The sequence below is a fragment of the Agelaius tricolor genome, unplaced genomic scaffold (assembly GCF_023055355.1).
Source record: "Agelaius tricolor isolate 1412-34295 unplaced genomic scaffold, bAgeTri1.0.p SCAF_7, whole genome shotgun sequence".
NCBI lineage: Eukaryota > Metazoa > Chordata > Aves > Passeriformes > Icteridae > Agelaius > Agelaius tricolor.
Window position 1 is genome coordinate 32676562 of NW_027269267.1, and position 144179 is coordinate 32820740.

General features: G+C 39.7%; 1 protein-coding gene across 1 annotated transcript; it reads right to left on the reverse strand.

Annotated features, from left to right (window-relative positions):
• Positions 1-402: 402 nt before the first annotated feature.
• On the reverse strand, positions 403-110798 carry ATP10A (ATPase phospholipid transporting 10A (putative)). The gene is made up of 21 exons (XM_071430884.1): positions 110147-110798; positions 67879-68083; positions 50344-50429; positions 43814-43920; positions 43581-43712; positions 41101-41234; positions 39259-39511; positions 28994-29211; positions 27314-27508; positions 25278-25839; positions 19847-19950; positions 19549-19675; positions 17399-17583; positions 15720-16041; positions 13319-13395; positions 9863-9988; positions 5430-5630; positions 3121-3201; positions 2926-3030; positions 2388-2575; positions 403-1696 (listed from the first exon to the last, which is right to left on the reverse strand). The coding sequence occupies exons 1-21, from the start codon at positions 110587-110589 to the stop codon at positions 994-996; spliced, it is 4554 nt and encodes a 1517-aa protein (XP_071286985.1). The 5' UTR covers positions 110590-110798; the 3' UTR covers positions 403-993.
• Between the last annotated feature and the right edge of the window lie 33381 nt (positions 110799-144179).

Here is a 144179-nt window from a genome sequence, read left to right on the forward strand (position 1 = left end):
GGACATAGCCTGCTTTGCACCAGGCTCAAATAGCTCTGCTTAGCACGTACCCTCACAGCTGGTCATTCGGCTTCACCACCCACAAGGACTCCATTTAAGGTGACTGAAACCACAGCAAAGGTGTCTCACAAAATTCCACTCTGCCAGTCCTTCACCCCACCAACAAGCAGAACAGACCTCTTCCATAGCAGTGGCTGTGGTAGTGCTCCAACACCCAAGATCACAGGCTTCCCAGCTCAAACTCTAAAGCAGACATGAGGCACCAGCTCTCTGCCACCAAATCCCTCCTTACAAACAAGCAGCAAGCTTTTTGTACAGCATGATGTAAGGCCATGCCCAGCCAACCACCAGCTACTCCAAGGGAAGGGCTGAGTTACAATTAATGCCAGACTGGGAAGTCACTTTGCAATATGGATGTTCATTTATTTATTGTTTTATCATGGCACATCAAATGCTATGGCTGCAATATCAGAACATGGTGTCATTTATAAAATATCAGTATTATTAATGCGGTGGTAAGATATTGTTAACATTTACAGAGAGGTGTATAATAATTCCATAGCTTTGCCTCAGTGACAAAATACACTGGCAAGCAGATGATGGATGGAATACAGTGACTCTTTATTATCATGGTTTTTCCTCCTTGATTACTGAATGGCCTATAATGATATCAATAATTGTTGCTGAATCTAATCCTTTCAAATATGGAAGATAGATCCTTTGCTTTTACAGTATGTGTCAGAATAAAAGAGAAGCATCTGAAAAATAAAGAAAAGGCATTTCTTTACAAAATGAGATGAAAAAATAAAACAATATAAATGGAACTTTCAAGTGTTTCTTTTTATATTTAAAGCTCTTAATAAACTGTATTTAAACATTCTTAAATAATCATTCTGTACCTTTGATTTTCTGTTTCACCTTTGGAAACAAATAGAGTAATCTCACTATAAATGTGTGCAAATAGAAAATATATAAATATATTTAAGGCCCACGTCATAAAAAGGTGGTCTCAGAATTGTCATTTTTACAATGATCAGTTGGGGTTCCTTTCATTTTGTTCTGCAAGTTATTTGAGCTCTCTTCTTTTAAGCCTTTGAAGTCCACATGCAAAGAAGAGCCAAGCACACACATACTGTCCTGTGCTTCATTTTGTAAACTGCTTGATGACACCTGTAAAACAGTCCCAATGTGACTGAACAGTGGGGTTGATGTGATCCACTTCAACAAACTGAAGTCTTGGTCGACTGCTGAGCTCCATGGGAATGTTGTTCCCACAGGCAACGACTCCACCTCTGAAGGGCCACACTGAACTTCATGAAACCCCATGGACCTTTCCAGAGCACTTGCTGATGAGGGGAGCTTGTTTTCCTCATACAACACAGCACCCTGGGGAGAGGCAGCTGCAGTCGGATCTGTTTTATGGTCTGCCTTTGTGTCCTCTCGGAGAAGTGACTCCCTTGTTTGAGGAGAGGCTGGCAGAGGAGTGCTTTGGTTATCAGCCTTGTAACAATCACTAGCGTTTGAGGCAAGGCTCGGGGAGAAGCTGTCTGCAAAGAGTCGTGTCTGACACATTGTCTCCTTTACATTCAACTCGGTGAGAAGCTGGGCACGAGTCTCTGGGGACAGTTTACTCAACTGGCGTCCAAGCTGAAGCTGGGTTGGGAATAGTGTTCCCTGAAGGGTTCTGTACAGGAACCTGCAAGATGACAACATATATGTGAGAAGAAATGAAAGAGGGAAATACCCAATACATTATTAAGGGAAACCATCCAAGACAAAAGTACAACACAGAAAAATAAGACAGTTCTATGTGCTGTCCCTATGCTCCACACAAGAAAGCTTGCAGATGGACAGCTCTGGATGCTGTGCTAATATTTTGATGAATAACTTAATAGGCAGTGTAATAAATCTGTATCTTTAGCCATTGATCCACCTTGTGATTACACACAGTCTGTCATCTTCCCTGATGAGGAAAGGCAATAAGGGTAAGTCTGCAGAGCAAGCTTCCTAGATCTACAAATAAGCAAATATCTTCACAACATACTATCAGAATTTGGGTACTGTGCATTTTATGTGAGGATGGACTGAATCCAGAAGTATCACAGAAAACCTCACAGGGTAGCAAACCTCTGCATGGCAGGAGGTTTGACCAACAGTCTACAATTATCCCATTCCTGTGGTCTTTGGCCAGGAGCTGTGGTCTGTTCCTGCGGTCAGGAGCACAGAACAGGTTAGACAACCTGACTTCAAATAATCAGCTGCTGAAAGAAACTCAGTTGGCTGTTAGACACAACAAAAGATGGGGAGTGAAAAATGTTCTTGCTCTCCCAATCATATCCATGGAGTGCCTTTCCATACAAAACAAGACACGAGAGAAGATACAATACCTGGGCAGCAATGCAACAACTGGTGATATAATGCAAGTGAAATAGAACATAGGGTCTCCCATCAGCCTTTCCATGGTCCAGTAGGGATTGGATGGAGGATGGCAGACTGGGCAAGAAGCATTGTAAACCAGAGCCACAAAGAAAAATAAAATTATACTGAAGATGCAAGATGACCAGTGGAGAAAAGTCTAGAACAAAAACCAAAAAAATCAACAACATAAGTATAATGATTCTTTATTTATTCTGAGAAGTTTGCTGTGACTTATATTAAAACTCCTTAATTTCTGGAGTCAAATCCATGCACAGCAAAGAGTTTAGAGCCTTGTATATTTAAAAATTCTTATAAATACAACACTACAAAGCTGTTTGCAGATCATATTTTAAAACCCTTTCCATGCTTTTTTAAAATGCCTGCTAAAAACAAAATGTGCTGAGGGAAAGGAGCAACCATCTTATGTTTTTGAAAGGTGGCACTAAGAGAAGAATTATGTCTATGCCAGTGGCTGGCATACATCTATGTAGGCTGTGGGTACCTTACCCAAGTTTTGGTTTCAATAGCCAAATGCAGGATGATGGTGAAAAGAGCTATTGTGGTGATGGGAGTTCCCCAGGAGAAGATATCCACCTCTGAATCATAGAAAGTCTGTAAGAAAGAAGACAGAATTTAGCCCAAGCTGTGTTGCCAGTTCTCCTCCAAATGCTTGAAATAGAATGGCTTAAACCAAACACTTACAAAATAGGGGATGAAGAAGCAAACCAGGCTTTGATACATAGCATCAATCATGTTCATCCAAAACATGTGTGGTTGGTACTCCTGTGTTGTTAAAAAAAACATTAAGAAGATCAGATCACAATGAAGATCCTCTCTGCCAGGATAGGTATTTTGAGGGGGATATTTTAAGGGCAGTTTTAAGGGCTTGGGAAAATAGCTTCATAACTTTGCCAATCATTTAGCTACCCAGGGGGATGAAGCATGAACAGCCTACCTACAAGTCACTCTGTTCTGGGATGAAAGTATTTTGCCTCTTTTTTCTTTTTTTTTTATTTTTTTTTTTCCCCTGGCAGAAGATGTAATTTTAATCTGATTCTCAGGACGGGTAACATTTATGAAGGTGCCCTTTTTCATGCACTACAGTCAGACCACTAATGAACATGAATAAATGGGTTCTACATCACATAAGCACAAGCACAAGCACGGGGTATTGGTATTTATTGGCAGAAGAGAAAACAGAAAATGCACATGTACTTAGAGAACATTCACAATAAAGGTCTTTAGTGGCAATTCATGCAGCAATGTATGCTACAAATATTTATATAAAACATATATATATATACACATATCTCTAATTATGTGTATAAAATTGCTTGCTAAAAAACAATATTAAACTAACATTTTGGTTTACAGAAATATACAATTGCAGGGATATGGATGGTCATATAACGGACCTAGATATAAAGAAAAATAGTTTATAAATGGAAAAATGGTTGTATAATTTTGATATATATTCTACATCTCCAACAACTGGATTGATCAGGTCTTCTTCCTTTTATGGAAAATATCATTGCAGACTAAAAATGGGAATGGAAAGATGCTTAGAAAGAAGGATGGTGTTACTTGGCCTTGTGAACTAACATGGTTAATTACTGCATCAGGTTGCTCAGAGGGATTGTGCAATCTCCAGTGCTGGAGACATTCAGAACTGGACTAGTTAAAGACCTGAGAAACCTCATCGTGGTTTGAAGCTGTTTTGACCAGGGGTCCAGATCAGAAGGCCTCCAGAGCCATCTAAACTATTCTATAATACTATAGGGCCTTTTTGAAAGAGATCCCACCCCAAACAAGATTTTTAAGTTTTTAAAACCCCTCCTTAGGTAACTATAAAGGGAATATGATCAATAGATTTAAAAAAACCCAAAAAAATAAACAAACAAACAAAAAAAAACCCAAAGAAAGAAAAAAACAAACAAACTTAGAATGATTTCTGGGCTTCTCTATGAGAAATAACTGTACTGTGAACCTGGGAGACTTCTCAGTTTGCCAGCTGAAGACAGGCAGGCATAACTTCCCAACAAGCCTTAAGGCATTACAAGATTTCTATCATCCTAAAAATGTGCAAGAGAGGAAGGTATTAATAGTACAGATCTTTCAAGTGTGATGCACTGAAACAGAAGAAATGTAGAAAACAGAAAACAATAGATGAAAAGGACAGAGTTTGGACTAATGGGCTAAAATACGTTATACTCAAATTCTCCTTTCATCTTTCCAGGAGAGTATCTAGCAATGTGATCTACGCCACATGTGTGGGGTACCAAATACACGTGTACACTTGGAGGCAAAAACCACTTACTGTGTCCTCCAAGAGGACAGCTTTGTAAGACATTTTTAAGAAGGCTTTTGCCTTCAAAACAAGGTCCCCATATAGATAGTTTTGCCAAACAGCAAGGTTTTCCCACGGTACACTGTACCTGTAATTACCAGGAATGGTTTGGCTCAAATTCCTCCTGCAATTCCTTTTGTTTTCATTGTGCAATTCAAGCAGATGGGGACAAGGTGTTTTCAATAGATATTTCAGCTGAATCTGTCATCTGTGACTACCTCCCTCAGAGGCTAAGTTTAAGTGCTTACTACCAAGGCCATCTTTCTCTTCTTTTTGTAAAGGGCTGGAAGCTGAAGTTTTGAGTAACAACTGTGAGTTTATTCTGTAAAAGCCTGCACTAGCTACAAAGTGCAATCTGTTTTATTTTTTTGGTTATTTGTGAGCCTGGACCATGAAGGAGGTTTTCAGTTTAGGTTGAATTAAATCATCCAGCCTTCTCTCCTGACACATATTAAAAATATGGCTGGTTGGGGCTTTTTTGTTAGCGTGTCTTTTGTTTAGGTGTACTTTTGGCATTTTGACTCAGATAAGAAGTATCACAGAGTAATAACACTGACTTCTCAGACTGTATTTACCACTCCTCTACTCTTTGGGAGCAGGGCTGGTTTTCAGTCAAAACTAAAGATGTTCAGGAAAGAAATTGCAGCAATCAAGAAGTTATTACCTCCATATTCTGTCCACTTTTATAAAGCTGAGGTACAGCAATTAACACTTCAGCTGGCACATCCTTATCCAGCACACCAGTAACCAGTTGTGGAAGAGAAGAGAAGAATAAATTAAAGAAGATCAGATACCACTGATCAATCATTGATGAGCCAGAGAATCCGCAGTAGAACTGGTACCAGAAGAGAAGGGCCACAAACATCTGAAACAGAACAAGCAATGCTGTAAATATATCAAGATAAGGATGATTATCATCCCACTGTGTTCTGAAACCATTCTGATTCCAGCTCTGCAAGAACTCATCTATGAATGCTGAACACGTGAGCAATCCTTGTGAGGATACCTGCTCTTTAACTCACTTCCTGATGCATGGACCACTTGGATAAGCTGCAAACATCTGGCACACCTGCAACTCTTTGCGCTGCTGCAACCTTAGATCTTGGGCATCACACAAAATTAACTTTCAGTTCAAGTGAAACATTGAGGTGCAATGTAACTAACTGTAAAAAGCTCTCCCAACCACCACTGACCTCTAGGTAAATGAGTACTGATGTCACAGCACTTACACAGCTACTGTAAGAACAAGAATTGACACAATAATGTCCTCTGCTGGCTGCAGATATTTTGGGAGACTTCTGCAGTCTACAACAGATAAATGCAGAGCTTTTTCTCAAGATCAACATGAGACCAGTAGCAGTAAGGAAGGTGAAACGGTAAGGTCTAGAAAAGTCATCTTAACTATTCAATCTTTGTGCTTTGACACTCAGCAAATTACAGTGCTGGAAAGATTCCTCAACCTCCCTTCTTCTTCAGCTCGAGGAAGAAATCAGCTGCATACACAGATGCAGAGGGGTTGTTCATCTACTTGGGTTGGAATCACCCAAAAAGAAACAAACCACACAACTCGTTTTTTCTACAATGTCTTCAGCATGGAGAATCCAGAGGGTTCAATAAAGGTGCTGATTTCAGATGCTGATGAAGGATTTGAGGCCTAGAAAAAGATAGCCAGCTTCCTAGAGAAGGAAATAAATTCCTGGGCTTGGTTCTCCTACAACTAAAATTTTTATTATTCTTTGTAAAGTGATTAAAACCAGAAAACTGTTGGAATGTTGAGGGTTTTTCCTGCTTTTAATGATGAAGATGGGAAATGACATGACCTCTCACTTCCTCTTCTTTTTGTATTCTGTTCTCAAAAAGCTTTCAGTGAGATGGAGAATGTTAATCCTTCATGAATTTTAGATATACAGAGGAAAACACAGATCTGTTGTATCTGTGTGCCCAAATGTGATTGAAAATTAAACATAGAAGGAAAAAAGAGGCTATGGTGTGCTTAGTCAGTGAAAGCTGCTTTAAGGAGAGTAAACCTGTCTTGTAATGGGGAATTGCCACAGAATAAGAGGAAAGTCCTGCCGCACTCAAATGTACATATGTGTATGTGTGTGTGTGTGTGTGTGTGTATATATATACACACGCATATATACATAAAGTAGATAAATGCTCAGGGAAAGTTCACATACTACATTGAAGTGGCTTGTATATGAGCAGCAAATACACCTCACTCTTAGTGAACCCATTCTATAAATTACCCTAAGGAAAGTTGGTATGTATGGTAGTATTTTTCTAAACACAACCTCTAGAAATGTTTCTGTAAGTGTATTTCAAGAAAAATATCTTCCTATGGCCCAAACAAGACTGAGTTACCAAAGCTTACCCTCTTCAGTACAGTTGTCTGGGATATGGCAGTTTCATTCCAAAATTGAACATATTTTGAAAATTATTTCTTCTCCACACCAAAACAAAAAAAAAATTTCTTGAGTAATTTCTCAAAAAGAAATTACAATAAATATGTGAATTTATGTACTTTTTTCTTGTTGTTTTAAAACAAAATGCAGCTAATCCTGGACATGGTGAATTTTCTCTCTTGAGCCTTACTAACCTGCCTTGGAAAAAATTTGGTTCTGGCAAAAATAGGTAGTTTGATGAAAATACATTCAGCTGAAAATCGTTCTACCACCTCTACTATGGGTCTTAATAGTGCTGCTGAAGAAAGCTTTACAAATAAATGAAGCTTAAATCAGATCTTTTTCTCCTGAAATTTTATTTTGTATTAAACAAGTTTTTTATTTTATTTCAAATGTTCTGTCTTGCCTCTGTGTATTACCTCTCTGAAAAGACAAAACAAATTTACATAAAGATTTTAAGTAAAAAAGGTTTCCCTTCTTCCCCTGTCAGATGAGACTGTTTTATGAATGTGGTCCCAGAGAGAATTTCTCAGTGAATGAAGTACATGTTAAAAAATTTTCAGTGCTGCCTTGCAGAGACAATGTATAAACAGGAAGATGTGCAGGTAAAATTTTGTTTATGTGAAATCTCTTTTCATCAAGCTCAGATATTGCCAGTCATGCTATGTTTTAGTTTATATTTTACTTGTATTTTTATCATCTCCATGAAGCTAAACATCTTCTTGGATAAGTCATCTAAGTTTTGAAATGACTTTTGCAGCAATGTGAAGATTAAATTGTAAATTAGCTAGGTTCTAGTGGAGAATGGAAAATTTCATAGTATGAACAAATGGGGGAAAGAAACCACTTAAGCAAACAGAAAACTTGCAGAACATCTGCAGTGTAGCTATCTTGACTTTCTGTGGAGAACCATCCAGAATAGTCTCCTTGCAGAAGGTTCAGGTGCTCCTATCTTTCCATTTTTGACAATCTTTCCCTAAGGGCAGGCACTGTGTCAGACAAACTCATGTCTATATGCTGGATATCCAGCTACAGTTTTGAGTCAGAAGCAACAAGTATTTCTCAGGAAGCTTCGAAGGCTGCCAAAACACAGCCAACACAAAGAGATCTCTTCAGTTATTTTCTAGCCTTGAGGCAGTAGCTTCTGAAAATGTCTTATTAAAAATGGCATGAGAAATAATACTTGTAATCAAGGGCAGTTGTACCACAGAAAATGGAAGATTTTACCCAAGCTGAACAAAAGCATTGATGTATAAGCAGCATCTCTGGCTGCTGATTGCTGGAGTGTCTTATGTGCATTACTTCTGGGTTTATTTTTTAATTTTTAGTATAAGATAGTTATGCATACAGCTCTTGGAAGTTCAGATTTGAGAGTGTCAATGGGTACCTTGGAAACATCCAGCACTAAGGGTGGGACTACAGATGTTCAGCATCACTCAGGATTAAGTCTTAAAACTGATGCATCTGGACACCACCACGTTTCACTGCTGTACTTCAACAGGTGGCTCTCCACTCAGTGCAGCATTACTTAAATCTGCTTGCTATCTCTGACTCAAGCAGCAGCTCAGATTACAAAGTCCCTTCATTCTTCTGTTTCTGAAAGGGCACTTGCATGCAGTCCCTGCTCTGACCACAGAATGTATTTAAACATGCTTGTTTTAACAAAAAGACACTTCATTAATCCTTTAGCACCCTTTGGTATTCTGGTGATGTTCAAAATTTTGAGCAAATAATTGTTTTCCTCTGATAAAAATTGAGGATTAGATTAAAATTGGAAAGCAACTTTTACAAAACTGAAAGCCACTTTTCTTCTGATACTGAGGACAAAATCCAGTCTCCTGCACACAATTCATGCATTGCCCTTTGGAGCAAACAGAGATATGAGAGCTCTATCTCTCCTCTTTTTCTCGCTTCTTCAAATGCCTTGCTCCCAAAGTGATTTGTAGCTGTTACAAGTGAACAAATATATGTGCCTGCCAGTGACTCCCACCCAGCTGGTGGTATTCTTGGTTTCCTTGTTAGGCTGTTTTCAATCAATCATCTTTGTATTCCAAGATCAATGCAAAGGGCCTTTGTTGAGGCCAAGGAGTTGAGCTGCTTCTGGCTCACTGCCCAGTACTGGATTGAGTCCTGTTTCATACACCAGGGAGAAACACAGTCCCGTCATCTGTTCTTTACCACCGTGTGCTTCCTTTCTAATGAACTCTTTTGATTAGTTGGAAATAAGATAAATCAAGGAAAAAAACCTTCCCAGTCTCTGCATCTGAGACACAGAGAGGACTCAAATTATCTCAAGGCACTAGGAAATATGTACAGTGATTCATAAACAATGATGAGATACAGTCAGGAAGAGAAAACACACTCAACTGCTACTTGGGACCAATGTTGGATGACTTTGGCATTGAAGACTCCCATATCCAGCCAGCTAAATTCTGCAAAACTGCTCAGTAAAGAAACTTTTCTTCAGCAGTGCTTGTTATTTGTGTTACCTAATTTGCACATTCAGCAGCACACTGTAGCTGTTATGGAGTGGGTCCCGTATTTCTGCAAATGGCAGCCAGCTGTCTTTCAGCTCTGCAAATTTCTTTGCAGCTTATTTATAAACCATTTGAAGGCTGACCTAATGCTCACTTAGCACAAAATAAACCCTGGAAACATGTGGTGCCATAAAGCTGCCAAGTCAAACACTTACTGCATTTTTGTAGAAGAAATACAGCACCATGTTGGCGAGTCGGGAATAACACCAGTGGCCATGAACAAGCAAAAGCTTCTCCAAATGCCTGAACCTCGGGATTGCAAAGTCGCTCGCCATCACCGCCTTTAATGAAACAAAGGTTGGAATCATTGTTGTGAAGCACCACCTTCAACACTAACAATGAATCTAGTCATCTTCTCAACTTCTGCAGGCAGTGGAAGTTGTACTCATGAAGAATGAAACTCATGACTCTGCTTATGAAGTGCAGCTATTGCTGCATGGATCTGAAATACCCATGAGCTAATGTGGCAGGACACACAAGGCAACTCAGTCCTCACCCAGAGGAGATTACAACCTACATTGCAGATGGTGATAAGCAACAACAAAAAGCAGGAGGTGGGAGAATGGCTGGCAATTGCAGTTGCACGAGCATGAAGGCCCAGGGTTCATGTGTGAAGACCTTGGCGGCTGTATCTTTGTCTGTAAAAACTACAGTGTACTTACAGGGCAAAATGAATTTCCAGAGAATAAGATAAGAACAGCACAATTAAGTGGTTGCATCATAATGATTTGACTTTAAAAGAAGAAAAACAATAAAAATATTAGTTTTAATTTAATTTGCAGACCTGGTTTATACAGTTTACTTGGCTGTCCTGAGATATCAGTATTTTGAGGGATTTTTAAAATCACACATTTTCTGTAACTGTGTATGAGAAAAAATCACACTAGATGAGAGTCCTCTGGGACTGTGCAGATTGTCAGATGACATTGACAAAATGAATCACAGTTTCTCTCTAATTCTGACTAAATTTCAGGGTACTGTATATCTAGATGAGACCTACTTGTGCTATCAGGTGTGTTTCATGATTTTCCTTATCCCTAAGATCACACTAAGATTTAATTTAGTATTATTTTACATTTCTTTTTCTGTTTTGGTATCACCTTTCTTCTCACAATTCAGTTCAGCAAAAACAGGAGGAAAGGTGAAAACCTCCAAAGGAGCAGTGTCTTCCTTATGCTCTGCTGGATATATTTTGGCTGTATTTTTAAATGAGAAACATATTTCCTTTTAAGTTTTTGTAATTCTCTTTCTTGGTAAAACATCAAAAGGGCTTAGTTTTCCCAAGTAGGTGCTTGTAGAAGCTAATAAAATAAACTCTAAAACAGTATGCAAGAGAAGGTGTAAAAATGCATTGCAATTTAAGCAGTGGATATATATGAGGACTGAGAAACTTTTTAATATGTTGACACATCCTAGGATTTCTCAGGTACTGAGACACACTTGTTATAACCTCCCTGCACTGAAGTCTGATTTGTCTTGCAGACACACAGCTATCTTGCAGTTTGAGGAGAAAACAGCTATGCTATGTCTGCTTCCTTGTCCTCCACCCCATCTCAGCCTATTCCAATGTCAAAACAAACCCGTTAGCTTCATTTGTGCTTCTAACATAGTACTTCTCAGCAGGCTCTGAGAAGTGTCACGATTTTTTTCTTTTTTTATTCCATTTTTATTATGGTGAGGAACATAGAGAGAAAGATATGTTATCCAGTTACATTTGCATGTTTACTTAAGCTCAAAATACCCACTTGATTTTCACATTTATTTTTTTTTCTTCCAGCTCCACATGCTTCCACAGAATGTGGAAAGAAAATAAATCAGACAGTATTGCTGTCTTAGGCATCTAAATGCTCAACACCTTCTGAGTACCTACATGTGTGCAATTCTGACAGTTGTTCCTAGTAAAGAGGTCTGTGTGGGACCTTAGGACTTGCAGTAAGGGAAGAATCTATAAACATTTTCCACTCTGCTGAACTCTCATTTAGAAATAAAACCAGGTACTTTAATGAGTTAATGAGAAAACAGCTTTCAGACCTGGATACACAGCAAAAGCCAGAGGATTTGAGAACCAGTTATATTATAAGTGTATGAGCTGAACTGGAAGTGGCATAAAGGGGCAAGGAGTCAAAAAATGCTATGAACAGTTTATGTCTGCATTAGGAAAAAAAGCATCTGAATTAATACATATATGATGGAGCTTATTGGTAAGTTCATAAGAGGTGGTAAGACCCAAGAAAAATGTTTGCAGCATATTTTTTTGAATTTATAGGTTTGGAGGGGAGCCCACAAAACCAACCTTCTCTGAGCTCTCTGGAGCTTGGACTGCCTGCAGGATTTGAAGATGCATACGCATTGAAAAGTGCATGATAAATAAGAAAAATATCCACTGACTTTTCTCCAGTGACCTGTCCTAGCTTCTGCTGATCAGGAGTCAGAAAATGCATAAAGTTGATACCCAAGTTCATAGCTCAATTACATTTTTTGTTTTATAAGCTTTTTTGTGTCGACCCAAATAAATTACAGCGTTCATGAAATCCCATTAAATAAAACTCTACAGCCAACTTGTGCACTGTGTGAGGGAGGCCTCTCTTCCCTTTTGAGCAAAACATCCAGCCAATGTTGCAAAAAATGCAATTTGGGTCAGAGAACCACCCACTGGTAACTAAGTTAAGGAGCATGCTCATCTGCTCAGGTCCTCAGGATGGAAACACTTCCCACTTTCCTGGTAGAGCTATTTGACATACACTCAGCTACTCTGTTTTCTCTTGCAATCAGCCTGCCCAAATACAAGGCAGGTTGTGGAAATAAGGTATCCTTCTCATTCTCTGTGTCTTACTGCCACGTCTGGTCCTAACACTGCAACTGATCTGCACTAGCAGTAGAGGAGGCTGGTATAATACATACATCCTATACAAATACATCCTCTCTTCTGGGGCTGAGAGAAGTACCTCTTACACAGGGGTAAATGCAGTAATCACAGGTGGAACACATCCACGAGACTACAAGGCAAGCACCTGCTATTCCCTGTGACTGGAAACGTGGCCAAACCAAGACTTGCTATGAGGTGTAAGGAGCAGTGGTTCTGCAAAGGGCCACAATTTCTACTTTATTTACTGTTTTGCTGTCTGAATAAGCTGAGTGAGTGAGATGTGTGGGTGGCTGGGCTAAGGGTCACCACCACACCACACAACTAGCTACAGCAGTTGTACTGGCTTGTGCAGCCACTCCATAGAAGAAGTATACCCAAGCAATACAGGAGAGAGGGGAATAACATGAACCTTTATTTCTTAAATAATGCATGGTTGAGTTTTTTCTTTCTCCTTTAAACAATTATTTAGCAAATTATTTCTTTAATCATATTGCTTAGAGAGATCTGGTAAGTTCAATCTTCTGAGAAGGCAGAGTGCTTCTAAACTTATCATAGATCTCAGAACAAGTGTGAGCTCAAACTCAAGCTGCGAGAGCCCTTATAAGACAAAACTGGCACTCCTCAGCACAAATGCTGCTTTTCCTTTACTTGTGCTGACTATCTAGAGGCAGTCTGAACAATCTGACCTATAGGAAGTGGCTGTTTCATGCCATGGGAGTGCTTTTCACTGGATGAGCAACATTACCTGCATGCCTTCTTGACCAGAAATCCCCACACCAACATCTGCCACTTGGATCATGCTGACATCATTAGCACCATCACCTAAAGATGACAAAATGCAGTTTTGCTGTCACTAGCAGACTAACAACAGCTGGCAGCAACAAAACAAAGGAAAAACAGTTGTTATTGAGTGTTGGTTGAGTACAGTGAGAGAGACATTTACTAAGTGTTGGTTGTTTATAGTAAGGGAGATGTGCAGTAGGAGAGGATACACCTTTAGAATATAAGGTTCAAAGCTTGCAAAGTTTCCAAGACATTCTGATCTTTTTAGACATTTTTATCACAGGAAAATAACAATAAAACAAATCCATCTCTTTTTAATAATACCTAAAATTTAGGTATCAGGCCTGAACTACACCAATAGTAAACAGTAGAATGATGAGAATAAGCATCCCCAATACTTCTTCTTCTTGATTAAGAGTCAGCCTGCGATCAGGTATGACTAAGAATTAAATGTGCAAGAAGGCCTAAAGCCAATGAAAATGTCTACATTGTAAAAAATACTAAAAAAGTTAAAATGATGAATGAAAGAAAAAGTCAAGAGAGTAGGGTTGACCAGTCCAAGATCTTCAGTACATGCAAGACTGGTAGATTTAATTGGAATGGTTGCAAAGCCACCACCCCCTACTCTGCTTCTAATTATGATCTCACAAGTGATAGGTGCTGTAGACAGGATACCAGAATGAGATATGTATCTAGTTCTTAACGTCTTACATTTACAGCCAGGGTACTAATGGAAAATGATGTGTTAGGTTATGACAAGACACTTGGTTTTAAACTTCAGTGGCTGAGGTTCTCACCACATGTTACCAGTCTCCTTGCTGTTGGCATGTGTAAGAGTGGGATCCACTCACCAAAGCTGATGTCTTTGTGACTGTGTGATACAGAATCAGAGAATCACAAGGTTGGAAGAGACCTTCAAGATAATCAAGTCCAACCCATGCCCTTAACACCTCAACTAAACCATGGCACTGAGTGCCATACCCAATCTTTTTTAAAACACATCCAGGGATGGTGACTCCACCACCTCCCTGGGCAGACCATTCCAGTACTGCATCACTCTTTGTGTAAAAACTTTTTCCTAACATCCAACCTATATTTCCTTTTGTGCAGCTTAAGACTGTGTCCTCTCATTCTGTCAGCTGCTGCCTGGAGAGAGAGACCAACCCCCACCTGACTACAAGGAAGTAGTCCTTCCTTTCAGGGAGTTGTAGAGAGTGATAAAGTCACCCCTGAGTCTCCTTTTCTCCAGGCTACAACCCAAGTTAGCTCATGTTGGTTAAAAGGGAGGATGCATACAGCTAGGCTTTAAGCCAGAGCAGGAGCTTAAGCTCAACTTGTAGGCTCAAGATGCTCAGAAAGAATGAACATACAAGCTGCCCAGTCTCCACTACTGTTTTTAAGCATTCTGGATAATTCAAGTTAATGAGCCAGATGTTTTTTTTACAACATATGCAAATTATTATGTCCACAGTCAGTTAGCCAAAGATATAAATTCAGTGGGAGGGAGGCATATTTGAGCAAGATATAATACATTCAGCATGAAGATTGTAATAATCAGCACATATTTGGTGATGTTGATGTCACACAAGTCTGGCAATTTTTTATGTACTTAGGGTTTCTCATGGGCAGGTCCCACCCATGTGTGTTCCAGACATAATTAACCAACACAGATAGATGAAAACAAGGGTATTTCTGACAGTATATGCTGAAATCATATCTTCAAATGAAACAGGAACCTAAACTTGAGATAGGGTAAGAAGAGCTGATTGACTTGTGTAAAAATCATAGAAACATGGAAGATCCTGTCAAACTTAAGAGAGATGGACTGCCAAAATCTCCCCTTTGCCAGTTGAGTGATTAGGTGGGAAGTGTAAGTGTTGTTATGATACCAGTTGTAAATCCACTCTCTATAATGACAAGGCCAAGTCATAGCCTGTGATGTATGGGTGACTTGTGATGATAAACACAAAACCTTGAGTTTAGGCATGACTGGATGACACAGCACTGAGCACAGTATTTTTGGGTGTAATACAGTGATTGCAAAATGGTGTTTTGCCCAGCATAAGATAACCCAGTTCTTCACAGTTGTGTTTAGACATGTCAAAACCTCTTAGCATAACTAGGTCCTGATTATCTAACTTCTGAAGGAAGAAATCCCAAATACTACTCCAGAGCTTTATCCTGGTTTTGAGTAAGTATGTTAGAATAAATATATTAGAATTGTTCAACGTGTTTTCTGACAAAACTGGAAGGCTGCTTCACTTGTGAGGCAGCTGGGAGGGTCCTGTTGCATGTCAAAAAAAATCAAAATTTTCAAGACACAGTATACATCAAGGCAGACTAGTATGAACTGAGGTATTTACCTATTGCCAAGGTCATTGCTTTGAGTTTGTCTCTGACTAGTTTCACTACCATGCTCTTTTGGAGTGGGGTTGAGCGACAGCACAGGACTGAACGGCATCGCTTGGCTAGTGCAAGAAATTTATCTTCTAGTGTGGGTTCCAGGGCATAAGCTAGAGTCCTTCCATCAATGACTAGGCCCAAGCTGGAAAGCACAGGGGAAGAAGGTGGATAGAGAGGGGTGAACCCAACAGTCATGTTTCCAGTAGCTCCGTCTATTGTGTTGTTTGAAAACTTAGACTCTACGCATTGCAGACACTGTTCCAGCAAGACAGCACATGTCTCCTAAAAAGAAATTAAAAATAAAAATGCTTGAGAAAAAAGAACATGTATTCAAAAGCTTCTGTTTGCTGTATGTTTAGGCATAACTAATACGGGGAATGTATTATTTGCTATGCTGTTAAAGTTTTAATTTCTAATAATCTTCTACTTGTTCTGAACACACTTAACTCTTGCAGAAGGTATGACAACAGTAAAGAGTAGAAAGGCTTAAAATCTAATTCTTCTTTAACATGTCCTTTTGTATGCTAAATTTCTTTTAGCTCCTTCTCAGAATAACAGTGCTGAGAAATGATATATAATTGGTACCAAGTTAAGTATGGTGATGAACACCATTATGGTGATGAACACCATGTATACGCCCACAACTCAGATCAAAGAGTTATGCATTGTTAAAGGCCAATTAAAGGTTATTTAAGCTGAAATCTCTCTCCTAGCCATACTCAACTAGAAGATGTTATTGAGAATATAAGAACATTTAAAAGAAATGCTATTGGTCTTACAGAAAAGTATGACTAAAAAGAAAAACCATGGAAAATTAATTTACCAGTTCAGTTGATACACCCAAGAATGGAAATTGCTGTTATCTTTTCTTCCTTTTTGAAAGAAATTGGAGCTGAATCCTGATGGCCTACCTCTCCTCTGCTGATCTGAAGTCCAATTTTATCACCCCATAAAAGGACTACAGCACTATCAGTCTGGTTCCTTGTATGTTAGACCATATCAGTAAACTCTTTGTGACTGCTTGCAACAAATTGAGCAGAGGAAAGATCAGTAATTCAGAAGGATTAGAAAAGGTCTGTTAGGAAGCAAGGCATTATTGTAGATGTGGTTTTCTGCCTCTCAGTGTTAGTGTCAAAATTTAAATATTGCTTCTATCTCCAGAGAAAAAGACACCTGAGAAAACATGAATGACTGAGTTATCTAAATACTACATTTCAGTGCATAAAGCAAAGCACAATTTCTCAACAGGTTATTAATTGCCTTCTTTCTCAACATGTACTTAATAACAGGTTGCTTTTAGACCCATTAGTGCCAATACACAGAAATAGGGATGTTTTGAGAATGCATACCAAAGGAAGTGATTTATGCTGCTATGGCATATTTTCATTCATGGTGGAGTTCATTGCACACAGTTATATATTTTCAGTAAGGTAATGATACATGAGGCTATGGTTTAGAAGCATGATTCACAGAAAAGTATTCAAAGCCATGTCCTACCTGAAAATTATAGCTGAAGCAGAAAAAGAAGCAAAAAAAAAAAAAATAGGAAAAGGAAAAAAGACATCAAACTTTTAATTGTACAAGTTGAAAATAAAGCAAAACTAGTTAATTAGTCAACTTGTATATTGGATCTGCTTACTGGTGATTCAGCATTCAAAGTGATAATTTCTTCATCATGATCTAGTAGCTTGCAGGCATATGCAATATTAACAGCTGTTTCTTGCTTGTCTCCAGTAAGAACCCAGATCTGCAACCCAGCTTTGCGCAAACTCGCGATGGTTTCTGGAACACCATCCTGCAAACGGTCCTCTATGCCAGTTGCACCTAAGCACATAAAAAAAGCAAAATATTCCATATTAAATGAACATTTAGGGCTGCCCTTGAATTTTAAGCTTAGATTACAAAAAAAAAAAAAAAAAACCACCCACAAAACCAGACCAGCAGCCACTTTTACTAGGAGACAGCTAAACTACCAATAGTTGCAAGATTTGGGCAGCTTTTGGGGGTATTGAGGAGGAAGAAAGGAAAGTAGCTGTGGTAAACAGTTGTAAATAACAAATCCAGAATTCAAAATGTCAAAAGCCACCAGATGCCACTCCTAGTTCCAGAGGTTCACAAGGCATATTGTCTCTATGCTCTATATCTATATTATTTCTGCTGAATGTTGCTAGAGAAGTATTGGTTCTTGGAGATAATTTCAGTTCCTAAAGGTCTTAACTGCCTTTTCTCAGCAAGAAGAGAGTGGGTCACTAGAAATTTCTCTTTTGAAGGGGACTAATAGCAGGACTGCAGATTGGCAACAGATTAGACTGCAAACATAAACCTTTTAGTGCCTTGTTGCTGCTCTTGGCTCTTGCAGAAAGATGCTGGTGCCCAAATGAGATATAGCAGAGAATAAATCATAAATCTGTTGACCATGATGTGACAGTAAAATGTGCATTTTCATGCTTTCAATGCATCTTTCTACCTGTTACAAGACACTGGGTATCTGTTTTAAGCTTACATAAATCAATTGACTGGGACAAGATTTTCATATATATGAGAAGTGGCAAAAAGGCACTCAGGACCAAGCTCAATGTCACCACTGGTACATCAGTATTCCACTGAGTGTCAGAGAGACTTCAATGTGAGGAAATGCAAACCCTGCCACTAGCAAATGAGGAAGTGACAGACATACAAGTTACCTGGAACAACAGGAAAAATAAAATAAACTTTTCTCAGCTAATTATTTCTTCTATGGTTCTTCCTTGAAAAAAAAGAATTAACAATAGAAGTCCCCTTAACTCTGAGCACCAGTCATGAAAACACATTCTTAGGGAAATGTTGGGAAAGCTATTGCTATCCAAATAAAGAAAAATATATTCCATACTGAATTTTTACTCCCACAACCTAATGATGACTGATCATTGCAGGTTACAAACCACAGTACGAGGTTCGTGCAGCCAGAGCCAACAGGTAAACCCATGGTGGGATCTTGATTACTCTGGTCTGAATTAGGCAACTCATGCCCCCCTTTAAGTCAGGGAAGAGAACCAGACACTTTGAGGGCATGATTCATCTAATCCTAAAGCAGATATCTAAGTCAGACCAAATGAACTACACTTTTTTGTCTTCTCATTTTGTCTTCTCATCTATTTGTCGAGCCTTAGAGACCTGTAGTAGATGCATTAGAAGTTGGGTGAGGTGGATCTGTCTCCCAGATCCATGCTGGCAATTAGTGAACATCTTTCAACATCTCAGCTTAAAAGAGTATGATTTACCTCTTGCAATACTTTTTTACATACACTGGTTTTAACTGCACCCCCCTGCCATAGCATACACAGGCCCTGAGTGCATGTGCTGAACCTGATGTATATGAAAGTTGATGCCTCTCACAGATGCAGTTTGTGAGCTATGCTTTGTGTGTCTCTGGTGCCCCTGGAGTCAGGGAAGCCTCTGACACCTTGAAGCAGTACTGAACTAATGAAATTCTGTAGACAGCTTGGGCCAAGTCTTCCTCTTCTTTAAAGCAGCAGTTCCCATTTAGGATATTGTGTCAAATTCATCCCTGCTATTACTCCACTTACTTCACTAGTGATAAAATGAGGAGGAGCAGGAAAACAGGGTATGTCTTTTATGTTAATTATATCCTATTCCTTTGTGGTGCTGCACATGACAGCCATGATAAAGTCCCACAAAAGCCAATTTCTATACTGTCAGAAACAATTTAAGGGAAAGAACGGATTTCATAGCCAAGCTTTCAGAATTTTTATCACATTTTAATTTCATGTCCAGCTCTCATTTCATTACCTAGCAGATGCAGATTCTTCTCTAACCGCAGTGCTGACTGAAACAGAAGTTCTTCACGATTTTCAATAGAGGATTCTGCTTCTAAATGAGTTTTTAACCAACAGCCATATTCTTCCTTGCTGAGAACCTGTTACAAAGAGTATGTGAGGGCACAGTCAGTATGATGCAAAGGCATCCATACTTTACTGAATAAAATGAAAAAGAAGTTAGGAATCAAGAACAATAAAATAATAAATATCTTCAGTAATCTTTGTAAAGACTCTCCTTAAAAGCTAAGTAAAAGCCTGCATTTACTTACTCTTTTTGCAATACAGAGAGTCCGCAGCCCATCTACAGCATAAAGATTAAGGTAATTCTGGGTTTTGCTTCGTATTTTTTTTTGATGTTTGCCCCGAGGGTCATCTAGATAAGAATAAAACCATAAATTACTTGTTGAAAAATAACAGCAGCTGAATTGCCTCAGAGAATAAAAACTTGTATACAGTGCTTACTGTACCAGCACTTTATAACTGATACTTTTAAAGATGTGTTGATATTTCCTGGGAAACTCAAGTTGTTTTTTTGTAAAAAAAATATCTTTTTGTTTCTTTTCTGTTTTTCTTCTTCGAAAAAGTCACTGTGAAATTGAGAAAGACCTATTTTTTTTACTCAAGTATTTCTTTCACCTGAGTATTTTAAGAAATCACTATAAACTTCACAGCAAACAATACTGTCAGAAATAGAAGTATGATTTCAAGTACGCTACTAGCAAATGTTTTTTCTGCTTCTCCACAGCTCATCATGTGCAGAAAAACAACACTTAAAAATAGCACTCAGTCTTCCACCAAGGCTAATATCTGGAAAGAAGTGGAAACAGTGCTCTGTATTGAATATCTAAGTGCATGAAGGTCCTTTTGTCTGTTACTGCTGTACTGATACTTCCTATCAGACTGAATCAACACAAGAAATTCTGGGTGTGACTGTGATTTCATTTAGAGCAGAATTTGCACTTGCAGACCTCACAGCTAACTTCTACCTTGGATGTATCAGCAAGACTTCCACTTAGTTTTACCCTTCACTTAAAGCCATGTGTAACTACTCAAAATGAGGACTGAGCATCTGTTTCTTTTCTCTCTTTAGCTGGGACTAGTGCACTGTGCTCACTCTGTGATCAACATAGAGTACTAAATATGATGGCAGCACATTTTGTTCCATCTTATTACATGAAATAATGTCTCCAAAAATTAAAAACAAGAGGTAATGCATCTTTTTTATCATCTAGGATTGAGACAAGTTCATGAAAAATGTACTGTAGTAGTAATCTTTAATAATATGAATTTTAGGTGAAGGTTAGGACTTAAGTAAACGTACAAGGGGGGAAATTTTTACATTGGAGCCATTGAGTAAGAATGACTGGTACCTTCTGGTAGGTATTCTACTCCCTGATGTGATACATTTTTTTTAACTAAAGTCTGAATATTTTGGGGCAATGTAGAATCATTTCAGGATATAATTCTGCAACTAGAGCTGTTCCTAAGTGCAATATTTGAATTACTGGTACCTGAACAATAACCAGTCACTGAGTCAGGTGACCACTCCTCACCCAAAGTCTGGGCACCTCAAGAGACCTACTACACACAGCACTGAATGTGCTCATCTCTCATACTGAGAGCCTGTGGGCACTATGCCATTATACTAAGCACTTAATACAGGTATACAAATTTGATGGCATAAGTATCTTACTGTTTATACTTTTCAGTGCCCATTAACCAGTGTGCACTCATACTGAATTTGATCTTGCTATGTGTTGACTGCATACCTATATCTGTCTATAAAGTTACATAGCATTCAGCACTTTCATATTTATACAGCAGCAGAATGCGTAATTGGGCCTCCAGATGCTCCAGGACATACTCATACAAGTATTGATTTTGTAGAAATAAGGGAACTGTGAGTTTGGAATCCAAATATTTGGTTTTTGTTCCATTTATCTCAACCATGTATGAGAACATTTAACTCACTGTACAGCTACTGTCTCACCTTTAAAGACTTTTCTGTCCTCTCTAGGTCTGCAAAGCTGACAGTATACGTACACAGTTGTTCCTAAGGGACTCTGTGAAGATAGTGGTATTTCCTGCATATGTTCATTTCAGCTCCATCTGATTAAAGTCATGTGGTGAACACTGACTGGTAGGAATATTCTCATGGGCCTGTCCATCTACCTGTTAATACTACCTATGCTATTAGCATTGATTGTCTCAAAGGGACAATACAGATATATTATTCCAGAAGGACATCCCTACAAGTATTACTTGCAATTGGAAAGCCCTTTCTTACATTATATATGGAAATAAGCATATAAGAACCAGCAGCCTAACACAGTTTCATTTTGCTATTTTTCTACCAGTACATTATAACCTTTTTGGCACATGTGACTTTGCTGTGTAACATAGGAATTTTATTTTCTGGGAGAAGTACTGCAGCAAACCTTCTTCGGGGCTTCTTGTATTAGTGAGGTTTTTTTTTTAACTTTACAACAATAAAGCAGGCAAGCATTCTTCCCAATTTATTGTGAAACATTAACATTCTAGAGAAAAACGGCATATTTTTTGCATATCCCACAAGAAATTATGTTATGGGAGTGGCTATTTCAGTGGCTCACTGACTTCAAATGATGCAAACTTCAATAGGTGCTTAAACACATCAAAAGCTGTTTCTATCCCTTTAAGGTTAAGTGGTGTTAATAATTTCAGATCTGTCTAAATACCACAGGTGCTAATGCAGTGATCATAATGTTAAATGCTCATACCTCCTTCAATGAACAAAGACAACTCTCTACAACTAGAGATGTGTATACTATTTTCTGTGCAAGTTCTCATTTCTGGCATACCAATGACAGCTAAAGCCCCTTACAGCTGTTCATATGCCTTATCAGTCCTACCCTGAGATTTATCTTGTGCTCAGAAGTTAGAAGGAGGGAAGGGATCTCATGCAGACAAAACACAGTTGCAGAGATGTTTTTTTTTAGCTGGGATGCAGTGTCTGCTCTGAGCAGTGTGACCACATGCCCCATGTCAGTGAAAAACAGCAAGGAAGTCCCCTCCAGAAGAATGATAGAGAGCTAGTGGCCTTCTGCTTCTTCATTTCCTTCCAATAATCTCGAGCTGCAATGACTGCAGTAAGGCAGTGCAGTCACTGTGTTCTCAATGATTAATGTTCACAGCTCCTGTGCGAGCTGGGTATTGACTCAAACAGTAACTTTCTTATTTATGAACATGGTGACTGGTGAGATAAAGTAAAAACAATACACTCTTGGGAATCATTTCAAGGCTTTTGGAAATATCTGTTTGCTATCAGAATACACTCGGTTCCTCAGTCTTAACTAGATATACAGGCAGAGCAAATGGAGTCAATTCATAATCTTTTTAAATTTTGAGGCTGATGACACTTTATACTTTTCTATAAGACATAAGGAAGCTAAAACATAATACTTCTGCTTCTGATTTCAGGCTGTTTCTCTCATCATATTCCAAAATACTTATCCTTCCAAACAGGAATCTTTGTTTCATGCCATGTGGTATTTGAGCTGCGAGATTGCAGACATGGTGCTGCCTTGGTCCTTCAGTCTAAGGAGAGAAGTCTCAAGACACATGCTTAACTAGTGTACAGTTCACATGTCCCTGAAGCACTAAGAGAGCAAAGACCGAGTTGTGGGATTAGCTGTCGTGTCCATTCACTTTTTAGTCATTTCCTTAAAATGATAAATGACTGAATTCTTGTAGCACTACATCTCCCCATACACACATGTTCCACCATCACCAGTGAACTGGATAAAACCAACGACAGATCCCACAGTACAGATAACAGCCATAGCATAAATCTTTTTAGGCTCCCTCTACAACCATTGACACTAAGATACTTCAGGCAGAGACAGCAAATTCAGTTCCAGGCATGAAAGATACTCAAGAGAAATGTCAAATGCTTTACAGACAGATCTGCTGAAACATACAGAATTACTGAAGCCAGGAGGGGCTTAAGAGGACTAGAAAAAACAAGGGGAACTGTTTATGGTGTTCTAGTGGCTGCACTTTACATTCCTTGCAAAAGCAAAGCACACCAGAACTCATAGTTCACTTTGGGCTAAAGAAACCCCAAACAAACAAAAAACCCAAATCAAAACAAAAAACCCAAATCAAAACAAAAAACTTCCCTCACAATTTCAGAACCACTTTCAATTTGCTTGCCTGTAATGATGGTGGAATCTGTATTCCAGCTACAGACACTGCTCATTTCCACAGTGGCCTTCAGGAACTCTGCTTCTTCTCCAGCATATATCACCTTTGATAATGTCACCATTTTTTAATTTTCTAACTGGCCTTACTGTTTTTACCTAGGTGGGTCCCAGACCTGCCGGAAATTTCCCCGAAAATTCCTTAATCCATTGAGTCTACTGTGAATGGACATTGCAACTTTGAACACAGTCCGTTATATGGTGGCAAAAAATTTAAGACCTGGCATAAAATATTTTTTCTTTTCTAAATGTTCAGTTCTCATTCTCAGAAACTCATTTCCAATCATTATTTTCTTGGTATTAGAAATTTTCAGTGCTAAAGATTCTCCATTAGTAGTTTGGAAGGAAAGAAGTTTCTATACATGATCTACATGCCTTCTGTAATATCAGATCTTTAATAGAAAATTATTCATGAATACTTTGCTGTTAGTTAAGGACAAGTTGTTCTTAATTTTTTTGGCTCAGCTTTGATTTATATGGCTGAAACCAGAAAACTAATGCCAACATTTTTTCTGTGTTTCGTTAAACTAAAATTACACAGTGTAAGCCTTTCACAATTGTTTACTCCAACTAATGTCAAAATAACCACAAAGTCAATGCTTTAGTGAAACATGGGAAGTACCTTTAGCACTTTGGGGCTCTGTCCATTCATATTGGGGTAATCTTTAAACACTGCATGAAATTCAGTGTTGAAAATACAGTAAATTAGATGCAAACTGATTAATGCAAACTGAAACCCATGACTTTCCTCTAACTTATGAAAGCTTACAGGATTCTTTTTGAAACCAACTGATTACAATTAGCTATTTAAAGTTATCCCTGCTTCCCAGGACATTTGGTTGCTGAAGAATTCTCCATGCTTTAGGGAAATTCCATGTTCACAGCTACATGTCTGTTTCTTGCTAGTCAATTATGTATTTGAAGCCAAGATTTCTTGTCTGAACAGCATCTCTCCGTCTTTTGCCACAACCTTTCTGTTTTGATGGCTGATTGATTCACACTGCCCTTTAGCAGCATAGTTAAACATGAAAAAATGTGCTGCTTAATGCAACATATTTCAGCAAATGGATGTAAGGACTTACAAATGAAACAGAGGGAAATAGGAATAAAAAGTACTTCAGTTTCATGTAAAATATTCAACTGTCCAAGCATTGCCAGGCAGGTTTTTCTAAAGAAATGTATATTGCTTTGTCTCAGTTGTAAGAAATTCCTTTAAAATAAAGCTTACAAGTAGAAGATCTTCTACAGAAATTATCTTCATTCTTGTGAAGTAAGGAACCAGTAATTTGTTACAGAAAATTTGCAATAATTACAAAGTATTATAAAAGAAGAGTAATGGTTGCCATTCTACAAAATTAAAAGCATGCAAATCTACTTGCTAGACAAGGCATTAAGATATTATGAGATCTTCAGCAATTGACTGGCCCCCAACCCCCCCAAAGGTAAGTAAGAGGTGTACCTGAAGAGCAGGGGAGAAGAAGATCCATAACAACTGAATCTGCTCCTTTAGTGTAAACATTTATTTCATCTGTGAGAGGATGCCTGACCACTACTGACATCCTCTTCCTGACGGAATCAAAGCCCAACGTATGTAATACTTCAAAGTTTAAGGTTCCCAGGTGAGGTAGCTCCACTGATACCTGGTCAGACAGCCTTCCAACCAGAGAACAGTTATATGCCCTTGCTGCATAGACGAGAGCAGCTTCATCCGGACTCTCTGCTTCATAACGGAGTTCTCCTTCCTCAGGTGCACCCCCCAAAGCTGTCCTGCCTTGCTGGGAGCTGTAGCCATTGTTATTCATCTGTGCAGAGTATGCCAGCTTCTCTTCCAGTTTCAATAAAGTGCTATCTGTAGATGTAGATGAAAGCGTGCTCAGACCAAACCTGTGCATTGATTTGCTCGTAGCTAGACTAGAGGAACTGCTGCTGTTAGATCCGGAGGTCAAGCGACTTGGAGTGAATCTTCGTATGAAGTCTTCAATGGTTTTTACTGGAGATTTTAGTTCAAATCGGTCTCTAACCTTGAGATGAAGAAAACCCACCAATGAACGAATGCCAAAGAAAAGTTGAACAAGAATTCTGACACTGATAGTCAGTCTAAGCATCTCCAACTAAAGAGTACAATTTCTTTGAGGACAAAAAGTAATGGTATTTGTATTTTGAGAAATGAAAGTAAATGGACAACACTGATATAACAACAACAAAAAACTCACTAGAACTTCAGAATTATACCTGTGTACGAAAGCACATATGTTTGTATAAAAACAGTTTTTTCTTCTTTCACCTCTTCAGCTATGACAAATAGATAGTCTATCAATGTTGCACCATCACCATCAGCAGTGCATACTAGAAGCTACCATTAGTATGAACTTGTCGTCCTTCATGCATATTCAGAGAAGGTAGTGAAAAAAAAGTTAATGCAATATTTTTCTATTGAGCAGGGTGGTATCTTGCAGAAGTAAAGTTTAATGAGAATATGCCAACGTTGAAAATATTCTCAAAAGACACATGTTGCAACAAGTAATTTCCCCCGTCGCTTTCAGCATTGAAGCATTTTGCTTCAGACTTACCATTCATCTCAGTTCACACAAATCTTTTCTAAAGACACAGTAGCAACACTAGTAATAGCATATTCATAGTAATATATATTATATTATTGTATAACAGTGTAGCATTCCTGAAACAGCCGAACTGAGCATTCTCCAAATGTTTCCTTGGCACAAAACCACATCATTTTGCAGACTAGTTCACTTTTTATTCCAATCTGGAACAGAAACAAAGCGCAGAATTTTCTCCAGAATGGAAATTCCAGCTGCTGGCGAGCTTTAATATTACATTCCATTATAGTTTTGTCTTACAGATCATCTTGGGAATGCATTCTTGAAAGTCTCATTCATCAATTACACTAGTTAAAGGCCAATTTAAGCCCTAACGATCATTATTTCTCATAATGAGCTTAAGATGCATCTTTTACATAATTTGAAAGTTTTAAGTGATGTTTTTCAGGTATATTTCTCTTTTTAAACTTTTTAAAAATGTCTCATAATTTTCTTAATTTAATCCATATATATGAAATATTTATTCACTGACAGCTTATATCCCTTTCTGGTAAGTTTTGCACATTTACAAATGAGTTTCCACACATGCTTACATATTTATGCTTATTAAATGAATAAATTACAAGAAATCTGGAGAGTTTCAGAGGTATCTTAAAATTTTCAATGAAAGAATATCTTGTCATGGAGGCAAGTGAAATAGCTGACACACTCCATTCAGCTAATGCATTATTAAACTCACTCAGTTCTACAAGTCATCAGCGCCCTAGCTGTTTCTCAGTAGAACAGGAGGTTTTCATTTCCCTAGCTTACCAGGGATAATTTAGTAATTGGCAATAATTAATTTGATAATTTAGTATCAAGGCAAATAAAATAATTTGATAATTTAGTATCAAGGCAAAAGAAGCCTGAACTCTCTTCTCCTTTTTCTTTAACTTACCTTCTGTCGGGGCTGATTAGGCGCAGTAACCACGACTGTGTTACAAATAGTCAAAGCTATGAAGAAGTCGAAAACGTCGCACAGTTCTGGACTCAGATGGGATAATGGCTGTTCGTGGCTCCTCATGATCTCCAGATGCTTTGCACATTCATTCACCTTTTCTAACAACCTGGGGTCAGGTGTGATGTCCTTCTCCTAGTAACAAATACCAGTGATTAATATCTGTGCTTCTACATTTCCAAAGCAGCAACATGCAATTAAAGCATCCACAGCAGTGTCAATAACAAGAGTTTTGGGGTGGCCTTACACCACAGAGTAGAGGTGGAAAGAACTGTAACACACCCATTCTAGACAATAAACAGTTAACAATGAGCCTACTGGTAGAAATGATGTGAAATATTTATAGCAGCAATATTTATCTACTTTGGAGGTAGTGGAAAGGAGGAGAGTTACATTCTAATTTTCCTCCCTCTTTCCTGTTTAATTCAAGACATTTATTATCTAATACTAAAGTATGGTACACTGCAGACCAGAGGTGTGGAAAAAATAGATGGCAATGACATTTAAAGTTTGGCTTTACATCAGCACTGTAGAAAATAAAACCATCCTCAATTGTTTCTTAGAGAACAACCACCCACACATTTGAAGTTAATTCATGAGGGTTTTTTACACTGAAACATTGAGCCCTTTCAAGTCTATTTCATCAGTATTTTCCACTTATTTAATATAATTCTTGTCAGAGCAAACTCCAGTATTTTGTAACACAGAGGGAGGCAAGGATACAAAAGATTAAAAGATAAACTGATCTAAGCCTCTTTTCTCAGTAGAATATTATCTCTTGATGCTCAGCAGCTGATGAATATGAGCAACCAAAGAACTCCATGTATAAAATCTGCAGCTTGGAATTTTATCAAAAGAGCTTACTCTTCTTGAATGAAATCAAGAAATTCACCAGTGCAAAAAGCATCTTTCTTTGTCTATATTTGTAATTTGCTTTAAAGGTGAATTATTGTCAACAGTGCAACAATGCAAAATCCCTGAATAGACACAACTTGGCTCCTCTCTCCTCTTATTACCTTTTAGCTGATGTAAAACTTACACAGAGTCACAGCAGTATAAAATAAACCAAAAGAAGTTGTAAGGACATAAAGTCAGCAACATTTTGAAATTTAAAGATGTTTAGTTTTCAAAATACAACACATGCAGTCAACTGATAACTACTGAAACACACTGAAACATATGCTATGGTATATGTCAACAGTGTCTAAGAATTGTAATATATGGTGTCCACCCCAGCACTTGATAGTTTTAAAATTCTCTGACAAAATAGAAAATAATTTGCATATGCAAACAATTCAAGTCCTTGACCTCAATGCTATTCTGAGCTTCTGTAGATAAAAGGAAGACATACATTTTCTTTCCAAACTCAAATTATAACTCAAACCAACGTTTCAGATTGTCTTTACCTTCAGCTTGTTTGCGCAGACAAGGCATTTTGATAAGATCTATGCCAACACTTCATTGTTTTTGTACAAACAGCTGTGACTACAGAAGGAAAACACCAAAATGAAATCTATAAAGAGTCACACAATGTGCTATGGATTTCTTTGCCTTTTTCTTTCCAAGACATGGTTCTACTACAAGATACAGGACACTGTGCATTTAGTTCTCATGACTTACCATTGGGCTACTGAATGCAGTGTGCTTCGAGAGTATGCTGGCTCTTTTTGCTTCAGCTCTGCTCCCCGTGCGCCGGTGGGTTTTGGTGCTCTGGCTCCTGTGAATCACTTTGATGCTCTGATGGCTACAGATACTGTCCCGCTGGGACAGAGTTCCTCCTTTTGGGGCTGCCTCTTCTTCTTCTGAATCAGGTTCCTGGTACATTGCTAAGCGTTTGGCTACCAGTAAAAAAAAAAGAGGGACAAATGTTGCATATGTTCAAAGTGGCTTAGAAAGAGGGAGAGGGACATGGTGACTTTTTTTCAGGTGATCTGATTTTAATATTATGCTGTGCTTTCTCAGTAATAATCTCCATTACCAGGAGATATAGTGTAGTCTTAATTGAATGGTAGGATCTAATGGAGGATGCAGATAACATAATTAGAAATGTAACACAGTGCACTGTCTCCCTTGTCATCACATTCTCTCTGAAAGGCAGTTAGACTCTGCAGTAATTCAGTGCATCCCTGAAGACTATTCTCCAGCTCTGCCTGATGAAATTAACCAAATAATTTGGTCTTCACTTGAAATCTGAGTAGGAAATAAACAATCCAGAAATTTTTCATGTCATTTCCAACACAAATTTCAAATTAAGTATTTTCCAGCCAACATGTAACATCTACTGAGCACCAGTTACTGAAACCTGAAATGTACCCAGAACACCACACCTACAGAGCACTACTGGTTTTGTTTTACACACAGAGATGAGGTACAGACAGCATTAAAGCCTTGCTTAAGCTCAGGGCCATTTGCTGCAGAGTGGAGACATGAACCCAAATTCTAGCCTAGTGTTAAAACCACTGTGGAGCCTGTGCCTTCTTCTCTGCATGACAGGACAATGCAACATGCAGTATGAAAAGCAGGGGACCCTCACCTACTGCAACACTTGTCCCTATCACCATCTGCTGCAGTGACCAATTCCTGGTTTACACAGAATGAGTTATCCAAATGATATATTTCAGATGAATACTTCCTCAGTGAAGAATCCAACCAAGCCAATTAATGCTAGAAAACAATCCTGGCAGTTGGATATAGAGAAATCAAAAAGGATACAGAAAGCAGAGGTGTGAAACAGCTGTGGAATCCCACCCTTCTAATGACAGGCTGTACAAAAGCCTGTTGTACAGGCTATATACAAAAATATGTACAACATATTTTTTCATTCCTAAAGACCATGGACATTTAGTATCTGGGTGATTCATTAGGCAGGCAAATGCCACTCTAACAGGTATCTATTTATTCCTTCATTATGTATTCATTGAAAAGTTTTTCATTATGCTTTCAAAATAATCCACACCATACAGTACAAGTTACATACTTGTGGCTGTTTGTTTCAGTTCTCCAGTGTAACAAATTAGATTTTCATAATAGCAAATGATAAATCACTAGCATGTAAGTTAATTATTCAGGCCTTTAACAAACAAAGAAATTATTTCAAAATACTTCCTGAGAATAATCTTGCATTTTATAGGGTGAGTTTGGCACCCGATCGCTTTTAATGTAGCTAGCTTTACAAACAAAGAAAAACCCACCCTCACTATCCACTGCAATTTCCAAACACGTTTTAGCTGTCAAAAAGCAGCTGGAGGAGTTGAAAGCAGACCACACGCAGTACATGGTGATAGCTCTATCACTACAGTATCATGCATCAGAGGTTTTTTCAACTCCATTTGAAACATGTATAGGCTTTGTCTGAAATCCAGGAAACGGGAGTTTCTCAGTCCTGGCTGTGACTGCTCACCTGGTCACTGCTCTAACTCTGTGCCCAAGTATGCAATTCCTCCACTGCACTCTGGCTCCTCCTGGCAAAAAATTCAGACCATGGATGAAGAATGGACCATAGCACATTTGGAGACAGAAAGGACACACTGCAGTTCACTTCTGCCCCACAGCTTGAATAGAGCCCTGCAGCCCAGGTCCTGAGGCTGATGGTGAATGACTGGGGAGTTTTCTTCATTAGCATTATTTGGTGGGATACATGTTCCTCTGTGTCATGTGGCAGGAAAGAGGCTGAGCAACATCACATTCACTGCTGTGTAGGCAGCTGCTCCTTGAGCCACACAGCTTCCAAGAGAATACCACAGCACTGCTGCCTTTTCCTTTCAGGACCTGCCTAGTTCTATGATTTGTATTACAGAACCTACAGGACAGCTCAAAGAATTAGGGAGGCCACTGGTCTCCTTGGCCCTTTTGTTGCATGGTAACGAGCTACAAGTAAATGAAGTTCATTTCACCTCCAAAGGCTGCTTCCTGCAATTTCATGCATGTGCTTTTGGCCGGTGCAGTTCTAACCTCTCCCATCACTTCTGCCCACTAGTTCCCACTTTCTTCTGCTCTGTAAGCTTCTGTGTATTTTCCCAGTGGAAATGCAGATCCCTATAGTGTGAATTTAATTCAACTGATTATAGGTTTGTCTCTCTCAGAAGCAGTCTACACTGAGGGCCCAAACTGAACTGCAGCACCTACTAAGCAGAGATCCAGGCCCTGGATCAAGAGGAGACCCAGACTGTGCCAGACTGCTCACTGCTCAGGAAGGGAGGAAGGAGCCATGTGGATATCACAGTATGTTAATTTAAGATGATGCCTCAAGAACCAGAATGGACCATCACACTGAAGAGCTTTTGTCCTTCTCTCTACTGGGGAGGTATGATGGAGTGCACACCCCAGGATGAGACCCATGCAAGGGCAGTGCCCAGTCAGACAGTGCAACCTCTGCCTTCATGATCTTCTGCAGGCTCCTTGCTACACATGGCTAACCCCAGGCTGAAAAAACATTGCTCAAGATGACACAGCAGTAAGATTTTCCACACTTTACCAACATTTAAGATTTAAATCAAGTGTAAGAAAAACATTTCTGTGGCTCATTTTCTCTAGAAGCAAAACCAGCCTCAAGCAGAACTAGTGCTGCATATGGACATGGCCACTTTCAGGACAAGTGTAAGAAAAGTTTGGATTTGCCACAGGGATAATATTTTCACTATAGATGCTGGACATTTGAATGCTAGACAGAAATCTGAGCTGCTTCTTCTCATAACAGGTAACATGCCTTGACAGGGAAAGAGATGTTACAATTACTTCAGCTTTGCAAAATGTGCCACTTAGTTGGTCCAACTCCCTTACAAGCAGAGGTTTTTTTTAAAAGGATACATTTTCTTTAATAATCACACCTACTTTAGGTTTCTGCTCTGAAAATACGTCTTGAGATATAAGACCTCAAAGATCCTGAACTGAATATAATTTTATTCCCTGTATAAAAACCCTATGGTTAAGCAGAGAATGCATTTCATGTACAATACAGTTATGGCTGCATACCATATCTCTGGATTCCTCATTGCTCTTTCTTCTATTACATCTAAACATATTTTGTTTATTCAACATAGCAAAAGCTGTTTCCTAATGCAGCAGTTTATTTATTAGCATTACACTGATAGTGTGTTTCTTTTTAGTCTCTATAATAATAGCTATCTCTTGCTCCCTATACAGGTTTTATTGTAACACATCCATTTAATTGTCCTTGCCCCTGAGAAAAAGGAGGAAAAAGGAAAGTAGGAACAAGACTAGAATCTCATTTAACCAAATCAAATGCAATTCTTTTGATACAAATGGTGTTATTTCAGTTTATACCAAGGAAAACCTGACAGCAACAACAAAAAACAAGCCTGAGCACCTTTCAGCATTTTCTCAAGTGCAGTCTTACACATTATGCAGCAAGAATTGAAGAGTTTAAAGAAATAATGAAGCGCGGTTCAATCGTTATGCTCTGGCTAAGGTTCACACTGCTTCAGCTGTGCAGTGCGTGCCTCTCTGGGAACATGCTGTTCTCTCCACCCACTCAGCTCCCTCCAATTGAGAACCTTTTCCTGTGAACATTATAACCTGAGAGACATTGTTGTGGGATACTTTTCAGTTTCAGCACTAAAAATTGATGGCCTTGATCTTTTTTTCTATCCAGTTTCTTATTAAGGGCAAAGACACAAACAACTTTGGTAACACAGCAATGCAATTTATGAAAGTCAGATTGCACTATCCTGTACTCCACTTCATATTTATGACACAAAGAAGAAACAACAGTTAATACTTATTCCATTAACCTTCTTTTATTTTTCATAAGACTGCAGAAGCTATAAATAAAACTCCTGTAATATCTGCCAAGTACTGAGAAAATAAATTCTTTATCTTCTTGAAGATAAATTCTTTTTATTTTAAAAATCCTTTTCTTTAATTTCATTTTGATTTTGGTTTTTTTTTTCTGTTTTACCTTCCATGCCATATATACTCTATGACAAGGAGTCAATTTCTCAGGCTGACAGAGACTGTTGCCACACAGCCAGATGTTCCACGAACTTGAAATGTGAGATTGGGAACCTGTAAAGAATTTCCCTTCAAGCAGCATGAAAATGCAGACCCCTCAAGCCAGAATACTTAAGCTGTCTCATTGTGTGGGCACTATTTCACCATGGAAAAATTCCATTTTGCCACAAACCAGTCAATAAGGCTGCTACTGAACTGTCACTAAGTAAATCTGTATGTGCAGCACTTACACCATCACACCACTTTATTTCTTTATTATTTTATAAGTGCAAGTTTATTTCACTCTAAAGTGCACTCTAGTGTCTACATAAAGATTGAGACAAGCAGCTAGAATGCTATAAATTTGTACAAGTTGGCTAACATAATCTTAATTTATTTTGCTAGAACTTGCCCATAAGAGCAAGCCTTGAGATAAGAAAGCACCAGAGATTTCCCTTCCTCTAACCTTTTGACATCCCCAGGGGCTTAATAACATTAAGTCCTCTGTTAAGAACCCTTTACTCAGAAACTGAGATGATTCCTTTTTTTCTTGAGATTTTTCAGAGAAAATGTTAGTGTAGGTATATGGTTAGAGAGAAGTAGAGTAGTACTTGTCTCTAGGGATGAGTTATTCTGTCTTTTATAGGATTTAAAATGGGGCACTCACTCCCTATGTACTGAGTTTTACATCTCCTCATACTGGCTCTCTCCTTAGTTACCAATTAGAAATTTTCAAAAAAGCAGTAAGAAAGGTAAAGAGAAACTACAAAAAAGCTACACAGAATGCCTGAAGCACCCAGTTCTCCTAAAGATTTTCAGCTTTCCAGGAAAGGCTAGATGGACTATCCTGGTTTCTGAAGCTTGCCAAATGTTAAAGGTGGCAGATGAGAAATCCCCTTGGAAGCAACCACTGCATTTATGGAAAAGGTTTTTCAATTTCTATATCCTAAAGAAAAAATAATTCTCTAATATGGCTGGACTATGCAAGCTATGTTCTCATGACTGCACACAAAAAGAGTGAGAAAATTCCACTACAAAACAGCCCCCTGAAGTAGGAAAGATTTTTTTTAACATAATGTATTTTCCTGTAAAAATTAGTTGCTAGCCAACCTTCATCAAGAAAAACTGGACAGCAGTAAGAAACTCATTCTCTCTCAGATTTAGTGATTGAGAAACTTTGTTAATCAAGAGAAAATCACTGAGGTTTTTATCATCTACCTTCACTTCCATAAACTTCTCTTATTGTTATGTTGTCTATAGTTTTTTCAGTCATTGGAAGGAAAGGGGAGGAATTCAAAGAATGAAAAATTCAGATTTTTCAGATTTGTGTGGTTGTACTCATGGAGATTCAATTTGTGTTTTGTCAACAGCTTCATACAATGGTAGCTAAAACTAGAAAAACAGATCACATCCCATAGGCAAGAGGGTGATTAATGCAGCATTTGGAAAACAACTACAACAAATGTCAGGCCAAGACCATCTGGTTGTAGCTAAATCATGTAAGGACTTCCAGAAGCACAGTGGGCTTTTGGGCACCTACTGTCTCTGGGATTAGCAGGCAAACTTGGGGCATGGCCAGTTCTAAGAATTGTTAGGAGCTGCCTCCTAGTCTGAAAGAAGAGTGCTAGTATGGCCATGCAATTTGACATATAGGGAATCAACACATTTTCTCTTTTTTTTTTTAATGCTAACATTCTTTTGGACTAGAAGGTACTACTGATTGGGAGAGTAATTCTGGCATTTAAGCAGAGTATAGTGCCAATGGGTATTCTGTAAATACCCAAGACACTTATGAATGGGAAAATCATTCTTCTACATGGAATGGTCCATGGCATACCCTGCTCCTAAATTAACACTCTGCCAGCCAAGAAGAACCTTTGGAGAAAATAATAGTCATACAGACATGAGGTGGGAATTCTCTTTGTCTGTACAGAGAATTCTACACGACAGAGAAATAGGTACGATGGTACTAGAGAACTATCATAGATGACTAAAAAAAATCTGATAAATTACATCCCTGAAGTGTTTAATTTTCTCCAGTAACTGTAAACTTATCGGATTACTATCCTCCACGCAAATATCAGCAATTAGGTAACTAGTATCCCATCCTTGTCAATACAGTCTCCACAGGAACTAAATGTGCAGTGCAAATTCCCATAGTTTGATCCAAATCAGTGCATAATCCACCACCAAAATACTGTAAATGACCTCAACAGTGACGGGTATTTCATAGTGCTTCCATCATGGAACTATTATTACGTATGCTACATTCCTGGATTCCTCTTCAGTGCTAAGATTTTGCATAGCAGAACCTATGAGTAATACTTTGTACTACCTCCAGCTCATTCTGTCTCACACTAGTGCAATTTATTGCCCTCCATTATTTATGCTTTTGTCACCTCTTGTCTAGACTATAACAATGCAATACTCTTAGGCAAAGCGCCATCCACCAGTCATAAGAAACTTGGAGCTTATAGAGAATTCTGGAGGAAAATGTTTTCTCCAGAACATTCATGAAAACTTGCTTCCCATGCCTAAAAATGAATTAAGTCTCACTCAGGGTTTCTGTTTTTATGTTAAAGCATGTAATAATTGCTTCAACCCTGCACAAGGTCCGCATAACCTCTGTGATGAAAATCATAATTAACACGTCCATGTCTGATGCAAAACAGAACTCTCCCTCATAATCATAAAGCTCACCTTTCACATGGGGAATTTATACAGCTTTGTGGTATGAATTTACAAGGAAAAAAAAGGATAGTCCCACCACTCAAGAAAAAGACATGCTGCCTCAAGTATGCCAAACTGAACACAGCATAGAATACACTTTTAAAGTAGCTCCCAACCCCCCAGAATTGTGTAATGCATTTGTAGGGAGAGGAAGAAGGGGAAAGATCAATCTCCATGTCAGGGAACTCACGTGCATTGCTTAATGCACTCCCTGGGTGCAAGAAAGTGAGATATGACAATGTCAAATGCAGTATAGTAACAAGTAGAACAGAAAAAAATGGGATAATTTCTCATAACTCTGAATAAATTTTAGGGAGAAGAGCTTATAAAGCAGCATAGAGGAAATTTATGATGGCTATTCACAATCTGTTGGTTGAGTAATTAACAGATATGCAGTAGTCCTAGATTATGCAGAAAAAAAATGCTTTAAAAGAGAATAAGAGTTCAAAAGTTCGGAAATTTCAGACCTCAATTTGCCAGTGTAGACATAACTCTCCTGCTCTGTGTGTGTGCATGGCTTAGCCCAAGAACATAGGGCCTCCAACTGACTTCAGTAGAAAACTTGCCAGAAAATCTTGCCATGGGAAAAAAAGTCTGCTACATCTTAACCTTGTTCTTGGATATGGCTGAATGGTGCTGTTATAACTGAAATTTCTCTCCTAAAATTTATGCCTGAGGCAAACATCTGGCATGACAAATTTGAAAGAATAGTTAAAAGTTTTGTCCAGCTATCCAAAACTGAAAACAGGATCTTATCATGAGCAGAGTCAAGCAACTGAAATGACAGGCACTGCTATCCCACCATAGCAGAATAACAACTTAAATGAAAGAGCTCAGAGCGAGATTATTTCCATCCTTAGACATCTACTTTTACAGTGCAAAATGACCTGTTATTGGCAGCTTTTGCATCCTGACCCATGTGCACTAATTTTAAATTAACTTCTTCATATAAAGTGCTACTCAAAGTTTGATTCCAAGAAATAAACCACTGTGTATGAAAAAAATACTTGGATATGTGAAATGTAGTGTCATCTCTGAAACAGATCAAAAAAGGCAAATGCATTTTACTTGATTTTCTAGTATATATGGCAGACTCAGATCACCCCCTAAGTGAAAGATTTTAGAATTTTCTATTTCACTAAACCTGAGGTGGAGAGCAGGATGGCATCAGTTATAATGTATGCAGGAAATTCAGATACTCTGGTACAAGACACAGAAAAGTGGCTGACAAATAATTTGCAAGTAAGCACACAGCAATGAAATGTTGTTGATGCACACCCTAAAACCAGAAAGAACTGTGATAGACATTTTATCATATCTAAACAAGAAGGCTGCAGAAAAGATAACAGATGGTTATAAAACCAAACTGCAGAACAGAGTTAACAAAATACTTGAATGAAGAATAGTATTTATTGTGGTATTTATACTGATTATAGAGTACAAAATAAATAGAAATTATCACAATTTATATAAAGAATTATAGAGAAAGACCTATTTTCCTTACAGGGAAAATAACAAAAGAATAAAATGCTGTGTAAATATTCTGTGTCAATTTAAAAATTATATTTGACAGAAATATTATACTGACTGGAGTTACAATGAAGCCCAAACAAAGCCATAGGTGAAAAGAAGGACTGAAAAAATCAATACGTTTATGTATCTGACACTTTTGTTTGTAGTGACATTCACTCTGTTTTCTTTAACTTTTATATTGTAATATGAAATCATAAGAGGAAAGCGTGCACAAACATAGATTTCTGTTAAATTCACTACATCTGAAGAAAAAAGATCTGAACATTCAACACTCAAGGGCCTGAGTTCAGCTGACATATCATCAGATGATACCAAGCTCATAAAAATACCTTTTCTGAACTGTTTTAATTGGCAATAATATCATTCTTGAGAGGAACAGAATACACTCTGAAATTAGTATAAACAAGCAAACAATCAATGGAAGAGAAGAAGCAAAAGGGAATGAATTATCAAGAGTGTCATAAGCAGATTTAGTAATCCAGTAACATTCTCTAATTCTTTTCTCTTTCTTACCTACTGTACAGAGGTAGAAAGTCACAGGTTGTCCCTCAGTCCTTTCCATAACACTCATAACACTACCCAAAGGTCTAGCTTCTTGAAAAAACAAAGTGCCTTAAATGTAAGGTCTCAGTACTGCTTTAAAGTAGGAGAAAAAAACCAGAACAATCCACTACCTCAAAGTATTTTTTTCTGTTTAAGATCGTGTCATCTTTCTAAAGCATGTTTTAGAGTTCCCAGTCTATTTTGATTCTTTATCTTATTCTGTATCTTATTTGTAAGCTGAAATTCTGTAGTGTTCTTTGAGAAAACTTCCTAATCAGAGATCTTTATGTGTTGTGTAGAATAAGAAACTTATTTTTTGCAAACAAGAATATTGTAGTTGTCAATATTATCCTGCATACAGAATATGAGTTAAGATCTGTTCTTTCAAAAATGATGATTGTATGTTAGAGAAAAATAACACAAACTACAAACATTGTAAAATAGGAAATCATAATTTTAAAAGGATGAAGAAATAACACAGGGATGATAGTTCTCACATTGCCTTGTGAAAAATAGTAATCTTTTACTATTTTAAGAGGCTGATACTTGAATGTGGGTATTCTCTCCACTGCAGTGTTCATAGAGCAAGCATACCTAACACAGACACTTTTCACACAGGAACACTGAAAAGAATCTGACAAAAGTAAATAAAATATGCAATTCTATCCAATTATGTTTCTTGTTATTATGAAAACTGCTATCTTTGCATTTATTTCTCAGTACAAAAGGATAATCTCATTGCAGGTATTCAATCAGACACTAATCTGCACTAATCTGGCTGTATGCTTAAAATCATTATTTTATACTGTATACTTCAAATACACCAAAGAACTAGAATACCAGCAGCACCATTTGATTTTCTTACATCAGCCATGCACTCAAGTGCTTTATTACATCAGGAGCTAAAGCCAGAAGCTTTAAATGCCTTGACAACATACTGTAGATATTACAGAACACTCTGGTAAGATTGTCATTGCTAGCTGAACATAGCCATCGAATTACACTGATCTGACAACAGCTGCTAAATTTCTTTTGTTTTCCTTTTTGATTTAAGATTACAGCAAATTTTATGACTAATTCAGGTTGCTCAAAGTACAACTGTTAGATAGAAAACGTGACCATGAGCTCACCGTTATCATCATGGGAATACTCTATTCCAGAAACAGTACATCTTCGGAAAACCATCTTGTTTTCTGTCAGTGTCCCAGTCTTGTCTGAAAAGATAAACTGCACCTGACCCAAGTCTTCTGTGATATTTAAAGCTCGGCACTGCAGCTGAGAGTCTGTTTCTTCATCATATAAATCTTTATCTTGATGAATAAAGTATACTTGGCAGATTTTAACTATTTCAATAGATACATACAAAGAAATTGGAATCAAAACCTAGAGTACACAAAAGGAAAGAATTAGGAGAAAACAGAAGCAAGAACACAATTATTAAAGCTAATTAATTTGGTACTAGACTGGAACATAAAGAGGCTATGTACTTTAAACATTTATTCTAAAGTTATTATCATGTTTAAAGAGTTTATTTACTGTGTTAGATGAGGAAAACCTATGGTGAATTGTAGAGCTGGAATGCATTATTATGTCTAGAAAACTGATTATCAAAACATGGACAGAAACAAATATTTCTTAGGCTAATAAACTGAGCTTTAAACTAGGTGGGAAAGGAAAAGAAAAAAAAAACCAACCCAAATCAGACCATGCAATCAGAATACTGTAGATGTGAAAGGACTGAATAAAATTGTTCTGCATAAATAGACTGTTTACAAATTCACTTTGCAGGAATACAAGAAACAAAATGAGAAATGTTAATCTCTCCATAGGAACAATATCTTTGGCCTTGACTTTTGTACTGCAAGTTATTTGAATGAAGATCACATTTTATAAGTGCTGAAGAAGGAGAGATGAAAAGATTTTCAACTGTTTCTTGAGGATTGTCAAAACTACAAAAAATATCTAATTTGTCCATGAGTTTTTCTCTGCAGATTTATTTTCAGGATAGAAATTCCTGACTGCATACATTGTTTAGTTTTCTGAATTAGATACGTGGGAGAAATTATAGCATGGCTGTGGGTGGTGAATGTGGTCATTTAAACAAAAACTACAGTGAAATGTAGGTGTTTAAAGAAATCAGCGGTGAATTTTCTTAACCAGTATCATAACCCAATCCCTCAGGGTAAAAATTATTTTTACAGCCTTTTTCATTCCCTTTTATAAACAAGTTGCTGCCTCCAGTAAAGCAACCTCCTCCAGTGTCTCACTTGGCAAACTTCCATATATCTCAGTGACATGAGGTTCTTTTACTTCTCTGAAATTAACCACCTCTCCATTCAAGATGTTTCTCCTCAGGACCAAGAAACTTTTAACATAGTTTGTTACCTGGCTGACATACAATTTTGCTAAGAGAAATATATCTGAAAACCTGTTAAAAAGTATAAAATATATTTTCATAGCAGAACACTGTACCCAAAGTGGCATCCTCAGTCTCTGAGGTGCTGTTCTACAGTAGGTACATAGGAAGAGCAAAGCTTGTTTTCTGGTTCATGGGGTTGTTCCTCCCCAGGTGCAGAACCCTGCACTTGCCTTTGTTGAATTTCAGGCAGTGCTCCTCTGAGCATCTCTCCAACCTGCCAAGGTTCTTCTGAAGGGCTGCACAGCCCTCTGGGGTACTGGCCACTCCTCCCAGCTTGGTGACAGTGAACTTGCTGACGAGGCATCTGCCCTTCATACAAGTTATTGGTGAGTAAGTTAAACAACACTGGGCCCAGTATTGAACCTTGGGGGACATCAATAGTGACAGGCCTCCAAATAGACCCTGTACTGATTACAACCCTCTGGGATCTTTTTAGTGCTTGATTAGCTTCTTACATGCCTTAGTGGTGAAATAAGTGCTACATATATTGCACATATGTAACTTTATTGCAGCCAACTAGGAAGAGAGGTGACAGCATGTGCAACTTGATTACCTGGAACACTATGATCATTGTCAGAAATAAATACACTGAAGCTAAAACAGGTGACAAATATTTGCCATCGGGCCCTGGAACATCAAAAATTGGTTTCTTCTTCTCACCATATTGCCATACCCATAGTCCATGACCTGCAGAAAAATTGGAAGAGAGAAAAAAGAAAATCAACTCCAAGAAAAAAAGCTTCTGGTATGACTTTGTTCTTAAGAGTTATGTGGGAAATTGTTTTTTGTTTTCAAATATTCTGCATGACTTCTGAAAAATGCCCTAAACCCATGGGTTTTTCTGCCTTGGGATTTGGGATTTGAGAAAGGGCTTTGGCTGTCCTTAAGCCATGCAAGACTAATTTCTCATAACTTTATCTAAATAAAGTGAGCTGGCTAGTCTAAATTAGTAGTTTAGACTGTTTCTGTCATCACCAAAGAAAACTACATTTCTTCAGAAAATGATCTATTTCATTGCTATGCTGTGTGTTAAAATGAAAGAACTGACTGGACTAGATATATGTACCAGTCAGCTATCAGTAAACTAGATTTAGAAGAAACTTTAATTTTACTGTGTAAATTATATCCACCACATGCACAGAACTAATGAAATAACAGTATCAACAGAGTCAATAGCATGGAAGCTGAGGAATGAAGAGCAAAAGAAATTATAGGTCTTGCTCAAAATGTTTTTTTTTTTTAATTGACTGTGCTGATAGCTAAATAAATATAAAATATTTATTGTTTTGGGAAAATTACATTCTTGCTAGAGACAGAACGTTGCCTTTTTAAGTATAGCACTAAGATTTAAAATCTTAAAATCCCTAAAATGGTATGCCTGATGTTTTTTAGGCGTAAAAAACAAAGAAGAATTCTTCTGCAAAAAAAAGCATTCAAACTATCACTATAGTGAAAATTTTTCTGATTCTGAAAATCAGAAATAAAGGACAAATGTCTACTTTAACAGTAATCTTCTGTAAATCATCCTTTGACAAGATCCTTTACATATTGATGGATAAACCCAGTACTGAGTGCTTGAAAAATAAAAACACATAAGTGAGCACATTATTTTGTCCCTGTACTACCAATATGAGATCACACACATGATGTCTTTATCGATGTATATATTTTTATTCTCGAGAGCAAAAATAGAAAGGTCCACACTGAGAATGACCTACATTAAGGTTTGTTTTATAAATGTCCTTATATTTTCGAAAGAATTAAGTGTCATATCTCCAGTTATACTTTATTGACAGAAGGTGCGCAAATGGCCTCATTTCTACAAAGCACGAGGCAACTCAAAGGGCCCGAGCAAATTTCTTTCCAGCTGTTTGTGGCTGTCAGCACCTTGAGCAGTTTGCTCTGGCCCTCTGCTGGCGGCTTCCAGGCTTGGAGCAGACGGGACAGAAGGGAAGGCGCACTTGTCACCTACTGAGTGCCACCTCTGGGGGAGGCTGAAGCCACTCAGAGGGAGCAGCCGCTGCTGCTGCTCTGGGGACACCGCACAGAGGGCACTGGCAGGGGGACAGCTGCAGGCAGTAGCGCCCTGCCATGAAGCCTCACCACGACACTGCAGCCCTGAGGACTGGGCTCCCCAACACTGAAACACTACCAAAGTGTGTCATGAACTCAGTGGAAACAAATAAGCTGGCTGGTTCACAACTGGAAATACTCATCTTTAAGCACTTAACAATACCTGGAAAAAGGCACAAAGAGATATATTAAAGTGGCATAAGATTGTAATTAAACTACACCATGGTTGTTAAGAAACATTCTGGTGTTTATGCCATATGACTCACATGCAAACATTACAGAACACACAAATATTAAGGAAATGGAATTCACATGCCGTATATAATTTTTTTTTTTGTGCCAAATGTAAAACTCAATTCTTTCTCACAAATGAACAGAAAAAAGGCCTGAGGAGACATAACCTGAACTGCAGCATTTCCTTAAACACTCCCAGAAGTTTAGAGAGTATTCTGCTTGGATTTATGCAGACTTTTGCTTATTTCTTCTACATTATGACTGCAGCCTTAGGGACAGTGAGTCCATGTTGTGCACTGTGCTCTCACTTTAATAAGTAGTACTGGGGAATACCACCGTGCTGATTTTGTTTACTCTCTGCTCATAAATTACTCTACTGCCTGATTAATGACAAGTTACACTCTACCACCTGTAATTTTGAGGGGACTACATATAAACTGGGGGCTTTTTTGGGCTTGACATTTTTGGATGCTATCAAGGGTAGTATAATCTAAGCCTTCAGATCTCTGGTACTAATAGCATATATTTTATTGAGATTAAGAAGGTATTCAGATCAGGTTGTGTATCAAGACATTTTAATTTTTGACAAAAATAAGTATGGAGACAGCTTTATGGATTTTATGTGTTGGCAGATATATATTTTTTGATAAAGCTGCGTGCATGAATCCCAAGACAGTGTAATATTTAACTTAAATAGCAGTGTTTCTACTAGTGAAGAACACTTACCAATGGCAGAAAACAGACACATGATTACAAGTATGAGGACACACCAAAGGACATCGGCATTCATCTGCCTCTCCAACTTACTGCGCTTGTAACGTGGTCCATTATTATTTAACAAGGCTTTGGTCTCATGCCCTGCAGAAAGAATTGCACCAAACATGTCATATGGAACTTGGCTATTATTTTATAGCTATAAACAGGTGGTATGCCCTGTAAGACAGAAAAGCAGCTCTTACCTGCATAGATTACTATTCCTGCAACTTCTTCTGTGTTTCTAACGGTACATCCACGTAACAAAAGATTCTCTTTGAACAGTCCATCCTTTTTTCCACTTTTATGAATACTAAAGAAAATTTAAAAACAGAACAAAATACAGCATGTCAAAACATTAAGCTTGTTACATCCTACTTGTAATATAACAAGCCCAAGATCTTCAGTGTTTAAGAAGTTTTTCAATTTGATGGCAAAATATTTCATTGGATCCTTCTCCTGGGAAGGCTCTCTGTTGGATTTTGAAAACTGAGATTACTTACCCAAGGATCCCTGACATGCATCAGCCCAGCTGGAGCAGCACCAGTTGCTGTTGGATATACAAATGTCCTGGACAAATGCTCACTAGAGATACGTAGGCCAAATCGACAGCATGTGTGCAGCCTAGCTAATGCTTGGAAAAGGCACTGGACTTCCTGTGCATGTGTAAACTGACTGAGCAATCACAGTTAATCCAGTCCACCTCAAAGCAGCTGTGTACTGGATAGAATTAACCCACTATTCACATGTGCTTACTAAAGAAATCCTAGAAAGTAATATGGTGAAATTGGGAAATGACTGTGCTTCACAAGTAGTGATACTAAGGAAGATGTGCCAGGGATAAGACACATCAGTTCAGTGAAAAGAAAAGGAAAAGTATTCTGTGTTTTTATTCCATGTATTAGTGAGAACAAGAGAAATTATTTTCAGAACTGTCTCACCAACTATCTAAGAATGGCCTGCACCCTGAGGATTCTTGTTGACTAACACCAAAACACAGGAGAAAAATGGAAAGAAGTACATTTCTACTACAACTTATTATCTGCTGGGCATGGACTGACTGGAATTTCAGCTGACAGAGAAATACAGAAAATAGCCTTATGAGAATTAACAGGGAAAGGCTAAAAAAATAATAGTAATTAAAATTTAGAATTTTTACTATGTAAAAAAGACAAATCAAATAATAATTTAAAACTAATTTCAAATGAATAAAATTTCATTTTATCTACTGAAGTACCTCAATGCCTCAGAGAAGACTAAAGCAAGTTTGGATTGTTTAAATGTTGCACTCACTTTCAGACCATCAAAACCATCACACTTTCAATATGCTACACTAAAATTAGCATTGTGCTGCTGGAACACCAAATCTTTTGTATACCTGGATTTGAGCACTTAAAATCCTCTGTCCCCAGAAATCTGCAAACTGGCTTAAAATTGTCCTTTTTATGTAAAGGTGGAGTTCTTTTCATTTGCTTCCTATTTTCTAAGCCTTCACATCTGGGTTATATATACATGCATTTCCCTGTTAGGTTCATCTTTTTTTCTAAATGAGGACCAAAATTGTAATTGAAGTATATACTTCTAGGATCTCAGGCCTAGGAACTACACCAAATATACTGAGATTTGTAAGAAGAAAAGCTTCACATTGGTGAGTTTTCTGTACTTGTCCCAGCCTAGTAGGACTACATGCAGAATATTCTGTAATGCTGGTTATGCTACGTAACCTCAACAGTCAATGCTTTTAGTGAGCAGAATGCACCTGTGTGTATATACACACACATATACAGCCTTTTTTAGTTCAGCACAATATATTATACCCAGCCTTTGCTCAAAATATATACATATATATTGAAAGTATTGGTGCTTCAACAAGTATGCTTAGCCTTTCTCTGCAGGGATGGAGAAGGAGCATTGGGTTTGACTACTGAGGTAGCAGCCGCACTGATAACATTTGACTAGAGGCCAGAAACAGAGAAAGAAAGAAGTGGATAACACCAAATTTGCAATTCTGACACGAAATTCAAAGGTGGTTTTTTAGTCAGGAGACAACTTCCCCTGCTCAGCCCATCCTCCCTGCCAGTCTCAGACAGAAGAACAGAGCTTTTACTTCTGTTCTTTCCAGCAAACCTCCTTAACCCACTGTCTCACCTTTTGCCAAAGCAGCATCAGCTGGGGGGCTGCCCAACATCCCTCTGGCAGAATGTCAGTAGGTGTCAATTTGTCTGTGCTTGAACTATGGGAAATAATTTCTTAATGATTCCATACTGTCAAAATTACACTGCTACCAGGATTCTGTCATTCCTCTGATTTTTAAGGCTAAATTCTGCATTAGCCTTTCTTATAAATCATGAAAATGTTTGAATTTCCAATAAAATCTCCAAATGATAGTTATGATTCCTGTTAATAAAAGAGACTTTGTAGAGATAAACCTTCTTAACTGGTACTTGCTCTAGCTTATAGTTTTATAAGCTTTGTTAGTTTTTTACCCTTCACAGTAACAGTGGACTGTGCAAGGTATATTGCACATGGCAAACTTCATATACAATTACTTGTATATTTGTTCCTTAAAATGATGTATTTGTTCTTACTATCTTAGCTTACAAAACAACTCCAAAACAATTCTGCAACATCTGATGTTAACCTGTAGGTGTTAAAACCACAATCTACTGCCCTCACCCACGGGCTGAGCCTTCTTAGCACATCTCATCCTTACATGCATTTGGTACTGCTTTTTACTTTTCCATATCCAAATGAAGTCAGAGAACTCAACTGTTGCTCACCAGACCTTTAGAAAATATGGATGAAATCAAAAGCTGGAAGAAAGAAGCCAGCAGAGGCTGGAGGAAACTCATCATTTGCCTCTTGTCTACAGTCACTCCCAGTGACTCAATATCACAATATACACATAAAACAGTTGGGCACTGATGATAAAAGGAAGGAAAAATTGCAGACATGAAGGTCTGGATTAAAAAATAATGAAAACTAGAGTTAGATAAAACTGCTCACTTTGATAACAAACCTGCCAATTGTAAACTTTGGTTTGAGAGACAGCATAGTTCCTATTTCTAGCCCTGCAGAGTTATAAACCTCAAGCCCGTTAAAAAGGCTGAAGAGTCTGTTTTCCCCTTTCTGGATTCTGGCCAGTTACAGGCAAAGAAGGAAAATTTTCTCTGTCATTCTTTAGAACAGTGTCTGGCTGAAGCCACTCAGATGCTTGGAATGCAAAGGCTAAGCCGTGAGGAAACGCACTGGCAAGTGTGGGTGCAATGCTCTTTTTCTCTGCAATTTCTCACATGGATGACACTGCAAAAATGTGGTATCTTCACATCTAAAATACAAATGCACCACAAATTAGGAGAAGTGGGCAGATAATTTGCAGTTAACTACTATTATGTTACAGTACTCTGAAAGTCTTTAGACAGAAGTAAGACTCTGGTTTAATACAGCAATGCAAAAATTAGCTCACTTCAGCTTTCTGTTGTTTCTATTCAGCTTTCTAACAGTTTCAACTTGTTACTTATGTGTCTTGTTAACTTACTTGTTAACTTATGTGTCTACCAGCATTAAATAACAAGGTAACCAATGACAACTGTATTCAAAAGAGAGTATTTTCTTTCAAATTTTGGTTTAGCAAGTGTCTTACAAAGGAAATGGTACAGCTGGCATTACTTTCCAAGGCTTGACACTCCCAAAGAAAATATTCAACAATCTTAAACATGATATCAGTTAACATTAACAGTCAGAAACTTCCTGACTCTCAATTGATGCAAATTAGTCTAGGTTGCTTTGGGCTTTTATTCCAGGATTGGATCTGTTACTATAGCACATTAAAGAGACATCACTATAGATTTATATTTGTTTTTTCTTAAAAAAGTTGTAACATGGTTTTCTATTAATTTGGTTTTGTTACATTATGACAACCTTTGAAATAGAAATACACACATGTATTCATAGCCTTCTTCTTCTTCTTACAATTCCAAGCTATACTTATTTTGGTATGATCAGATAAAATTTTACATTCTTGTCTAAGAATAAAATTATTATTTTCAAAAAGCTGAAAAGTCAGATTCCCAATTACAAGTTCTCTTTTTCCCTTGCCCATATATACACAAAAAGGTACAAACAAGATTTTAAAGCAAATATTTCTATTTTTGGAACCTGGAATTGGATTTTTGAATGTTTGCCATGCATACTGTACATAATCTGGCTAGACACATATGGGCAGGGGGCATGTTAGGTTTTGTTCTATTCCTCTTACAGAGAATATGTTTATAGGGGACATAAAAGTGAGTGGATGTGCTTGGGTTATCTGGGGGTGCAGAAACTGTAACAGAGAATTAAAGCAAGCACCTGAATAGAACTGGTAGTCTGCCTGTGCATCTGCACACCCCAAGTGTGCTCAATGCAGATTGTGCCAACGCATCTGAAGAATTCAGCTGCAGTGATGGGCATGTACACTTTTTCAGATACAGGATAGGGCTAGGCCCATCTCAATGCATTTTGCAGGTTTTTTTTTCTTCATTATAATTTCTCCTTTTATCCTGGCCTGCCTCTGCTACATTGGCTACCTATAGTGATTTTGTTTCAGGAAAACTGTGGGGAACAGAATTTTTTACATGTTTACAGCATACACAGACAAAAATATTTCTATTTCCTGAAAGATTTGTCAGCACAGACATCAAAACCAAAGACCACATTTCATACAGTAAAAAAAAAATCTGAATCAAAACTAGAAACCTACTAAGTAATCAAAATGTCTAGGAAAATTTGGTAGTAATGTTTCAGCACAGCTTTTACATACGGATTGGTTGAAAGTCTATTATTTCACGGGATTCCTATTTAATATTTTGGTATCATTTCAGTTGAGCTATTATTGGCTGGTAGCTATTTGATCCATTATTTCAAGCAGCAGTAAAATTTTGAACAAGAATTAAGATCTGAGTTTGACATGACAATGCCATGTTTCAATTTAGATATGTTAATTGCTATTCATCTTGTTAATGTATTATTTGAAATAGACTCCTGATTCCATTATACTAATGAAGGAACTCTAAAAAGTGGGGGGGGGGGAAGCCTTCTTCTGTGATAAATTAAGGGACTGAGAATTTATTTGTTGAGGGGTTGCTCCCCACTCTCTAATTCTAATGGCCCATGGGCCTTTAGCTGTAAATCTCTTGGAACATAGCTGATGAAAGCTGGAAATCACCTGATGCTTTCTGCCAGATTCAAAATTTGTGTCAAAACATATTCACATCATTTGTGAAACTACAAAATACAAAGAAGATTAAATATAATCAATACTAAACAATAGTCATTAACAGGTAATACTATGTTTTCTGCTATGTAATTCAAATGGTTCTGTAACTTACATGCCACAGCCCTTTCCACATGGAGTAAATAAGTAAATATATAATGGAAGAAAAATTTATGCATATTTTCTACAGTATTCTGCTCAATATTTTGGGGACTAAGATTCACACATAAAGTGCGCTAGAAAAGCTGCCAAACTTTCCATTTCCATATCTGGAAATGGCATGTCTACAGTAGAGCAGGCTCTCTATTACACACCCTCATGCAGTAATGTCTAATACTAAACTTTTTTTCTTCACATGAACTGTAGAGCTTTGTGCTGCTAAATAAAGGAACACATTTTCCCACACTACAACTTGATGTAGTTTAAAGAAACTGTCCTGATTTACACCAGTTGACAGTACATCCTACACAATCTGTGACATCTGAGAGTAGTAACTATGGTGGTAAATGGCATCACTATAAAAAAAACTCCCCAAGCTCCAGCAATTTACCTTGTGACATTTACACAATTTAATACTGCTTATCACTCCTAATCAACATGGGTGGTAAATCATTGTATTTGAAATGGAATTAGTGTCAGTTTAACACTCATCATTAAAATTTGGGCAGAAATTATGTATCCTGGGCTCTCACTCTCCCTGAGGTTAACAGACTGTAGAAAAATAAGTCATGCAAGAGTGCATTTCCTAAGCCACCACAATCAACATATCTTCACACTACAGACCAGGCTACATAAGAAGCAAATCCTAAAACTTTTGCACATCCTAAACCATTTGTTCTTGCACATCCTAAAACATTTGTTTCTGAGCAGGACTGATTGGCCAGAGATGAGCACCCTGTTAATCTAGTTCTGTTTATTTAGAATTAAGTCAAATGAGCATAGGTGATGTGGTAATGTGCAGGCATACCCATTGTGTGAGCCAATCATTTCATTTTATCTGAATGAGAAGAAACAAACAGTGCCATGGCTAGAGAAATATCAGTTCTGCCTTCTGATTTTCCTCAATGACACATGTATTAAAAGAAACATCCAACAGACCCATCTTCATGAAAGTGTACAACAGATTCTGCTTGTTTGTTGCCTCTCTTGACTTGTTTTCTATTTCTTCCCAATTGCAGATGGGCTTTTTTGATCCATGGAGGAAAAGGAGAAGAGTGCCTGTAAATGCAGTGCTTCATACATTCATTTCTGTAGTGTAAGCTGATTGCAGGTAGCAAATAAATCCATCCTAAGGAATGGAAATATGAGATTCCCATCTCACCTTGAAGAGAGGATCCTCTAAAAGATCCTTAAATATGCAGCCCTATTTAGATGTGATGATGATGCAACTTATAGAAGACAGCCCAAAGCAAACAAGCATTTATTTTATTCCATATTACAGAAAAGGAGTGTATATTGAAGGATACTATATGAAATACTCACATGTAACCTCGAAACCTACTTAAGTCATTGTTTGGCTTCTCACATTCAATCACACTGGTGAACTTCAAGGGGTCAAATTCTGAGTCCTAGAATAATAAGAGAGTTTATTATTTAGAGCAAAGACATGAAAATTATATCCAAAATCACTTTCTTTTCTAATTTTAGTAATATGATAAAGTCCAATTTTTTTTCCAAAGGCAATGAAAGCAAAGATGCAGACCACTGGCACTGAAAATCAAAGGGACCTGGGGAAAAAAATTCCAAAGATGCCTCCCAACATATCCCTTACAAGGATCACTTCTGTTCTGCAACTGGAATATGCCAAATGATTTTGATCTGCAGTGGAAAAATGAAATTTACCTGAAAAATCTCAAAATCTTAAACATTATCATTATCCTTCATATTCAGTGAAGCCAGTGAAAGTTTAGAACAATGTAAGTCAATACACTGCCAATTATCAAAAAGCTAACAGGAGCTTTTGAAATATTAGCAAGCCTACTTAATTGCTTTATGCCAACTGAGATGAATTAGTCTACTATAGTAAATTACACATTTGGCAGAATAACTTTTTCTTAATTATCACTTAAAAACCTTCTTGATTGTCTAACTCATTACTCTGAAACTGGTATTGTTGCTGACTATTTAAGTTTACCTGTAGTTAGCACCTTGTTGTGTTTGAGAAAAAACATCTTATCACAGCAGAATTACCTTGTTAAATAAAAATCAAGGTTCTCCTTTTTTTGCTAGCTCAAACTACACATTGAAAGCAGACATATCTGATCCTGGTGCTGCAGAGAAGGCTGTTTATCTCCATCAGTGAAGATGACTTCTATAAAATTGCTTTGCATAGCATTTGAAGCAAAGAACTAATTGTGAATTATATTATTAAGTTTTCAATAGTGACAGCACTTCATATGTTATATTTTATAATGGTTTTGCTGAGCTGCTGGATACTCCAACCACTGCTTTTTAGAGTAAACTTGTGAGAATGGTTGACAGAACCAGTAATCAGAGGACAGACACAATCTTATTGCCAGTTTCTCTGAAACACACAGGTGTCTCAGGGGTTTTTTGATATTAACTCTATTCAGGTGAAAGAAACCAGATTTTGAGTAAGAGATAAAAGAAACTAGAGGATATGTCAGGATCAAAACCAACACCCTCCATTTTTCTGCTGGTTACACCTGGAAGAAAGACAGACTTACACTATATATGTGACAATTCAAACCACCCACACCTGAGACTTTTGAAAACCTTTTCTGTATTTTCAAGAAACACGAGATGATAAAGAGAACTGTGAAAATGGGCTGTCACTTAGAGACAGCTACAGCCCACTGGAGGAATGAAAAATTCTGACGTGCAGAATTCAGCTTGTAAACAAGGAGAAAAAAAAGTAGTAAAAACAAAGGACAGCTCTGAGTTGAGACTGCTTTGCTGAGAATCAGACTCCTCAAATTACACCAAGCTTGGCAATCAAGAACCTGAGCCTTAGCAAGAAATAACACCTGCCTGTTGTCCCAGATGATCTTTTCCTTCCTTGCCCCAGTATGTTCCTTGGCAGAAGAAAAAAAAATAAAAGGTAAAGGAAAATGAATCTACAAATATTCACCACTGTAGCTTAAACTGCATTTATAAATTGGATGGAATGGGAAACATTTCTTTTCTCCTTATTATAACATAATATATATCTAATACATTTAATTTAGCACAAATTTTTATTCAATGGTCTTAAAAAAGAAAAGAAATAAATCCTAACATCTTTGATGAATGTCTGTGAGGGAATCCTAGATAGACCTAATCATAAACCCCAATGTAATCAAATGCAGGTTTTGTATGGCTGCTGAACTCAGGAGAGAGTGTGGTTGGACACATTACCTTCTAAGACAGCTGAGTTCCCTTTCTGCTAAGAAAACCTGCCACTAAGGTTTATATTTCACAAATAAAGATTAAAAAGAAGTACTTAAATCTAGAGCCTCCTAAAGTCTTCACAAAAAAAGATAGATCTTGTCAAGATCAGAGAGGACTACATGTACCCAACCTCCCCATCAGTACCATGCAATATTGTCTTTCTCCTTCCTTTGTTTGTTGATCTCTTTTCATTTATGACTCAGTTTTGGAACTAAAAGTCCTTTATCATTAAATCTGTCTGTATATTTGTGTTCTGTTACAATTAACTTGAAATATGTGATTATGGTCTTTACCAAGATAATATCTGGGAGTGAAAATCCAATTAGAATAGTAGTTTATGTAAGGAAAAAAAGCTGATGAATTCTGATTTATGGCAAAAGCTCTTTGGTTTATTAATAAATCAAACTGCTCCACCTCTTCTCTGTGAAGTGCAAGGGCAAATATACACTGTATATTCCAGCTGATGACACTGTTTTGATGTGAAAATACCTTCTGGTAAATGAAAGAACAAATATGTTAAACACAGCCTGTGTGTGACTGCTTTCAGTGGTTACAAAGAAGCACAAATTTAATGTAAGATTTCACAATGATCAAAGTACCGCTCCTTTTAATGCTGATACTCACACTTCGGCAGCAATTGAAACACAAACTGTGATGATATTCTCATGTATTAGCAGCTAAGAGAAGCTGCAGTTTGACAGAAGATAAAGCCAAAACTGTTGTTTTTAGAGCACACATATTTGCTCTATTTTTTTCTTGGTAAAAGTCCATGAAAAAAAAAATTCTCCACCACTACCTTTATTTTTCTCTTACACTGAATTTCTGCATCACTGTTAAGACACAAGAAATAAGATCAAAATATGGTCAAACACTGAACTGGCCCAGAGCTTTGTGCAGTAGTTACCTGATGTGCCTGATTTTGTGTATCTTCCCACTTGGAGAACTGCTGGGCATTAAAGCTGTCCCAGTACCAAGAGGGATGAAAAGCTCCATGCCTATACAGACTGCAGTCTGAGATGAGGCTTTCCAGTGCCTCATCTCCCTGAAATCTTGACTTCTGGGGTGTTCTCATCATCCCCCTGTGCACATCAACAAGGCTGGGTAATACACAAAAAGCAGCTGGGGGCATTTTTTAATTTTCTAAAGATATGTATCATTTTTTTATCTGGTGCCTCGGCATCTTTCTCAAACTTTTGCCTTGTGCACCACCGGCCTGAACAACTGACTCTGGCTGATAAGAACTGGGGAGAGATTCACTGATTGTACCTAAGTTCCCCAGAGTATTTTACAAAACTGTGGGGTAGCAAAGGCAAGGGCTAAATTCCGTTCATGTCTGTCACATTATTTCTGTTAAACAACCAGTTCTACTTTTGCTGCAATGTACATTTTACTTGCTATGACTATTTCTAAGGATAAGCCCCCATAAAATAAAGTAAAGCAAAACTTACTGCTTTTACTCAAGGCAGATGTTTTGCTACTAGGTAGAGCTTAAGAGCACTACCCATTAGGGCCCAGACCCACGCTCTAATAATCTACTATGCTTCAGAAGAGTATTAAATTATGCTTGAGATATATTGGAGGAGTAAAATTCACTTCTTGCTCAACTTTTCTGCCATATTATGTCATATCAAAATGAAAAAAAAAACCAGGAAAAAAAAAATAAGGGCTTTGATTGAATAAGAAACTGACTTCCATCAAATCCCTGACTTCACTTTTTGATTTTGCCGAGATAGCTTTAGTCCATTGCTTTTCATGGAAAAAAAAAATGCTGACTTCTTAGGAAGTCAGAATACCTTCATAGGTATTTCTGAAAGTTTGAAATTTGTCAAGAGAACACATGGTGATACTTACATTGGGTATTTTATATACTTAGGGATTCCATGGAATGTATTTCATTTCTTCAGGACTCTCTTGCTAGAAAAATGTTTAACATCCTATACATATATCCTATTTCTTCCACTTTCTTAAAGCCTTGGGAAATTCATTCTTAGTCTAAATGCAGCAGTGGAAAAGCTTAATTTCCTTACATAAGCAGATCTAGTCAAACTGCAAAAACCTACTAAATATTGATTCCTTCAAAGTTGAATTTCAAATTAAAGTTAAATTGCAGATGCAAAGGGTTTTGTTACTAGCCTTTTAACAATGCACTAGCTAGTAAATCTGACAAAAAGTTAAATTTAAAATAATATCTTAGGTCTGCAGTAATTGGGCTGTGTCTTATACCCTAAAAAGACGAAGCATTGAGGGAAAGAAAATGTTACCATGTCTTTATAGAGTGGGAAACCAACAGGTAGACAGATGAAGACAGTATAAAGATTTGTCACAAAAAAAAGCAGACTGAATTTAGCTGTCTCCAATACAACTTTGTAGCTTCAGCTGTAAGATGATTCTGAATCTCCACAGTGAAATGCCAACCTTTTCAGTTCTGCTGGCAACCTCACGAAACTGTCATAGCTCAAGAAGCAAAGCATGCCAGATGAGTCAGTTTGACAATTACACAATGTTCAAACAACATATTTCCCTTCATTAAATGCCTGTTGTATGGGTGATTTAATAGCCTGCTAGTGATATTAATAATACATAGTTATTAAAATGTTTTCCTGTATTCATCTGCCCTACTTTACTGCTGCAGAAACCTGACTTTGATGTTCAGTCCTTCCCCCCAATAGGACAGCAGTGGGCACCCAGGATGCCCTTGGGTGACAGAGATAGCTACTCGCTTATCACATTGTGTTTACTGCCTAGGATGGGGATCTTATCCAGACTTCTCCCTGCAGTGCAGGGCTGATGAGGGCTCTGGGATTTGTTTTGGCGTGTATGTCTGGAGGAAACAAAAAAAGGAGAAATGGAGTCATGGGGACAACTCAAAGAAAATATTTAATAGACAAAAATCTGCCTGAGCCGGAAAAATAGCTTTTCCAGTTTAAAAGCTTTTAAGTGCACTAAGAACTCAGCCTGTTAATGCACTGGTCAATCCTGTAACTGCTTTATATAGCAGTACCCTGCCTTTATCATATATAATTAATCTGACCTTTTATTAGTGTGCAACTGGAATTGCATACTGATGTATCCAAAGCATTTGAACTGTTTATATACTGGAAGAGTGAAATGTTTTCATGTCTGAACTGTATTAGCCTCTATGGTACAATTTATCTGTGTCACTAATTCACAAGAAAAGGAAGAAACAGTTGGATCTATGCTGTTTAGGAACTAAGAAGATCCAGCTGTACATCAGAATTTAACTATTCTGTTTTTCACACTTAAAATTACTACTATAATTGGATTTTTTTTCAGTATTGTTTGTTTAAAAGTAACACATGTTCATTACTCAGAAACACTGGAACAACTGAGCAAGTCAAATACATTTTTTGGAAGCTGATCTTCCTCTGGCTGACCAAAGTTTTCCTCTTTGTAGAAAATAATATGAGGGAACAGTGCAATATCCAGGTTGCAGGAAAGAAAATGTATTGCTTGCAAGGTCTAGGAAGATCTCAATAATTCTATAACAGGCAGCTGAAGAAACTGGTGTTAGTCAATCACAGAACAAAAGTACCAAAAAAAATGTCAACAACACTGAAAATACAAACATGCAAGTTTTAATGTCCCTCAGGCTGATGGCCACCCTTAGCAATGCACTGAAAATTATGGTGGTGTGAATGAATTCATTTATGGACCACAGTAGTGCTGGAGAGTGGTAAGGGAACAGTGTATGTCAAGGCTGAAATACAGACCTCGATCTGGACATATTAGAAAGTGGTATCTGCCTGTTCCAAAAGCCAGTCACTGAAATACATGAATGGGTGCATAGTCTTTAAGAGCTAGCCTTAGTATTAGCTCAGTGCTTCAACTAAACCACAAACCAAGATTCTCAAGGACTCCCAAAACTCTGTGTACAACCCACGGTGCTACTGCAGAGGCCTCTCGCTTCACATTCACAGACAGATGTAACTCTCCCCACTCTCCAGTGCTTTCTCCTTTCTGGAAAGATTTCTAGCAGTCTTTCTGCTCCATTTCTTATGTGCTGGAAGAAAACTGCCGTTGATTAGTGGCAAAAACATTGCACAGTTATTTTAAAGTACTAGCACAACAGCTCAGGTCAGCTTTTGAATATAGCTTGTCCTGCTCCTGCTCTAGTCCAGACTGCTGGACAGTCTGCCTTCTTGTGGGATGAAGTTCTGCCAGAAGAAATGGCTATGGGAAGGACTAAGATCCTTCACCCAGAAGAGAGAAATGCCAAGCACTGCTCTTACATCATTCCACAAATAAAACCCAAAGCACTGGAGTCCTGACGGGAAAGAGAGTGGTTAGTAATGCAAGAATTTTCTCGTGAACAGTAAAACCTAACAGTAGCAGCTGCAGTGTCAGAATGCAGTTAAACACACCAAAGCCTGATGACCCTACCACAGCCTGGAGACAGGGAATCTGGATAAAAGCAGCTTCACCTTACAAAGTATCATGTCTAAGAAACATCTCTAGGATGTGAGGGAAACCTGTAACATACCGCAATCGCCTAAGGAACTGAGAGACTCCAGCTCCTGGCAGCTGCAGGGCGGGCACAGAGTGAAAGAAGCAGTCCTAATGAAAAGACACCTTTTATTCCAAATACTACAGGGCAGCATTTATATCAGCACTATCACAGTTTTGTCAGTCTTTCCATGAGCATCTCCAGCATGAGAAGGCGTTACAATCAAGAGAAAACTCCCCAAGCTGGACACTGGCACGCTGTCTTCTCTTGGATTCATATTTTTTATCAACATTTACCATCACATGCCTGTCCTACTGCAAACATGGCATTCAGAGTGAACCTTCTCCACTTAATCCCAGCTGTTTCTGGTTTTGTCTCTTAGCTCTGTGGAGAGGGTGGAGGTGCAGCTGTGAAGATTAACAGTCAGTCTGAGGCCAGCAGGCTGTGGTTGGCATACACAGAACAGGGGGGAAGTTGGGATGGCTGCAGAACACTTTGGTTAGCAGCTTCCCCTCTGGTCTATTTTCATCTGCTATCTATTCTACTGAAGAAGCTGCTTTGCAATTAACATGTTAAAGTTACCACTAGCAAAATTAAGAACACCTTCTCAAGGAATTCAAAGGCGTTTCATTTTTCAGACACCAGCTGATTTCATGAATCTTATGAAAGGAAACTCACAATAGTCTTGTCAGTTCCAAAACTAGCAAATGAGCTGAGGGGAATGAAAATGTATCGTTATGGCAGAGACTGAGGTTTGCTTCCCTTTTTAGCTCTCTAGACAGCCTCAATCTTCAGGCAAGCACAAAGACTACAAAGTTCCTGCACAGTCTTGTCTTCAGTAGTCTGTATGCTTAGTTCAGATAAGTGTGGAAATCAAACATACATGAATATGTATATATATATATATATATATATGAATATGACCTGTTGAATTAGATCATAGCAGCACAGCAGAGTCTATTACTCCTGTGCAGGCTTTCCTCACCACCTGTCTTAGAAATCAACTACTTGACTTCTGCTTTGATACGGTCTTCTGTCTTGATTTGGCCTGTTAGATGGGTAAGGAATTGGCTGGATGGCCACATCCAAAGAGTTATAGTCAATGGTTTGGTGTCCAGATGGAAGCCAGCAAATGGTGATCCTCAAGGGTTTGTATTGGGGACCAGTACCATTCATCAGTGACACAGACAGTGGGATTGAATGCACTCTCAGAAGTTTGCAGATGACACCAAGCTGTGTGGTGTGTTTGGCATGCTGGAGGGAAGGGTCTATACAAACCCCATGAGTAAGGCCATGTGCATGTGGGTTGGGGCAATTACCAATATCAATACAGACTGGGGGATGAATGGATTGACAGTGGCCCTGGGGAGTAGTGCTAGAAATACCAATGGATGAAAAATTGGATATGAGCTGGAATTCTGTGTGGCAACCCAGAAAGCCAGCTGTATCCTGGGTTGCATCAAAAAAGTGTGGCCAGCAAGTTGAGAGAGGTGATTCTTCCCTTCTACTCCCTACTACTCTCATAAGACCCTACCTGCAGTGCTGTGTCCAGCTCTGGTATAAGTAAGACACGTAACAGGTAAGTCTGGTTTCAGAAGGATCTGAAGGGCTGGCTCACTTCTCATTTGAAGAAAGGTTGAGGGAGTTGTGGTTGAACCTGGAGAAGGCTCCAGAGAGACCTCACTGAGACCTTTCAATAAAAAGCAGCTTTTAAGAAAGACCAAGAGAGACTTTTACCAAGACTTGCAGTGACAGAACAAGGGGCAACATTTTTAAACTGACAGTAGATTTAGATTAGACAAAAAATACATTTTTTACTAAAAGGATGGTAAAATACTGAAACAGTTTGCCTAGAGAAGCTGTGGATATCCCATTACTGAGGTTTCAGATTCAAGTTAAACACGGTTTTGAGAACACTGATCTAATGAAAGATGTCCCTCCCTTTGACAGGAATGTTGGATTAAATGGTCTTTAAAAGTTCCCTTAGAACCCAAATTACTCCATGATTATATGATTCTTATGCATATATTCATTATTATAAGCATTCAAAAAATGTGAGATGTTGAAGGGCAACCAATGAGAACAAATGTCACACAAAAGACCAACAGGGAGAACATCAATTGAAAAAACAGTTTGTTTCATTTTTCTTCCATGTCATTATTAGTTATCTAACCTACAGATCACAAACTTCCTATGAAGTACCTGGAGACAGCTTTTTGTTTCTTAGTAGCTGACATGACCCCCCACCATGCAGCTACTAGCAAGGCAGTCCTTTTTAGCCTTTCCTATTACACTGCAGCAGCCTGTAAGTCAGATCCCCGTGATCTCAGCCATGCAGGTCACGTTGCTGTACAGGTATATGAGACCATTTTGGGTATAGCTTTCAATCTGTTTTTAAACCAAATCATACAAAAAATACAGTATGTAGAGAAGCTTGGGAAAGTTAATGAGAGGAGGGGAAAATGCTTAAGACAACTAATATGCATTTTTGAACCATGTTGCATCTTAATCAAATTCTCTTTCTCTTGGAAGCCAAAAGGCTGTGTTCCCTGCTTTGATGTAAACCAGTCTATTTTCTGTACCATTAAGAAAGTTGAATTAGGGTATTAGCACTGCTGTCTATAAATCTCCATGCACTACTGATATTTTTAATTCAACACCAAGTAGAAGTGTAAGCATTATAGTGCTGTGTGGAGAAGAGTATCTTGTCCAGTCACATACCTGCAGGACAACCACAGCTCTCTCTCTCTCTCATGAGCACACATATGTAATGGAAAGTATCTGACCATCACAGAGTCATAGCAGAGCTTGAAAGTATGAACCCAAGTATAACCAATGAACAGAAATGTTCATGGTTTCATTGAAATATCAGTTTTGAGACATACAGCCAGCCACTTCCCATGTAGGTAACATTTCAATGCAAATTTCTAATGACCACCATAGCTTATCACTACTAAACTGCGTAAAAGACTTGGAGATTAGCAGCAGGTGGAGAAAAGAGAAGTGAGATGAGAGTTCACATCCTTGATGCTGAAATAAATACAGGAGTTCCTCATACTGTTCCTCTCCCTTTTCTGGCAGAAAAGCAGACCCCTTCTCCACCTCAGTACTCTCAAAGGAAAGTGAGACCATACCAATGTAACTGGGGTTATATATGGCTCAATACTGAGAACCCTTCTGCTCTGGAAAAGAAGGTCTTTCCATCCCTTCCTAACCACCAATACTGCCATCTGGGGTTGTGGTTTCAGAGACCAGCGTAACATGACATGTTTTCAGCTCAAAAATCCTGGCCCTAAAATCATGAGTTCTCAGTGCTACATTGCAAAAACTCGTTTCCAAGAACATACATTCCAGGTATTTCCTGTTCTCAGGCCAATGAATGGCTAAGGAATAAACAGTTCTAGAAATAAACATTTATTCAGTAAAATTGAATTAGGCTATATCAGAAAAGTAAAAAAAAAAAAAATGGAAAATCTCTTCTTAACTTGCTTTAAATGTAAATGTTAACTTTTATAACAGGAAAGCAGTACAGCATTTTATTTTTTCTATGGACCTGAAATGCTCTTTTGTTTTCTAATACTTTTACAGGGAAACAGCAAAATGGAGAAATCCTGGGTTATTGATACAGAGAATGAAATTTCCTGCCTCTACAGAGCTTTAATGCAGCACAAGCACTGGCATAATACATTTCCTTACATGGATTCACCACTGTTCCACCAGTGCTGGAAGGATTACCCGAGGGATGAGAAGTCCTTCACAGCCATGACACTCAAACTTAGGTTCATCAATTTAGCCCCTTTAACCTACATTTAAACACAAAACCAAACATCTAATGCTAATGGTAAAAGTCAACTACTCAGCACTCTTCAAACTCTCATGACTCTTCATTTACTCTCCCCCTCCCAGCTATAGCTTAGATTACTGTAGCCAAAATTTCCTCTTACAGTTATTCAAATTCTTTGTCTCTCTAATGATGCTCTCTCAAAATGCAAACTTGTGGCCTGGACACCTGTGCAATGGAAACTAGAAGGAGGTGACAACAGTGCCCAAAGCTGACCAAGGAGGAAGTGAACCATCATTCTAAAGTTTTTTTTATTTCCCCATGCCTCCCAGTGTGGGACTGCTGACTTAAGTGCCATGGTTAGGTGTGGAGTGAAAAATTGTTCTCAGCCTTCCTTTAGCACGTTTGGCTCAGACAGAGTTTGCCACAGCACTGACTTGGGTCATTCTCTGCACCAGGTTGTTCTGCATGCATCTGTTATATGTTTGTTTCTCTGTTAGAGAGACAGCAGTTGCTTCCTCTTCAACTAGACATGTCCACAGTTTCCATACAAGTCATCTCTGAACAAGATACTATCTAAAAAAATAGGTGTAAAACAATATAGGTGTAGAGATTTTCATAATAATTGACTCCTATCAAAGAAACCTACTGAATGCTCAAGGCATTACCTCCGAAAAAAGTCTTTCTCAGGGTGTGACATGTTTGAATCTTGCACAGATGAACACAAGTCTTTTTACAGGACTTTTTTCTCTAAAATCTTAAGCTAAAATGTAAAACTAAAAACCAGTAGGTTTTAATTTAATATTCTGGTAGTGCATTGCAAAAACCATTGTTTACTTTCGCTTGTTTGGTTCATTTTTTAAACTTTCTTTTCCCTTGGGAAAATTAATTTTGGCAACACCTGTGGGATGGAGCACTAATCTGATGTTTTGACATGTGCATGTCTGGAATTTTCAAGCCAATTTTCATCACTTTCTGAACCTTCTCAAAATACTGCAAAAAAAGAACTGCACAGGGGATAACTTCCAAAAGATGCAAGAGAGGTAGTTGCTGTTATTGTGGCCTGATTCTAGCTTATTAAAATACTCACAGTCAAAACAACTCTGAGTCAAACAACAGTGAGTATGCTGATTAATTCCTATCTACTAGATTATAATAGTGTACAATTCCCACTAATTGCAGGTGGATGGTTGCCTGAGGGTACTAGTCAGACAAGAATTAATAGGGTGAATATAGCAATACCTCTCTTGTCTTGCTTTAGAAGTCTCATTCAGACTCTTTGAGATAAGAAGCTCATATCAACAGGTAAGTTGAAAACTATTCTGCCTAGAAGTTGAGATGGTTTAGCTTCAACTGTTCTCTCAAACTGGGCTAGTTTAGACAATGCAGATTGATGCACAAGAAATCTTAGCTCAGTTTAGGCTAAACTAACATTTGAAAATTGCTTTATTTTCTCTTTTTTTAAAAAAATTTTCTTTGAGTGTGTAAAAAAACTGAATGCAAAAGCAACATCTACACTGAGATACCAAGGCTGCCCTGTGAGCTGTTTACACACAATCAGCATGAGTTGCTCTTGCCAAAGTACCTCATACACAGAGCAGCCTGGATTCACTAAGTCAGGCTTATAGTGAAGCCCTTCTAGAAACCAATCTTCTCTTCTGGGCTCGCTGCTGCCTGGGACTCACAGGGAAAAAAAGAAATTATATAAATGGCTTAATGATTCAAACAGGGAGCTGTGGGACTGTTTCTCTAAATCCAGCTGTAGCCAATGTATTTCCAGCACAGTGCAGGACCAGGAAAGGCTGGAATAAAAGCTGGATCTGTCAATTTAGCCCAACTTCCAGTCTGGGACTGATGAAAAAATATGCTGGCAGTAAGCATAGGCTCTGCATTTATACATATTCCAGAAGTGTTCACAAACTGACTTGTGAGGAAATCAGATTCATCAGTTATTTTGGTGCTAGTCTGCATGCAAATGAACCTCCCAAACAGGCAGACACCAAATTCAGATGTGCTTTTCAGACAAAGTAAATAAGCAGTCACAAAGTAATTTGCAAGGCTTATCTAAACCTGTTTAATCATGCTAGTAATAAGTTTGTTTTGAACGAAGTTCTACTCTTAGGAGAAAATGAGAAGGAAAAAAATGCATCTCCTACCCCCCACCAGCCCCACAGGGATACATGCACCTTCTCACAGGGGATGGCAGCTGCTACATTTAGCTTAGCTTTCAGCTGAACTGAAGCTTTCCACATAAACATCCAGGACAGGGGCAGTGGTTAATAAACCATAAGCTGCTCCAGAATCCACAGTGAGTCTTTGTGGATTTTGTTAAAAGGCATACTGAGTAAAAACAGTGGAGCACGGAAATGTAAATGTTTTTCATGAGTCTAGATTCATACTATCAAAATATCCTAAATCAAGTTTATGAAATCTGAAAGGGAGTTTTGAGCTCTCGCAGCCCGAGCTGTATCTGCTTATCCACTCTCTGAAGAGCAGCTGACATGACGTCTCAGATGGATGGAAAACATTCCATAAGCAACTGCAGAGGGTGTGGTGGCACGGCAGCTTGCAGAGTAGCACAGAAAACACATTGATTCCTCCTGCCTACTGTGTCTCCTGTTAGGTCCAGTGCACCAGAAATGGCTGCTGTGACTTGGCAGCAGTGAGGGGGGGTTTGAAATTAGGAGGAAATGGGCAGAATACCCAGAATACCAATACAAAGAGTTGGTTTGGGTTTTGTTTGTTTGGTTTTTTTTTCCAAGAGATGTTTACTGGTCATGGCTAACATTGTTAGACCACAAACAGTGGGGTTTAGCACAGTGCTTTCTCCTAGCTGCACTTGCCAGTGAGTCACGCTACACACATGAACCTGATCTGTATTTCAGGGTGAAGACAGTCCACTATCCTGTTCATTTTAAAAACATAGCATGCAGAAGTATGGCTATGGCTATTTTAAACATTTCTAACACATCCTGTTGCTGTAGTAGCAGAATAACAAGAACACAGTATTTACAGTCTTGGAGAAAAAAATGTCAAGGCCTTTGTAAAATCTCCTGTTTTCTTTTTTTCTTTTTTTAATCTACTCACTGAGTGATTTTCTTTTCTCTTGTCTATTTTGAGACTACAACAACAAGGTATAATTCAAACTAGTGTCTTCAGACATGTAAGCCAGAGGAATGTATCAGTGACTCTTCTCACAGCTTGTGCATTGATAAGGTGTAGAATCACATACACAAAGTACAGGTTTATGTCTGACAGACTGCATTCGTTAACAAACATGCAAAGCTAACAAGCAGTATGTTCCCAGTCTACTATAAATTACTCAGACAACTCAAAGCAGCACTAAAATAAGCAGTATTTATGGTCACTTGCACTATAAAGGAAAATAGTTTCCTGGAATTCACAAGTGGGGAGATGCAATCCAAGCCCACAAATGCTGATCCTGGACCTTCTGAACATATGTTTAGAGTAAAATAATGCCGGCAAAGCACCAGAGATAAGGATAGAGAAAAGCTTCTATAATTTCTTATTGCTTCTGTGAGAATCAGGCTAAAAAGGTTTCAGAATGCTACTTTTCTGAACAAAGGTTTGGAAGAGGGAAACAGTAAGGCCTTTTCCTTTCTGAGACTATGGACCTTATATGCTGTTACTGCTGAAAAGAAATACACAAAGATCCTTCAGAGGATGCTGGAGGAACAGTGGCCTTTCCAGAGGACAGTTGTACCCAACGTAACAGTGCTGCCTTGCTGGCCTTTGGAGAAAATGTAGTGGCTGCAAGAGGACTGCCCAGTGCAGACGCCACTTCAGCGACCCCAAATTGGCAACCAGGCTGTCTGAGAGCTCAGCACAGACCTGCGGGGCTGTAAATTGTGTGGGTGCACACAAGGCAGGAACAGAGTCAAGAAAGCACAGCATTAGCTTAAAACAACAGTTCCTGCTGCCACCCCCACTCCATTCCCATGCCCAGCTGAATGACAGGTATAGAAATAGCTATCCTTCATTGACCTGCTTCACAGGCATGTGCTCCAAAGTTATCAGTTAGCTCATATATGAAGCACAGACAAGTCAACCTTTGTAAAAGTTTCTTTTAAAAACTTGAGATACTGATACAGAGACATTATTCAAAGACAGCTGTTAACAGCTGATACTTTGAAAAGAAGCTTCCCAAAAATCTGGTTTTTGTCCTGTGATAAGCCACATGACAAGGCATGTCATTCTGTAAGGGAGGTGGGGAAAGTGTTTAGCAGTGTGGGAAAGAGAGGGTCATGACTACATAATTTATTTGTTTGTTTTCCTGCTTGAACAACAGGGCTGCAGAATGACACAGAACCAGCTATAAACATAAGTGAGAGTTGTTCTTCTGAGCAGAGTGTTAATACAAAAATAAAAAAAATTCTCAGCCAATGCATGAACAGGTTGGGATGCAGGTCTTGTAAGAGACTTGGGAATAAGCTTCTCTGAGGCTTGGCAAAAGGATGGGTTAGCATTAGGTGCAAGAAAATTTTGGTCATCCGAAGTATTTTATGAGACCTAGCACTAAGTTCTCTCCAGTTGTGACAACTTAAGACATATCCAGAGAGGAAGTGAACTTCAGCCCAACAGACAGGCATCACCTTCTTATTCCACGCTACTTGGCTGTCCTCCTACTATTCATCCAACATTTTCCAAGCACCTCCCTCCATCCCACTGCTGAGTGTCTTTCAGCAAGGCAATACCTTCAAGAATCAGTAAGAGCCTATCCTTACTAGTATGGAGTGTGAAAGCTAATGCTGCTGCATGAATTAAATTAACAGTATGCTTAGAGAGGTTTTGGCCAGGATTTTAATGAGGATGGCAAGTATTCTGCTGGATAATGTATGGAGTGCTGTTACAGAGAGATTCTGTGATGCTGCAGCTGCTGAAGACTTCTTACTTGCAACTGTGCACTTTGCCTACAACTTAGTTGATGTAGGAACCCAGGCTTGGATATTTCCTGCTTTCTCAGCTATTTTAAGAGAGGGGAGGTAATCACATGTGGTTTTCTTACAAGTTCTCTTTCAATACTTGCCTCCTTGAGGACCAGTCCTGTTTTCATTGGAATGAATGAGCTTTTTGTCACTGACCTCAGTTTAACCCCTGACAATTTACTATGGACCTCACAGCTACTGTAGCTTGGCACCTTGTGATCTAAAATTTATTTTTAAAAAATATTTATCCACATTTTTCTGAGCCCACTTCTGAAATAGAAAAGTTCCATAATCATCTTATGATACAAAGAACTAAGATATGGAAGGAGGATGGGTTGGAGATCCAAGGTGTGCTAGGTGTCTACAAAGCTGACTGCAAGTATCTACAAGGCAAATAACTTCCTCAGTAAAGCAGGGTATGCTGAGTTAGCCATGCCACATACACTGTGATGTGCTTGGCACATAGAGCTAGCTATGCTTCCCTAGGCAGGAACTGTTTCCTCAGCCTTCTTCCTCAATGAGGCCCAATTCAGTCTTTGATAATCTTTAACCTGTTTGAGGAGGAAATGGCCACTCACTTCCACACAACAGCCTAAAGGCTGCAGGTCTTGCCAAACTGTACAAACTTCAGAGCTGAAGTCTTTAGCTGCCTGGTTTTGATCAGCAATTTAAACCTCATTGAGCATGCCAAAGATAATGCTGCTGGGGTACTCCCCCCTGGTTTACCTGCTGTGTTAATGCATGCATGGGATCTCTGGTTGAAGACACAGAATTAACTCCACAACTGATGGGCTCAGGCACACATCTAGGTGCCACAGCTCACAGGAGCAGGGCAATCTGTAGGGCTGGCAGGTGTCCTCTCAGCCTGACAGCTTCCAGGAATACTGAATCAATACTCTGCTGCCATGGAGCTGGGGATCCCAAGACAGTATAAGGAACTCCTTTGGGCAGCAAGGGTCTTCAAAGCCAGTTTTCTGATAATTTGTAGTTGGACATATTGATTCCTTTCACCATGTTTACCATCACCTATTGATGTGTGTCCAGTGGTCTCAGGTCGCAGAAACCCAACCATCTGCTGTAGATGAGTGGAGGAGCTGGTGCCTTCCCTTTGAGACAGAGCTGGAATGTGGCCTTAGCTTATAATTGTATCCACAAATGCAAAAATACACCTGTGTTCAGGTACCTAAATGAAATCTACAGTTTTTGTCCCACAAAATGTACCTGAAGTAACGTAAGAAGTCTGCATTAGCAGAAAACTGATACATCATCTGAGCACCTCCCTGAAGCTCTATCCAATGGGAGAGATTTCCTCTCAGCAGGAACAGGATGGGAGGTTTGAGCAGCAATTCAATTAACTTTGAAACAATAAGAGTCTTTGAAACATTTGGCCTGTAGCTGATTGAGCTTGTTGCCACAGTGGTAGGTGCCGTGTCATGTCTAAATTTTGTGTGGAAATCACTGATCATTAAACAAGTCCTTATCTCACATTTCTACAAGCTATTTAGAGAAAAGGTCTACCTACCATAAACAATTATTTGGAGGGCACATTGACTTTCATCCTGTTTGTTGGATAATAACTTCATTAATGTTGATCTTTCTTAATACAACCACAGGCTTCTGTAGTTACCTTTGATGACAGTGGTAAGGGCAACAGCTCCCATTGTTTGCAAAATCCCTCAAATTAGAAGTGCTACTAGGAGAATCAATGTAGCTGAGTTCTAAAAAATATTTTTTTTTCCTGACAAATACAGGAAGCTGGACTTAGTTCGCAAGAGGGATGGGAGAGGAGGGCATACAAATAAATACTATTTCAATACGATCATTAAAGCAAGTAAAACTTCAGGTAATTTCCTCTAATTCTGCTGTCAGTAACTGATCTGGATTATGTTTTGTTTCAAAATAGTGCTGTTGGGGAGAGATAAGCACAGTGAGAGAGCAGTAAAACAGCTTTTGAGCACAGATACCTCCAGAACGAATGCCTGCTGTCCCTTTAAATCTTACAAGCTTTAATGCTCCGAGTGCTGGAGGGATATTCTCCAACACAGAGTTTGAGGCAAATTCCTAATTGAAACTGATCTGGTTTGCAGGCAGGAAAAATACATGTTTATACTTAAGTATCTTCTCCTTGGGCAGTTAAAATGTGTTTTCAAGAATCAAGCTACAATAGGAGCCATTAAAATCCTCCAACATTTTCCAACCACGCACAATTGCCCCAAATAATTCCCATTCAGATTCAGGGAAAAATGATGGTAAAACTTCTGATACTATGATGAGGTCAGTTGTTGGCAAGTGCTAGCATTTTAATGACAACCATAACAGTAGCTCATCAGCGCTATAAGATCAAGCAGATTTAGCTGGTGTGCAGCATATTGGTAACCAGCTACTTTCTTGAAAGAAATTGTTACCTTAAATGTGAGTTAGGAATGGAGACTTACCAGCTCTAAGAACCTCCTCACCACCTGTCTTTGTTTTAAGTTAGTTTCACCATCCAGGTTGGCTGTTTCTATGTGGCACAGCCCATCAGGATCACTTGAGGAGAGCAGCAATATGTCGGCAGGTATAATTTCATTACAGCGAAGCTGCACAAAGTCTCCAACTTTCACTTCTTTCCAGTATCTGCTTATATATTTCTTCTCAGTTCTGAAAAAAAATATATACAAGCCTTTTAGTGAAAAAAAAAATGCACAGATTGAGATGCTTCTGATAAATCTGGTTTGATTTGAAACAGGAATATCTGTTATAGGAGTGCCTTTGGAAGGTGCTCAGGAACTCTCAAGTTACCCTGGGAATAGTCAATGCAGAGTGCCAAGAGGCCATTTCCCAGTGACTCAAAAACAGGTCTGAGTTACCAAGACCCTCTTTTAAGATCCAGAGGAAAACATGTTGATGTCAGACTTGACTAAGCAGGGTAAACATGAGCTTCACACATTCTCCTTTCTCTCCCTGCATACTCTGAGTCACCCGTATGACCCCAAGAAGGAGAGGCGTGCCCATACTGCATGAAAAGGAGTCACTTTTAGGAGACACAAGAACAGGTCTGGGCTCAAGACACCTGCTTGGAATGGCTCATGAATGCTCTCCCTTCATGTGCCACCCTCTGATGCACCCTCACATAGCTTCCCCTTGTTCCCTTTTTCCAACAGGGAGAAATTCTGTATACTGCTGCACATCATAGCTGGACAAAGATCCCTAAATGAGAGGAATTTCATCACTAAATCTAGAACTAAAAGGACATGTTGTGTGGTAAAATGCAATCCTAACTACTCTACTGGGAAAGGACACTCTAATTTCTTTTAAGTATTTCTACACTATTCCCATTCTAGCCAGAGTGCTGTCTGTTACATAGCTGATTCTTGCTTAGTTACCCTGAACCTTTCATTTTGGAGTACAAACACTAAATCTCTCTAGTTTTAAAGGCCATGCTAGTTTGCTACATTTTTAGTTTTTAACTTTTTCTTGAGAGCAAGAGGAAAAAAGAACAGGTGACTGCTCAATTCATTTTAGCTAAAATATCAGGTTTTAGTTTTACAGTAGGCACAGACTCATGTGCTTTCCTGGCATTTGCAGAAAGTGATTTATTCTGTTGTGATTTTGAAAGAAATCAATTTCAAAACAGCCCCAATATTGACTTGTTAAAATACTTCCTGAAAATGGGAAGCTAATATACTGACACTTTTCTAAGCCATTAGAAGGCTTTCTGCTGTGTGAAGACCAAGATAATTGTCAGTGCTAGCACAGTCACCAGAGACTGTCTCCTGGGACAGCACTTTAACTGGCAGAATGGGATTCTGATGAGGGGTGGGGAGAGGTGGCAGCAGCTGTTTTATCTTGTTTAAATTATATTATTTTTAAAAACATCACTTTCAGCAGTAATGTGAATAGATTTGTAACAAAGTGAAACAGGGAAATCCTGACAGTGTTGTTACTTTGGAGTTACTGATAGTTATGCTTTCATTAGTGTTAGAGGAATTAGTAACTAAATTGGCATTTATTCATGTATTTAGCCAAAATCCTAAACAATAAAGGATCAGGTATCAGATCAGGTTATATCCCCCAGAATTTCTTCCCTTTAACATCCAGTTTATAAGGGGAAGAATGAAAATTATAATTGTGATTTCTATTTTGATAACACCTGAAAAGGATTAGTATGTACCAAGTGTAAAACATGATAGTCTCTAACAAAGGCAAGTAATACACCTACTAGGTGCTGAAATTACACATTTTCTTCATAATCAGGCTGAAACAAACATTTAACTTTCTCTGCTAATGAGTATGAATTGCTTTGAAACCCAGTGTGCCATAATACAGTACAAATTACCGCACTGCAGATCTGAAAGGTTTGTTAGCTCTGCAATCTGTAACTCCCAATCCCTTTAAATGTGTCTGTTGTTCTTCATCCTTTTTAATTTAACTGTGAAACTGGGTGATGTACAAATGCATGTACAAGGAGCAGCAGCACAAAAGCATGATCAGGATAAAAATAGCAAGTAGTCCCATACTATGCTATAAGCACTACTATTTTTTATTTAATTTCTATTGTTTGAAATGGCATTGCTATTTTAGCATTTCCTCATCCCTCACATGCTTAGCAACTGCCACAACTATACACACGGTGGCAGGAAGGGTGGATATTAAGCAACACAAGGCCAAATGGCTCTACTGGAATAAATGAAGCTGTTCAGCCTGGAAAACAGAAGGCTGCAGGGTGAGAGACTACCTTATTGTGGTCTTTCAATATACAAAGGGGACTTGTGAAAAAGACAATTATTACCAGTGCCAATAGCCACAAGACAAGGGGTAATGATTTTAAACTGAAAAAGGAGAGGTTTAGATGAGGGAGAAATAAGGGAGAAATTTCTTATGGTGAGGCTGCTGGGACCCTAGAACAGGTTGCCCAGTGAAGCTGTGGATGGCCCATCCTCGAAGTGTTCAAAATGGGGCTTTGAGCAAACTGATATATTGAAGAGTGTCCCTGCTCCTGGCAGGAGTATTGGACTAAGCGATCTTTAAAGGTCCTTACCAAGACAAACCATTCTATGATTCAATAAATCTATGAATCTAAGACCTCTCGGATATGCACCGGGGCCCAGGGCACAGCCCCCTTCATTAGGCACACGGGAACAATTTGGCCCCATATTCCACTTGATCAGCTCTTTGCTAACAAGGGTCAGTAGTGGATGGAAAATTACTGTCTTCATGGAAAATTACTTCCTAATCCTCTTTACACAGGGTTGCTCTGTGTCCTCTAGCAGAGCTCTGAACTGAGACTTGTCTCACTGCAGCCAGTGATTGGTCACTGCGAGCCTTCTCTGCAGAGTATGGCATGACACAGTCTTCACATGAGGTGGTTCAGAAACTATCTGGACCATGACTACATCAGGCCCGATGAAGCTTTCCTTTAACATTCTCAGCCTAGTCCTCTGAACATGCAGGTTAGCTCACCTTGAGACAGCCATCATATTCTGCAGACAGTACAAACACACCAAGTGACCCCATTGATAAGGTTAAGCTTTTTCCATTGATTCTGCAGAGACAGGACTTTGTTGTCCAAGTTTTATATTACCTACTAAATGTTTATTCTTGCTGTTATGTTGTGCCAGTAAGATTATATAATATAGAGAGTTAGAAAAGCCAGACTTTCTACAAGAGAAGGAGCCCAAAAGGATGGCAGTCCTCTGCAGTCTCAGTACAGGGCTTCTGTGGTGGAGCATTCCCTACCCCCTGGGATCTGCTCTACCTCCTCAAGCCTGTCCTACAATTTCAATAATTCTCATTAGGCCTTGGCTTTTGTGTAATGAGTTGGGCAGAGAAATGTCTCTTGACCATACCAGGAACCTCTGCACAGCTAAGGTGGAGTGGCACTGCTTATATCAGGAAAACGTTCTATCTGACCAAGGAGGGCAATGAGAAATAATCAGTCACTCCCTAATACCCTTGGAACATTACCCACCTGAATCATAACTCCAGTGAATCTGGGCTTTTGAATAATTTCAGTAATTATCAACTTGGGTTACAGTCAGGATGGAAATGGACTAATGAAAAAAATGCCAGTCATCTTGTGACCTTACAGACAGTGGTCCTGTGTGAGGCCCTTTGAGTTCTACCAGACCACAGGAGACTGTACCAGCATGTCCCTCAAAATGGGATGCCACTCAGAGCTTGCAAACTATCAAGACTCAGAGGACTGTCACCAAAAGCTGATGAATTGGCCTGGGCCAACACCCCAGTCCTTGACACTCAAGCCTCTCCCATTGAGAAATGCCAAGACATTCAATGTGAGTAATTCACTGACACTGCAGTGAAACAAAGTGGAACTTTTAACAAGTACCTCTGTGCCTATATATAAATATATACACACACGTGCACACACATCTTTGTGTCTGTGTGAGTGTATGTATGAATTGATTTAAACACCCTACAGATAACTGAGTTACTATTTTGATTAAGGTTAGTCCTATTTAATCACTCTGTAAATATTAAATTAGTCAATTACTGAGTGCTGCTAAATCCTTCAGACATAAAGCATTTCCCAGGTCTGATGCTAAGACTGGACTCAGCCACACCCAGGCTGCATCTGAAGTTTAGAAAGCAAGGGAGTCCATTCTAAATCTTGTGACCCGACAGCAGGATTTCCCCATTAAATCCTTTAGATATCCAATGGATGAAGACTGAGATGAAGTTTGGATTGAGCTGCACTTAGGCTCCTCAGAAGTTTAGAAAGCAAGGGGGCCCACTCCATAACTCATGACTCAATGGGGATATCTCCCTTACCCCATGTACTCTTACCCTGGTCCTTGCATAAAATATGCAAAATTCATTATAATTCTACTTTCCCCGTATGCTTCCTCTCTGTAATAATAGAGTGAACCTTGCCATCAAACTCTTTTCATCAAACTGCACATTTTAAAAATGTGCATCCTCCTGCACACAACCTAATCTTTATCAATATACTTGCATGCAAAGAATGTATCTGTGAGCTGTGGTTTAAACCCACAGTCACGTCAATCTTCATGCTCGTCTCTGCCACAATTGGAAGTAGAACTTTCCAGTGCTTTCACATTTCTGAGCATGTTGTTACAGGTAAACATTGACAGAAATCTAGAGATGAATAGCTGAAAAGTCAGCTGATACAGCTGCATTTACATCAACACTTTTGCTAGCCAACAACAAATGTGGCCCTGACAGGAGTCAAATTGTAATGATAAAGTGCCATTATCCTAGCGTATCTGCTCTTGAATATACACACAAAAAGTCTGAAACATCCTTTCAAGTGTATGAACACAGAGAAAAATACTTTCTTTGCTATCAAAAATTTGTATTAGTCTACTATTAGTCTATTGCATATATTTGGCCAATGCTCTGTTTTGAAGCAGAACAGCCTGCAGGCGAGTGCCAAATTTGAGACTTTGGTTAGCAGCAAAACTGCTACTTTGTTCAGCAAAAACTGAACGAACCAAAACTATTGGTTTTAAAAATGACAGTTTCTAATTTAGAAACACAGAAACTCATAAATGACATTTTCTTTTCATATTAGTTATGCTTTTTCTTCTTCTAGTCTCTTTTGCAATATGAGCTGATAAAGATCATGCTCATAATTTTGCTTTCTTGACATGCAGACTGTCCAGAAGACAGACTATCAAGTGGTGACTTGGTATCTACAAAAGGCTGAAGATTTTCAAACTGTCTCAATTCAGAGATCACAAAAATAATTGTTTACTTCTTTTGAAAGTATTTTAACTTTTTTGGCACAATAAGGATTTTTAAAGAATTACTTAAGATAACATATATATAATAATAGCTTAAGATAAAATGTGTCTTGCTTTTTCTCTAGAATTTCTTTTTTAAGTTTGGGAAAATAATCATAAGCAATACTTGGCAAAGAAATATGAAGGCCATGCAGCTGTAATCTGTTCCACTTGTGTAAGGTCTGCATGCTAGAAATTTTATGCATTAAATTGAGAGGATGGGGACTACTAGATAATAATTTCTTACTTCATGTACTTCTCCACTGACAGAAATTACAGTTAATGAGTGAGAATGGCTGATGCAGATTTGCTCCATCAGATCCAGTGGCTGGGGCACCCGTGCTTCTAAGTAGTGCTGCCCTAGCTTAGTCCCAGCACAGTCTCCTACATTCACCTGAGCAGGGCTTGTAAAACACATGTACCAGAAGTTTGGAAGATGTTCTCTTGTACTTTTTGGGGTGTTCAACCTGTTTGACCTGGCTTATAGAGCATACCCCTTCCTGCATGCATTCCAGCTGCAACCCAGAGGTTTCCAAGCCTCTCAAAACATTCAGATAAAATGCCATTTCCCAGTCCAAGCCCATCCGCTGACCTGCTTTTGAAGTAACAATCTTCTTTACTTCAAAAGAAATCTGATTCCTTTGCCTTCCCTGCCAGCTGAGGTTGGCCAGAAGGATTTTAAAGAAACAGCAAGAAATTAAGTCTGTGGAAGAGGAAAAGCCCTCCATAAAAGACAGTCAAAGATCTGTTGTGCATGTACAAAGCATACTTTGTATCTGTTCTTGATGTCAGCCTGGTCCTTTCTTTTCATCTCAGGAGGTAGAAATAGATTGGGGTAGCACAAAAGAATGATTCAGGTACATCTCTGCTCCCAGTGATTTAAAATATGTTCCAATCAATTGCCTACAAGTGCTGTGACAAATCTTCTGGTTAGGTACGAGCTAACTAAAAAAAACTTGGGAGCTAATTAGCAGGGCCCAAATAGAGCAGCAACTTCTGAAGAAGAACCTCAAACTAATGCAAACAGAAGTGTCACATCAGACCAAACTATCTTTAAGGAGGCTCCAGCATCTAGCTATTTCTCCATAGGTCCTTTATGCTCATACAGTTTCCCCAAATCATCAGTTCTTTCTCTTTTTGCCTGGTCTGGAGCCTTCACCTTCAGTGCCTAGACCTGCTCATGTGGAGAGGGTTCCCACTAAGGGAGCCCATAGCACTCTATGAACACTTCAGTGGCAAGCAGAGATGTTGCAAAATTCATCACAAGCTAAAAAATAAGAGCTGGTGGACAGCACTGAAATATATGAACAAAACTGCTGTGTTATAACCAGTATCAATTATGATTTGAAAACTCTGGGTGTAGCAGATCTCAGAGTTTAAAAAAAAGTGCTATCTGTGAGACCAAGGCATACACTGCACAAAGTCTGAACATGTCAAGTATCTATGGAAACATGTTGAGAACCATTTGGGTACAATTACTATGTTATGGCAAATGAAGGAAAAACATGTAGCATAAGTTAATGCCAAAGGAGATTACATAATGCCCAGAATATGTCTCCATTCCACCACAAATGATAACATCTGTTTCTATGAAAATAAATCACTAAGAGACTCTGAATCTGATACTAATCAGACAAAACAGATTAGTAGAGTGTGTTTTTGAGAAACACTGAAGAGAATGAAATCTCTCCATAACTGAAGTTTCTAAATAGACTCCATAATCTTCATGTTATTTTAGGGGCATTATTTTCATGCACTTCAAATATCCTTTTTTTCTTTTTAGGAGTATGAGCATGTGCAAATGTATGTTACAGTTGCTAGAAGCAAATATGCATGTATAGTGGTGATGAGATATAAAGGTGCCTTTATCAAATTCATACTTTCTGGAAACTGCTATTTTTTTTTGCTACTAATGAAACTTTCTATGAAAAGGTACCCAGGGAACCTCAATGATTCAGGCTTATAACATGGAAGTAGTAATTTAACTTCTCTTGGCAGTGTTATCTCCATTACACCTCATGTTGAAAGAAACCTCACTATTGTTAACTATAATGAAACATTTACTACCCGGAATAAATGATTTTTCGGCCAAGAAACTTGTTGTGATAACAACATGAAACATAAAAGCAGAACATGTAATGAGACTTTACACAAACTGAAGAAAGCAAAGCTGTCTTCTAGAACTTGATTTTAAAACAAGACTGTTCCAGAGAGACATTTAGTATTAGGGTTTCTGTACGTGGCATGATTCTCAACCTCAAGCATTTTTGCTGCCAAAAATGCTAAAAAAGTTCTATCACTCTTCCAGTAAACAAATATATTGGGAGAGAAGAATATCAGTTGCTTTATATATAGCAGGACAGACAGATCACAGTTAGTATTGAGGCTTTCTAAATGGTATCACACAAGGAGGTGGAAATGGAAGAACAGCCTGGATGTGACCTGGCTCACATCCAGGTAAGATTCTCATCCTGATTTTCAGAGCTATCACAGATATTAACATTGAATATTTCTGTTAAAGTGCTGCTCCAAGCCACTGCAAAAAGATTCAGCAGAGCTTGATGTTCTGAAAACATAGAAGAAGAAATAACACCCTGCTGAAGGGAACTCACTGAAATAGTAGATGCCCAATGACACAAACCTCCTGAATCTGTGCCTGCTGTCTAAACAATTAAAGAAAGGGCAAGAACTCTTCCTAGGGAGAACTTAGGTGCCAAATTTTGATAAGACTTGAGCTCCGTGAAGGAGCTTTCCAGAGTCTTTGTTCTCTAAACGAATAATTAATGGCTTGAGAAGACTTCAGAATACTGTCTGAGTGCTTAAAATTCAGGTGCAAGATAGATGAACAAATCTGGTGGACTACACCCTCCTTTTGGTGCATCCCCACTACATTTAAGGCAGTGCAATCAGATGACCATTCCAAGGGAGCTCTTCATATCTTAAAGGTACATTTTAAAAGGTAAATTAAGCATGGTTCTGCCCAGTTACTGAGGAAAATGCCATTCTTTAAAAGTTTCAGACACTTCAGTGGAAATTTTATTCCTTATCATTCCTCTTGTTCTGCACATCTGCCTCATTTGATCTCAGGACAGCTTGACCCAGGACATAAAAAAAGCATTAATATATTCATTAAGTATACACAAAAAGCCATTTACAAAGACCTTCTAAAGACAAGTACTTAAGAAGTGCAGCTGGTTTAATTTGAAAAAAAATATTCCAGTTCTTTTAAATAAACATGTAAAAACTGAAAGAATTTTTATCAGGAAAGGTATACACTGCTAATTACATTCACAGTCCTGATGGAGTTGTTCAGTTACACTCAGCTTGGGAGACTATTTTTCTGTATGTAACTGTGCCATACATCTCCTTTAAAACTCTGAAGGCCACATTTTACCTAATCACTGCAGTAAAGCACTCTAGAAGTTAATACAGTTTGGCTATTTAATGTTAACCAGAACATTAATAATTCATCACCTTTATATTTAACAGGAAAAACCAACATCTCAGACCAAATATAAGCATTCAACCTTCTCCAGATCCTCCTAAAACTATTAAGTTCTACATTTTCCTTCTGGTTCTGTTCTTGTCTGGGCAACATCCATCCATGACATCCATCTCATTTGGATGTTCTCATCTGTGTTCATCTGGACAATCTAAAGTGCAGGTTGAGGGTAGTAAAAATACTGAGTACCAGCTAAGATCTCAGTGGGTTCCGGAGTGCAATGCTTACATTCAGAACAACTGAGATTCTATTGTTGTCTCAGAGTTTCCTCTGGCAGCAGTTCCAGGAAGCAGCTTTAGCCCATACACCAGACTTTGCTATTACAGTGCCAGACAAAATTAAACTGCTTAAAGAACTGGTATTGATTAAAAAAAAAATAAAAAAAGAGAGAGGAAGGAAGGAAGTGGCAGAAGGAAGTGGCGGAAGGAAGGAAGTGGCGGAAGGAAGTGGCGGAAGGAAGGAAGTGGCGGAAGGAAGTGGCAGAAGGAAGTGGCGGAAGGAAGGAAGTGGCGGAAGGAAGGAAGTGGCGGAAGGAAGTGGCGGAAGGAAGTGGCGGAAGGAAGGAAGTGGCGGAAGGAAGGAAGGAAGGAAGGAAGGAAGGAAAGAAAGAAAGAAAGAAAGAAAGAAAGAAAGAAAGAAAGAAAGAAAGAAAGAAAGAAAGAAAGAAAGAAAGAAAGAGAAAGGAAAGAAGGAAAAGAAGGAAAAGAAGGAAAAGAAGGAAAAGAAGGAAAAGAAGGAAAAGAAGGAAAAGAAGGAAAAGCTCTTGGCTGTAATATTATTGGAAGAATCTTGCAGAAGAAAAATCTGGATGCTACTATATATTTGCAGAACAGTTTTTTCTGCTATGAGGTAGCAGAAAGGTGTAATATGTGGGTTACTGACTTTCAAGGATATTGGAAGCATGTATTGGTGTACATATTTCTCAATTCGTATGAATTATATTTAACTGCAGAGTTACTAAGGAATTCCTTTCCTCTGTCCAATGAGGATGTGCATTCAATGGAGACTGAATAAACAGGAAAACCTTGAACTCAGACACACTTATGTTGGCACCAAGGTGTACAAAGGGAGACTTAAGGTGCTATCCTGGATAAAATTGTGGTCTATCTCCACATCCATTCAGTTAGAGGCCTGCACCAAACACCCCCAGGCAGGTACAACAAAAGGAGCAGCTTAACCTGGCCATTGTGCACGTCTTGGCTATCAGGCAAAGCAAACTGGGACACTTCTGTTTGCTTCTAACAGTGATGGCAGAAAGGTTTGGCAGGATTTGTAGGCAAACATTGACCTTACCTTGAATGCCAACTTGCAAATGGAAGAGGCCCCAGAGTAGTCAGAAGTCAGCCAAAATGTGTATCACAATAGCATTTGGCAATCAGATGCTGCATGCCACTTTTAGAACTCAGCCACTGGTATGACCGGCTGTCCTATGCCCTGAGATGAATTCCCAGTGGGGTGAGATAAAACTTCACTTGTGAGCCACTGCTCTTGCCCCATCATGTCCTCCTAACTGGCTGCGGCTCAGCAGAAAGGAGGGCAACAAGTCTGTGGTAACCAAGTTCTCAGAATCTCTTCCTAATCTGGAGGAACAGAACAGATGGCTAAGGACCTGAAAAACGAACATGAAGATCTTTCTTTGAAAGCTTTATTTTCTTATTATTTACTATTACTGTCTCTTCTTTGCTGCTATTTTCCATGCAGTTTCTTACACACAAGAGCTATGTGTGTAAGATGTCTCTTCTCAGAAGAGACATCTCTATCATGCTGACTGAACCAAACATGGAAGAGCAGCAGGTTCCTGCAGTGCTCCCACCAGTGCTTGCACTGGTAGCCAGAGAGCTGCCTGACATTTTACATTTAGCTCTATGAAGTCACTGTGTGAGAAGAAAGACACTGAAGTTCTGGAGTGTCTCCAGATAACTGTAGTGGAGCTGGTGAGGGCTCTGGAGCACAGGTAGCATGAGAGGAGGCTGAGAGAGCTGGGGTTGTTGAGTCTCAAGAAAACAAGGCTCAGAGGGAATTAATTGCTCTCTACAACCCCCTGAAAGGAGGCTGCAGCCAGGTGGGGGTTGTCCTCCCAGGCAGCCAGAGACAAGACAAGAGGAAATGGCCTCAAGCTGTGCCAGGGAAGTCTTAGGTTGGCTGTTCAGTAAGATTGGTTCAGTGAAAGGGTGGTTAGGCATTGGAACAGGCTGCTCAGGGAAGTGTGGAGTCACCATCCCTGGAGGTATTTAAGACATGCAGATGTGGCACTTGGGGATATGGTGTAGTGATGGACTTGGCAGCGCTACACTTGGACTCAACAATCTTGTTCAATCTTGGACAAAGTTGGACTTAATGATTCTATGACCAATCCCTGATGTGATGCACAAACACTGTGACCCCCTGATCTGAAGCAGAAATATCTCCAGCATCAGTACCTTTGCAAGAAGGAAGCAGTAAAAGGGTAAAACGCACTACAACTCAGAAGAATCCTAATTTGTCCATGTAGCTGGTAGAGAATAAGCCTTAACTTGTACTTCAGGCTGATCTGAGAAGCACAGTTGAAGTTTTAAATGTAGTGACTTATCTTAGCCTGTATCTGGCCAATTTTTCTGTGTTCAGCTGCTCTCATAGATTATACAGCCTGTCTTTACATTTCTGGATCACTGCTTGCCCCAACAAGACAAGAATACAAATGCAAGGAAAAGCAAACAGCCTCAGGCTCTATCTTAGTACTAAGACATGTTTAAATTAGCATATTGTTCTCAAAACAAAATTTAAAAATATTAAAATCTATAAAATTCTGGTATAAAATAATAATGACGTATTTCCCAAAAATGACTTCTTAATGATGACTATTAAAGTCCCATCTAAACTGGGTCCTGGGAGCACTTCCCAACAGTCCTACCTGAGTGCACAGACTGGGTTGGATCATACATTAGATTGAAATCTGGGTGTGTGTAAGCCTCAATTTGCTATGCTCTAAGTCCTAATGCAATTTGAATACAGCCTTATATAAGGCTATCTTACAGAAATTCACAGAATATAAAAATGTTCCTCACTTCCATCAAAGAAGAATTAGAAGACCAAACTCCATGCAAATCATATGCAGTGATATGAATCTTTGAAGGTTTGAGTCAAAACAAGTATGCCTAGAGATGCAAATTTTATATTCAAAAGTCTTGGTGAAAGTAAATAATAGAGATATTGAAGAAGTGAGAACCAGGAAATGTAAAATCCTACTATTTAAAGGAAATGTAGGTTGCCTTTAGTAACATTTTAGTAGTTCAGATTGAAAACTAGACTGATACTGCAGGTATCTATATTAAAAAAAATCAGGATAAAAACTCATTTAAAGCTTTTAATGTCAACTTGACTGTTTTCACACTACCTGCTGTTTCCTCTGAATTAAGGATGAGAGTCTTCATCTCATTAATATTCCAAACATAGCCAGTCAATGAGTATAGTTGAATATGAAATACTAAGCTAGAATAATACTTTTCACAATAATGTGTTCACAGAGAGAAATGTAGTCCTTTCCTGTCCTGCTGATTTACAATCAAAATGACTATGAATTATGTAGCTCATAGTTCCAATGGCATTATGAGATACAGTCAGCTCACACAGACAGTACATCTCAACCTGTTAACAGAGTTCTTCAGAGACCTTGTAATTATAGAGTTCTGCAGGGAAGCACGTCATCTTTTCCACTTGTCCACAACTACTGAACTATCATAAATAAAAAAGCTAATTTATAAAGAACAATACACCATCAGTACAAATTTTGATAGCCTGTTCCCATCACTTTACCAGACAATACATTTTCAAAATGAAGTGTATGTTACCATAATAATTCCCACAGCAATTATCCACACTTCTAAAAAATCATTGTCAGCTATAACCCAGATATTTTCAAGAGCTTGTTACCTGACAGATTTGTACATAGTTAACAAAAAGCTTGTAAATATACTCTTCTTCACTATTGCCCTATTACAAAGAAATAGTGTCATCTGTGAACCCTGTTTCACAGGAACTCTTTTTTAATTAATTTTGAAGAATTTCAAATCTAAGCAGGCCAACTATTAGGAGTGGATACTGTCCTTTGTTTCTTTTTACATGAAAGGTTACTTCATCAAGCTCAGTCTTTCTTGGAAATGACTGAATTAATTTGTTGGCAAATATTGTTCTCACATTTAGAAAAACATTTAAAAAAACAATTTCCATGCATGATTTTCACTTATTGTTCACTGAACTCCAAAACCAGGCTACAAATCTTGGCTCAAATTCAGAAACATATCTAAACAGATGTCTAAACTCAGGCAGAAAAGCATTCTTTCTGGCCAAACTCCATAATGACAACTTCTCTGCAGTTCACATTCATACCTTCCTTGCGGGAAAAATGATAAAACACTGAAATTCAATATCCTAGGAAAAAAAAAATAAAATTCAAGGTCTTTTTTGTATCCAGAAGAAGAAAGTGACTAGTTTTTGAAACATCCAGAAACTGAGCTTAGAGCAAGCAATTTCAAAGAGAATATTTATTCAAAGGGTTTGAATCATGGAAGGGGAACAAGCAGCCTAAAAGAGGTGCTAAAAGAGCTCCAGAGATCTGAAGCACCTCAGCAAGTGGCAGCCACCCTGTTCATAGACAGAAAAAAACAGTATTAAGCAGCCTGGCAGACACAAACCAAAACGTTTGTGTCACAACCTCTAATCAGAAGCTAGTTTAAAGGTGAGAGTTTTAAAACTGAACTTCAATCTGATCTCACAATAGGGTATTCCAAATTAGAGCAGTCTAGTCCTGCAGATAAAAGTTGTGGATCTAATGAAAGCAATTTTTACCCAGAACCCTTCCCCACAAGTCTGAAAGAAATTCAAAAGAAATGAAAATATTTGAATCTCAGCTTTTTAGAGCCGGCACATGACCATTTTCAACTCTGTTACGCAAAACTGTAACTGAGGGTTATTTTTCACTCCTAACCCCATCCTAAAAAAAACACACATTAATGTGTGCCTTTCTTTCTCTCCCAAGACATTCACTTCCAGTCTTTTCTCCGTCCTTTTTCCATAATTGTTTTGCTACATGTTCCTTCTTCATCTGCAGCAATTAATGGCTTTGAACACTCTGGCTCCTCATTGCTACATCCAGTTGAGTGCTAAATCCTCTCCAAAACACCTTCCTCCTCCTTGTCTAGTGATTGCTATATCTCTGTAGACAGCGATCTTTCTTGCTAGTACCTCCTGATTGATTATGTATCTTTTTTTAGGACTCCTCTAGTGGATAAAACACTTTTCCAGACATTAAGTGGATTGCACTTAGCTCCATATCTGTGAGGTTAACTAAGGAGAAGCCTTTGTAAAGAAGACACCCCAGCTTGTAAAATTCCTAAAACTGAAAGTCATGGTTACAATTCCCTTGTGATGTGGATCTTACTCATCAGAGGAAAGTAATTTTTCATCTGTAGGCACAAATTCAGACCAAGCTGCTTTGTAAACACACAGCACAAATTCTGTAAATGCTTTTCCGACTACCCGTGATACAATCCATTTCTTTTGTAAACATATGTCAAGAGTTACTTTTGCCACCACGACAGAAATCCAGTCTAGACATGTTCCAAAATACATCAGGTCACTCTGTCAGCATGCTACTGGCTTGTGTGCTGCCTACAGCTTGGTCTCTCTACGGAGACAAAAGCCATACACCACTGGCACTTTCAGAAACCCGACTTACATATAAGCTATGACATCAGAGCAAGAGTGTGGTATGAGAAAGATGTATAAATTCTTCAGGGTTAAGCTATCTAAATTTTTTTAATGTAATCAAAACAAGCATTTTTCCTAGACATTTTTAGACTTAATAGTAATTTATTCTGCATAAAAATAAGTAGAATGTTTTAAAAAGCATTCAAAAGAATCTTTAGTCATTTTTTGTTTAAGATGAGTAAAAAAAATTGCTGTTGGCTCAAAACCTTGTTTGAGAACTCTACATACAGAGCATCATTTTCCTTCATCTTTTCAAACAAGACACAGCAGAAATAGTGACATGATCTTAATCTGGGTGGAAAATGCTGTGGGCATCTCCAAATACCTCCTGTGACTACAGAGAATGCCTTCCAAAAATCCAACCTGATAAATTCTAAAAACAAAAGCAAACCACCGAGTTCTGAAAAGTGGTTGTTGCATACATATTAATTTCTAACAAATACTGAGTTCTGAAAAGTGGTTGTTGCATACATATTAATTTCTAACATACAGTTTTTGTTAGACCATATTAATGACAGGAATATTTAGATTCTGGACACTATCAAATGGACCACCAGAAAAGGAGGCATTCTCTAGCAAACAGGTTTTAGAGCCTGTGCTACTGGCCATAAACTGCTCCACTGCAGCTGGCAACCCACTGCAGACCAGACCATTGTTTGTAATACAGAGTTAGTCTGAAGCAGCACCAAATGAGAGACCTGCAAGAAACTCCATTTGATACTTTGTGCAATGAAGGCACATTTGGGAAAGGTACCTGTGGAATCAAACTAGCAGTTAAAATGCAACTACTTTACAATTCAGACTAAAAGAGGGCTTCTAATCCTTCTAATCCTTAGCCCTTGACTAGGAAGAATGAAGAATTTCTCTCCTTTCTTACCATCTTTGCATCAATAAGCAGATCCCTCCCAGGATAGCTCGATATCTTTCTAGGAGAACTCTGATTTTACACATATGTCAGACACCGATGAAGAGACAGACACTGGAAGAGTCTGCTAGAAGGGAACAGAGAAATGAGAAGTCTATGAGAATTGAGAAGAGGTACATGAGATACACACAGAAGAGTAAAGTGTGAGATATACATGGAGGAAAGTGTAAAGAAGGTTAAAAACAGAGAAAGGGAACTACTGGCCACTTGAAAACATAGAGGAAGGAACATTAAGGAAATAATTTAACTCAAGCGAGATCACAGAAGTTTCACTTTAGGAAAAATTCAGTCCAGTTTGAAAGTGGGGAGAAACTAAGGCTGGTTAGTATTAAAAAATTATCTCTGTGACTTTACCTTTGCTGGGGACTTCTGAGCTTTATTGCTTAACCTGCAAAACAGGGCAGTACTGTGCAGCTCTGTCTTCTGGATCTGCTGTTAGTTTTTGAGACCCTAGCAGTTTGTGGGCTGCAATGGTCTTTGGAGATGTAGACTGTGAATTAAACTTACATGCTGAATATGTAGTGAGGGCTGCACTTTTGGAGTGACTTTCATCCAAGCCAACAGGAGCCATTAAAGATAATCTCAATGGACTATTGCCATTCAGTTTCATATAGATGGCATATTAGTTTTCAGAGAGAGGCTAAAGCAAAACGTACCTTACTAAATGTGCAAAGATCCACCTCGGAGCAGAGAGACTTGTTTAGTTACTCCCAAGAAAAACAAGAAGATAAAAGAGATTTCTCTATTTCTGTCTTTCACAGCCAGCCTTAGTTCACTTGGTAAAGCATCTTTAGTTCTGTACATTTAATGATATATAAAAGTAAAGGAAACAGGAATAATTGTATGCCCAATATATACAATAAATCCTATTAGACTTAGTTATCAATCACACTTTACTTCCACATCAGTTCAATTGGGAAACGTTACAGAAAATTTATAGATACATTTTTCCTGCTTTGATTTAGCAGGAAAATTTGAATGTATTTGAATTTGAATGTATTTTTAATCATTCTGGAAACTGAGGCTGATGAGACTAAGAAGTCTTACCAAAGGATAGAGGTAAAATTATATAACCCACAGTTTGGGATTTTAAAATAATATTGTTTATCAGTAGACTCTTTCTTATTAGAGTGAATTTTATGTAAAGAAATCCAGCAATCAAAACCAAAATGAGGCTGTATCATTCTAGCTGGTCAGCCCAGATACAGTATGGCTTTCCTTCAATCCTAACAGAGACACAAGTAAATCATGGCAGCGTATGGGAAAGCAGGAATCCAGCAGGATCCCATTTTTCTGTGAAAATATTTTGTCTTTTCACATGCGCATATTGATAGCTATCTTTGAGTTAGAAATTATTTAACCTTGCAGTGTTAATAATGTTCTTTACTCACCTTAACCACCTCAAACTTCAGTGCTGAGCTCAGCAGAGCTCTATCAGCTGACCCAGAAAGTTACCCAGTATTTAGCTGGACTCAGGTACCTGGCACTCAGGCTGGACTCAGTAATTCCCCAGCAAACCATTACAAGACATTTCAGGCCATACAAGCCCAGACTGGACTGCAAAACCTATTTGTATTTTGATAATTTATTTGAGCTGGCATGCGCTTCAACTGCTTAAAAATGAAAGGTTTTAAATATGGGTGTGGGACTCTGGCAGTCTTATGTTTATCACAGACTATGAATCTGTCCAGTAAAGCACTAAAACTGAGAGAGCTTTAGCCAAACTCCAGCATCTACCAGCTACAGAAGTGTCAGAGTAGTGACAGGCTGTGCTTAGAACTGACTGCTTAGCCTAAACCAAAATAAGTTATGTTTGGCACAAGGCTAAAATCATCATCATCTGAAATACAGAGAAAATGAACAAAGATGACACCTTGTTTTCTAAAACCAAGAAACATATGAAATAGTAGAAAACAATTTTGCCAGATCATAAAGCTGCCAGATCATAAAACACTGGAACAAAGTATTTTAAAATCACGTGATCTCACTTTAAACAAATCTGCATAAGTAGGTTTGTATATTCTCCTCAGGTGGCAGATCTCCCTATCCAAAAAAACCTAGGACATTTTAATGATCTTGCTGTCATTTTGCTTTCAATGGAAACTTGTCTTAAAGGGTCCCTGATAGACAGAATGTCTGTATCTCAATAGAGGATGGAATACCATCTCTAAGCATCACTAGATTTATTATTCCTAGTCTAACAAAACCTATTGCCTATAGCTCAGAAAATACAGAAAGGTGTTCCTCTGAGGTTAATCAATTATTTTGACCAAATCTAAGAAATTATCCAAAGTTCAATATTAATGCCTACAATCTATGGAGGTAAATATAAATTCTCTGATTTCTTTACACTAAAAACCTATGGCTCCTATTTATACAAAGATATTCAATCCTTTCTTCAAGCAGAATCATATGCTATTTTTTTAAAATAGCTTAGTGGAAAAATGAGAACAGATATAATTGTCTACAGACTGTTTACAGACTATTTAACTGTTAACACATCTCATTCAACTCTGTGCCTAAAGTAGATGACTCAGCAAAGTTATCATGTATGTCCTTGGCTATACTAATAAATCCCTGTGAATAAAACTACTGATTGTATTGTAATGATTATTATTTTATAGTGTCTGGCCAATTTTTAACTAAAATTTTTTTTTTTTTTGCAGTCTCTGAGAAACTGGAGTTTATGTAAAGATGTGAACTATTATGGTGGTCAAAATGACATCTGTTAACTGAAGTGTCATTATGAGAGATGTGAGTCTAGATTTTGTTACCAGTAATAGAGTATACAGATACACTCAAAAATCTTCTTGGGTTTGGTTGGGGTTTTTTTAGTTTAAAAAAAGACTATGAGTTTCAAAACTTGCAATCATATTTTTAGGGTGATGGTATAACACATGAAATACATTAAATGTCAGAATGAATAACAGCATCAAAAGAATCACAGACTTCTCAAAGAGTTTCATGTCAAAATTCTCACTGATGACAACTGCAGATTTTTGGCTGACCTTTCTGGCATTAAAAAACTGCAGAAAAACACCTAAAAGGGTGTAATTCTAAATGTGATTGCATTTCCAAAAGCTTTAATGTACAAAAAGAAAAGACATAAAAGTCTGACTAAGTGCTGTCATCAATATAGTATTTCACAAAAGCTTTCTGAAAATGTTACTTTTAATAGCATCAGGTGTAAAGAGGGGTGTAATATGGCTTATAAATTACCAGAAGGGCTGTTGATACAGGTTAATAATAAATGACAGCATATGCAGTAGAGAGTCAGAGAGGAATGCTTGCTAACTCCAGTTTTAGTCACCATTAAAGCTAATGATCTGTAGACAGTGCATGCATCATGGTAAACTAGACCTATCAAATACAAAGTACAGGACCTACTGAGGTAAGTTATCTTCTATCTGCTTTATTACACAGGCATAGCCATGTTAAATTAAACTGATGGTTTTATTAGCACTAGGCTGTATTGAGCACTAGGTTTTAAGACAGCTCCTTCATTTCAACTCTCTCATTTCAGAAAGGAGTTCTTAATTCAGTGCTTGCAGAAAGATGCAACTGCTCTCCTGAAAACCCTCTGAAAATCAGGCTCATGAAGAAGAAATTAAATAAGCTCCTAAATACAACACCTAAGCATGGACTTGCAGACTGTGTGGGGAAGAGGGCTGTGATAGTCGTGGTTATGTCACACGTGTAGGTGACTCAGGGTTAGACATGAGAACAGACCAAAGCACGAGTACCACTCACACAGCATGAGGGTGTGGATGGCAATGCTACCTTTCAACACAGCAGTTGAAGGTCAGCAAAATTTGTAGCTAAACACAGAGATTATTCCATCATAGCAGGGATTTCTATTCCTCTGACTGCTCTGCAGTTTGAAATATTGCCAGGAACCTCAGCAGTCCCTGGAATGAAAGGGATGAGAATCTGGGCAGAGTTCAGAGAACACAAATACGGCAAGATCTTTATTAGGAAATATAAAAATAACTCAGTGTGTCGCACAGTGCATTCAAATCATTTGCAGAGGTGTGATAACCTTACAAATACTGGAGCTGTCAAGTGAAAGAGGGAAGGCATTTTAAGTGTGGTAAAAGAGGAAAAGACAGAGCAAAAGAATGAAAATCCATTCAGAAGACCGTCTGCTGCATTTGGGCATCAAATACACAAATATTAACCATTAGACTGGGGCTACAAGACCAGGACTGCTACAGTGCCCAAGCAGCACAACACCCACACATGTTGATAGAAACTTTTTGTTACTTCATGTTTGTCCCTGTGCTGCTTTAGAAGGGCTTTGCCTGCTCTGAGTACAGCTGGGGCAAGTTCACTGGTTACCCTCTGCAGCTCACCACAGACAGCTCACCACTGCCTTCCTGTAAGATGTGACTGATCATCACTTCAATTTCTGGAACAACTGCTGCTTCTTAGGTCAGGTCAGTTAGAAACAAAAAATAATTCCACTATTAGAAGTGCTGGAGTTCTTCTGGATCATTTTGACTGAGCTATGCTAGGAAGAAACCTTAAGAGCAGCTAAACTGAGCAGCTGAGGAAGTGGAAGGGGATCCTGGGGGCAACCAGACCTGCAGCACTCAGCTGAAACTGGAACAGGATGTGTAACCACACTGCTGTCCTCTGCTTTCTGTCACAGAGGATGTTTCTGCTGGAGGCAAGCAATTCTTTCTTCCAGCCTGTGCAAGCCCTTTTGGCTGAGAAAGCATCACAGTTTCCAGTAATTATGGTGGCCTGTCCACTGCTCACTAAGCTAGGACCACAAACTATCCAACACCTCAATTACTACCAGCAAATAAGGAATGCTCCTTATTGTTACCAGTCTGCACAGGATTAAAAAAGAACCCTACAAACAAAACCAGACAATCCGCCTCAAATAAGAAACTCTACCATGTTTATGATACCCTGCCCCATCTATTATTTTACCTTAACTAAGTATGACATGAGGAAAACAAAAACAACCTCCCTGACCCCTCCACATTCTCCAAAAGTTATTTTTCTGGAGGTTTACTTGACACTTAGCTCAGAAATGAGGTGCTGAACAGAACTGCTAAAGGAAGATGTCTGTCATGGACAAGCATCTCTAAAACTGTTAGTACAAACCCAACCCTGACCACAGTGACTTCCACTACACCTACTGGCTTTGAGAGCTGTGACCTTTCAGTGATCCAGCTTTGTCCCTAATGCACTATAACATGCTCAGAATGCTCTGTTAGGAGGATAAATGAGTTTAATGAGTAGTTCCATTCTGGGAGACTGCCCCTGCCAGTATATTCTGGGCTGTGTGGCTCATTTCTTAAACTAAAATATTCCCTAGAGAAAAAAAAGAAAAAAAGGACAATTCTTGGCTGCAGGGTGGATACAGAAAGGTGGTTTTCCTAAATAATAAATTAGGTCAGTCTTTAAATAAGTCATCTCCTTCTGCCTGGATAAATATTTACTCCTTCCAAACTAATATTAGGCTTATGTGTCTCCCAAAAACTTCTTTCTTTTCTGGTTTTCATTAGGAGTTCTGGAGTCAGTCACAACAGAAATTAACTAGATGGCTTCAGGGTATTAAAAAAAAGGAACACCAAAATAACAAAAAAACCCACTTGGGCTTTTAGTTTTCAGTAAAACCAGCCACTGTTCATTCAGCACACAGATAAGTTATTTCCCCAACAAAAATGACAGCTGGATCAAATTAAACCCAAAATTTTCTAAATGGAACTTAAACACTGAAAAGCAGGAGTTTGCATTTTCAAAACCAGCTGATAATTTACTACAAATTGAATATTAGAGAGGCCTTATTCTTCCAAAGCCCAGGGCTCCAAAAGCTGTTGTGTCAAAGACAGGTAGAGAAGGAATATTTTGAGGATACAAGGCCCCGCTGTATATACACAGGGCCCAGGGAGTAGGGGGAGAAAGAAGGCCAGCAAAAAATTAGCATTAGACAGTCCAGAGGAGAGGCATGAAATTATTAGAGAAGAAAAACAATGATTACCTTAGAATGAAAAATTCAAGAGAAGGCTATTTCACAGCACACTGTGAATCTTAAAGATCCCTGATGGCAGACAAATTGTCATTTTCACAAGTTGGATGCTTTTCTGGTTTACAATAATTTTTGTTTCAAATTGCTGTTCCCTAATGATTATAGTTCCTCATAGAATCACAGAATGATTGGGGTTGGAAGGGACCTTAAAGATCATCTTGTTCCAAGCCCCCTGCCATGGGCAGGGATGCCATTCATTAAATCAGGTTGCTCAGGGCCCCATCCAACCTGGCCTTGAATGAACCTGACCTTCATCCAGAGTGAGGAAAAACTTCAAGTTTTTTAGTGATCCTTTTGTGTTCATTAGAAAGCTTCTGGTTTCATTTTAACTTTTTAAAATTATCTAAAAGTAAACCAAAGAAACATTTCTTTTCCACTATGTTCGGTTGTCTTGGGGAAGAAAACAAAGCCAAGTGAGTTGCTCCATTACTCCCATCAGAGTAAGTTTGAGAGGAAGCAAATGGGTGTTTAACTGCAAGGGGTTAAATCCTTGGATAAGACCAAGTATAGAAGTGTCCATGAAAAAACTAAGGCTGAAAAGAATGGGATTTCTGAGGACTGGGGGATGGTACAGGAGGGCAGTGGGTGCACAGGCACTTCAAGGCAGAGTGTGGTGCACTCATGAAGGAGGTTGTTTGACAGGTAGCATGGACAGGGTGCCATGTCATCTCAGTCACACAGTAACAGTTTCTGAAAATTAAGACCCTGACATTACAGGGAACCCTAGATAGCCCTGGGCTTCTACTGGCAGGCAAGTTTCTGTCCTTACTGAGCTCAGGTAAGGCATTGACACCCATGTCTTTACAGTACTTTATTTTCCGATATGCTGAGCATCAGCAATTTTAAAATGCTCAGCTAAAAGGAACTTATCATCAGGCATTGCTGCAATTCACAGCTCCTCCCTCTACAGAAAAAAGCCTAACAAAAAACTGAGGAATGTAAATTTGATCACTTACCCTTGAATTTTAGGATAACAAAACAAGAGAATTTACTAATCTCTATATATTCTTCCTTAAAACTTGGAATTATAAGAGCAAATAGACCTGGTATGAGAAAGCCTTACATGCCAAGCAAGAGCAACCTAAGACAGGTTAAGTTCTCAGTGGCTTTTATGAAAACAGTTTTGAATGTAGGTTTTCTAGTTCTGGAACAAGTACAAAGCTGTACTTGTTTATCCCTTCTGCTATAGAGTGTGTGCATAGCTGAAGCAGAACAATCAGCTTGAGGAAACATTCCTAAAAAAAAAAAAGGTCTGATTTTTTTATTATTCAAAAGAGGGGAGAAAAACAAACATGTAATTTCAGTATACGCCCAAGAGCTTTTTTTCCAAAAACATTTTTATTTGTTATTAGATCAGTAAGTATGCTTTGCTGGCCACATCAAAGCTCTTTAATTTATCTGTGATCAATCAGGAGTAAGCTTGTAAGATAATTTTTGTTTTCCCATCAACTAAAAAGAGTAAGCAGGAAAAAAAAATATCCTAGACATCAAACTAATCAAATTATACATGTTATTGGTCTCTAACAGCTTCTTAAAAGTGATTTTGGAGAACAAAGTGGTCTGCTTTAAAATTACTTACAATTAGAAATATTTGCCATTTATTTTCCTTTCAGGAAATTCCAGTGCTTTATCCCAAACTCACTGATGTCACTGAGGTTTTTCACAATGATTTCTGTGTGTTTTGGAGCAGATCTCTGCTGCATTCGGACTTCTGTCAAGCAAAAATCTCTGAATTAACCCCTACGCTAGGATAGGTGGGAATGTGCTCAGAATATCTTGCACAATGTCTGACACTGCAAATTTTCCCCTACATTAATAGATGACTGGCTATTAGGCAAAATATAGTAGTGAAAAACAGAACATGTGCAAAGTAATGTGTAATCTGTGGTCTTAAAAAATGACAAATAGAGTAATTTACCTTAACTGTTTGCATTTCTCCTGATGCTTATGGTTTTATAATGCAAAAAGAGGAAACTAATCCTGCATTCATTAGGACTACTGAGACTTGTGCTATTCTGTCCTAGAAGGACAAGCCTCTAGATTCTTTTGGAATTATTCATAATTTGGGTTGTCAAGAATTGATTAACAGTTAAGTGAAGAACTTTGCTTTGTAATCTCAACAGATAAAATGCAGGTATGTAGGAGGAAAACCTAACTACACCTTGACCTTGTGCATAATGGAGATAATGCCAAGTTTCTATACCATGGGTCAATTAAATTAATTAATTAGTTAAGGACAAGAATTGACCTAATCAAAACTTGTTAAGAGCTGTTCAACGCAGGGATTTCTGAGGGAAGTGATGAGGCAAGAAAAGAACAAGGTGCACTGGTTAAGACCTAAATCTAAAGGAAGTTCAGACAGAAAACAATGTGCAAGTTTTTCATTATACCAACAGGATAACTTCAAAAGGATCTGCATTCAGTTGTAATCTTTAAAATAAAATTTTCCGCATCAAACAGCAAATTATGCAGAAATCTTTTTTAAAAGTCGCATCCCATGTCTTGAAGACAATATAATTATCAGACAACAATTATCTTGATATCACTAACTGTAATCTTTTTTCCATGGTGCACTGCCTTTATATTTTTTTGACTTTGATCAAAACATAGGTTTTTGTACCTGGTGTGCCCATCAATGCTAGCAACATGCTATGCTCCAGCATGGAGGTCTTGAAACTACATGTAAATGACTATTTCTAGTGACAGATCAGAAATAGGAAACTCTTAATTTGTAGGAGAATGTCTTTAAAATTCAGGTTCCTTACACCATTTTCCCTCTTAATTAGGAAAACAGTAGTGAAATTAGGCATTTGTTGATTGTGATTCTTAGAATTACTGGGATGCCTCTGCAATCTGAAAGGTTAAAGCAGCTTTCTTTCAAAACACCTGCTGTGTTATTACTGGAAATAGTGCTTTTCTACAGCAATTCGCACTCTAATCACTTCCCATCCGAGGAATGTCTGACTACCAATATTACCCCTCAAAAATTGTAATGAGATTGAAGCACAGTGTGAAAATGAAACTTATACAGATAGTTGGAACCCTTCCATTTTCTGTTTATTTGGCTTTTTTTTTTTCCCCAAGAGAAAGCAATTAAGTACTCTCTGGAGTAAAGAGGCTTTACCCATCACCCTTACCTGTTGAGTAAAGATCTCTCTACTTGAGGCATGCCACACAGCCCTCCTTAAATAAAATGTGCAAGTCAGCGTAGGTTGTATTTATAGAATAAACTTACAGCTTCTCACCCTGAAGAAACACCAAGAACCCCTTTTGTTCAACGCTGCCCTATCTGGAAATAAACAATGGCATGACAGCAGTAGGTGTGATAACAGAAATAATTGAGTACAGGGGTTTTTTTTCCCAGTAAATGAGATTCTATCCACTTGTTATAGTTGCAATGTTCCAAAATTGCGCAAAAGGGTGCTGGGGCAGCAGCTTAGCTGAGATGAATCAAAATAGCTGAACTGGATAGGATCAAATAAGGTGACTGTCTCATAGTCTTTGCAGTGTTCAGCCTCCAAACTGGAAGCAGTTGCAGTCCCAAATGGAAGACAGCAGGAAATCTACTTTCTTACTTGGCATAAGTGACAGCAGAGGTTTTTGTGATTTCTCTTATTTTTTACGTGCAAGCATTTTTCTCGTGAAGTACAGATCCAGCACTTCAAGCCTTCTGATAACAAGCTTGTTTTTATCTTTCACAGAACCTGTGTGTAATGCCTCCCGCATCTCCTGGGATTTGTGTAGATGCAGGTGGAAAATTACTGCTGGGTGCATTTCAGGAGATGTCCCAGAGAACACAGGCCGACTGTCAGAGCTGGGAAAAGGAACAGACTCTAACAATGCTGAGCCCCAGCATTTGAGTGCACTGCTACAGTCCAAAGCCCTTCTATAGGAGTGGCAGGACTCAGATATGCTCACAGCTTTTGAAAGCCTCTGTTTCTTCAATGAGAATGGTGGCAGAGGTACACAAGAAGAAAGGCTCCATCCACTAGTAACATGAGGCTGACATTGGAGGGCTCCCTTGGCACCATGCTGATCCAGGCTGGGTCTGCACTTGCTGCTTGGTTTGCTAGCGTCAATCACACTTGATAAGAAAAGTGAGGTCAATCCAGAGAAAAATGAAGCATGACAACTGCTAGAAAAACAGCAGGTACACTAAAAAAAACACAGGAGTTCTGACAAAATTTGGCCTCTAATGGAGCACAGGATTTAATTTAGTATTACAATTGTAATTTAGTATTACAAAGCATCTTAGTGATACTTGCAGCTACTTGAGAAGACCTGTACATCCCAGCTTGTATAAAGCGATAGAGCAGCACTAATTAGGCCTAATATTTAGGTTAAAACTGGTAACAAAGTTTGATATTTACAAGAAACAGGGCATGGGTCTGTTAGTATGATTCAATATTCTAATCATCAGTATAAAAGTAAAATCCTATCCTGTTAAGAGCATCTTTATGCACATCCACATCTACCCCCTATTTCATTCCACCTTATTCAAGCTGTCCAGATGTGAGGGAGCTCATCTGTCCTACTTGCATAGATGTCTCCATGTCAGATGGCAAGAGGAGGGAAGACAGCTTTGGTGGGTGGGTCTTCTTAGCAGAAGATGGATAGGACCAAAAGCTCTCTGGAGATGCCCATATTTTTGCCCAGGACAGTGTGAAGGACTACAAGTTTAGTGGGACTGGATGCCTAATATCCAAATGGCTTAAGACTTGCTAGAGAAATCTCAGGTTGATCTAGGTGGTTTCAGAGAACACCAAGCAACTTCAATGGTATAAACCAAGTTTGGCTGGTGGATATAGAGGCTAGTTTATGCTTTAATCTCACCCTTTCTGAGAATCCCAGCTTTCCCTCTGAGCAGATATTCACGTTCAAGTCATTTATTTTGCTGCATATAACTAGAGAATGGTTCAGACTGGAAGGGATCTTCAAAGACGATCTAGTCCAACCTAGACTGTGGGCAGGGATGCCTTCAACTGAACCAGGCTGCTCAAAGCCCCATCCAACCTGTCTTTGAACACTTCTAGGGATGGGGCACCCACACCTTCTCTGGGCAACCTGTTCCAGTGACTCATCACCTTTAAAGAACCTCTTCTTAATGTCCAATCTAATCTTGGAGTTTAAAACTGTTGCATAGTCCAACCCTAGGGAAGGTAAGTGAACACTGAATTTGGCTTAGCATTTCCCTCACTTATCAGCACCCTCTTCAAACAAGTTTTCCGAAACCACTCCACCTTGTTTTCAGGCTTATGGCATAAGTGATCCTCATGCCTGGGTGTTTGCAGAACTCCTCATTACCTAGAGTTAAAACCTGTAAGACTATTGCATGAGAAAAGTTTCTCGACTCCTGAAATATTTTCAGAATAAACATTCTAGAGACAGTTTCAGTATTACCCTTTTTGCTTTGAAGTCTTTTTTTATTTGACCTTTGGAACAAATATTTCACAGGATTATTTGTAGCTAAGGAACATGATGGAGAACTTGAAATATTCTCTCTTTCTGCCTGTAATTTGTTACTGTACATACGTTTTTATTCTGAATTGCACCTCCACTTCCAAAGTGTTCCATCTCTACCAGCTGGCAACTGTTATTGTGCAGTAACATTTCTTCAGTAAAGAGGCATTTCTAAAGTGATTATTTCTGCACATGGCACCTCCAAATGTTTTGCTTTGTCTGAACTAAATGCCCACCTTTTTTTTCTGGGGTGCCTGACAATGACCTTTTAATTTTTTTTTTATTTCAGAGTTTCCCTGAGGATTGTGGGAGAAGTACAATAATGATAATCCATTTACCACAGTAGTGTTGGTACTCATCTGGCCCTTACAGATGGTAGATACAGGTTTCTTTATAAATGAAACTGTAATTTTCCCATAACCTATTTGCTACTCCATTTGAAACAGTTGTGAAATCAAATCACAACCCAAAAATAAAAAAAAACCAAACAAACCAGACATTTTCACGTAAGATAGCAGATTTGAATATTGTTGAAATGAGAAAGTCAAAACTCTGAACTCTTATTCAGCTTTAAGAGGAATCAAATCACAACAAAGACCTCTTTTAGAAGTCCTGCCTCAAACTGCAAAAACTCTATGAAATAAATCACAGTTTTCCCATTTTGAGGACTATGACTTTGACACACAGGAACACACAGGAAGGGTCATGCAACTTGCCTTTTGAAGACCCAAGTGGAGACCTGGTAACTCCCTTTAAGTGTCTTCAAGATTCAACACTGTCCCCTTTCCAAAAATGATTGCCAAATCCTTTCAGCAATTCAGCAAGACAATAGACCAAACAAGAAAAGGAAAAAAGGGTGAGGAGGGAACACATTTCTTGCACAAATGGGTTACTTAAAAGTGTTCTTGGTAACAGGAAGGAAACAGTAAATGCATCTTCATTCACTGATGCCCTCAAAGCTCTGACTTGGGGGGAGGATATAGGTTGCCTTGGGACCTCTGATTTTTGCATACAGGTGATGTTCCCACCTTGCTGCAAGGCGAGTTAATGTGCTTGTGAGGTGAAAGTAATTTGTCATGATGTAGAAAAGTGTCCATCAAAAAAGAAATCAAGGGTTGGATGTAAATCAAAACCCCAGAGCCCTAGTTTACTCCCAGGGCTCATTTCAAGACCCAGATATAAAGCTTTAAGAATTATTTTTACTGATATTAGAGGCTGGAACCACATTTGTCTTTTCCTTAGCTTTTAGTTTATCTTAACATCGTTCTTAAGGGGCCTTGTAATAATCAAATTTTGCATATTTTTCTTCAACTTCCATAGCTGATCTCTACAGTACTAACTAAAAAGCCACTGGTTTTTCAATCTTGCAGATACAATGTCTTGTTCTTCCCACAGCAGCTGGGAAGAAGCATTCTGTTTGTGAAAACATGTAAGCAGAAAATAAACTCAAGAATTCGGATGCAAAAAATAACTTGTTTTGGCAAGTTAAAGTATTTTGTGTGTGTGTATCTGCAAGGTGTTGGTAGGAAAGCTAATTTCTAGTTCATCCAAAATATTGTAGAAGAATAACCAAAACAAAATACAAAACCCCCTAAATACCAGTGCTTGCCAAGTGGTAGAAAAACAAAACAAAACAAAACAAACCTATCAGTAGCAAAAAAATATTTACTACCCAGCATCTAAAGTTGTTATGGGCATTAGAGAGCATTTAGGAAAATGCCTTTTAAAAAACCACTGAAGTGTTATTTTAATAACTTGAAACAGGAGACAGAGTCAGTGCTACTGATGCATGAAGTTTGGCTCTGTTCTTCCCTCTCCTAGCAGGTTGAATTTAGGACTGCCAGTACCACCCTTGCAGACTGATCTCTTTGTTAGCCATCAGCCCTCTCTGTGCCAAGAGAGTTCAAAACACAACTTCAGAAGTAAACTGCCTCTCTTGGAAATGTAAAACCAGGACCAAATGTTTGAGCTGGCCAAAGAATAATCCCAGGATATGACAAAAAATATTTGATTTCCAATTTCTTGGCTGTTGTGTGTTGCCTATCTTCAATACCATGAAAACACTGGTTATTTCAGCCATCAGTTTCTGGACACTGAAGGCCTGTGGAAAAAGACCTACCTCTGCTATTTTATCATGGCTCCCCAACAGGGGCTGTCTGCTGTCTATTGCACAGCTATACACAAAGACAGCTGTCCCAGCATACAAACTGCTAACTTGCTATGTGTGAGGCCACACTTTCTCTTGACAAGACAGCAAAACTGTCACCCTGGCCATTTTCTCTTGTACCTACTGTGTTGTAACGCATGTGACTGATGTTTAAAAAACACCCTCTGCTTCCTTACAGAAAAAAAAACTATGACTACACTTATATCCATTTAAAGACTTATTAAATTCCCAATCGTATTTTTAATATTTTCTCAGTGCAAAGACTGTGATTTCACGGTGCTATATACAGCTGTAAACATTGTAACCTCAATACTCTTACTTGATTGGTGTATGTAAACCAGACTCAGAAAGACTTCTGAGGTGCAAAATAATCCTGAAACTCCAGTTGGAGACTTTTGAACCAAGGGCTGTGCAACGAGCTTTCCTCTCCAAGCAGTGTGACTGTGCCAAGGTGTTCCGTGCCTCACGCTGGCTGTCAGTGCTTACTGAGCAGCTCAGAGATCTCATCAGAGGCCTTCTGTGCACACCAACACAGCAGCCTGCTGCAGCACCCATGCAGACCTGCAGGGTGGAATGAATGTGCCTCTGAGTTCCCCACACCAACCACCAGGGACTGCCCCTACAATTAGAGACAGATGCACACGGACACCAAGTATAAAAGCCAGTGATGTTTAAGGCTATGGGAGGTGATCCTGTAAATCATAAGGAAGGCCTGACTTGCAAAAAGTGTCTTATTTCTGAAAGCCAGGTGAAAACTCATGGCTCAAATAGAGTTCTCCTGCAGACTTCTTGCAGGGTAAACATTATCTGGAACATGAGCTGCCTACGCTGCTGTGACATGAACAGGCGACTTTTCTGAAACTTCATAAAACTCCTAAGAATGTTGTGCTGCATTCCTAAGAATTCAACAGCAGCTTTTCCACTTAAGTTCTCAGTAAAAATGAATTAAGATGGCAGAAATATGATATAAGGATAATAACTTGCAGTAGCACTTGCTTACATCTGCTTCACTTGAATATCTTAAGCTTATAGCCAGCTTGTTTCATTTGCTTTTCAACCCTTAATCATCAGTCTCCTGGTAATCTGGTATGTGCTGATGTAGCAAATCACTCTTATTATCTGTGTGTGTCTTAAAAGGAAAAGGACTGTTTGACAGGATTTTTTTTCATAAAATTTACTTTCTGATCCAAAGTTATTAGGGAAATAGTGCTGCATTAACTGCCAGATATATGGTTTGCTATCCATTTGGTCACAGTTAAATTGAAATAACCCTCTCTAAATTAAGCAGACTCATCTAATGTGTATATGCATTTATATGAATGCAATTTTTTCTTACTGGGTTTTATCAGTCTAAGGACAATAAATTAGAGGAGGGTGCAGGGTTGTCCCCACCAGCTGTGCCCCATCCACACACAGAAAGTGTTAGACATGTGAACTTGGCTGTGTTTGAGCTGACAAACCCTGCTAAGAGACAGGACAGCAGTAATGACCCAAATTGCTTCCAGAGCAGCAAGCACCTCTGCATGGGGCTCTGAGGGTATTGAGATACACCAGCTGGGACAGCTGTGATTCGTGCTCAATGTGTGCTGCATAAACACACCTTTCACAGCTGACAGTTTTAAGAACTAGCACTCATGTAACCAGCTGTGTAAGAAGTCACACTTAAAAGAACTTGACAAACCTCTTCTGGGTTTTGCCTCTTATTTGAGTTAGACTTGGGCAAAGAGATGCAAAGACTAAGCTTTCTAAATACCTGGTGCATATTGCACATTGCCTTAGAGTTCCCATTAACCATGCATGGGTGTAAATTAATTACAGCACAGTAATAAAAGTTACAGAAAACACTGACTGGGAACCTCTCCTACACAGACTTTGTTTTCATATTGTCTATGCTCTTGGTGGATGAACTGCTGTGGAATCTAACTGGAGCTCATGAGTTACAAGTACAGGTCAGAAAGGAGTTAGACATCAATGAGGACATATCCCAAATATGTCTTGGGCTTATGGGATGTATGCTCAGTAACTGGAAAAATGAAAACTGTGCTCCCAAGTGCTCATCAATCAGGTTTGCATCTAACATGAATACTGCTCAACTAGCAGGGACAGTGGATCACAGGTCTTGACCACTTGTGTGTCTACATTTGGCAGTCTTTCCATACTTCCTACCAGTGGTAAAGAGTATGCCTTGTAGTTTTCTTGCTTGAAACTTTTTGCTAGGGTGCAGCACTGCCAACTCAGGCATGCTTTCTGCAAATGCAAATAGTGGTTAAAAAACCAAACCAAGACAAAAAAACACCCAAACTTGAAAATCTTTCTAGAAGTTGCTAGATAGGAGAGCTGAAGGGAATGTTATTATGACTAAGAGGCTGAATTCCATGCACAAAACAGCTATTTCTAGTGATAAAGCATAAAGGTTAAACAACTAAGGACAAGACTGCCAGATGTAAAATGGAAAGTTTCCAATTTAGGAGCAGCAGAGGAAGAACATGAATTAATATGGAAAGACCAAATTAGCATTATAAAAATCCTCCGAGCCAAACCAAATGCCATTGAAAATAAACTCAGGAACTCTCCCCCTTTTCTGCTCCCTGCATTCCAAGGAGGATTGAATTTAGAACAACCATAGGGAATTTTAGGGAAATCTTACACTTAAATGCAGAGCAAAGGCTTTAAAAGTTAGAGACTGTATGTGCTTCAAAAACACTATTAATCATTCTAGATTCTTCTTCATTACTGCTGTTTAAAAGGATATAAGTATTTTGGACATAAGTTTTCTCATTAGTTTTATCTTTAGTGAAATTGCTAAAGATCAGGCTGATTCTTCAACAGTTTTGAAACTGGGATATTAAATGATAATTTCTACTTTTTATTAACTGGAAGAAAAAACAAATACACACACACACACACAAAACCAACAAAATAAAAACCACATTAACAACCAAACACTTTGCAAATACAAAAAAATCCACAGGTCGTTGAGTTTCCAACCTAGACTACATTTCAGTGCTAGCTTTGTTAGCTCTACATGCAGAGATACACGGTCAGTCTGGGTGTCCTGCACTGCAATATTCTTTGTAGATGGCTCTTACTGGTCTCACACACACTTTTTAGGCATGAGCTGGCAGATATCAGTTCACTGTGCTATTCCTCAAATTGAAGATATGTCATGGATTGTTCAGTCCCTAAAAGTCTATTACAGACTTTAAACTGGACTCCTGGAACCTGGATGTAGCAGACTGAACATCAGCACTGCTAGACTGATGGCTGGCTCAGCTGTGGTACACCTTTTCTGTTGAGCTTGAATTTAAGAAAGCTCCCACAGGATCTGACAGCAAGAACAGCTTCCACACAGCCAGGATCCACAAAAAAGCAGACACGCAGGGAACTACCCTGAAAATAAATGAGGGATATATGTAAGAAAAACCTGATAGGATTCAAGATATTTAAGCCTAAAAGGATCAGGAAGAGCAGAGTGTCAAATGTTGCAATTAGATGAACAGACTTCAGGACTCTGAAGACAGCAAATAGCAGTATGATGTCTTATGCCACTGCACCTCTTATATGGCTCCAAGGTATATCTGCAAGAGCCCGTGCTCCTATATAGATGGGCACTGAAATTCCAGCATAGAAATTGGTCACCACAGGTAAGTCAGCAGTACTCAAAATTAGCAGAATAATTTTGCCATTGATCCCTCTGATTCAACCCCTGATCACCTAGCAACATCGCCTGCAAGTCTGAACATCTGAACCTACAGGGCAAAACCCAGAAGCCTTATCTGACATTTATGAGACACCTGACAATGAAGCCCCACTTTCATTCTTGTAGCATCCATGATTATGTCAAACACACAACTGCCCTCTGCATTTTAGAAGTTAAAGAACAAGTAAGATCCCCAAAATACCAAGATTCCTTACATTATGAGGACAGTCTGAAAAACTCCAAACATTGCAGAAATGCAAATATAATCAATCATTCAAAGAAGAAAATTATTCATTGACAACATCTAATCTTATATTGTTTCTCAACACTGTGATACATTTTATGGGTATGAACAATAAGTTAATTGCTATTGCTGAAGGCAGAAAGTGGCAGGAGATGAAACAGTGGATATTTGGTTAGCCTCTTCACCTGACAGGTGAACTTACCCATACCTGTGACTCTCAAATAATAGTTCTTAAATAAATCATTAAGTATATTGAGTAGGATAAGCTACTTACTCTTCTACAGTCAAAAAATAGTATGGAGTGTTAATTGAGAGGAAGTAAAATCTATTCCCTCTAAGTTTACTAATGGGATTCATCTCACCTAAACTTAGCTGTCTAAGTGACCATCTAGTTCAGCTTCACCTGTATCACCACTGGAGTGTGGTAAGAACCTCTTGATTCAAACTTACCTAAGGTAAGTGTCTCAAATAAGCTGGAAAGATTTCCCCTTCCTCCCTGAAACCATTCAATGCTCTCCATGGATTTTGGCACAAGTGTAGGTGATTTGGTCAGATGGGACACGTACCTTTTAGCTAAAAGACACGTGACATAAATCTCACCTCATGTTCCAGAAAGAATATTACAAATTCCTTTAGGAAAGACCCTTGTCAGGTAAGAGAGAACCTCATTAGCACTTAAGAGGGCTTCTTGCAAGGGAGCTACAATCATTGGCTCACTACTGTTTACAGGGGAAGCAACTACTGGCATTTGCAGAAGAGTCAAGATGCAAATCAGTGGCTCTGTTGGGATATAGGTATGCCAGTCCATGCTTCTCTGATAAAACTGGAACCCAGGACTGTGAAGGAAGAAAGATCTACATGCTCTCTAACATGCAGATAAAACCAATGTATGTCTTTATTCTGGTAAAGGGTGTAAGATCAGGCTTTAGCTTCACAGCTCTACAGTTATACAGCAGAGGGAAGTACAGCAAGGAGAAGCTGACAATGAGAACATGGGAATCCTAAAAAGGGAGGAAAAGAAAATACAAGAATCATCCAAACCTCCAAATATAAGTGTAAGCCAATGCAAAAATAATGCACTACAACTGCGGGATCAGACTTAGGAGGATTATACTTGATTTCTTATAATCTACTTACACCCAAAATAGGTTACATCTTTCTAACATAGTTAATGAACTTTCTGCATATCTAAGGGTTTGGCTGATAGTCTGCCTGCTAAAATTTCAAAATTTGTTCACTGGCAAATTTTCTGAGGCATCTTATTCCATGTCTAGATATTGAGAACATACAGATGTATTAAGGTGATTGCTGTTCTCACCTTCCTGTGTTGGCATCAATATTTTGATAGATTTCACAACAACCTTCCAAGTGACTTGCTAGTGAACACACAAAATCAGCTAACATGGCCCAAACAGGCATATTCAGGTTGCTACTGGAAGGTGGGAAGGTGGACAGGAGCTGAGGATATAGGTATATGGCTGTGAGACCCAGAAAAAGCCCAGGAAGCATAAGGTAATACACAAAGATAAAAGACCTCTGCTTACAAAAACTGTCACTTCAGAGAGGACTTTCTCTTTTTAGTCAAAAAGTCAAAACTAAAACCTCCGTGGAAAATAGAGAAATACCAAATATTCTGCAATAGTGTTCACACACTCAGTGTTGATGTGACAGCACAAACATGTAAGAACTGAAGTCAGTTATCAGTCAAGGAGTTAAACTCTTCCTTGAAGTAGATCACTATTTCCAGACAACCAGAACATAAAAAAAAACAAGTGACCTCCATGCCTGTTAAAATAAATCTCCAGCAGAGTCTGGGTTTATAAAATGACTGGGCATGATGCAAATATTGGCCACTGAACTGAAGACTGAACTGAAGAGTGGCCTACTTGTCACTCTTGAGAAATTGTGGTCAGACAAAATAGCACTGGAGATGGAAGATGTTTCCTACCCTTGAAAACACATGCCTTGCCAGTTCAGGACTGTCCTTTAACCAGCCCAGGATGTGGGCTAACCATGGCAGAGATGTTCACCTGCAACTGTTCCGAAACAGAGTTAAAATACTGCTCCTGTTGGAGCAAAGAACTGGATGGTAGTTTGACAGCTCCAAAGGGGTAGATTATCCCCAGCAGCCCACAGGACAGACCACCCTATCAGCTGGGGTGGCTAGCCTGTTATGGACAGGCTGTGTATCTGCATCCTTGAAAGAGTAAAAAAGAGAAAGATGTTCCTCTCAGCTCACATCCGACAGGCACTGCAAGCTCTTTGAAGCCCCCTCACTCCCACTTCCTGTACAGACAGCAAAGATAAAACCAATTCACTCAGAAACATGCAGGTCATTTCCAGCTAAATCTGAGGTTTGCTTTATCTGATTTTTCAGAATCAAAGATATACTTGGAAATGCACATTTTCTCAGTTGATCTCAATGTTAGGGCTATTCATGCTCCTCCTTTGCATTTCTTCTCCCCTGCACACCACCACTAGCACCTGCTTAGGAGAAGCTAAAAGCTAGCATCTTTCACAAGTATGCTTTCATTGTGGCTGAATTTTGGCAGTGAGTCAACTTTTGTGCTTGATGTGCAACAGAGGAAGCTGCTGCCCACAACTACCAAATTTACCCATGAGAGGCAACTGTCCTGGTTTTTAGCAGGCTCCTCAATTTATGCCATTCACTGAAATGCACTCTCCCTAGTCCACTGCATGGAGAATCTGTCTTGCTTCCACATTCTGGTGAGACAAAGTGAGGCAGTGCTGGTGGGTACAAATCAAGTTCCTGCTGTGGATCTCTTCCGGATACAAACATGACTGGCTGCTACCACAGCCACATTAGTGACAACTCTCAAAGTAAGAACACTAAGGCTGAAGGTAAGCCATGGAAACTGGTTCACCTCCACAGCTAAGTGAAGTGAAAGAAATTGTTCTGCTTTTCATGTACTTAATTGCTTTCAATATATGCAATTGCTAAAACCAAGCCTGCACAGCATAAGTCCTGCACACTGGATGTAGTCCTGAAGCTGTGCACTTGGCTTCTCAGTTGCATTGACCTTAATGTGTCCATACACAAAAGCACCACATTCCCAAAAGGCCTGGTGCTGTAGGGCAACAGGAGAGACACCCCTGAGACTGCTCTTGCATAGAGTAACTACCCCACAAATTGGAAGCATGCTGGATTACACAGCAGGGAGATGCAGCGCTTGGACTTCTCCTGGTGCTGTGTCAAGGTAAGCAACCTGCCCATGAGGGTTGTGTAAGCCTGGAGCAGGTACCTGTAAAAGTCCTGCCCAGTGACAGGGACCTTTCTTTCTCTAATTATTACTTCTGGAGGACTGATCTGCTTGTGAGAGGAATGTCCTGGCTAAGTTATGCCATGCTAGCTAGTAAGCAGTTCCATAAATATTAATTTTTGCATGGCTGTCAAGGGTTTCAATTCTGATTTTCAGTTCTGCTGACTACATGACACATGGAAGGTGAAATCACAATACTAGGCAGAGTTTAACAGTACATGCAATTCTTTTCTCTTGTGTATTCTCTTTGGAAATGCACTCTGACAGAATCAAATAGAGCTGTTATTCTTTGGCCACCTCTAACAATAATCATGCTCTCAAGTTAATAAAGACAAACAACAGCAAGGAGATCTGCACACAAGGTGGCCACCTATAATTCGGAGCTGTGGTCTGCTTAGCACAAGAGATTATGGTGTCTCTCCGGAGGGGCAGCATGTAACAACAAAAATTTATTTGGGGACATCACCAGGTCTTTCAGTGGAGATTAACAGCATCTTCTTTGGCAGTCAGCCAGAGGCATGTGAAACAGCCTACAACAGTTTTCATGACATCCAATACAAATGAAAGAGCTTAGCAACAAGAGTCAAGCATTTTTCTTTTCCAATAAGGAAGCTCAGGCACTTAGAAAATTTACCCTACACTGAACAGCAAATAAACCGCATACATACAGTTGGACAGAGAGATAGGTTCTCTTGTGCATTCCAGCTGGCTACATCTCTGAAGATTAGCACAGACATCCCTTGCTACTTGGATAAACTCTACTGCAGAATAAAACTGCTCCCTATCAGTCTAACAGAGGAGCCTCTACTACATCGCTCACTGAGTTTATTCACTGCCATCCTGGCTCAAACTGAAGTGAAGCACAAAGACACAGTAAGATGAACAGAGATGCATCTTTCTGAAACTCAAGGAAGGAACACTGACTTCAACAGATTCAGGCCACTACTTCCTGCTTTCAGCTCTTTGTACATCAAATTCACTTACAAAGGAAACTGAGTAATCCCAGGTAGTTTCCTTTTGAATCACATCTAGTGACATTTGTGTTTTTGAAGGGGGACAAACTTGCTTCCTCTACTGAGAAATGTCTTATCTGCCAGCACGTTTTGAGACAAGAAGCTGCTCTTGACTATGGTAGTAGTGGGAGATACAACCTAATTTGACTGGTGTTGCTAACAAAATAAGGCACCTAAGAGTGAAGTGGTTGCAAGCAAGTCATCATCTGGCTATTTTTGAGGCCATGAGTGGGATCTACTGTGCATTCGTCAGGATTTGGTAATATTACTGTATCTTTTTCCTCCAAGGCTGGAATGGCTTTCACAGCTGGGTTGGCAAAGGGAAGAAGGGACTGTATTTTTGAAATTATAGGAAATGTTGCTCACATCAAACTCTCTGCTCTCCGCCCCTTAAGGTTTGCAGAAAGAAATTAACATTTAATGTAAAACAGCCTGCTTTGATAGCTGTCTGAATGCCCCATTCAACTTTTTCCACACCTCAGGGGTGACAAGTATCCAGCCATAAATTGCAATTTTTCATGGATTTTCTAAGTTACAGGTTGATATAAGAAGCAGTTATCACTCTCTGATCAGTATGTAGAGATATTCCACTCTTTAGCAGTACTCTTTGATAGACAGAGCAAGAGTTAAAGAATAGATTTAAAAAGCAAAGCCCTTTGGTTTTGAACATATGGCTTGTAGAAAAATGTTAGCAGAGATTATTTCACCAGCACAGCCCTGAGACAGCAATAAAATGTAATTCCATGATGGACAAGTGCCATTATTTGTTGTGATTGTAGTTATCACTATTCATCTTCTATTTACATGTCATGTAAACATATACCATATTTTGTAACAGCACACTGAAATCAAAGCCTCTGCCCCAGTGACAAATTCAGTTCTATCAAATATTTAACAGCAGACATTTACATGTGCCATCCACAACTCCAATGAGAGCTGGTGAGCACTGGAGGACATAACTGCAAAGGAAACATCACCCTTCCATCCTCCCAAGTCCAAGATAGTAACACAGATTCCACTGTTAGGATTGCAAATTTATAATCTCCAGTCTTCAACCTCAATCCATGGGTGATATAAATGAGGAAGAGGAACAAAGAGAGGAGACTAAGGTAATCACAGGTTTGCAAAAACAATTTTCTGCAAGCAAGGCCCTAATGCCTTTGTAACTTCCCTCCATTTAAATCAACTAAGTGTTCTGGCTGTCATCCAGCATTCCTAGCTTAAGCACCTGTACAGAATTGAAATTCTAGGTGACCTGTGAAGCCATCCTCCTAAAGTAACTGCCTCATTTCCTCTGTATTGCCAGATGAGAGAGGTGCCCTAAAGGCCTCTGGAAAGAGGCCTTATTAGCTCCTCCTGGCTAAGAAATCTTCCTCAAAACTCTGCCTGCTCTTATAGACAGACCTGCAAAGTCCATCACAGAGCAACACAAGTCTGCAATTCTCCTGTATGTTTCACTCCTCGACATAAGCTGCCAATTCAAACTCAATAGTTTCTTTCAATTTATTCAAAGAATCAGGTCTTTCCCCTTTCCATCTGACTCTAGAAAGCAACAATCTTCTGAGCTATTTTCCACTCTCCACAACATCCAGGACTCCTAATTGAAAACTGTCTTCTTTCTGTCAAAACAAGCTGCATTGCTCTTCAACTTCTTACTTTAGGTTGCATCATCTTTTGCTGTTTTGTTGTCTCATAAGTGTTGCCAACTCTGAGCCACGGAGTCATTGATTCTGCAGTGGCTGTATGAGAACGGGTCATCTAAGTCCACTGGGCAGGCAGGAGGAGGAAGGCCAGCTGTCAAGCAGTCAGCAGAGCAGAGAACAGTATTTTCCAACAGACTAGCTCTTGACATGATCTGCCTGTGCAGGCTGTGCCAGAGCACCAGGCAGTGGACACTGCTGGAGTCATGTAGAACCTCCTCCTGATGAGCTGCCCTAGGCTCTGCCTATCCCTGCATTCTCTCTGTCCTGTAGCTTTTCCATCACTAAAAGCTGCCTGTATCTAACAGAGGACAGGTACTTCAGCAGCCAGGAAAACATGTATGGATTATACACCAAAAGGATACATGGCAGAACACATGGTATCCAACCTGAATCTGTACTTGGTGACTAAACAACATGGAACATGAAACAGAGGGCTTTTCTCTACTGCTGAAGCCAAAGTCCCTGTCTCCATTTGCTGACTTATAATTCAATGTTATTTTGCTGCAGTGTGTTTGAATGCTGTAGTCTGTATTTGAGGCAGTTCTAGCAGCCGTATGGAAGGCTGGCAGGAAAGGGAGCCCAACACAGCACAGAGTCCTGGTACTCAGACACATCCCATCTTGCAGAAGGCCTCTTTCCAAGCTATGAACAACTGACCAGCAAGAGTTACTGCTCCCTGACAGTGCTAGGGCAACACAGGACTGCAGCAATGTTCATTAACCTACAACAGCATTTCTATCGAGGACAGCATTTGCATCAAAGTCTGCCCTACCACAAGGAAGTGGCAAGTAGGGGGAGGGAGAGACAGTCTGGTAGTAAAACTGATAAGGGATCAGCATTAAATCCATCGGAGGAGAAAGCTGTCATTTATTACTTCCTTAGGACACGCTTCAACATTCTTCCAGAAACAAAGAGACTAAGGAAACAAAGTAAATATCAGGATCAATCCCTTGTGTTTCTCCTGGCATGACACCTCTCTAAGAAAACAGCTTTTCTGAACTCACGCCCAGCAACTTCAATGACCTTGATACAAATCTCTCAATCTTGGTACCCCGTCACACAAGTTTGCAAGAATCTTAGCTCTTATCTGCAGAAGTAGCAAGTTTCTAGTCTCATCTCGCTCACTGGAGCTGGAGGGTGTTTAAAAAGGTGACTTGGTGAAGTTTATAAAAAGCTACAAAAGAATAAGAAGTGGGCAGATTAAAAACATGTGAGCAAATTACTGTAACCACATGTTTTGATTGCATTTTTTAATTGTGGGAGGGAAGCCTTCCCTAGGGACTGCTGGAAGGTGAAAATGGGTGAGCTGCTGCTGGGGACCATGGTTCTCTTGCAGGCTGTAAGTGCACACCATTCAGCTCTGCACCCAGCCAGAAAGCTGTGTCTGAATAGGTGACAGAGCTCTCACACTTCCATGTTTGCTGCCCCACAGGGATTTGGCCGATGTGGGCCTTTGATGCCAATGCAAAGGAAAACCACTCCCAAATTTATCTGTGTAAGTGTCACTCAGCAGCAATCTGAACTCTGCAGTAATAGGAACAATTCTGACTTACTCTGTAAAAGCACAAGCATGACAAAGGGTAGTGCACTTAGCTGGGATTCACAAAAGACCTCAAGTGATGTTAACATCAAAGGTACATCTTTTCTCATAGTCACATCTACTTATTGGCAGCAGAGAGGGACTGGAAAATTGCTGGGGGAAAAGCATTCCAGAATTAATATCCCAGTACTGGTATTTGTTATATTTTAAACATCTTCTGCACTGGGCACTTAGTGCTTTTCAACCTAGGAGACACAAGAGCTTATTTCTAAGCTGATTTTGTTTGGAAAAGGTTAGATTAACCATCCTTATTATCACTGTTTTATTTTCTGCATGAATAGCCCCTTACAAGACCTTCTGCAATCAATCTTCCTCAACACCAGAAGTGTTCAGAGTTCTACAGACAAGCAAGGCACTAGACACAGGCACAGGTTGGCAGTAACTACGTGTGTGACTTGATTGGGTTGTTTTTGGTTTAGTTTACAGAAATAAGGCCATTTTACTTATGTTTTCATGCATGCATATCTACTGGTGGAGGGATATTGCTGGGTGAGATTTCTTACATGATACCAGTACCAGTTTGTTAAATAACAAGCTGAGTCTGCTGATGTTGGAAAAGCAGCCTTTTCTGAGTTCTTTTTCAGTGAATTTTTTTTCTCATGCCTTTCTTGCAATAGGAGAGCTGCTCTCTGTCTCATGCTTACGTCAGCCCAGAAGACCCTCCCAGACAGTCTGTGGAATCCGAGTATAAGTTTCTTGGCACGTGTTTAATTTCTTTTAGACTTAGAAGCATCAGAAATGAAACTGAATCTGCTTTCTCAGAAAATATATTCTTCTCTCATTCCCCAGGAAACCTTAGCCTTAGACTACTAAGAGATGACTGGCACTTGGAGGAAAGCAAAACAAAAATTTTGTAAAGCTGGCTTCTAAGCACATAAATGTTGATGCAAAAGCAATTTCAGTCTGATTTACAAACAGTAAGGCAGTGCTCTAAATGTATTGCCCAGATCATTAGAAAAACTAATTCTGAGAGACATAAATGACCTAATCCTCCATCACAAGCACTGGGAAATAGCAGTCACAGGGAATGATGACACTTGATATATAAAAAACATTCCCTTAAAAGTAAATGTTCAATGGAAAGACTGGCTCATTCTTTAGAAAGGCAAAGTTTGGGTTCACTAATTTCATGTCATGAAATCTCACACACCTTATAGAAAATTAAGAAGCCTCCGGCCTCCATCCTTCCTTCGCTCATTGAAGATTTTATAGCAGACTGCGTGAGTTCTCATGTTATTATAATGAAATTAATGCCTGAAACTATACACGAGTGTAATTTACTGCACACACTGGGAAGTGTTCGCATAAAGTGATTTACTGCCAGACCCCACCAGTCAGAGCGGATTCACTTCCACCTGTAGGTACAGGACTGTATGAACTCCCGCAGTTCTGAGTTAAGAGTTGGGAGACACCAGTTCCACGAGAACTGGAATTTTCTTTGCACTTCAAGTGGAAACGAAAGCCCTCCACAATGGACCTGCTCAGTACCTTCTGAGAGCTGGTGCCAGGCTGGACCCCAGCGCTGTGTGCCCACCAGGGCGCTGCCGTCCCCTGCCCTCACCCTCTGTGCCTCACCTGCTGTACACCAGGCACTCCATGTGGTTGATCTCCTTGTCGGAGCGGTAGCGGCTGTAATCCTCCCACAGGTCCTTGATGGCGGTGACCGCCAAGATGAAGAGCACGGGGGCCAAGGCCAGCTCCGGCTGGAAGGCATTGACGGCCGGCACGAAGTTGAGGAGGGCGATGAACACAAAGTAGACGTTGGCCAGGCGGTGGAACTGCTCGAAGAGGTTCTTGGGCAGGAAGGACAATGCCGTGTACTTGGTGGTCTTGAGCCGGTTGCAGGCCAGGACCGTCCCCTTGGACTTCTCCGGCTCGGCCTCAGGTAACAGCAGGCTGGAGCGCACCAGCCGCGTCTTACTCTCCTTCTTCTTCCTCCGCCTCCTCTTCCTCTGCCTCTCCTTCCCCTCCGGCAGCACCTGGGGCGCTCCCTCTCCTCCTGCCGTGCCCTGGGACATCGCTGCCGCCCCGGTGTCCTACCCGGCCAGGGCGGGCAGCTCCCACGGGCAGGCACGGCCCTAAGTTATCATCGTCCGCCGCCCGCCACGGCTCTCCTTTCCTCTTCCCCTCCGGGGGCGGGCGGGGGGAGGAGGGCTCTCTCGAACCCGCTCCTAGCCGCTCTGTCGGGACCTCTCTCGCTTTCTCCTCCTCCTCCTGGCCGGGGAGGGGACGTGGGCAGGCGGGGAGCCGAGCCCTCCTCCCGCGGGCCTCTCCCGTCCCGGGCCCGGGGGATGCGGGGGCCGCCGTCCCGCGGACAGGGCCGGGGCAGCGGGAAACGGGAGCGGCCCTTCCGCGCTCAGCCTGCTCCGAGCGCCGGCCCGGCCCGCCGTGCACACCCGGCAGCGCACTTCAGCGGCGGCTTTTGACTTTGAGTTGCGTGTGGGACGGGGAAAGAGGTTCGAGCGGGGAAAGAGAAAATTCCCGCTGAAGCGTCGGCGCTGCGCGCGGGCCTTTATCCACGGTGCCCCAGCAGCAGCAGCTGGTGGGAGTTTGTACCGGCTGACTCAGGGCGAAACTCCACTTTCTGCCTGAATCCGTGTGCCACGTTGATACCCATCCCCGTGCTGAGCCTGGAAGCTACAGCACATCATCTCCCGGCTCTTCACGTCTGTCTGGTACGCCGGCGCTGCTGGTGGCGGCCGTGGTGCCTGGGACAGCCCCACAGGTGGGAACCAGAAAAATGAGGTTTCAGATGGAAAACATTCGGCACTGCCACCTCCGCACACGCCCTGGCAGCGGTGTGCTGTAACGCACGTTCGCCTCTGTGGATTTTCCTATTCCCTCGTGGTAGGGTAGGTCTTACCAGCAAGGACTGGAAAATGCCAATCTCTTGCTCTGTGGTTTACGCTCTGCGCTTTCTGGAGAAAGATACAGTTATGGGTCATGATGGATAGACAAGAAATACAGAAGGGAAGATAATTTAGATTGGAAGATTTAGTCTAAAATCGTAAGTGAACAAATGTAGTGAATCAATGCAGAGATTTAATAAACACATAATAAAAAAAAAAAAATTGCTGCTAGGTGTGACATGAGTCTTTATTGCATGGTTTTAGGTTGGGATTTAAGAGCAGACCCTTTGGATTCCACAGGTCACTCCAGGCTGTGTCTAACCTGTAGCACAGATGCATTTTATGCGGGGACCCGTGTCCTGATCCTGTGATATCCCAAGGTGGGATCATACTGAGTACAAAAGCAAGCCCTTCATACCTGTCAGCATGTTTCTTGTTGTTGCAGAAAATGGGCATGGAGTATAAACATCTAGTACTTGATATCAGGTCATATCAAGTACGGGGGCATTTTTTGGGAAAGTACCTAGTCCCACAACTCAGACGCTGCCATGGCGAATTCCATGAAGACCACGAAGTGAAAGCCATTTTACCCGAACCTCACTGATTGTATGTGCTGCTATGTTTTCATCCTTCCTTCTCCCATTTGCAGCATGTTTGCAATTGCTCTTTGAAGTGTCCGGTTAATTGGGAGTCCTTTTCAGCCCCTGAGGCACTATTGTGAGTGCTAGTTCAGCCCATGACCTGGTACTGGCACTGTGTGAAGCCACAAACCCTTTACTAATCCTGCCGTCTACTCTTCTGATGCTACTTCAAACTTAGCAGGGATTTCCTGGGTTTCTCAGCTCTTGGAATATAGACACAACAAGGTTTTGGTGCACAGGGAAAAGGGAAAATTGGCCTGTTTTGGTTTTGTTTGGGTTTTTTTTGGTTTTTTTTTTGTTTTTTTTTTTTTTTTGTTTGGTTTTTTTTTTTTGTTGTTTTTTTTTTTTTTTTGCAAAGTCTGCTCCTTTGTTGATAAGGGAAAAGGACAAAATGTTAAGAGAAAAAAAACAACACAAATTTAAAAATCCCTCCTAATTTCAATTTTCAGTGGGTTTTTTTTGTTTGTTTGTTTGTTTCTGTTTGCTTACACTTGGGTTAACTTAAAGGGGAAGCTGGAATGAACAAACATCCTTTTTCTGTGCTTTGGAAATGCTGAAATGGGATGAGGAGGACATTTTATCATTGTGCAATATTCCCATAAACTGAGCTTCATCCATCCAAGGGCTCCTTGCAGGCAGCAGTGGATGCTCCAAAAAGTGAATTGCTGGGTTTTTTGCCACTGGCCTGCCAGCCACTGCAACCTCTATTTTGTAGGTCTCTGGTTCATCCCAGGCCTCCAGGAGCTGAAACACTGTTCAAGCTTCCTCTAGATGGCCCTCCAACTTGTTTACACAGATTAGAGGAGAAGCAACAGTAATATTTGTTCCTTTCTCTTGCCAAAGCACATCGCCTCTTAGAATAAACTGTTCATATCTTTATCAATGCCAGATGACTCACCTGGCATTCCAGGTATACTCAAATGTCTTGAGTATAGAACATCTGAGTGGAAAGATGGTGCACACACAAGTGTTGTGGAGTTGTGAGAGCCTGTGCTGGCAGGAGAAGTAAGCCAGGTGCTCAGTCACTGAGTCCATCACATAAAAATGATGTGTAAATCGTCAAAAAATGGTGTCTAGATCAGGTTTAGCAGTGCATATTCAGCAAACTTTCAGTAACTGTAAGTAAATTAAGGGTTAGATGTGTAGCAACATTAAACAACAAACAGAGTGCTCAAGGCAAGGTAAGAAAGACAATTCTCACATTCCCCTTAAGCTACTTGTTTAAGGCAAACACCTGTGCAAGTTTGGAGAGCCTAACCTGGGATACTATTTAAGGATACCACTTACAGCTAGTGGTATCCAAACCTGTGACACCAGATATCTCAAAATTGTCAGTTACAATCCCACAATTATAAGAAATGGTCTATAAGTCAGTGGGCTAGACTTTAAAACCTGTTTTACTTGCATAGTTTTGGAGTGCTCAGGATTCACATTAGCAAGATTTCTTTTGGAACAGAATAACAGGAGAGAAACTTAAAGATTTTGAGAACCTGAAAGTTTTTATGTAATTCCCATGAGCTGAGTTTTACAAACAGATATAGCAGAAGAAAGAAAATAAACAGTTGGGTGGGAGCCTCTGAAAAATTATGCATTTGTTTACTAAATTGTTTATTTAAAAGCAATTTAAAGCCTTTGTATTTGAGTATGTATTGGCAGAGTTAAGTGCCACCCTTGGAAAGTTTCACTATAAAAAAAAAAGTAGAAAGTATGCCACACCCCACTGGTCAAGAGCTAAAAAGCTCTTCTCATATCATTGACCAGGACTTTCTTTGTTGCTAGTAAATTGCTTTTTTACTGATACAGGCAAGCTAAAGTATTTCAAGGCAGTGCCACGTGGAAAGGATGTGGCACCCCTCTGCTTTCTGTGTTGTCACATGAGGAGTCAAAAATTCTGGATATTTGTGCTAAAACCTGACAAAATGTAATCCATGATAAATAAAAACAAGAGTTACCCTTACTTCAAAAAGCCTTTAAAAACTAATGTTTGTTAGGCTTTTCTAGCCAAAAAATTTGTCAATTTAGACACTCCCAAGAATTTAGTCCTTCCTTTCCATTTGCAAATAAAACTGTGCAGAAAGGGTTTGCTAAAGCATGAATATTTGCATCTAAACTCACATCTGACCTCTCCCTGCCCACACAGTTCAAGTATGTGAGGTTGGAAATAAGAGGCAGGCAGCAAATTCAGCTTTCAACTGGTACAAAATACACATGCACAAGTCTGGCTTTAGCTTTTGAGTACAAAAGGACAAGTGTGTTGCTTTTGTTGTTAACTGCAGTACACCTGCATCTTCTTTTTATGGAGTCTTCTGGAGGAAAGGAGGTGCAAAGAAATTGGCTTTAAATCATTCTCGATGATTCATGCATCCTACATAGTATCACCCTCAAGAAACAGAAGCAAACTGTTGTGAAAAGCTGGAGGAGCCAAGAGCCAAAGACTAGATTTACCAGATAACCTGAACTAAAATGTGGACTCTGTTGTTTTTCAGGGTCATTGGAGTGAAGCACTAAACCCAGGTGATGTCTGCAGATTGCTCCGTGCTTTAATTGCTCCCTGCACCCATTGATGTCTCCTTCCCATCCAGAGCTCTTCCTTTGTTGTCACATGGCTTTTTCTCAGTGTCCTTCATCTCACTGCATTTTGCTTGGTATCTGATCTCTAATTTCTCCTGCCATTTACCTGAATCCAGCCTCTGATGCCCAATATCTCTTGAAATTCAAGCTCCCTCCAGAGCCTTTCCCAGTGCCTGACTCCTTTTTTTCAACTGTGCACATTTTCTTCAGATCAAAGACTAAAATTGAAAAAGGAGAGATGTTCTAAGCATCACTTATGCTGATAATATACCTAGTGAGCTCTTTGATAGCCTGGGCTACTAAAAGCTGAGCCTTAAGGTATGGCACTGCCTTTAAGGAGGAACTACAGGATTTTCTGGCCCAAGATACTGTACTAACTTGGTCTTTTGGATGCCACACGTGCTAGAGCTTGCAATCATTATTGAACTGTTATGTGAACAGGCTGGTTGCACAGAGACCAGATAACCAGTTTTATTACTCTTCTTAGGGTCCTCAGCCCTGATTACATTTGAACTATTTTAAATGGCATGAGGTTTTGTCAAGAATCATTACATCATTACATCAACCAAAAAATGCCTTTAGCCTGATGGTTGTGTGAAACAGCTGGAAATTGGCATCCACCTGAATGCTAAGGATGAAAACACCATAGACATAGAGATAAGATCACATATACATTACTGATATAATAACTCCTGATTTGACTTGTCATGGTTTTTGAAAGCTTGGAGTTACCATTATTCCATTTTAACAATTGGCTTCTTCCTATCATAAGAAAGTGAAGCAAACCTAATTTTAACATAGTCTAATTTACTAGGCCACTTTTGTAATATTTATATGATCCTAAAATAAAAATTTCCCATGTTGGATATTGCCAGAAACATCTGTCAAATTACTCGTGATTCTCCTTTGGTCCAGAGAAGTTATTTTAATATTTACATGCTTAATATTATGGAACCACCCAGAGGCCTTAGTTGGAATCTAGGACTTCAAGAACTATAAAAATAACTGTAAAGACATGGTACCACACATCAGACAAAATCTGTTCTGCCCTTTGCAGATGAGGCGTATCCCATCTGGCTTCCTGTAAAGGGGACAGGCATACATGTTTTGAACAAGCAGAAAAAAGGCAAGAGGCTTTCAGTGTGAACAGCCTGCTGAAAATGCCAGAATTTGATGAGGCGAGACAGCAGCCAAAATGCCATTATTCCTCATTTCCTTCTAGTCTGCAGGAGATACATAGATATACACTCATGCACATACAGAAGGTGTATGTGTGTGTGTGTTTATGTGTATATACACCACAAGCAGTCTCATAGAATCATAGAATGGCTTGGGCTGGAAGGGACCTTAAAGATCATCTAGTTCTAATCTCACTGTCATGGGCAGGGATGCCACCCACAAGAAAATGTTGCTCAGGGCTCCATTCAAATTGATCTTGAGCATCCTGCCAGGGATGGGGCATCCACAGCTTCTCTGGGCAACCTGTCCCAGTGCCTCCGTAAAGAATTTCTTCCTAACACTAAATCTCTTGTTTTTTAGTTTAAAGCATTACCCCGTGTTCTTTCAATATTTGACCGTGTAAAAAGTTACTGTCCCTCTTTTTTATAAAACCCCTTTAAGTACTGGAAGAATCCAATGATGTCTCTGTGGGGGGATGCAATGTAAGAGAATAGAGATAGTGCAGAAAGCAGTCTCATGCCTGAGGAGTTGCAGCTGTACTAATTACAAAGGATTAGGAACAGGCTTGCCTTTAATAGGCCACAGCTATGTCCAATAAGGATGAATGCTATAAAAAAAGCAGGTCAGCTGGTTGAGAGGAGAGTTGGAGCTTGGCTGTGCTATGAGGAGCAGCTCATGAAAAATCACTGAAAAGGTATGGAAGTTTTGTGATAGGATAACAACAGGTCTTCCCAGAGCATTCTCTTCTCCAGACTGATCAACCTCAACTGTCTCATCTGACCTTTTAGAAAAGGTGCTCCAGCCCTCTGATAATCTTCATGCCCCTCCTTCAAACAGGTCCTTGTCTTTCTTGTGCTGAGGACTCACTCCAGAACTGGAGAAAATCCTCCAGGTGGAGTCTCACACTAGTGGAGCAGAGGGGCAGAATCGCCTCCCTTGACCTGCTGGCCACACCTCCTTTGGTTCAGCCCAGAATGTGGTTGACTTGTGGCTGCAGGTGCATGTTGACAGGTCATGTCCAGTTTTTCCTCCACCAGAACCTCTTAGTCATTCTCTGCAGGGCTGCTTTCAATAAGTTCTCCCAGTCTGTACTCATCTCTGGGATTGCTCTAGCCCTGATGCAGCACCTTTCACTTGGTCTTGTTGAACCTCATGAGGTTCTTGTGGGCTGACTTTTCAAGATTTTCCAGGTCTCTCAGGATTGCATGCCCTCCTTCAGTCGTGTCAAGTGTACCGTGCAACTTTGTGTTCCCTTGTCAACTCAATCTCACTATCCGTGTAATTGATGAAGATATTGAAGAACACTGGTCCCAAGACAGAGCCCTGGAGGACACCACCCATCACTGACCTCCACCTGGACATAGATCCATTGAGCACAACTCGGTCTACATCCAGAGAAATCCCACTCATTTGTTTCTCAATGGGCAGAGAGGGGAGATTTGTCCCAGGGTGAGCAGGAGCTGTGTGACAAGGAGGAGTGTTCAGTGTTGCAGCACTCAGGGAAGTCAATCTTGTTCAGGGCCTGAGCAGCTCTGCTGGGCCTTTTCAGTGCAATGGTAAGACATCATTGAGCAACAGACTCTACCTTTTGGAAGCCAGAGCAGTGCTACCTAGCAAGCCTCTCACATTCTGCATGCATTTCACTGAAATGTTTCTCCGACCTACCATACCCCAAGGGCACCTGCATCTTGCATTCTGCCAGGTACATGTTGCAGGATCTGCTCACCAGCTGTTTCTGATGAGGGATTCATAGAGGCTGTCTGGTGTGCAAGGGGCTGGAGGGGGAAGGAGGCTACAACACTGTGGAATGCATACCTTTGAGTGGTGTCTTGTGTGGAAAGAAGCCTGTTCAGAGAGTAGAGGGCTGCCATGCCCTTTTCTCCATCACCTGAACAGCCATGTCCATTCTATGACCCTGTTTGCATGCAGACCCCTGGCAAATGAGCCAACTGACCTGTTAAGCCTCAGGAATGGCAGATTTGGAAATTGGTAGTTCTGTATAATAAACTAGATAAAAAACTAGTCAAGGTGTAGGAAGGACAGCTGTAAATCAGAGACACAAAGCATTCAGGTATCTGAAGTTAGCTTGTGTTATAAATGATCAAATTGGGAGCCAAACTTATAAGAAAATTTAGCAATGATTTATTAGATTATCAGCGAAAGAGAATTTTGATCAGAAAAAAACCCCACCACTGCCTAGGGCAGCATCGAGCCCGGGATCGGCGCTGGGTGAACACACGGGTCTGACACCCCAATGTCAGAGTCTCCCCTCGGTTCACGCCGGCTGCTTTGCGCAGCGAGTTCTTATACAGTTTATTCCGCCTGAGGCAGAGATGACCGAATGTTCCTTTGTGTCCCTTCACATGCAGGACCGGGGCCATACATGTGCAGGGTTAGACAAAAGTTCAGTCCAGGTGTCTGGATGTTGTCAGAACACTCCGGAGAAGTCGCCATTCACACGTAACAGGGTGGCACCCCCCCGGGAATCACTGTAGTAGATGCAATCTGCAAGGTGCGAAATCACTCGAGTGGCCTGGACATTCCAGGGAAGTCAGTGATCATCGCTCAGGAAGACTCCGTACTTACGTTAAAAGACCTGATATTATCTTAACATAGTCTGGGAAGTTGAATAAGAATAAGATTCTGCTCCCAGAAGAAGCAGAATCTTGGGGTGGTCAAAAGGCATAGCTTGGATCTTACAATATTTTATACGTAAATAGCATGAATTATCTATACCCTATACTACAGCTTGTAAGCATGGTACTAGTGAAAAACTTTGCAAATGCTTAATAACTATTAATATTTGAGATGCAAGAAATAGCCATACAGAGCCATTGATCAGCATTTAGAGTTTTCAGATCTGGAAGTTTCCTCTAGTAATCTCAACTGAAAAAGTGCTGCCATAATTGGTGGAGAAAGACTGCCACTTCTAGGACATCAAGAACATCCCAAAATGTGTCCGTAGGTAAATGGATCAGTGAAGCCCATGCTCAAAAAAGCACTTCATTTCCCACTGACTGCAGAAGTCATAAGTGATTAGTGCAGAGGAAGGTGTTTCCTTGGTGGTATCCAAAGCTAGGCAAAGTAAACTTGCTCCTTTGTATCTTGCCCAAGCCAGTCCACAGCAGAGCAACCAACACTCCACTGTAAAAGACAAGGCTGAATTGCATGGGACACTCACTATACAAAATGAGTGCAGGAGAACCCCCAGCCATGTGAGAAACCTGTGGTCACTGAGCTGTGCCTGGCACACCAGCCAAAAATTGTAATACACAGTGGCAAGTTGTCCCCTTAAGCAGTGGGAAATCAGAGACAGCTCTTTACCTACTTAACCTCCCCACTCGCAGAAATGCTTTTTTTTTAATATCCAAGGCATTTACAGGGGGAAATCCATAAGCATTGCTTCAGTCCATCAACTAACTTACACAGGGACACTGCAGAAGAGGAAATGCAGGAAAACCTATGTAATTAACTGCAGGAGTCAAAGCAGACATGCTATTTATAGAAACTGCAGTTTGTGAGGAAATGAAAGTTAATATCCTTACTGTGGAGCTGCCAACTCTTGCTATTTCATGGTGAGTCTCACAGTATTTGTTGCTGTTCTTAAAGCTGAATATCCTTGCATAATGGGATCTTGCAACAAGCTCAGCTTGCTAAGGCAAAAAAACATGGTTGGAAAAAAGAAGCAGAAAATAAAGAGACTATAAAAAGACTTAATGTTTTTGGAAGCACTGTGATTCTTAAAGCAATTCTGTGACTTTTTAAAATCCTGGTAATTTTTAACACCAAGCACTTGAAGTGATTGTCTTTGTATAGGAGCTGCTGTGGGATTTCCTGTATGTGTGGAGTCAAAACATATTTCACATCTCTCTAGAAAGAAAATACTGACTCAGGATATTGTTCCTGAATGGCAAATTGGGTGTCTCTTCAAATTAAGAGATATTTAATGACTTGTCATGCTTATATTTTTCTGTATCTAGATTTCTTAAAAAACTTTGCCCGAAAAAGCTAATTAAAGATACTTGAATGAGTTTTTACAAGAATTTGTCTGAGGAGAGCTTGCTATGCCTTCGGTGGAGAATTAACAAAGGGAAGCTGGGGCTCTTGCTATTTTGTTGTTAGTCAGGTTTGCTCGAAGAGAAAGTTGTGCAAGCCAATGTTTTCTTGCTGGCTAGTCACTAGAGTCAGATTTGCCTCTGGATTTTGTGACTCTGCACGGCAAAACAAGACTTCCATTCAGCTCAGATGCAAAGTAGCTGCAGGCTCTTACTCCTTCTGGGAAGCCGCGTGCTGCTTTCTGCTGAGGGTCTAGGGCAGCACTGATTGATTGTCTCCTGCCTAGAGCTGACTCAGAATGGCCAGGCTTAGTACAAAATGGTGTAAATGGGCTGTAAACAACCAGATTTGAAAAGAAAAGGAAGAAAAAACTTCAACAGCAGGAGAGTGAAAGGGTGACTTTCCCGCCTTTGGGGAACTCATCTGTAAGTAGAACTGATTGGGAAAAAAATCTGGTTCATTGAGCCTGACTGGTTTGTTGGAATCTAGTAGCCTGGAGAGATTTGCTGAACTTAAGGCAACATTTTCAGCAGTAGCTGCTGGGTGTGTCGGAGTCTTGTGATGCTGCTTAAGGGGGGGTTTGCCCAGTCTGCTTTTCCACTTGCCCCGGCAGCAAAGGATGCCCTAATGTATGGGATCCCTGACTCTGCAGCACTCGTCTTGGTAGGTGGGGCCATTCTAGCTGGTCTGGAAGCTTGCAGGCTTCTTAATGTGTCTGCTAGTATCACCAAAGAAACTGGAAATTGCAGTATTTTAGTGATTTGCATCCTGAAAAATATTTCAAGTAAAGCAGTACTTTGGGACTAGTTCAGACTATGTATAAAATAATGTAGTCCAGAGTAGAGAATTACTTGTCGTAGAGCAACACAAGCTTCTGATTAGTCCTGTTTTTAATCCTTGTGTCCAAATTCATGTCTGAATGCCAAGATCCAAACATACATTTGTTTGCTACATACTTTAGGAACACTGCGGTGTATGTCAAACTTACTGTCTCTGTTTATATTATATGCCACTGACCATAAGAGTAACTCATCCTTTTAGCCTACTAAAACTAAGGAACTTCAGTGGAGACTTGCTTTTAACAACTATTTAACCAGGTGTTTCTGCACTGCTAGAATAGATCTGATCTGACTTCTACTGAAGTGGGTAGAGAGAGCAATCTAACTAACAAATTCCCTATAATTTCCCAACGGGTTAAAAACCTGTAAAGATTCAGAGAGACTCATTATTTGGTTTTTGGTGGTTTGTTTGGGTCTTTTTCCTGGTGTAATCCTCCGTGTGTAGTGACTGTTCTGTAGACCTCTCCATGATGTAGCAGGCAATAGCTATTCAAGGCTGTATGACAATAGAGTGTATGTAAGCGTCAGTTATATCAGGGAATTTATATCACAGAAACAGCTGAAAGATTACTTCTAATTACTGAAAGATTACTTCTAATAACTTCAGCATTCACTAATGCAGTAAATATTAAGACTGTATAAGACTTGTATATAAGATGGTATATTAAAATGGGAGGGGAGGCTTTTTATAATCAACTAGCTTTTGCTGTGTTTGGAAAAACAGAGGACTAGTGCTGGCTCTCTTCTGATCTGAAAGTAACTCTCAGGCGTGGAAAAAATTGATATTCCTTCCACCCTGTTGTCCAGAAGATGAAAGTTCCAACCACTTCCCCATAACAGTGCTTCCATGGTGCTGTGCTGGTTTATTGACTTGGGAAATTGCTGCTTCTGCTTTGTCAGCTTGTGTCAGTGATCCATGTTTCTTTCCTTTCCCTACTTACTCTTCCCAGCTGGCCTTAATTTAAACAGGTTTTTATTGTCTGTGTTTTTATATTATCAGGTAACACTACTAATCCCTACCTGAATGAGAGTGACCATAAATAGGCTCTATATATAATGTACAGCACCCACCATATGTGCACAATATGAACACACACACATGCACCCATTGTATGCATACACAGTCTCTGTGGACACACACTGGACTGATCTCTGCAAAGTGTACAGGGTGACTTTTGATGTTGTTCAGAGATGTGATAATCTGCTGTGTGTAGTAATGATATTGTAATCTGAGAGATTTCTGTAGGCATTGCTTTCTTCTAGTAATTTAGTTACATTCATTAAGCAAAAGCTATTATTTCATACTGCAACTCAAGCTCTTGTATGCTTTGCTTGCAAGAAAAGCAGTGGACTTGAGGTAACTAATGTTTTAAATAAATAAGATGTGGGAAACCAGAAGGAATGCCAGTGAAAGGGTGGTGTTTCAACAGTAGTTAGAAGAAATCTGAAGAGCAGCCAGCGTAATAAGTTTAAAGGGTGGAGGAGAATTACAATGGCAACACAATGTTTTGATCAAAATAAAGCAATTTTTATGTGTAATGGAGCACTAGCCCACAATTTTTAAAGACCCGTGCATTCAACGGCCACAGGCTGCCTTTCAAGTTTACAGGCTACTATGTTTCATATTAAGAAAGGATATAGTTTATAATTCTCTTTCAACAAAACACCAAATAGTTAGCACAGCAATGAAAAACAGACTCGAAAAAAAAAATCCTGGTGAGTACTGTTTATTCTGTTTATTCTTGATTTGTTGATTTTTTTATCCACTATTACTCACTCTCTGCTTGGTTACAGTATGAAAATCTCTCTGCTCTTCTGCTTTCTGACCCTCCTTTCCAGCTCCTCTAACTCCCTTTTTCCTAACACAGACCTTGGCCAGCAGCATGACAGACTATTGCAAGGTATGTGCATCAATCAGGGGAGTGCTGAAGTGTGATCTGCAGCCAGCAGAGCTGTGCCAGCAGAACCCTCTCGTATGGATTAAGACATATCAGCAAAAGTGCTCTTTTACAGAATGATATATTTTTTCTCAGAAGGTCAGCAACAAGTTCTACCAGCAGAAGTGGAGTTTTCTCACTCTAAAGTGCAACTGGAGTGTGCCCAAATGTAGCCTATCAACACCAAGCTACCTCATACAGCACTTGGCATAAAATTGGCTTTCTGCACTTCACAGGTTAATAAGAATATCTCCTGAACTCATACCATGGCCGTGGCTCTCTGCCCTCTTCACTCACTCTCCTGCTTTGGCCTCTATAATTTATCTCAAATTTATCCATATTTTTGAATTTCACCTCTCCACCATTTGTTCTGTGTACTCTGATCTTTTTTGTCACATTCTCCACATACTTTTTGGTACCTCCTACCTGCCCTTACAAAATTATTTTCCTATTTCCTAGATATGAGCATTTTTGTATCAGACTGGTAATGCAAGGCATATAAAAGTGAATCTTTTTATTCCCTAAGCTCCCATAATGTACAGAAGAAAAATAGCATATTTGTGTCTTTTTTTTTACTTGTCATCTAGTATTTGGAATGTTGGAACTTATTTTCATGCAATCAGTTCTAAATTCCTGCTTTGGTATCTATATTAAAACTGATATTCTCATATAATAACACAACCTGAGTATTTGGGGCCTTGAGGATTATTAATTTTCATCACCTGTCACTTACAGAACAAACAGGTTCAAATCCTACAGCACTTGTTCTCTGTCTAAAACCAGTGAAAACCACCTAATCCCTCTTCAGATTCCAAAACTATGTCAATGAGGGGAGAGAGTGGCAAGAGGAGGCACCCAGACTTGAGCTGCAGTTCCACTGCTGGTGCCTGTGTATACTGAAATGATCAACAATTTACACAATGCCACTGGAGCTGAAGAGTTACCCTCCAGCTTCAGTGCTAAGAAACCATTCACCACAAGGGAGCTGATTTGGGATGGAAAAGATGTCTCACTCTGTCAGAGGAGCTTCTGGTTCTGTTGTGCATGCAGGGTGAGCCTGAGGGGTTACACTCGTGCTGGTATACTGAGGATTTAACATCTGAGTGAGGAGCTAAGAACCCAGAAAATAAAGAGGTCTTCATAAAAGGGGCTTAATCTATTGTCATAACACAGTGGTCACTGACTGCCAGGCCCAAAATCCTACCTTTTAGCAGGTATGCATGAAGCCATGAGATTTTTCTGGGAAACTGTGAACTTACATGAGAATGTTATGTAAATATCACATGACTCAGTTTGACTGATGCAATCCTTGGTGCAGAAGTCTGTCTTCCTTGACTCCTCTATGCTTAAAAACAAAGCAGAAATAAACTATGGGCATATGATTGCCTGGAATGGTTAATTTTTAGCTCAGTTTTTGGTCCCAAATATTGGTTTGGTTGATGCCACCTACCAGTCTTTCAGGCTATATTTGGCCAATGGTTTGGACCATAATGTGTACCAGATTTTTGGGAAAGGATTATAAAAGAGACAGTTTAGCTCTTCAAAAGTGAATACTACTGTCCTAATAGCCTGCAGAGATTGGGCCTGGCGTATTTTATTGATTATTATTACAAGTAGCCTCTGAGGCTGAATTTCTGTCCTTTCACACTTCTGTTTAACCCATGAGTTTTATGCCTTTCATTTATATTCTCTTCTCCACCTAATTTTCTTTGTCCACACAGTGAACAAAGAAACAGATTTTTCCTACCTGCAGACACCTTTCACCCTAATTTTCACATCCATGTAACACTCAGCAGAATTAGGTAGTGCACTAACTCCTAGCCTCTCAAAGAATAAAGAAAGCTCAGGAAGCATTTGCTGATTTTTTGTTGGACAAACCAGTCCTTGAATCTCTTTGCAGATAAAATATTCTTTGCAGATCATTGACCATCACACAAAAAAGCCACTGCTGTACTTCATTTTCACATCCTCAAGAAATTGCGGCACAGCTCAGAACTCATCCCTCTGCTCCAGATGTTTCTCTCCACTTTCTTTTCTTCCCACTATATAAAATTCTCTTCTGTTATTTTTTTCCCTCTAGTGGTGGTTTTATTCACCTTACAGAAAACTTTAGGTGAGATTTGTTGTCTGCCCTGCAAATTAAGGAGTCCAAAAGACCCCAGGAGAAGGTCAAAATAAAGCTTTCAGCTGGTATTTAATTAGCATTTATCAACAAACAGATTTTAAAGCAAATATTAGTACAGGCTTACTAATAAAAGGGAAGTGTTTGTGTAGTGTCACTCCCACTCATTTTCACCTTGAGGTATTTTAGGAATTGATGACCTGGAAAAGTGAGCAAGCAGTAAGTACTGTACAGACTGTGGGCAGTAGGAAAAACTGTTTGTCTAAATTCAGTGTTGTGACAACTTTGTGATAGAGACATCAGGCCCCCGGTGTCCTTGGAATGTAGGTGGGTGAGTGAGTCACTTATTGCTGTCCTGACATGCCATAAGTAGGTGGCTGTTCCCCATTTTCTGAGTACGGTCCTTCAATTTTTATTCAGTGAGAGACATCACCATTTAAAAATGGATTTATTTTGGCTCACACTTGAATAACTGATGTCATTTTTCATTCTGAGCAAGGAGCTTCTTAAAAACAATATACTTTAGACCTGTCTACAGCCATTTACCAGTTCCATAGTCTTGAACCATTTTGTCTGCTTTAAAACAGTGCCAGGTGTCTGAATGCAGATGATAGGTTTGGAAGTAAAATTGCAGCCAAAAACTACCTTGGACAAATGCTGTGCTATAATTGTCTTTTATCACTGGTCGTGCTTCCTATGACAGAAGCCATGCATAGGAAAAGATGCAGGAAAAATGAGTAAGTAGCACTATGGTTAATGTGGTTATCTTATCCCAGACATCATTTCCTCAAAAGACTAGAAAAATGTGCATATGGAAGAAACCTGGCATTTCTGCTGTCTAAATGGGAGTTTAACACTGGGTTCCCTGAAATGGTTTTAGTTAATTGGGAAAACCAGTCAGAATTATTAGCACATTATATTGAAAGAAACATCAGAATTTGTAGTTGCCTCCAGTGAACTTCTGCAGAGCTTGTAGTCCTTTTGCTAAGGAGCAAATGACTAAATGGTTTCCAGGGGTCCCTTCCAACCCCAAACATTCTGTGACTCTGTGAAATACTGCCCACTAACAAACATATGGCTGAGGAGGGCTGTTGCAGGGCTGTTCCATTAACTGACAGTCTTCTGTTACCTTTATTTAAAATGAAATACTCATCCACACTAACAGATATTTCTGCTAGAAACCCAAATTCTTAATTTTGTGACAGACTGGAAAAAACTGCTGAAAATGTAGGACAAAGTCCTATAAATGTCTGAATCATTAGCATCCAAAGCAGCCAGTCACAGTATGACAGATTGAAGGACCTGTAGTCAAGCTGAAAGATACTTGGTCAAAACCATCATTCCTCTTTCTGAGAGTCCTCCTTCATGACTCTGCTGTTAGGAAGGTGGGTGCAGACCCCAAAAGCAGCACCCATTCTGCAGCCCTAGCAAGTTTCAGATTTGGTAACTGGTTATCTGGCTTTGGGGTAGTTTTTCTTCTTAGGGAAGAAGATTATGCTTAATTTATCCTCCCTATTGTGTTCAATACAGAACTTTCCTTGGATATGCCCAGTTGCAGATCCATTTCTGTATTTCAGCCAGCACAGCCTGGGCTAGGAGCTGCTTGGCCTTGTTCCAAAGTGAAAGGACCTTTCCCTGTTCCTTAGATATGCATATCTGCTGCACTAGCATCCTGGTCCTCAAGGGCTGCAGGCATGGCTACTACCTCTGAACACATTCAGCCTTCCCTAAGCAGTCTTTTTTCTCTTCCATTTCTTCCTTCCAGCTCCCATGTTTTACTTACTGTGTATCAGAATCACTTCACTCACCCTCATCAATTCAACCCTAGCCATGGGCAGTTTGCTTCTCACTGAAGGCTGCAAGCATCTCGCCTCCTTTGCTTTCTCATGGTTCCTGTTTTTCTTGCACTCAAGAGAGTTCACTTTGTTCCTCCTTTTCAAAAGAAAAAACGCCTGACAACTTGTACCTACACACCTATTCTTCCTAATGCTGCTAGCTCAGCTTACAGTCTTAAAAACCATAGCTAAATAATTCTGTCTTTGAAAGATATGGGCAAATTTGAGTTTGGTACAAGAAGTCAAAACACCCTTAATGCTAATAGATTTATACCATGGAAAAATTAGTCTAAATTGTCTGTTTCCCATTTAAAATAACCATCCAGAATAGATGTGCACTCTGTCCAGCTACACAGCTCATTCATCCTCATTGCCTGTGTCTCATGTGGCACAATGTTCTTTTTAAAGATTTCAGTAATCGTAAATGTTTCCATTTCTAGTAATACTCTATTGTTTGCAAGTTGGACAATCCAGCATACTTTTGGTAAGCTTCTAAGGATTAGTTTCTACATTCTGCATGCTTATTTTAGTACAAAAAGACATGCGTATTTCCTAAGTTATAGTTGAATTTGCTGTTAGATGTAAATCTCTATAAATACAACATTATTTTGAAAACTAGTAATGTAGAGAATAGTATGTGTAGTGAATATTTAAAGTTTTGCTCCAGTTTTTTGCCAAAAACTAAGAGTGAACATAAATGGCATTTGGAATAGAATTAGCAAATGACATTATATTTAGAATTGAAAGTACAGCTTTCTTATCTTTCTAGCATCCGGTGTGGCAAATCTGATAGTAAAACTGCCTCATTTTCTGATACTTCTTTTTGAACATTTCCTTCACTTGAAAAAATGCATGTGAGTTTTAAAAATCAGTTTAGTGACCCAGTGAGTTACATGCATGCACAATTTAAAAAGAGAAATCTTTGTTCAATTTATTGGCTGCCCCAGATATGGGATCAAGCTTTGCAAGCAACCTGCCTGTCCCAAGGACAGCAGGGTATTGCATGACCTTCACCAAAAAAAGGGAGCATTCTGGATCATGGTTGAATCCTTCTGGTCAAGGAAGTTTCCAAGAAGTCTGCTTTTAACCTGTGCCAGCTTTCTAGGTGGTACTCCACTGGTGGTGCTCTGCCTTTCATATTCTGAACCTAATCTACCCACACACCATAGTGGACAAGGTTTTGTAGAACAATTGTAGAAAACTAATATGAGGTTTTTTCCTTGTTTTCATTATGGATCTCTCTGAAGGTGGATGTCCTTAATCTGTCACTAGTGACAGGGCTGTGTCAGCTTCCTGTCCCACCAGTTCTTGACTTCATCTGTTTTCTAATTAGCTCCTTAGGTGTTACCTGGCATAAGGACCACCTCTCACTGTGGATGAATTTAACAGCATATTGCACAAAGTGTCCTTAATCTTCTTCAGTGTGTATTTGTATTCACCAGTTTGTATTTGAGTACCACCAGCCTGAGAGTTTAAGACAAAAAACACGGTTACTGCTGGAGTCCCTGGGCGCTTGTGCTCGTACATGACACTCATCTTTGACATTTGTGCTGCTTCTTCCTTCCTTCCCAGCCCCTTGTCCCTGTTCCTTTGCTGTAGGTCACCTGCCCCAAAACTGAGATGGCCAAGCAGTGCATGTGAGCTTCAGCAGAAGCCTGGTCATGTAACTCAGCCCCCCACACAGCAGCTGCCTTTTTCTTCATATATCAGGGAAGGTTTTGGTGCTTTCTTCTGATGACCAGCCTCAGCAGAGAGGTGGGGACAAGCACTGGGGACAAGACGGGGTGGGAACAGCTCAGGAAGCTGCATCTGTCTGCTGCCTGAGCTCTATGAAATAACTTTCATCAGTGTTGGTTCTGCACTCAGTCTGCAGGCAGCACATGGAGTAGCAGAACTTCAGAGCTTCACGCAGCTACAGCAGCAGATCTGCTTCTGGCTCATGCAAACCAGTGGCTTGTCACCTGTAAACATAAGAAGAAAAGTGACAGGAGAGAACAGAGCCAGATGAGAACCCAGAAGAAACCCAGGGAGAATCACAACTTACACAGTAGTCCAGAGAAACCACTACAGATACTTAAGGCAACATGATTCTTCTTTTTCTCCTATTTTACACCTCTTGGGTGCACATGGATCAGTGGCTTCAAAGTAGTACTGATAGTTGTACAAGCAGTACATTACTGATAGTAATGGACATGGTGATTCAGTGAACAGCAGTGGGAGAACAGAGAAACATACAGCAGCAGTGGTCCAAAGATAGGGGAAAAAAAACATTCAGAAAGCTACATTTATAGAGAAATGCTACCAAGAGACGTGTGTATGAACCTAATCCATTGACAAGAGTGTACAAAGCTAACTATTCCCCCAATACATCACTCAGGATCTGCTTGGTAATGCTGGAATATAGCTGGCTTTGTGCAAGATGTTGGCTGCAATGTGGAAGAATACAAAGGAGAATAAAACATTTAAAATTCAAAGCTGTCCATGTAAGAGACAGTGTAGCATGAATGGCCTCATTTGGAGCAATTCCCATTAATGAGATTTTGGAGGAAAAGCTGTCAGACTTGTGCTGATTTGATTTCCTGTAGATAAACAACAGAGTATTGACCACATTGGTTTTAAGACAGCTCTGACAGGACATTAGTAGAATTCTTACTTCATTCAAATATTTAATGTCCACATTTAAGACACTAGAAGGAAAAAGAGCCATTCAAGGAACAAACTATTGCACTTGGGAAGCCCTCAAGCTCTTGTAGTCTTGCAAGGGGTGACTAGGGTGAAGAATTCTCTATTCTGTATCAGTATCTATCTGTCTTTTTTTCTTCCATGCCTGTAATTTCTCCTGCCTGCGCCTTCACTTTTGTCAGATACCTCTACCAAAGTGAATGGACGCTGACACATGCTGTTTTGTTATCATTGAAGTCTGTATGTGTGTATATATATATACACATACACTTACATACTGCCAGCTTGGCAGTAGTCTGCGATTTAGAACAAGAAGTTGCCCAGTGTGCCTTGATATTTACACCAGGAACAATTTTTCTATGGCTGCATTTAATGCCAGATGCTTCTTGTTACCTTCCAGTTTCAGTTCAGGTAATACCTGACTGGCGTATCTTGACTGAAACCCCCTTTTCTCTGTGCCCTTTCTTTTTCCAGCTTAAGTATTTCCTTGCACTGGTCATCTCTTCACAATCCAGAACAATGCAAAACAAATAAATGGGAATGGAAGGACAGAAGGCTTCAATATAAGGAGCATTAATTATATCCGAAGGACTTTTTTAATGGAAAAAATCCCTACCCTTCTTTTAATAGCTGTCATGTGCTGGGAGGCAGGCACTCACATCAGTACATTCACAGTCTTATCAAACTTCAAACTGTAGTTTTTTAAACTTTGGAGCACAGTTATAGTGAGCATGTGACCAGAGGTTAAAAGCAGGAGGGTAGGTCAGCTGCTGTGTTCTTCTTGCCCTTCCATGCTTCTTGGTGCATGTTAAGGATTGTAAACAGAGACTACTCAGATAACTTCTGGAAAACAAACAAACCTCAAATCCACCCCTAGAGCAACCAAACAACAAAAAAGCCACAACAGAAAGTATATACTCTTAAGTCAGTGCAAACTAATTATGGCAACTCTGTGCCAAGCTGTCATAAGCCCCAAGCTGAGCATGCATGGCTTTGGGGAGAAGGACCTGGGGTGAGTGTTTCTGTCCTGCAGCTATCTCCCTGGCTCTCAGGCCATAGCTGTGTGCTATTGTGATTGAAGCCATGAATAAAAATCTCTTTGCTCCCCAGGTTTTACATTATGTGAAGCTCAGTGGCAACCCAGACCTAACCTTGTGGGCCTCTGGGGAGGTCAGGCTGACAAGGTCAGATAGTGATGGGAATTCATGCTTCCTGTAATTTTGATTTATTTCTTGTGTAAAATTCACTCATCTTAATAAAGATGCATGGCTATTGTTGAACCTACATAAACTGTTTCATGCTCATCAATAAAATGGTTTGAGGGGCATGTGGTGAATGTAGCTTCTCTGGAACTAGTTCAGTATTTAATTCCTGCTAATGTACACTGTGAGATTGTGTGTAATTCAATTTGCAAAAATGTAAAGTGCCATTTAAGGGGAACTCATATATGGTTAGATAAATGTGTAACCCAGATGCCTCTGTAATCCTTTCAATGTCATTAATTTGATATTCTGAATTGTTATTTACAGACTCTAGTTCCATACAAAAGAGAATAAACCTCAGAAAAGTAACCACAGTAAGTGCTTTTAGGAGTTTGGTTTTTTCAGTAGTAGTGCAGTAGAACTGAGGAATGCTGATGTCTCTTCATATCTTGTCTTCAGCATTGTAGGTTCATAAATATCATAACATAGAAATATCGCACACTGACAAATAATAAAAACAACACACCCAAAAATACCCTGAGAAATTACTGAGATTTATTTTATTTACTTAGTTATCACTGTAGTTCTATGAGTGTCAGAATCAGTTATAGTGAAGTCAAGAGAATATAGGTCTCAATGTATCACAAGTGTAACAGTAACATAGTGTACTGGTATCACAGCTTGGCCTCTGACAGTCCTTTTTAAATTATTTTGTGTGACTTGTTGCATGTGTGATCTTCCCGGTTGCTGCAAGATCAAGCAGACTAAAAAACCCAGCTCAACCTTTTCTTCAGCCAGTCAATTTGATGGAGGCAACAAGGGTGCCATTTTTACATTCCCAAGCCGCAGAACTAACCTCAGTTTTGAAGTCTTTCTCTGTATTTTGCTTTCTATATTTTATTTCCCTGGAGGCAATATAACTTTAACCCTCCCAGACTGACTGCATCCCATTCAGCTGGATTAAAATCTGACTATTATTAATGAACTTGAACTTGGAGAGTGATGGGCTCAGGAAGCAGCAAACTCACCCTCATGTACAGCAAACAAGGCAAATGAACAGTGAAAATATGCTGAGGCTATACCTGGGTTAGTTATAAACACTCATGTTTGAAAATTACATAAATGCTTCTTGGAAATTCTAGAACAATTTCTCTTGCATCCAGTGGTGTGTACTATCACTGGAAGAGGTTGTGTTAAAATACATTTGTAGAACAAAACAGTTGGTCCTCAAGAAATGACAGACAGGAAGCATTGCTGGGAATTTTTACTTTGGACTAGTTCTGCCTTTGTCCCACAGTCTGGATGCCCATTGGAGGCCATAGTGGTATGACAGGAAAAGCATGGATGGAGGAGATAGCCAGGATATCAGCACCAAAAGCACAATTTGGATCTGAACTGCCAGTGTAGGCAGGAGCTGCCCAGAAATTAAATCTTTGCATGGGAAGCTCAGCTGTGTCACTGGAGTTTCCCAGGAATTAAGAGTGGGACAGACTGCTTGTTTTGAAGTCAAAATGTAAGTAACAGGCATGAAAAGCAGCCAAAGAATGTGCAAGAGAATAGAAGATAGTAACAAAACAAGTCTTAGGTAAGGTACTCAGAAATAATGAAAAATATATGGGAGAAAGCTAAAGGCAAAGAAAATACTTTCCTTAACATTTAATTATGTTATTATCCTCACAAAGACATGCTCATTTAGAAAAATCCTGTAAAAAAATCCAAACCATTAAATGGGAAGGGCTCCACCTACCCATAAAAAACATATAACACTTTTTCTTTACACAGGATATCTGAGTGCAGAACTTGTGAACATAGGTTCTGTTGAATATTTTTTTCTGGTTCGTCCCTCATTAAGTGGTAAGTGCTGGGGAAAGAAATGAGCCTTATCTAGTTTGCTACCCGCCTAACCATTATCAGCTGGCATCAGATAAAGAAATGAGCCTGAAAGAGTGAAGGATAGGTGCAGATGCTGGAATTCAGTGAGGTCAAATGGATGGATGAAAGGAGTGAGAAATTTTCTTAATGCTTGTTTTCAAATGAGCAGCTCTAGCAGCAGGAGCAGCAGCAAAATGTGCTTTGCCAAAGGACTTGTGTGTCATGGCTGGATTCTCAGGTGTCTAATAAAGTAGAAGCAGTAATCTGAGGTTTTTTCTCTGAAATGGGGTATTCATAATATTTATCAGGTGCAATTTCCTGTGATTGATGGGTTGAGCTAATGCCAGGGGCCTCTCTTTAGTTAGTGTGTTTTTAACAATCTCTCCCTTTACTTGTTAGGCTAGTCCCATAAAAACTGGTTGGGTCTTAGTATTACTGTGGTTTTGATCTTCATATCAAATTTGATTGAAATAACTAAATGATTTAAGATTTAGTGTGTTGGAGGGTGGTATAGTGCAGGTGAGGAACAAGGGGATACACAGGACCAAACAGTGTAATAAAATAAAATTGCAGAATTCTTTTTTCCTTTAGAAACCAGGCCTAAAAAAATAGATAGTAGCAACCTCTGAAAGAACATGCTTTCTAGATTCTTGGCATTTTTGATTTTGATTAGAGAGACTGAATGAAAAATTAAGACTACCACCCAAAAAATGTGCAGCTGCTGCATGTCATTATTTGAGTGTTTTGCATTAAGTTTTTTTCTGGAGTTTGGTAAAGGAGATGAGTTTAACTGCCTCCTCCTTTGGATTCCTCATAGAAATCTGAAAGTGCATCTTTAAATGGTATGTTTTGAACAAGGGAAGGAGTCTGCTGCCATGGCACTGGGATCTGAAGAAGAAAATACCTGCTTGACTGAGCTGCCCTTTTCATCCAGAATAGTGTGAGACAAACTCACTGAATCAAAGCCTGAGCTCCAGATGCCTTGTGCAGTTGGAGATGGCTTCCTGCCAACGAGTTTCCAAAGCAAACAAGGAAGAGCAAATTTGCGTAGCATGAAGTGCAGCCACACAGGGAGGCAGTGAACAGGGTGGTTCCCTTCAGTGTGGAAGGGAATGTTAAGTGCTTTAATACAATGTTGTTTTAGAACAAACCAGACCCTGAAAGAAAAAATATAATTTTCAACTGTGATCTTAAGTTTTCTGAATTTAACCAAGTTAGTCAATGACATTTCGACTAGGGGTGGTGTAATACAGTGTCTGTGGTTTGCTTTAAAGCATGTCTCCATGACTGAGTGGTTTCTGATATAATAGAATCAGAGACTTGTAGAACGGTTTGGGTTGAAAGGGACTCTAAAGATCATTTAGTTCCAACGCCTCTGCCATGGGCAGGGATGCCTTTCACTTCAGAACCCCATCCAAATGGCCTTGAACACTTCCAGGAGAGGGGCATTCAGAACTTCTCTAAGCAACCTGTTCCAGTGCTCATCACCTTCACAGTAAAGAATGTTTTCCTCATATTTAATCTAAACCTACTCTCAGTTTAAAAACATTTCCCCTTCTCCTCTCATTATGCGCTCTTGTAAATAGGCTGTCATCAATAACCAACTTAGCACTGAAGTAGATTGGAAGTAAACTCTAGGTCAGACTTGCTGGGGCCAAACAGACTCCAATGCCTTTGTTAATAAACCTTGATTGGCAAGATCTGCAGATCCATGCAGTTGGCCATATCAGCTAATAAGATAACTTCTAATCTCCAACTAAGTGTACAGAGATTCCATGTAAGCAAATCCTGGATATACCCATTGGTGTTAAGATGCTTTCCATGTCTAGTATAGTGAAGGAATAATAGTGTTGAAAATAAGCATGATCTAACAGAAGATTTTTGTGTTGTTCTACCTTCTTGCCATATGTGCTTATCGACTTCAGGAGTGGTCTTTTCTAAATGCTGAAAACAGTTCCTGCTTTGTTGCCTTCTTTGATGATACTGTTGGATTCCATGATCTTAAAGGTCTTTTCCAATGTAACAATTGTATGATTCTGTGCTGAGAGAGCTGACTGCGTTCTTCATCTGCCACAGAAGCACCTGGCTCCCGTTCACAGTTTAGAAACCTCAGTTCTTGTTTGTGAATTTGCCCTTACTGCTGAAGGGCCTGTTTAAAAAGAAAAATAAATGAATACAGCAGTTCTACAGCAGCCCATCTGGGAATTTTATAATGGTATTCCATCTTCACAGGAATAACTGTGGAGGATTGCAGATTGAAAACAATGGCTTCAGTTTGTTACAGCTGAGGTCTGGGTAGCAGGAGACTTAGTACAGGATAACAATTTGATATCTGAGACTGTGATTCATTCAGAGACTACAGTTCCCTTCTGTACCCTCCTCCGCCTGGTTATCCATTGAACTAAGAAAAATAAACCACAGAAACTTAATGAGAAACAAATGTTGCTGCTGAGTTGGTCTGTAATGGGAAGCCAAACTGTAGAAATTATTTTGTTACTGTTTCAGTCACTTTGTTTTTAAAGGTAGTTAAATAATTCTGAGTTGTCTGTGAGTCATGAACTTTGGGAACCTCATCATAGACTGATCTGTGTCCTATATGCAGGCTTGGTCAAGAAAATGTGAAATTTAAGGCAACAGTATAGTCTGAGATCCGAGTGACAGTGTATCAGAGGCAAACACAAGCACCTTTGAACAAGTAGTGGAAAGGATGTTTGTTACTTATGGCACACAGCAGCACCACTCCTGCTAACAGGGTATGTGAGGCCCTTCTGCAATTGTTTACTGTGATTGCATGGGAAAAGGGGAATCCAGAAAAGTGCCTAAGCAGGTTGGTCAGCCTCCCTGTGTTGGATAGGTGTGCTCCCTACAGAAGTGTGCTGGAATCTTGGGCATTGAAACAACTACCACATGTAATGAGATGCCTCAAAATTGGGCAATAAGGTGCAATTTCTCTGGGATTTTTGCAGCTCTCTTGGATCCCTAAAAGGATTCAAGTGTCGGTTGCTGGGTGAAAGAGCAAATACCATTTCAGAGGGACTTGCAGCGAGATTACTGAGCTGCCCAACATGGCTTTAAAGAAAAGGGTCTGAATTGTTTAAATTGTGTTGAGCCCCAGCTTTCAGTTCATGTTCTTTTTATTATCTTGGACCATGCCAAAACAGCAAAACCGCTCGAAATTAATGTTTTCATATTTTTTTATTTTGTTTTGACAAGACTTGCCATAGAGATTCTAGTCATATACATGGTAAAAATCAATGCCCACTAGTTTCTGTAGCATTGATATATATGTGCATTACCAGAACTTATATATTTAAGTCTTTAGTGTTCTTTGAAAAAACAATTATTTTGGAAACAAAAGGCTAGTACATCAATTTGCCATTCTGCCCAAGTGGGCACTGGGTTTTTACCTTGTTAAAAATAAAAAATAACACACCACTATCTTTAAACTACAGATTTCTCTCATATTTTTATTCCTACTCTTCTCCTAATGCTGCATAGTACATAAAGTTTTAACTTGAGCACATTGGTGCCACCTGATCCCAAAGTGTCTCTAGGTTTTTTTCTACAGCTCTGTCTGCTTAGTGATTGCTTTTTTTATGGTGCAGCATTTTAGAGTTGGTTGGATTGAAAAATCAGGGTGAACCCATTTTAGACAGGGTCTCTATATATATAAATATATTATTTGTATGTGTGTGTACATTCACACACAACCATATTTAAAACAATGTTTTTTCCAAGAGCGGAAAAACCCCTTAACCACTGCAAATATGGATTCAGTGTATTTCTTGCAACACAATGATACGAAGATGCAGGGACCTGTTATAGTAAAAAACACAGCCGCATTCCATTTTAGGAGCCTAGTATGTTAAATTATATTTTGGAATAATTTGTTACTTAAACAGCCCTGATGGTTCAGTGTGAATTGGGATTTTAATAGCAGCTCCCAGCTGAAATGAATGGTGTTTGCTTGACTGAGCATCTTTGTCAACTTCGAAAATTTTAAATCTGGTTGTATCCCTCATGGCCTTTTGGGTTCTCTGAGGAACAAACCCAACTGTCCTTGCAAGGCATCCCTGCTCAGGGGAAGGCAGACAGGTGATGGCACCTGGTGATCAAAGATGCCAAAGTCATCAGGGAGCTCTACAGATACCACTTTGGGAGCTCGTTCACGGATACAGCCTGCAGCAGATTGCAAGCCAGAGCCATCTGTGTAATCTTAGGGATGTAAGCAAAGCTGAAGCCAACTAAATGAGAACATCAAGCTTTTCTAATACATCACAGCCTTAACCACAATATGGAAGTTTGTGCAAGTCTGTCTTTGCCAGATTGTCAACCTCAAGTGACAGCTGTCCAAGCAAAGGCTTGCAGCACTGTCTGACGTGCTGCAAAGAATCCCATACTTCTTCATCCACCTTCATCAGCCAACAAAGAGGCAGAAGTCCAAAAACCTGATTTCTTTAAAAATATGAAGTAAAATCCCAGCAGATCCAGAACCTCAATGTCTGGCTACAGAGAAACAGCGGGCAGAAGTAGAGGGTAGGAGAAAAAAAATAGAACTGATGCTGTGGTTCTCCCAAACTCCATGGTCAGCTACTGCAGGTAGCAGTCCTCACTTGGTTGTCACTTGTCATTCAGCAGCTGCAGACTACAGTGAACTGAAGCCTTCCCAAAAATTCTTGTTCAATGCTGCAGTGGCATTGCTTCTGGGAGGAAATGGTTGTGGATGAGCTGTCTCAGAGGCAGCACTGAGACCCTTGTGTTGCTCTTCTTTGTGTACTGCCTTAGATATGGCACACAAAACCTAAACTAAGCAGTTTTTCCCAAAACCAGTAAGACACTTTCTAGAGGGATCACCAGAGTGATGTCTCTCCCAGAACAGAGGTAGCACATTAACATCTTCGTCTTGGGGAAGGCTATTCACAAGTATGTAAGAAAGAGTTTTGCTAAAAATGATGAGCATCTGTGTTTCACTGACAGAAGTTACTGAGCAGAGAGAAGCTTGCACGTGACCTACGTGTTGCGCACTGACTGATAAAGCCATGGACAGAACCCAGACATCTCCATTCAAAACACAAACCTGTCTGAAGACCCCACTGTCTTCCATGTAGTTATGGTCCACTCTGGCCAGTGGGGAACTGGTTATTCTAGAAAATACATGTATTTTTCAGTGTTTCGTGCTCCTTAAAAATTAGCACATGGTCTCCGCAGTTCTGTAGTGTAAGTACTGTAGCTAATACTGCAAGTATTTCTAGTCTATTACCCTCTGTGTTTCTCCAGCCTTTTCTTTGGATTCTGGGTGCTGAAGTTGCTGAGAGAAGGAACATTACACAACCCAGAAATGTATAAAAAAATCAGTTCAAGCCTGTAGTGTGAGCATCTGGGGTAGGCAGAAATGTGAAGGCATGCCTGACAGCAAGTGTACACACTGTATAGTGCCACACGGGGAAGAGCAGCCAAGATTACCCCAAGTGGTGTCTCTCTGACATAGCACAGCGCCACAAAAAAACCTTACTCCCTTCACACTGGCTGTGTTGTGCCTAAGGATCTCTGTCTTGAACTTCACCATGCAATATAAGCGTGCACAGTTACCAGCAGTCCCTGGCATGCCAGCAGCACCATCCACATCCAGGCTTACCTGCAGCTAAGTATCATCAATTCACCTCAGCCAAAGTGTGTCTGGCTCTGGGAGGGCAGGCCTAAGTCCAGGAGGGCAGGCCTAAGTCCAGTCTGCTTGCACTCGGAGCTGTGGTGAGGACAAAGGCAGCTCTTGGAGCGTGTCTAGTCTTTCTCAGAAAGAGAGGAAATTCACACTGCATTGTACTGGGAAAAAACATCTCTGCTGGTGCAGGAAAGGATGCAACCCCTTGAGTCTTAATAATTCCTTGGGAAATGAAGTGCTAGTGATGTCATAGACAATAAGGGAATGCTAGAGTTTGCCCAATCACTTCTGGGTTATTTCTGCACTCAATCTCACTTTCAAGTCATTGTTGTCTCCAGAGCTCTGGGGTCCCCTAATCTTTAGTACAATTTAGTTGCAAGGCACCAAATCCTTTCTTCCTTCAAATGTTTATGAGCTGCAACCTCTTATGAATAAATAGCTTCTTCACAGAAGGGTTTCAGTGGAGAAGATGTTTTCCAGTCTTACTTTGATCAGTGTATGGCCCATCAGGATGACTGATTAAAGGCCTCAATGTTTTCTCAGGTTGCTGTCTGAGAAAACTTGATGCTGAGAAAGTCAGACAATATTTCTTCTTTGTTTACAGTGATGGTACTGGCTTTTCACAGAGGAGCAGTTAATTTGAGGAGAACTTTTATGGGATAGGTCAGGATGTCATACAACACTCTTCCTCTGCAGCCCCATGAAAACAACTGGATAGGAGGAGATATCTCTGCCTGATGGCCTTCCAGCTCCCTAATGGTTAGATGGTGAAGTGTGATTCCTTTTCAGCCTTTGAGAGATTTGAAGACAAATTTCAGGCTTTTTCTTCTGCCCAAACTGAATGCAAATATCTGGACAACAAGCAGTGTGTCCTTCTGAAGAAGGAGCTGCAGAAGCAGTCATGCACCATGGTTAGGATGGCTCAGGGTGTCTTTGAAAGTCCTGTACCTGAGCTGAACTCTGCTGGCAATTATCAGAACACTGAGACAAGGGTTTCCTGCTCCACTGGGGAAGTGCCCAAGACCCTTGCTGGCACGTGCAGCCATGAGGTGATGCCAGGATGGCTGGCCTGTTCAAAGTGCTGCAGCTGAAATGCTGTCAGGAGCTAAAACCTTCCCTCCCAGTGCTCAGCCTGGCCCCTTTCTGTTTACATCTGGGTTGGGCTGATAGCATTTCTCAAGGACAGGGAAGACCCCTGGGTGTGCCAGTCCACTCCCCAGGATGTTGGGGTCTAACCAGTGGGGTTGGATAGGGGCAGCTTGCAGAAACCTGACAGGCAGTGGCCCAGCAGGCAGAGGGAGGTTGTTCTTTGCTAAGGGAATGTTTTGAGGCTGAGCTGCAGCTGGACTGTCCTCCAGTACACGGGCAGGCAATGTGGAGTTGACAGAACATTGCTAAGCCCATGTCCCAGTGAGCAGGGTGGAGATGAGCACCTCTGACAGGTGCCCTCCACCTGTTTCACAGGGGACTTGGGGGCATGTGGAGGCCACAGCAGTATGGCTGTGTGCCCACTGGCTTCCTTGAAGAGGGTCTTGAAGTGGGGTACAGACACTGTGATTTTTGCTATCTGCATGGGTACAAAGGGCAGTGCTGCTGCATGCTGTTTTAATGTCCACCCTTCCTGCTCACTCTGTTCTTTTACTACACTTCGAGGAGGATGGTTGGACCTCCAAGGGAGTTTCACCCAGCATGATGTTTGGAACTCCAAGGGAGTTTCACCCAGCATGACAACAGAGATGCTCCAAGCTTTATACCCACAGTTAAATCCTGGACTTCCTAAAATAAGACTTCTAAATCAGTGGGGAGAGATAAACACACTTGGGAGTGGGGAATCTTTCCACCATCTCAGATGCTGATTGCAGAGGAATCCTTCTCCAGCTATGCCTTGTCTCTCCTTGTTGGCTGCAGACCGATGCCAGCTGACTTGTTTTAGAGCAGGCAGAAACTTCTGAAAGGATAAATTTAGATGAAGCCAATTCCCTCCTGAGAGCATAAGCTTGCATAGCTGTTGTCTGGTCCTTATGTTTTAGTAATGTCCTTTTCCTCTCTCGGAAGGCTAAAGAGCACATACTCCTACTCTTTTTCAGTTATTGCTCAAAGATTTTCCTCACTCTGGGCAACTGCTTGAAAAAAAGCCATCCAGCTGAGGGCAAAAAGAGGAAGTGCAAGGCTGACTGAAAGGAGAGGGCTGGAGCTGGAATTTCGAAGAGTGCCACAGGAAAGTAGAACAAGAGTCACTGTCCACAGAAATATTTATTTATTCTAAGTCACTATGCAAACACAAGACAGCTGTTGGCTTTAATTGTGGAGACTGTGATTGGTAACACTATCCATCTGTAACCTGTGAAGGAATTATTTTACAACTTTTTATAGTCTTTTTAAGGATTTTTAAACTTTATTCCAGGGAAACTGACAGGCTTTAGTCACAGACACTTTTTACATTTTAAACTGAACAGAATCAGTGCAAATATCCTACTAAGAAAAAAATGTTTGTCCCCAAAGTATTGATAAACAAGTGGAAATGAAATTAGTAGTAAGTATAAGGTAGACTTTATCTGTGTCTAAAGACTGCATTTAATTCATTTCAGTAAATAACAGATTGGATAAAATTATTTACAGGTCCATGAACAGTTTCAGTAGAAATGAAACAAAACCCCAATAAAATAATCACACGGTAGAGTGATTCAGTGTGAGCTGCTTATTGTCAAGTGTTTTAGTTAGGATTTTAGAGCCTGAGCATTTGCAATTCTCAGCTCCCATTACAGCTTCTGCTTTTAATATTTTTTAAAAAGCAACAAAAGAATTATTCTGGCCTACCAGGCACCTGATAGGGGTTGTTTATATACAGCCACTGATGTTTTATTTAAAAGCACATGTGAAAAGCCTCTGTGTATTGAAATAAAAGTTGAAGAGGAACTAGAAGGTGCCTGCATAAGGGAGGGGTCAGTCAAGCAGAGGACTGCTTTTTGGAGAGGCCTTATCTAGGAGCATTGCTCAGAGATGCTCTTGGTTTTTTTTTACACTGGGCTGCAGCCTCGCTGCTTAACTGATGCCTTGAGCTCTCTTGGTAGATCTCAGCTTGCCTGTGTCCTGTGTTTTGCCATGGTTCACCTCAGAGCATGGAAACAGCCTGAGACCTCCACTTTTCACAAGTGGGGAGCAGAGAGTGCTCAGGAGTGAAGGTGGTGTCTGAGCAGTTTCTCACATGGATGCAGCAGCAGTAGTAGCCCTAACCCTCCCTGCCTCTCACTGCTGCACCTCTGCAGGAGCTGCCCTGCCTTGCTGCCCCACCACTTTCCCTACTTCACTGATTTTTTTGAGATTTCCATATAAAGCCTCTCTTTCCTTATAAAACCTCTTTGCCTAAATTAGGAGCAGTGCTGCAATAAAAAGACAAGAAATAAAGAATCTTATAGAGAAACTGGAACCCAATGCAGAGCACAGCAGACAAGCAAATTTTCTGCCAAATGTTTTCTTGGTACTGGCCAAGCTCTTCCAAACCCTGACAAAATAAGCCTGTGCCAGCTAGCTTATGGTTTGGTTTGTGAACGGGAGTAGGGCTCTGATTCTGCACATGTTCATGGATGTGAGCAACTCCTTGCATCTGTGGAAGGCTGCCGAAAATGCCTACAATTGTAAACTGCCTTTAATGTGTAGGAACTGTACCTTTTTATGGCCAGATTGCCTTTGTTATCTGCTGGGAAAATCTTCCCACGTTAGTTTCTCCTTTTTGTCTCAGGAAAGGCTGCATAACTGTTTGAGCAATCTCTGCTGGCTTTCCGGCAGCTCTCCTTCCCTCTGCTTTCATGTGCTAATGTGCTGTGGGGGATCATGGCAGGGGCCGAGGAGTTAAGTTGCTCTTCATCACATTTCACATCTGAATTAAAATGAGCCTGCAGGTCCTTTGTGACAGAAGAAGTGTGGAGAGCTCTTCCCTCTCTCTGGGCAAGCATCCATATGCTTCTTTCCTCACCAAACACCCTCCAGACCAAAGCCTGTCTCACACCGCCACTGAACCTCTCTGTCCCTGCCATCCTCAGCTGTCCTTGCAGCACAGATCCACTTGCCTTACCCAGAGGTCTGTGGACATACAAAGGTAGCTTGGCAACAGACAGGGCAGGTGCCCAGAGCATGGCAAAGATGGTGAGAATGGGGAGAGAGGTACTCAGTGCATTATTGGCAAGAGTTTATTGGTAAGACTGGTGTCACCTACCTGCAAAAGAGAGAGTCTGCAACCAGGGCAGGGCTGGGCTCCACTATGGTTTTCACATGAGCAAGCACAGACATTGCAAGTACCTTGCAAGGCTCAAGGTGATAGAAAATGCTTTTGAGGTGTGATTTGGCACTCCATAGAGTCTGACAACCCACAAACCTCAAGTTCCTGTTGCCTGTAAAGTGTGCCTGTGGTGAGTGGGCATAAGGGGCACTTCTGACCTTGGGGCTGGAATGGCTCCTGCCTGGCCATATGCACCAAAGGATGAGTTGGGAGGGACCCAGCCCAGCCTGGGGATGGGGACTGCAGGGTCACCTCACCTTCCTGGAGAGGCATCACTGTGGATAGGAGAGATGTTGTTGCTGCTCTCTCCTCTTTCACGCCTCTTGCTTTTTACTTTGCAAATGGATTTCTTGTTTTTGCTTTTCAAAATGACTCTTGCATTCACCTCTCACTGCAGGCAAGTGGAAGCCAGGCATTTTGTTGCCATGGGCAGAACTGGGCTCCCCTGTGGTGCTGACCAGGCTATTCAAGTCTGCATGCAAGTCAGCTTTTATAGCTGGGCCCACCCCAGATGTTCAGACCAAGTTGTAGCATTCACTCTGGGTGGTTGAATTAAATTAGTGGAGAATTTAATAGGTGTGCTAAATCCTTATGATAACAACTAATGTGCAGCTTTATCTTGTAATACTTCTATGAGAAGTTTAGAGCTCCTAAAATCAGTTATTTCCACACTACAGCAATAAAATACTTGTTCCCCATGACTCTTAAAGGGCAGAATAGTCAGGATTTTTTTTCCCTATGTTTATCTCTCTGTGTTTTTATGTTTCAGCAAGTTAGTTATAAGGGGTAGACTTACCAGAAAACCTATTGGCTGGGTGATAGTGTGACCTGAGCATCTGGAGATGTACAAGGAAACACCGAGTCCTGGGACTGGGAGAAAGATAAAATACCTGGAAATGGACATCCATTCTTCTCTGAGGTGAAAGAAAAATCCACCACCCCCACTTTGAAACACCCTTCAAAGTGCCACGAGGATGGCAGAGAGAAATTGTTCTGCAGACTTCTTTTCCTTCCCTGCCAGCAGCTTCATTTAGGGGCTGCCCCTGAGATATCTGTCTATTCTAATCAGGCACTTACAGGCTAAGTTGAGAAAATTTTTGCATTTCAGACTTCTAATGCATCCAGAAATGTAATAGAAAATTATTCTTTTTGATGACCTATCTCAGGTGGAAATGGAGAAAACCTGAAATTAATTCTTAAACTCTAATTTTATATCTTAGCTTAGCCCAGATGAACCATACATCTCTGACAAGATTAAATAAAATATTAGGTCTCCTATTGCAACCTGCTCAAGTCCACACAACCTGTCAGTTTTCATGTGCAGAACAAATACTTTAAACTGAATGTTTCACTAACATTTGTGACATATATACCTCTACACATTGAACCCTGTGAGTGTGTGGGTGATGTCACATATTGATTCATAAATGCTAAAGTAACTATTCTCCAATTCTCTCTTACCCTGGATAATCTTCATTGGCTCCTCTCTTGTGTAGAATCAGTGAAACTCATGTTTTTTCTGTACTTTTTTCATGGCTTAAGTGTGGAAGTTTGCTTTTATATATGTTTGTTTCTTACATTCATAGGAGAGCATAGTGAGACTGTGTGAAATCAACTACATGTCTACTTGTTCAAAATCCTTAACCTGAAGAGAACCATGTGTGGAAGTTTTGCAGGCAGTCCCGACATGGGAAAAGATGAGAACGTTGACTCCATGTTTCAGAAGGCTGGTTTATTATTTTATTATATATATTACATTAAAACTATACTAAAAGAATAGAAGAAAGGATTTCATCAGAAGGCTTGCAAGGAAAGGAAAAGAAATGGAATGATAACAAAAGCTCATGACTCTCAGGGAGTCTGAGACAGCTGGACTGTGATTGGCCAT

What these genes read in the sequence shown, in the direction of transcription:
- ATP10A (XM_071430884.1), bottom strand. Translation starts at nt 110,589, where the DNA reads ATGTCCCAGGGCACGGCAGGAGGAGAGGGAGCGCCCCAGGTGCTGCCG. An exon ending in TGAGGAGGTTCTTAGAGCTG is followed by an intron (nt 50,430 to 67,878) that starts GTAAGTCTCCAT and finishes TTATTATTCTAG; the next exon opens with GACTCAGAATTTGACCCCTT. An exon ending in GAAGAATCTGCATCTGCTAG is followed by an intron (nt 17,584 to 19,548) that starts GTAATGAAATGA and finishes TTATGTGCTTAG; the next exon opens with GTGCAACTGGCATAGAGGAC.